The 144,179-nt window shown below is 42.6% G+C and overlaps 1 protein-coding gene and 1 pseudogene across 1 annotated transcript; both read left to right on the top strand.

Moving 5' to 3' along the window:
• The first annotated feature begins 34,809 nt into the window (after nt 1–34,809).
• LOC126252352 (5-hydroxytryptamine receptor-like) lies at nt 34,810–91,095 on the top strand. The gene is made up of 5 exons (XM_049953242.1): nt 34,810–34,913; nt 43,068–43,332; nt 73,784–74,053; nt 75,110–75,121; nt 90,733–91,095. The coding sequence occupies exons 1-5, from the start codon at nt 34,810–34,812 to the stop codon at nt 91,093–91,095; spliced, it is 1,014 nt and encodes a 337-aa protein (XP_049809199.1).
• LOC126254181 (5S ribosomal RNA) lies at nt 71,738–71,855 on the top strand (annotated as a pseudogene).
• Nucleotides 91,096–144,179: the final 53,084 nt, after the last annotated feature.

Here is a 144,179-nt window from a genome sequence, read left to right as displayed (position 1 = left end):
AATCCTAACACTATACTGTACGAGTACTTCAACGAAATCGAAGATGAGGGTTGGTTATTAAATAGATCTCAATTCAGGAAGGTAATTAAATCTTCATAGACACTGAGAAATAATTAATTCTGAAGGAGAATCAGTACACATGTGATCTAATTCGGCCTCAAAGAGGCTTGATAGGAATTGGATAATTGCAGGTGAGTTATTAACAACAAGAATACCTTTTTATTTGCGTTTATCCTCGGATTAAAATTTTCCAAAAGTTCACGAATTAGCATATTATGAAGAATTTCAATCTTCCGGGTAGCGTTGCCACTGAGCACTACGTAAATAACTGGAATGACACACGGAATAGTGCATGTCTGAAGCAGTTATTTGAGACCTGGTAGAATTGTGGAATACATGGATCATATACGCACACATTCAGACTAACCATTCGTCACACAGAAGGAAGTTATCCACCAATTCAAGAGAGAACCAAAATCTAAAGTGGATCAGAAAGAAACTAGGCTCGACGGTTATTTGGATAAAATAAATTACACCGAAATTTGTAGTAAAAATATGCGAAATTACACTTAAGAAACAATGAACAGAAACTACATTCTGAGAACAGTTCTTCCCGAGTTGGGAACCATCGCAAATCACTAGTAGCGACGAGGCTATCCACTATGAAGAAACCCCGATTAACCACAAAATCACGACAATGGTAGAACACAAATCAAGCTATAAGGCACACGAATTTATTTAAAAGCGAAAATTAGTTGATTAGTGAATGCAGAAGGACGTGAGCACAGTCTCACGAACAAACAAATGGTAACGGTCATGCAAACCACGCATGATCTCACTCAAATCTCCACAAAACACAGTGCGATTTTAATAAGGCCACTAGGTTGTTAAGTACATACGCAGTGCTCATAACCAGTTATACGACTGATTCAGAAAATTAATCACTCTCATACATTCACGTGGCCCCATGCCCCTCTATCACCATGTTATAGTCCAAAAGCACAACAGTATCTGCAAGGTATTCCAAGCTAGTCTAGAATATCTGAAACCTAATAAGAGAGGAACTAGAGACTTGGTATCCTGAACTTACACATACACAAAATTATTAACAGTAAGGACTAAAACTAGATGTTACCTCTCTCAAAAATCCCAGGGTAGTTAAGCTGTTCACTGCCCCACCAGTGTCCTGCTGCAGCCCAGAAACCGACGTAGACAATATGCACGCTGTACCTGTGCCAACTTTAACACAGCGACGTACCATCGATCGCCGGTCTCTCTCTGATGACACGGAACAATTCCCATTAGCTTTACACAAAGGTTGGCTAAGCTGACACTACATTCAGAGAAACATAGCCCAAGGCTGAAGACACATTTAGATACTCGAACATACGGCAACTACAGATGGTTCAAATGGCTCTGAGCACTATGGGACTTAACATCTGAGGTCATCAGTTCCCTTAAACTTAGAACTACTTAAACCTAACTAACCTAAGGGCATCGCACACATCCATGGCCGAGGCAGGATTCGAACCTGCGACCGTAGCAGTCGCGCGGTTCCGCACTGAAACGCCTAGAACCGCTCGGCCACCGCGGCCGGTACAGCAACTACTCTTCCAAACAGACAACAAGGGGATGGTATGTGGGAAAATACACGGCGATGACACAAATACATGGTGATCGCTTTATCGTATCAGTTAAAGACTTAAACTTGAAATATTATTAAGATGTGGTAATATGGTGTTGATATATTACCGTGGCTCCCATAATTGCACCTAGCTTATCATCATCCACTCAGTTTGAAATCATAGGATCACCAGAATATAAGCGATGCTGTTAAGTAATTTGAAAGTGGGAATCGACCCCGAAAGTTAATGAAGCAACTTGTGCAGAGGTGCTTCAACATTCGTAGAGCGGCTGAAATCATGCGTAAAATAGGACTATGGCTGTCCTATACCCATCGTTCCAATGACAGGAAAGCTAAAAATTCTGAAAAGGGAAATGCTAAGGCTCAATCTATATATAGTTGGAATCAGTAAATAGAGGGAAGACAAGAATTTCTGTGTAGTGTAGTGTAATATCTACAGCGAAAAATGGTGTAAAGGAAGCAGGATGCGTTATGCATAGGAAGGTGAGAACAGTTCCATGATAGGTTTGTTCCCCTAAGAATCGACATCAAACCAAAATCGACAACAATAGCCGAGGTATACATGTCAACACTGTAAGCAGAAGATGAAGAGGTAGAGAAAGTATGTGAAGATACTGAATGGGTAATTCAGTACGTAAAGATGGATGAAAACCTAATAGCCATGGTGGATTGGAATGCGGTTGTATGTGACGGAGCCGGCCGCGGTGGCCGAGCGGTTCTAGGCGCTATAGTCCGGAACCGCTACGGTCGCAGGATCGAATCCTGCCTTGCGCATGGATGTGTGTCATGTCCTTAAGTTAGTTAGGTTTAAGTAGTTCTAAGTTCTAGGTGACTGATGACCTCAGACGTTAAGTCCTATAGTGCTCAGAGCTATTTGAACCCATTTTATGGGACGGAGATTGTCGGATGGAGACTGTGGGCTTGGAAATAGGAATGAGAGAGGAACAAGATTCACTGAGTTCTGCAATGAATTTAGGCTAGTAATAGAGAATACTCTGTTCAAGAGAAGGAGGTATACTCGGAAAAAGCCGGGTATATTTGGATAGAGGGGGTACTGGAAGCGTACACTCAGATTACATTATGGCCAAGCAGATATTGCGAAATCAGATACTGGATTGTAAGGCGAGCCTAGGAGCAGATATAGACTCAGATCACAATTTAGTAATGATGAAGAATAGGTTAAATCAATGAGCAAGTAACTGGGATACGGAAGTACTAACGAATGAAGAGAAACTCTTGAAGTTATCTGAGTCTATAGATACTGCAATAATTAATAGCTCAGTAGGCAGTTCAGTTGAAGAGAAATGGACTTCTCTAAAAAGGGAAATCACAGAAGTTGGAAAGAAAAACAAGTTACAAGGAAGGTAAATGCGAATAAATTATGTGTTACAGAACAATACTTCATTTGATTTACAAAAGAAAGGAGAATACAAATGTTCAGGGAAATTTTGGAATAAACAATTACAAGTCACTTAGGAACGAAATAAATAGGAAGTGCAGGGAAGCTAAGGCGAAATGGTAGCATGAAAAAGTGATGAAATAGAAAAAAGAAATGATTGTTGGGAGGACATACACAAAAGTCAGAAAAACCTTTCATGAAATAAAAACCAAGGGCGATAACATTACAAGTGCAATGGGAATTCCACTATTAAATGAAGAGGAGTAACCGGATAAGTGGGAAGAGTATGCTGAAGGCCTCTATGAGAGGGAAGACTTGTTGTTGACTCTGTAGAAGAAGAAATAGAAATCGAGAGGGAAGACTTAGGGAATCCAGTATTAAAATCAGAATTTAAAAGAGCTTTGGACGACTTACGATCAAATAAAGCAGAAGGGATACATAACAATCCATCGAAATTTATAAAAACGTTCGGGAAAGTAGCAACAAAGTGACTGTTCACGTTGGTGCGTAGAATGGATGAGACTGGAGATATACCACCAGACTTTCGGGGAAACACTATCCAAACGGCTAGAGCCGACAAGTGCAAGAGTTATCAGCCCATGCATCCAAACTGCTGACAAAAATAACATACAGAAGAATGGAAAAAAACTGCGAATGTGTAAGATGATGATCAGTTTGGCTTTAGGAAAGGTAAAGGCAGCAGAAACGCAGTTCTGAGTTTGCAAGCAATGCTAAAGAAAAATCAAGACACGTTCACAGGATTGTCGACCTGGAAAAAGCGTTCGACTGTGTCAAATATAATACATTCTAAACTGTAAGAAAAATAGGGGTAAGCTACAGGGAAAGACGGTTAATAGACAATATGTACAAAAACTAAGAGGGAACAATAAGAATGGAAGACCAAGAACGAAGTGCCGGATTAAAAAAGGGTGTAAAATGGGATGTATTCTTTCGCCCCTACTGTTCAATCTATACATCGAAAAAGCAATCACAGAAATAAAAGTAAAGTTGTAAGTAGGCTGTTTAGGTGTTTTTATTGGTAACGCCATCTCAGTAGGAAAATCACTGGCTGTGCTGTGTGCAGTCTGTGGCTGCTTTGCATTGTTGTAATACTCGCCATTGTAGTGTTAGGCAGCTGGCTGTGAACAGCGCGTAGCGTTGCGCAGTTGGAGGTGAGCCGCCAGCAGTGGTGGATGTGGGGAGAGAGATGGCGGAGTTTTGAAATTTGTCATGAACTGCTATATTTATATATGATGATATCAAGGTAAATGCATTGTTTGTTCTCTATTAATATCTTTCATTTGCTAACTATCCCTATCAGTAGTTAGTGCCTTCCATAGTTTGAATCTTTTATTTAGCTGGCAGTAGTGGCGCTGGCTGTATTGCAGTAGTGGGAGTAACCAAGATTTTTGTGAGGTAAGTGATTTGTGAAAAGTACAGGTTAATGTTAGTCAGGGCCATTCTCTTGTAGAGATTATTGAAAGTCAGATTGCGTTGCGCTAAAAAATATTGTGCGTCAGGTTAAGCACAGTCGTGTATAAATGTTCAAAGGGGACGTTACAAAGTTCAAGAGTGGATTAAAAGTGAAGTTGAAAGGATATCTTTGATAAGATTCGCTGATAACATTGCTATCTTAGTGAATGTGTAGAAGAATTACATGATCTGTTGAATGGAATGAATAGTCTAATGAATAGAGAGTATGGCTGGAGAGGAAATCGAGCAAATAAGAAAACAATGAGACGTAGCAGAAATGAGACGAGCGAGAAACTTAGCATCACGATTGATGGTCATAAATAGATGAAGTTACGGAATTCTGCTACCTGGGTGGCAAAATAACTCATGACAGACGGAGCGAGGATATTAAAAGCGGACTAACACTGGAAAAAAACGGTGTTCTTGTCAAGAGAATTCTACTAATATGAAATGTAAGCCTTAGTTTGCGGAAGAAATTTCTGAGAATGTACGTTTGGAGCACAGCATTGTATGGTAATGAAACTTGGACTGTGGATAACAGAAACTGAAGAGAATCGAAGCATTTGAGATGTTGTGCTACAGAAGAAAGTTGAAAATTAGGTGCACTGAAAGGTAAGGGATGAGGAGATTCTGCGCAGAATGATAGAGGAAAGGAATATATGGAAATGAAATGATCGTATGGCATTGTTGGCCGGGAGGCCCCATGCGGTGAACTTCGGCCGCCGTATTGTAAGTTCTTTTTAGTTGAGCGCGTCAATGATTATGAAATGATGATGAAGAACACACAACACCCAGTCATCACGAGGCAGAGAAAATCCCTGACCCCGCCGGGAATCGAACCCGAGACCCCGTGCGCGGGAAGCGAGAACGCTACCGCAGCACCACGAGCTGCGGACGGAATGTATGGAAAACACTGACAAGAAGAAGGGACAGAATGATAGGACGTCTGTTAAGACATCAGGGATTAAATTTTCATGCTACTAGAGGGAGCTGTAAAGGGTAAAAACTGTAGGGGAAGACAAAGATTGGAATACATTCAGCAGATAACTGATGTAGGTTGCAATTGCTACTCTGAGACGAAGAAGTCAGAACAAGAGAGCAATTTGTGGCAGGCCGCATCAAACTCGTCAGAAGACTGATGACACAAAGAAAATAAATAAAGAATAAAAAATTTAAAAAATCATTTTTTTTTAAAGACTGTAATAATGAACTTCAATGCTGCGTTAGTTATATAATCACTCACATTTACTTTGTTTAGACTTAAAAGCCACAAAATTTTCTCCCATAGTGTTCGCAGATCGGGTTGAGCTCAAATTCTACATGTGGGCCTGATGGGATACTCGTTTGTGTAAAGTCTATACTTTGTCATTGGCTGTGAAACACCCCAATGCCTTGAGATGTCTTCACAGCCAGATTTCTGAGGGATAAGCATCACGTGCACGGGCACGTCATGTGACTGAACCTCCTGCGTCGATCTTGAAATGGTTGTTTCAGGTACCGGCGTACGAGGCGTGCTAAATGGAACAGCGTTCTGTCGTACATAAATTACATCCGTTGTCTTTCTGCAAGAATAACAACGCTCTATAATAGCGTTCGCAGTTTGCCGCACATAAATTGGTGATAAACAGCACGTGTTAATTTGTCTGTTAAAATTTATCATCTCATAAAGCTGTCATACCACAATTCCTGTCCACAACGTTGATAATACAGCGAACACCATGCCTCACTTGCATAACCTTTCGACATTTTCCTCTGCCAACGCGGGATTAATATGGTAATTTCTTATTCTGCATGAATCCCGACTCATCTGTAAATGAAATGCTATTTGTGAACCGTGAAAATACAAAACACCATCTTAGAATGACCTGCCAGAACTGTTAACCAGAGTAATGACCGGAGAGCTTGCACACGATAGAAATGATAACGCATGAGCATGGTTTACGCCTCCAGTGATACCAGTTCGTCATACACTTTTTTGAAGGTGGTCTTCTACTCAATGCAACATTGGTACCTTCGCATCCTTCGTGCAATCTGTGTGAAGTTTACCGGCGGCGCTTGTCCTTGTTGTGAATGTTCCCGTGCCTGCAAGTTCAAAAATGGCTCTGAGCACTATGGGACTCAACTGCTGAGGTCATTAGTCCCCTAGAACTTAGAACTAGTTAAACCTAACTAACCTAGGGACATCACAAACATCCATGCCCGAGGCAGGATTCGAACCTGCGACCGTAGCGGTCTTGCGGTTCCAGACTGCAGCGCCTTTAACCGCACGGCCACTTCGGCCGGCATGCCTGCAAGTCGCTGGAACAATCTGCTCAACCTTTTTGCAGATGAAATGCGGCCTCGAGTGTATCGTTCTGCAGTATTACAGAAATCTGTGGATTAATACAGTTTACCAAACCGTAGCAACCTACCACGCCTACCATCTCTTTGAGGAATACTAGATGGCTCTGAGCACTATGGGACTCAACTGCTGAGGTCATAAGTCCCCTAGAACTTAGAACTACTTAAACCTAACTAACCTAAGGACAACACACACATCCATGCCCGAGGCAGGATTCGAACCTGCGACCGTAGCGGTCGCGCGGTTCCAGACTGTAGCGCCAGAACCGCTCGGCCACCAGCGGCCGGCGAGGAATACTAGGACACTTCGTACGCTGCGTACACTCCACGGAATTACTACTCTTGTTTTGACGGCAGCAGAGCCTCAAAAAGTTACGTGCGGAGAGATTTGTCTTTGCCGTTGGCAGAGGAGCAAATACAGAGGCAGACACTAGCGATAACAGATGAGCAACGAACGCTGACACGAAGACTAACTACACCACTGACTGCTGGCCCGTATTACATATCTTTATGGCATTTTTCTTTCTGTTTTTGACCACGAATATCTACGTACAATAGGTGTCATATTTGGTATGCAATGTAGAGCCTATAAGAAGTAGTATGGAAACTTTCTGTCTGGATCGCAAACCATTTTCATTATAATATGACTGGATTCAGTACCTGATGGTAGATCACAAATAGCACTTCATAAGCAAGAGACTCAATTTCGTGGAGAGTACAATAACAGACATAATTTATGGAATAGTAGTTTGATACAGTTCTTGTGTTACCAATGGACTTAGAAAAGTGGAAAGAGGGACAGATGTTGGCAGTTAGGTAAGATAAAAACTAAAAGTGATGAAGTGATAAAATAAACGAAACAATATAAAGCTATAGGCTTAGAAATTAAATTCGAAGAGAAAAGAGAGCGTTTGGTTAACTGTTTGACAGGTATAAGTGGCTACGCCCGTTAATTTGGAGAACTTAGAAGGGGATTAAGAAATAACGAAAGTAAGTGTTTCAGTATCTTTTTATATTAGGGCACTGAAATATGCAGGGTAGCTTGTTCCATAGGTGGACAACGATGATGAAGAGGAGTTTGATATTGTCTGCGTCCAACTAGGGTTCTAGATAAATGACAGGCAAATAATGAATGACGAGTATTTTGAAGATGCATTTTATATTATGTGGGTGCAACTAGGATACTAAACAAATGAGATATAAAAGGAATAACAAAAAACTGCTTTCTTGGTGCGACGCATGAAGATTTTAAAAATACACACAGTATCCACTTAACGTACTTGTAACGCAGATTGCAAAGTGAGATAATGTGTCCAAGGTAATCAGAGGAAACTATTATCTTACAGCAGGAAAATTCAGCTGCTCATGGGTGACGGCCAAATACTCCCACTGTGGTTTTAAGACGTTCGTCAACTATCGAGTTACCCACATTAGGACCTTTATCATTACTGTAGCTTCCTGACCTTCACACATGATAAAATGAAAATATATTTTTGTAGGATGAATCAGCCCGCATCTCGTGGTCGTGCGGTAGCGTTCTCGCTTCCCACGCCCGGGTTCCCGGCTTCGATTCCCGGCGGGGTCAGGGATTTTCTCTGCCTCGTGATGGCTGGGTGTTGTGTGCTGTCCTTAGGTTAGTTAGGTTTAAGTAGTTCTAAGTTCTAGGGGACTGATGACCATAGATGTTAAGTCCCATAGTGCTCAGAGCCATTTGAACCATTTAGGATGAATCAACGTATGATAGTGAAGCACGGACTGGGGGGGAAACCGGCAAAGCATAGCGTTCTACATGTGACGATACAGAGGGCTGTTAAAAATTAGATGGAATGGTAAAATGAGGAATGTGGGTGAGGCGAAGACATTGATCGGAGACAGCGTGATAGGACGTATGTTAAGACATCAAGAAGTAACGTCCATGTACTTGAGGGAGCTGTGGAGGAAACAGAGATTGGAGTATTTTCAATAAGTAATCGAGAACGTTTGTTGAAGTGCTGTTGAGGCATTGAGGTACAGGCTGGCACACGAGAGGAATCAGCGGCGGGTCACATCAAACCATCAGAAGAGCCATGACGTCCACTACCACAACTTTTAAAGAAGTATGGAGAATTGGCAAGCGAGTACCATCCAGAGCTGAGAATAAAAACTTTATATCTTCTGCTACTAAATATGTCGAAATAAATATTAATGATGCAGAACAAATTTCTTTTATTATTAAAAAAATTCAAGCATGTTATCAGACAAAATTTTTAATGCAATATTTCCTACCACTTGAGCCGAATGCCCCGTTGTTTCCATCAGAATACCTACATCGGATTTCCAGTGCAGTCCTCGCTCAATTCGAACTTGACCGTCTCTAATGACGTCGACAGATTGTTAAACCGTAATATTTCTTCCTTTCCCCCGTCATCTGAGTGCATCCATATTTTGTGTATCTAAGGAAACAACAGTTCAAAAACACCTTAATCACGAAATCTAGTTCGAATAATCGCTTACAAATTTAAGCTCCGTTATACACACAGAATGCCATCGACAGTTCTTTAAGTGGCACCTAGATTCGACACGGGTGTGACAAATAATCACTAATATGCAAGTTGCCACTCACTACGTGCAACTTTTGTTTAAAGTTTGCTAATCGTTAATAATCGCACCATCTGTCGACTTCAAGTAATATGACTTTTTACCAGCGCAAATAGCGTTAACGAGTCAATTCGGAAAGATTAGCGTGATACTACTAAATTCATTCGATCTACTAACGGCTTATGGTCCGGCCCATCAACAGCTCTGGATCTGAAAGACATTGCCTGTCAAAAAAACTGAAGCACCCAGAGGGGGAAAAGAAAACAAAATAAATCTTCATGGTTCGAGAGTGTATCTGTTGTTACTGTAGTGATTACAAAATCAAGTCAGGTTTAGAAACAACTTGGCAGTATGAAGCTGAACCCTCTGTGGCCTGTACGCCTGCACTGATTCGATTGGGAATGGTGTCGTGAAGAATTTGTAACCCCTCCTGAGGCGATCTGCCTCACAATTGTTATAACTGGTCCTTAATATCCTGGATAAGGCACTGGGATAGAGTTCATTATCCTTGTTGGTCCCACACATGTAATATTGGGAGTCAGATCTGGGGATCTTGCTGACCACAGGAGAATCCCAACATCGCTCAGACATTTCATAAAATATCACGCAGACAGTTCATAGACATATTTGCCATGTGTGGACCAGCATTGCCCTGTTGAAAAAATGCACAAGGATCATTTCGTATTACATGTAACACATGAGGACGCAGTATATCTGTGTGTTGCGCCGTCAGAGTTCCTTCAAGCGCTATCAACCGTGACCTGAAGTCATATCCGATGGCTCCTCTCACCATGACACGGGGATAACACTGTGTGCCTCTCCAACACATTAGAAGAAAGGGACTTGTGCTCATACTCGCTAAAGATGGTATTCTGGGATAATAGAGACCCGGGATTCGTCGCTAAACAGCAATTCAAGCTTCCCAGTCAGGACGGCACTACTCCAAATGCATCCGTTTGTGTGTTTTGGTGTTTAAGCCAGTCTACGCGTGGGATGGTAATTCCCTAGTTCGGTTGCTGGTAGTCTCAGACCAATAGAGAAGGATGAAACATAATGTTGTAAGTGATCCATTAATCGTTCTCCAAAGGCAGGTGCTGATATGAAAGGGTTATTGTTTTATTCCGTTCTTGCTGATGCATACAGTAGTAAATGATGATCCCCAGGTTGATGTAAAGAACACTTTATTCACGGCACAAATTCACAAAAATTTATTTCTGGTAACATCTGAAAGATAGTTAACGTGAGGCCGTGTGGAAACGGTGCGGTTTAGAGCGGAGCGTCCAGGCTGGTTTCGGTGTGAGTTCCGATTGATGAGGTACAAGGTGTAGCCGGCTCCTGGCCGGAACTGAGACAAAAATTGAATCCCCCTGCTGTACACTGGTACTGGCGAGCATTTCCTGGACTTGGTGATGGAGCAAGTATATGCCATTCTTGCATATGACACGAAGTCGGTAGTCTGAGTGATCTTGTCGGGTGAAGCGTCCGGAGGTTACATAATGATGGAAGTCCTCTTCGTGCGGCGGCGAAGAAGCAGCCTCACAACAAACCTGGTCCCCGCACCCAGTCGTGCAAGAGGCGCACAATTCTGCTGAAGCGATTAATAACGAAGAATGTGTGGAGCTGTGGCACCAGCATGGATGGCCGCGGCCTTCTGCTGGAAGGTGCATTTCACCTTAAGTATCCCGAAAGCGGAAGTAAGTCGACAATCATGTACCGTGCAGTCGGTGCTTGTTTCCTCGATAACAGCACCGCCGGCTTCCTGATGCCCAGGCTGCTCGAAAGAATGGTTGATGTCACCTGGTGGAGCATGTAACAAACGGTGTGTCAACAGACTGTTTGAACACAATATCGTATCCGTTATATTAGTCGACCACAGTATTAATGCATCTGGGAGTGAGGCGCTTCTGTCGGAGTATTGTGAGTTTTTACCGTGTTATTTCGTGAGGGCACGCTGAAGCACTTGATAGTAATGCGATAAAAAATGGTTCAAATGGTTCTGAGCACTATGGGACTTAACATCTGAGGTCATCAGTCCCCTAGACTTAGAACTACTTAAACCTAACTAACCTAAGGACATCACACACATCCATGCCCGAGGCTGGATTCGAACCTGCGACCGTAGCGGTCGCGCGGTTCCAGACTGAAGCGCCTAGAGCCGCCCGGCCACAGCGGCCGGCACAGTGCGATACTTTTCCTTAGTCACCACGGTGTAACCTCCCCCTCACTTATCGACCTTAATGACAGTGAAAAATTAAACCACGTGTACCTAATGGGAATTTTGGGAAAGCAATCGTCACCGAAGTTAATCTGTCGGTAAAGAGGGAGGAAAGGGTTACATCTAAATGAAAGGAAAAATGCAAATGAAACTGGTGGAAATTAATTTTGAAAAGGGGTAAAGTTAATAAAGAAAGTAAATGTGCGGCCGTTACGTCAACAATTAACTAGCGGTAATTAGATATTTGAGATTTGGGGGAAATCACGGTCGCCAGTCCTAAGGACAACTACTATAGTAACTGAAAAAGAAAGGTTATTACACATATAATTAGCACTAGAAGCGTGGCAACTGAAGGTTGACACGTGTAGTGTGAAAACTGAAAGTTTGTCAGAAGTAATAAATTTCGCTACACTCTGACTTAATTTAGCAAAAGAATTAATAAATCCGGAAAATCGAAAGTTAATTTAGTGACTGAAGTTAATAGTGAGCTTTCTTTCTGAAGCACATCGAAATCCAGCAGAATACGGTTAGCCTTGGACTACCTCAACAATCATTTCAAAAGCAACTTGACTCTACGCAATTTAGAAACAAGAGATTTAACTTTGAACTTGAATTAAATGATTCTGAATAATTAACAATAGTAAAATTTAGTACGTACCAAGCTGAGCTGCAGTCACAGGTAAGCTAAAATATGCTAACAACACTCGCACTCTTAATTTGTGCTTGTGTAATCTAACTATTGTAGCCAGCTATGCTTTAACTGCACTTTGAAACTAAAGTAATGAAATGCAATGATAGTACTTTAATGCTGGCGTCTGAATTTCAACGACACTCGGTTTCATTTCGGAAAAGGAAGGGACCCTGCTTGGTAATGCAATTGGGACAATGAGCAACAAAGGTTCATGCTAAGTTGCTGTAATTTTGCGAGGCAAATGGAACAATGTGAAAAGCTGAGGTCTGCCATACAGTTCTGAAACTTTACGTGCTTTTGGTCTTCCTTGTTAGTTGATTGAAGGTTTGAAGCCGTCGATCGAGGAGGTGGCGACAGTCACTCATTGTCGGCCGTCGCTGTTGCAGAAGCTGGATGTAGGCGCGCGTTCTTCTCAACACGGTCACCAGACGAAATGGGCTCTTGATGTGCGCCAGCTAATGCTTCCTGTCCGCGACAGCATGTCAGAAACTATCATCGCAAGTCGAGCGCAATTACATGCTGCTAAACCCCGAAAGCGCGGCAACTCGCGGGAGCGTCACACCACACACCTGCTCCACTCGCTACTCCAGCCAGACTCCAACTGCTCTGCCCGCGCTCCACGCGGCAGAGTTAACCCTACCAAAGATCCTACACACTTTGATTCTTCACACGACTTATCGATGTAATCGTTCGATAGCAGTTTTCCCTAGGCAAGACCCAGCGTAAAAATACAAATAATATTTACGAAACAAACCAATTATACATCGACATAAATGCATATATATATATATATATATATATATATATATATATATATATATATATATATATATATACAAATAGTAAACCAATTACAATATATAAAGGCACAGAAATGTCATATATTCAGGTAACAAATTAAGGAAAAAAAAAAGCCCGCATCTCGTGGTCGTGCGGTAGCGTTCTCGCTTCCCACGCCCGGGTTCCCGGGTTCGATTCCCGGCGGGGTCAGGGATTTTCTCTGCCTCGTGATGGCTGGGTGTTGTGTGCTGTCCTTAGGTTAGTTAGGTTTAAGTAGTTCTAAGTTCTAGGGGACTTATGACCACAGCAGTTGAGTCCCATAGTGCTCAGAGCCATTTGAACCATTTTTTTTAAGGAAAAAACTTACAGTACAATAGATGGAAATAGGAGGATATGCATTTCCGGCGTTACAACGGTACTTGTTTACTGTAGCTTCACGCCTGTTTCCAGTAACAGCCACGAGACGCTAAGTGCAACAGTATCGTAGTCGCGCTATCTGTATATAGTCTGCTGAGAAACGACGCCTGCGGGCTTAGCGTAAGCAAACCACTAGGGGAAGAAGACGTCGTGGACCCGTAATGTAGTCGGCCTTCGGCCGATATGCAACAGTTATGATGTGCTTGGTGCACAATACTGGAACCGTGACAAAGAGTATTCCTGCCCTTACATTCCCAAATAATCTGTCATCAGGCCACTCTCACATCCTAAAGCCCCACAAGTACGAGCAGCCAACCAAATGGAAACAAACTCTGTCAGGTGCTGATAACGCTGTATAGTATGACCATGTTCTTCAGACTGATCACGCTGTATGATCTCCATGTTCTTCAGACTCATCACTCATCGTCTTACGCTGTTTGTGCCCCTGTATACACTGCCACACCTGGTAAAAACACTAAACAGGAACAAGACTAGTACTCTGATGGCCATTCTGTTACAGAGAACCTCAGCTCTAGTCTTGTAATTACCTGTCAATAGTTTATATGTGTACGAAGTTACACTGGCATTCGCCCATGTCCTCTGGGTGCTCCACAGTTTTTTCAGGCGGTGTACGTAGGTCTAGTAGCTCGCGAGTTCGCGATGGGTTGTGTGTAAGTGCCTTGCCGCACAGTCTTGAGGAGGACCGCAGACAATGCAACGGAAGGTAACCTGGTTAGCAATCAGTTGTTCGCTATTTGGTGCAGCGGTCTCGAAGCAATCTCACTTCCGCAGTTGAATTTAATTTAACTTCACTAAAGTAATCGAGTATTCTCGCGTATCGTGTCTCTTCTCGTGAAATCTTAGATGGAGATGCACACATTCAAAACAAGGAAGCAACGAAGAAGAATATTTCTTAACCAAATCAACTGCACAAAAAGTAACAAACAAAAGTTCACTCGTTCTTAGAGCAACTGGGAAAAGGCACACTTTTTCATATTCGTCTCTAGATCTAACGCTCGTTAAACGTAAAATGTTGAAATAAAATATTCTTAACCGTAGATCAGAAACTTTATAAAGATAGTGCTGGTATTAAATAACGCAGACAGACATTTATAGAACACGATGCGAGTTTGTAAATCTCCAGTGTAAAGATGCGATGATCACATCCAGGTGTGTATAGGCTGTAGCGTTACAGGTTCATCAAGGCGGGTACCTCATATTACTTCCCTATGATGTCTTTCGCATAATACATGTGAAACTGAGTGGATGCCTCACTGAATATCAGTGACTGCGAAACTACTTTCGACAATCTCGTATTGCGTTAATATCATATAGCAGTAACTTTAAACAGAGTTGCTTTTTAGTTGTAAGTATATAACGCAGATGAATGTCAGTAACGAAGACACACCTTCTTAAAGTAATAAATGTAAATAATTTGAATTATGAAGAACAATGATCATAGCAACGAGAACAGTTACAAATAATTCCAATAAATACGTTATGGTCAAATAAATAATTCTGAATATTAAGACTGGCAACAAGATAGCCCTCAAAACGCTTAAGTCAATATCAATCTACAGGAAGAGTAATAATACTCTTGTGGGAAAGAGGCTATGTCTCATCTGATAATAACTTACATTTTGTTGCCTCAGTATTTCTGACAAATTTTGACAGCTTTAGGTCTCTTACCTGGAGACAAACGTAGCAAATACGGCTATAAATTTGACCGTAAAATGCTCCGTGTGTTCCCTATCGGGACTAAAGTCTCGAGATTCCCTTCAAATTAGTCTCCAAGCGATTGCTTTTCTAGTTACGCGCTTATACTTCTCCATTTTTCTCTCCTCTACGTAACGTATTTCCGTTGCCACAGAACACAGAGACGTTAAAGTTACATCACTAGTTCAGCTGGAGAGACTATTTCGTGGTCTCCGATCTTACTGCAGCTAGAATTAAAAGTCGAGATAGCAGAGTCGCCTCGTCTGCAATAGCATCCAGGTAGGTCAATCGATTTTCCAGTTTTCTGCTCATGGACGACGTACGTGATACGTGCAAGTCATACAGAGAGGTCATCACAGTTTTACAATAAAGTTTATCTTTATTACTAAAAGAAAGTAAAGTTGATGAAGTCGTCTTCTTATAATGCTCTGTAACCTACAAACCTTGAGAAAGCGTGTTCAGACCACCAAAACATTTTAGAGTGGTAGTAAGAAGTCTCTGTTTTTCTTTGTCTAGTTGAGAAACTTCTGACACGATTTCGTACACTTTTCAGCTTTAATAACGGACTGTACAATTGTGACTTATATTTAGGCTGTTTCAAACACGCATATAGGGATATTACAATGGGCTCTTGTTAATCAACTGCTTTAGGAATGACGCAAATTTTAACTTCCATGACGAGGAAAAGAAGCAATTTCACAAGAAAAATGTTCAGCACATGCTTTTGACACCATGAAGCAGAGAATATACACTGCTGGCCACCGTAAATGCAACACCCTGAAGGAAGCATCCGAATCAAGTGAAATTTACACCATGGGTTAACAGCGATGAGATATGCAACTGATTAGAATTTCAGCGCAGACGCACATCACGCGCGCCTGTGGCGCCACCTCATAGCGCCATTTAAGGCTTGGCGATTTCGACGAGTGTACGTTCGGCACGTGTGTTTACCTTGTGGTTGTTTCACAAGACGATCAGTTATGCCTCGTAGACAACAGCGAACATCTTTTTTTGATCAAGTATCCGAGTTCGACAGAGGAAGGATAGTGGCTTACCGAGATTGTGGATTATCATACAGAGAAATCGCTAGTCGTTTTGGACGAAACCAAACAACTGTAATGCGGATATGTGACCGTTGGATGCAGGAGGGTACGACGGACCGACGTGGTCGATCGCATTCACCTCGGTGCACCACTACACGTGCTGATAGGCAAATTGTGCGCATGGCAGTGACGGATCGCTCAGTGACATCCCGAACCATAGCACAGCACATTGCGTCTGTAACGCATCATCCAGTGTCTGCGCGTACCATTCGACGCCGTTTACAGCAGAGTGGTCTGTCCGCAAGACGTCCATTGCTTCGTCTACTATTGACGCAGAACCACAGACGTCTCCGTCGCCAATGGTGTGATGACAGACGGATGTGGACGGCAGAATGCAATGACGCTGTCTTTACTGACGAGGCACGCTTCTGTCTGCAGCACCACGATGGTCGGATTCGAGTGTGGAGACACCGTGGAGAGAGGATGCTGGACAGCTGCATTATGCACCGCCACACTGGTCTTGCACCGGGTATTATGATATGGGGCTGTATTGGATATTACTCTCGCACGCCTCTAGTACGCATTGCCGGTACTTTAAATAGCCGGCGCTACATATCCGAGGTGCTGGAGCCAGTTGTCCTTCCTTACCTTCAGGGCTCGGCCACAGCCATATTTCAACAGGATAATGCGCGACCACACGTGGCACGCATTGTCCAAAGGTTCTTTGTCAATAACCAGATTGAATTGCTTCCCTGGCCGGCTCGCTCTCCGGATCTTTCGCCGATAGAAAACATGTGGTCCATGGTTGCTCAACGAGTGACCCAGATTACATCCCCAGCTGCCAAACCAGATGATCTTTGGCAACGTGTGGAGGCTGCTTGGGCTGCTGTACCCCAGGAACACATCCAACGTCTCTCTGACTCAATGCCGAGACGTGTGGCAGCGGTGATCTCCAACAATGGCGGCTACTCTGGCTACTGATTCTGGCAGAAACCACATGTCACAGACGTCTGTAAACGTAATCATTTGATACTTGGTCAACATGTTATCTACAAAATAAATCTTGTTGTGCTACCTCTTGTCTTTCTTGGTGTTGCATTTACGGTGGCCAGCAGTGTATTATGTATTAATTTTTTAAATATGACATTTCTACCACCATCCGCTTTAAAGTTCTATTACAGTTTCTCAACTGGTAATGTTAACACTTAATAATGTCTGCCTCCACAGCTGAGTGGTAAGCGCGGCAGAGTGCCATTTGAGGGCACGGATTCGATTCCCAGCTGGCTCGGAAATTTTTTCCCCTTGGGGACTGGGTGTTGTGTTTTCTTCATCATCATTCCATCCTCATCGACACGCAAGTCACCGAATTGGCGTCAGCTAAAAAGACTTGCACAAGGCGACCGGCCTACCCGACGGGAGGCCCTAGCCACACGACATTTCATTTCGGTAATTAATAATTATTAGTTATTGCCATAAGTAGGAGTCGGATCTCTATTTTCATAGCCGAATTACACGATCCTTTAGATATGCATCTAAACGAAATTTTCAATTCTATGTCACAGATCTGTGTGTCGAACAACATTCATTCTTTCTTGTTCTAAACGACACGAGTTAGCTTTAAATCAAGTTAAAGACATTTAGTATTTGCGCTCCACCAGAGTAACATTATTTACAACAACCTTGATTGTGTTGGGCTTTTTAATTTCTATAGACACCATTATAAAAGTTGTGACTACGAAAGCTTTCCCGGCGTAATACTTGATAATATTCTTCTCGGGTATGCAGCCGGATCATAACGTCTTCATGACACAATATTTCCGCGGTCCAACTGGCCGCCATCTTCAGGTGAGAGCGCTGGTGCATAATCTCGCCGGTACTGACTTCCCAGCGCAAGCGGCAGCCCCTATATAGGCCGCAGAAGACCCACAACGCGTGCGCGAGAACGTGCCGTAGCTGCCCTCTAGCGCAGTAAAGATGCCGCGCCGCCAGTGGTGGAAAGAAGCGAAATCGAGACATCGCTGTCAAAAATAAAAAAAATTAAAAAAAAAATTTTATTCCGACGATTGAAACACAGACCGTTGTTTTTTAATGTCAGATAACACCGGGTCCCAAGTCTTACTTAACCCTTGTCTCTATTAATAAGATTGTCAGATAAACGAATCTTTATGGATTCTTTTAAAAAACAGTCCCAATAGCGAGATGCATGGGCAACCATTTGTATCGCATCATATAGCATTCTGTGTCCCTCGGTGAGACAGTGCTCCGCCACTGCGGATTTCTCAGGTTGAAGCAGCCATGTGTGCCGCTGATGCTCAACACATCGGTCCTGAATGGTCCGGATTGTCTGACCAATATAAGCCTTCCCACAGTGGCAAGGGATCTTGTACACACCGGGCTTCCTCAAACCAAGTCATCCTTAACAGAGCCAAGAAGCACTCTAATCTTGGCTGGCGGACGAAAAATACTTTTGATATGATATCTTTTTAGAATTCTCTCTATCTTAGAGGAAATGCTCCCAGCAAAAGGCAGAAAAGCCACCGATTTGCAGGTATCTTCTGGTGGTTCAGGCGATGGTCCAAACTGGAAAGTACGACGGATCTGTTTATCTGTATAGCCATTCTGCTTGAACACAACCTTAAGATGGTCCAATTCTTGTGTCAAGCTTTCTCCATCTGAAATGGCGTAAGCTCTTCTCGCCAACGTCCGCAGGACCCCCGTACGCTGGAACGATGGATGACAGCTAGAAGCATGCAGGTAACGGTCCGTGTGCGCAGGCTTTCGATAAACACTGTGTCCCAGTGTCCCATCGTCCTTTCTGTACACCAGAACATCCAGAAACAGAAGCTTTCCATCACTTTCCACCTCCATGGTAAACTTGATGCTAGGATGCAGGGAATTAAAATGATCTAGGAGGCGGCCAAGAGCTTCTCTCCCATGAGGCCACACCATAAACGTGTCGTCAACGTACCCCCAGAAACAGGTTGGTTTTAAGGACGCCGTCTTTAGCGCCATGTCCTCCAAATCTTCCATAAAAAGGTTGGCGACTATTGGGGACAATGGGCTCCCCATAGCCACTCCGTCTGTTCAAAATATTTGTCATTGAATAAAAAGTACGTCGACGTCAGCACGTGGCGACAAAGCCTGGTTGTTTCCTCATCCAGTTTCTCACCAATTAATTGCAAGGATTCTTCCAAAGGAACCCGGGTAAAAAGCGGCACGACATCAAAGCTCACAAGCAAATCGCAGGGACTAAGAGACAAGGACTTCAATCTCTGAATAAACACCATAGAATTGGGAATGTGATGTTCGCATTTACCGACGTGAGGGCCAAGAACAGATGCTAAATACTTGGCTAGATTGTAGGTAGGAGCACCCAAGTCACTCACGATCGGACGAAGCGGGACCCCTTTCTTATGAATCTTGGGTAGGCCGTATAGTCTCGGTGGCACGGCAGCACCAGGACGAAGTTTTTTGAGAACGTCGTCAGGTAAAGAACTCTTCTTCAACAGTGAAAGCGTCTTCCGTTTTATCCGTTCAGTTGGGTCGTCCTGCAATGTTCTGTATGCTGAGTCCTCAAGTAAGAGATCCATCTTTCCCAGATAGTCATCACGTGACAGAAGAACCGTTGCGTTGCCTTTGTCCGCTGGTAGAACTATCAGATCCTCGTCTTCTCTAATGGACCGGACGGCTGCCCTTTCGAGAGAGGAGATGTTACTCCGTGGAGGCGGCGCCCGCCGCAATGTATGTGAGACCTCTTTTCTAATCTCTTCAGCTTGGCCCTCCGAAAAGTTGGACACTGCTTGTTCGACTGCACAGATGAATTCGGTGACAGGCACATTCCTCGGTGTAGGGCCAAAATTCAGGCCTTTCTCCAACACTGACAGCGTGGCGTCGTCCAGTTCTTTACTCGTGAGGCTAATCACTGTCCGTCGACGGGTGTCGTCATCAGCTATCATAGGTTGAGAACAAAGCCGTTGAAACTTCGAAGACTGTTTCCTGACGGCGCTCCTATGCGTCCAATCTGATAGTGCCCAAGAAGAACCCATTCCCAGGATGCATCCGACAGCAGCGACGATAACTCCAAGTGCAAGAAAAGTAAATCCTTGGATATGAGATCCAGTTGTCTTCGAGTGAAGCGAATGCGCTCCTTGGCTAAGGCGAAACTGGCACGCTTCTTGATGTTGTTGGCCGTTTTCGTATCGATAAAATGCACAAATCTAGCAAACTTCGGTATTACTCTTCCATCGCGGCATCTCAGCAAAAAGGCGAGAGCACTCAGCAACTTGCCCTTCTTCTTACGAAGTTTATCAAACTTCTTCACAAGTTCCACCATCTCCTCCTCGTAGAGGCTTCTGATGTGACTACGAAGGCTTTCCCGGCGTAATAATTGATAATATCCTTCTCGGGTATGCAGCCGGATCATAACGTCTTCATGACACAATATTTCCGCGGTCCAACTGGCCGCCATCTTCAGGTGAGAGCGCTGGTGCACAATCTCGCCGGAACTGACTTCCCAGCGCAAGCGGCAGCCCCTATATAGGCCGCAGAAGACCCACAACGCGTGTGCGAGAAGGTGCCGTAGCTGCCCTCTAGCGCAGTAAACATGCCGCGCCGCCAGTGGTGAAAAGAGGCGAAATCGAGATATCACTGTCAAAAATAAAAAAATAAAAAAAAATTTTCTTAGTAAAAGCACACTTGCTTTTCATTTCGTAGCCTTTAATTCTTACTCGGATTACTTTAAGTCTCTTAAATACATTTATAAATACGTGACCTTTGATTTGTGAGTTTTTGGTATGTGGATGGAACACTACCAACAGAACAAATAAAACCATTTACCATACGTAAGGAAGGGAATGCCAGTGATTGCTCAAATTCTGTATCCTTGGCATTGCTAAGCCATGCTCCAAAAATTATTCTTAGCACTGTTGAGGAAAGACTAAACTCGAAGATTACGCAACGTTTATGAGCAGACCAATTTGGGAAAGGAAATCAATTATATTTGTCTGATGCCATGGGCAACAACAAACTGAAAATAAACACATACAAGACTAAAATAATGGTTACAGATAACTCGAATGGACAAGTGAGAGTAAAAATTTATATAGGAAGTATAATAATGGTACAAGTAAATAAATTTTGTTACTTTGGAGGTACAGTTACAGGTGACAACAGAAGTATAATAGAGACTAACAGAAAAATTTCGATGACCAAACAATCCTTCAGAAGAGCAGATAAGACTTTAACAATGAAACAAGAAAGAAATTAAACAAGGCGTTTATTTAGAGCGCTTTAAACTCAGGCTGTGAAGCAAAAAAAAAAAAAAAAGGAGAATTTGGAAGAAAATAAATGTAGGTATGAAGGAAAACCAGGAAAATACTCTAGAATGAAAGAAATCTAATAAACAAATACTAATAGACAGTAAAGAGAGAAGGACATTGATTAACAAAATACAGAGAAGAACAGCCAAATTAATTGGATTCTTAATTCGAGACAACAGCTTCATAAAAAACATCTTACAAGGAAAAACATCAAGAAAAAATACAGAGACAGGCCCAGAACATTCATTTACAAATTGTTATTAATGGAATAAACTGCAGTAACTACAAGTAAGTGGTAAAGACGTAGCGGTATAAGTTAATTATATCTGCAACCCGTTCTGCCGTTCTGTCTGGTACATCGATCCACTCCATTATTTAAATTTATGATTTATTTATTAACCAAATGAATATTTTTTTATTTTTAATATATCATTTTCTTGTGAAAGATGTCTCAAAATCTCTCTATTGCTACAAACCCATTTACAGTAAATAGACTATTAATACCAACATTCTTTTACTTCCTTTGTCTGATTGAGAGCATTTTGAACTCTGCCTCACATTATCCAACAACTTTTTGAACTGTGTGGTTAACACTACTTTAGGGACTAATAGATGCGCTTTCTTTGTACTGGCCTCGTTTACAATAAATGCGCTGCAATAAATTCTTTCCTTGTGTAGTTACCATTGCACTGTTTCGGTTGACATTCTATTTTATAGTCATATTAAGGTCGGCAGAATGTATATATAGTACTATTTATAACAGATGAAAGAATCCTCTCTAGGATCCATACCAGTTTACTTTTCTCTTTCGCTACTCTATATAGCAGACGAAATCTCCCCAGAAAATTTATATCCTTCCATGATCTAACTGAATTGCGGTGTCTCTCACATCAATTATTTGTATCACTAATGCATATTATATGTTAAGTGTTATCTTTTTCGTGGTAATATTTGACTATTTACATTATTCATCTGCGGCAGTGGGCGTTATTTGCGGATATTCTGATATATATGACATATATCGTCCAATTTGCAATATCAGAGTATCCGCAAATAACGCCCGCTGATGCACATGAATAATGAAGGTAGTCAAGTGTTGCCACGAAAATACATTTTATGCTTCGAGAGAGAGAGCAGAGTACAGATAGACATCTCTTGCATGATACATAAAATTAAGTAAAGAAAACAATAAAAGTTTAGAAATTATTTCCGACTTAGACTTCACATTTTATGTTAACAGGGACTGTGTAAGCCAGGCCTACAGAAAAATCTAAACTGCGTTAGCCAAAATGAACCTTCTCCGTCATCAGGTAATTTGAGATGTGTATCTGGTACTATTTTACAAGTAGACACGAATGATTTACTTTCACAGCACACAAGTCTAGATTTAAATATGCATCTGTACTCTAACAACCACCCAGAGTGTGTGGCTATGAGTATATATTGTATCAGATTCAGTTATATATTTCACATTCAATTTCCAGCTGGTACACAGAATTAAAGAATGTCGATATGGAAATTCGTTAATTTGGTGGTCGTAGGAATGATGAAATATGTTTACTGGAGGAGTTAATATGTTTCTAGACTATTTTGTGAAGTGGACACGCGTAATAATTGTCAATAACACTTGCTGCGATAAGCAATGCACTTCTTGCAGTGTCTCACATTTCATTCCAATGAGGCGTTCTGTGGCACACTCAAGCTGCGTAAACGAAAGCGTGACAAACCTGCAGCTCTGTCGTGCCCAATGATCAATTTATAAATGGAGCAGAGACTAATCGGGAATCATTCATGGTTTGAGGCAACGTAGTGCAATGTTAGCAATATTGTCGTGCCTTACGACGCACAGCTTTCTGTGTCGGATATTAAGGCGCTAATAGGTGAGGAATTTCGGCCAGCTAGATATAGCGACGTCAGGTACGAACTTCACATCCATGACTTCCTTCATAGAGGACTATCCCGCAGCCTGTGATGACAGGACCAGTTGCAACATTAAAGTGGGTCATAAGCGTTCCACTCGCAAACACTCTGCACTAAGGACAACGTACGACTACAAACAATATTTCAAGAAGTACGATAATCCTACACCAATGTAGTATGTTGTTGTTGTTGTGGTCTTCAGTCCTGAGACTGGTTTGATGCAGCTCTCCATGCTACTCTATCCTGTGCAAGCTTCTTCATCTCCCAGTACCTACTGCAGCCTACATCCTTCTGAATCTGCTTAGTGTATTCATCTCTTGGTCTCCCTCTACGATTTTTACCCTCCACGCTGCCCTCCAATACTAAATTGGTGATCCCTCGATGTCTCAGAACATGTCCTACCAACCGATCCCTTCTTCTAGTCAAGTTGTGCCACAAGCTCCCCTTCTCCCCAATTCTATTCAATACCTCCTCATTAGTTATGTGATCTACCCATCTAATCTTCAGCATTCTTCTATAGCACCACATTTCGAAAGCTTCTATTCTCTTCTTGTCTAAACCATTTATCGTCCACGTTTCACTTCCATACATAGCTACACTCCATACAAATACTTACAGAAACGACTTCCAGACATTTAAGTCTATACTCGATGTTAACAAATTTTTCTTCTTCAGAAACGCTTTCCTTGCCATTCCAGTCTACATTTTATATCCTCTCTACTTCGACCATCATCAGTTATTTTGCTCCCCAAACAGCAAAACTCCTTTACTACTTTAGGTGTCTCATTTCCTAATCTAATTCCCTCAGCATCACCTGACTTAATTCGACTACATTCCATTATCGTCGTTTTGCTTTTGTTGATGTTCATCTTATATCCTCCTTTCAAGACACTGTCCATTCCGTTCAACTGCTCTTCCAAGTCCTTTGCTGACTCTAACAAAATTACAATGTCATCCTCGCATTCGGGAGGACGACGGTTCAATCCCGTCTCCAGCCATCCTGATTTAGGTTTTCCGTGATTTCCCTAAATCGTTTCAGGCAAATGCCGGGATGGTTCCTTTCAAAGGGCACGGCCGATTTCCTTGCCCATCCTTCCCTAACCCGAGCTAGCGCTCCGTCTCTAATGACCTCGTTGTCGACGGGACGTTAAACAACACTAACCTAACCTAACCTAACAATGTCATCGGCGAACCTCAAAGTTTTTATTTCTTTCCCATGGATTTTAATACCTACTTCTAACTTTTACTTTTGTTTCCTTTATTGCTTGCTCAATATACAGATTGAATAACATCGGGGAGAGGCTACATCCCTGTCTCACTCCTTTCCCAACCACTGCTTCCCTTTCATGCCCCTCGACTCTTATAACTGCCATCTGCTTTCTGTACAAATTGTAAATAGCCTCTCGCTCCCTGTATTTTATACCTGCCACCTTCAGAATTTGAAAGAGAGTATTCCAATCAACATTGTCAAAAGCTTTCTCTAAGTCTACAAATGCTAGAAACGTAGGTTTGCCTTTCCTTAATCTTTCTTCTAAGATAAGTCGTAGGGTCAGTATTGCCTCACGTGTTCCAACATTTCTACGGAATCCAAACTGATCTTCCCCAAGGTCGGCTTCTATCAGTTTTTCCATTCGTCTGTAAAGAATTCGCGTTAGTATTTTGCAGCTGTGACTAAACTGATAGTTCGGTAATTTTCACACCTGCTTTCTTTGGGACTGGAATTATTATATTCTTCTTGTAGTCTGAGGGTATTTCACCTGTCTTATACATCTTGCTCACCAGTTGGTAGAGTTTTGTCAGGACTGGCTCTCCCAAGGCTGTCAGTAGTTCTAATGGAATGTTGTTTCGACTCAGGTCTTTCAGTGCTCTGTCAAGCTCTTCACTCAGTATCATATCTCCCATTTCATCTTCATCTACATCCTCTTCCATTTCCATAATATTGTCCTCAATTATATCGCCCTTGCATTGACCCTATATATACTCCTTCCACCTTTCTGCTGTCCCTTCTTTGCTTAGAACTGGGTTTCCACCGAAGCTCTTGATATTCATGCAAGTGGTTCTCCTTTCTCCAAAGGTCTCGAGAATGAGAAAGCAGTCGGACCAATGAAGACACAAATACGAAATAACAAATTATCGGAATGAAATAGCCGGCGACAACTATAAACTTTTCCAAGAAGCGAGAAGAAAGACGATCCTCCGCAAGAAGGCAACACCGTGACTAGAGTCAAAATAAAGGCGACAAGAACTCGAACCCCCAAGTTTGTCAGCTTGGGAGGAAGAAGCAGCGTACAAAGCAGCCCAATACTAAGAGTGGCTCATCTTCCATGTTTCGAGTTAAGATCCTCTTGTTTTATATCAGGTCACAAGCCAATGAAGATAGCACAAGGACTCAAAAATGTAATCAGCAGATGTCTACACGCAATATATCAAAGAGACTATATCACGTGCTGTGTGACACCGTGCAATATCATAACAAGATGTTTAAATATTTCCAAAATGCAAACCACGCATTTCACTCGTAGCACAACAGAAAAAGGTGGTAGTGAGGTCTACCACATTAGGTTAAGTAACCTTAACAAAGGCTACGGCTTCTGACACAGTTTTGACGTCAGGTAAGTACTGTATTACAAAGGTTGAATAGAAGACAATGTCCCGCGCAACGAGCCATTTCAGTGAAAAGAACTTTGGACACATATTGAAATCTGTTGTTGACTTCCAACGAGATGCACGAAATATGGAAATGAACATAACAGCATATACTGTCCAGTACCTCGAGAAGCCCCTGAAAAATGTACAAACTGCTCTCAAAGTCGTCCAGTTTTTCTACAGAGGATTTGAGCTTTTCCAAAAAGTCTCAAACACCACCAAGCCAAATACTATCGTCAGGCAGAAGACCATGCCGAAACCAAGGACTTCACCTACAGACTTACTAACAAAAGGATATCTACCTCAACATTCCTTCCTCGCCGATAATCTTCACCAGACAGAGACGAGGCACCTATAGCAACAAGAATTCAGCAACAAAGGAGGTCTTATGCAAGTGCAATAGCTAACTAGACTGATCGAGAGCCTAAGCGCGATTTGACAGATACAGGCGTCAGTGAGGTCATTAACGGAATAACGCTACATATCTGCAAGATAAAAGGGGGCAACTTATTGGACACGTTAAAAGCTACTCCCAAGAAGATGAAAGAGGCCAGAGAACCACTGACAAAATCTACATCTCGTAAAAGCACTCGTGTTTCTGGTACATCATGATACGATGCCAAACCCACACAGAAGAGACATGAAATTTATTTGCAATGCGAATAGAGTGCGAAATAGGAAAAAAATCCAACATGTCATCGCACAACAAGAAACTTATATTCTACCACTCACGGAGGCAAAACTCCGACTTACTGAAGAGTTTATCGTCGGTTACATGCCTGGCAGGAGACAACAAATTTGAGGACGAACTGCTGTCGTCCTTCACCAGACTATTAAGAACCAACTCGAACAGTTCCCTCATGAACAACAGCTGGAAGGAATAGACACAACAGCGTCTACCAGTACCTGAAAAACCACTCTTATTGTAACAGGACATTCGTCAAATAATGAATAGCTTCTATATCCATAGACATCAATATCAATGTGAAGAACTAACTATGCAACCCCAAGGGACTACAATTGGCAGCTTGGTACAACAGTTAGACAGAAATATGATGTCCTGGGGAACCTACGCACAAAGTAACGCCGATCTGCAATCTCTCGAGCCACCACGGACCTAAAGTGGTGGACGTGCAAGGAAATAAACTGGGACAAGTTTCGACGCTATCTCAGCCACATAAGCACCACACTCGCTGCCAGCATAGCAGAAGATATACACATGACAGTTGACAACCCCACCAAAAGAATCAAAAAATCGAACTGCCGTCCATTACGATATTTCACGATACAGTCAATAAAGATCCCCTGATACCGTTAATCGATGAGCTAAGAAACCTAAAATACAGTCGTAGGAGACTCTGGTAGAATACGAAGACAAGACCCCCAGATACAGTCGGAAAATCAACCGCCTCAACAGGGAGCTACGAAGACGTCCAATGGAAATAAAGACACAAACGTGTCGCAAAAGTGTTAACCATTTTATTTCGGGCGGAAGATTAAAGGTTTGTAAAAATCCAGCAGTTACACCTCAAGGCATATCCGCAGATCTCTGGTGCAACACAGCTACAACAGAAAACGTCAACGGAAATCAGCATCATTCTTCGCAAGCTGTACAGTGCGAGGGCGCCTGACCCCAATGACATCAAAAGTACACAACTCAACAATCTCTTTTAAAAACTTTCATGGGCACTTTGTAACAACAACGACGCTGTACTATTGTACATATAAGTACATTTTTTTCTGATTTTTCGATAAACTAGTGTAATTGATGTTCTGATTTCATTTGTTTTTTGTTTTATGCCATTGTGTTAAGAAAACTATAAACAAGTTTCAATGTGAATGTTAATGTTTATGTAAAATGTCAAGCAATATTGTAATAGAATTGAAATGTAACAAATGTTGAAACTGTTGTAAGATGTTTAAAATTGTAACTGTGCGTCTGGTCCATACGTAGGCAATGTGTTAGGATATGTGGAATGCAAAACATCGGGTGAATACCCTGTCTGTAAGGGAGCGGTAAAAGGTGGATGGCAGGCGAGCGCGGTGAAATGCGCACGGGCACTGCATGGCACAACGGGCTCAGCAGTAGTAGTTGGAGTTTGGCATTGCTCTGAGCAACACCTTCTGGAGCGAGGAGGCTCTCCTGGAAGACGTAGTTTCACTGAGCCTCGGGTATGCTGTTCCAACGCCCACACAGCATGGCAAAATTCCATAGGCACTAAATGGAAAAGTATTGCGACGCTAAGAAGAATTAAAGTGCCGATACGTCAAGAGCCATAGCTGTGGTTGTATGTGTGCTCTGTGCCCCGCCATCTCGCCGCTCGCCAACCGCCGCATCGATAAAAGCAGGTTGAAACTTTTAGTACTGTATTCATATGGACCATAGAGTGAACTGTTCAATAATCACCTAAATTTTACCAGAACTTTCCCCTCATTTAATTATCCTCACAACTAACCGAGACAGGATCCTTTCCAAATGCTGTGCAATCCGAGTGTCCCGAAATGAAAAATTAAATTTTGTGTTAATAATAATTACTTGCAGACCTAGTTATGTTAGAATGGTGTTTAAAGAACTGTTTTGTTAATGAACCAGTAAATGAATAACGAAGGTCTAATGAAGTTGAAAGATAACTTTAATATTGATATAGTAATGAAGTTTAATTATTTCGAGACAGATATAAAGGTATTTAAATGAGAAGTAAATAAGATAAAAAGAGTAGTAACTCATATACTGGAAATCTTGAACGCATGATAATTTCAGTAATCAATTTTTTTAATATAGTGATCATAACAGTTTCAGGGTCCCCCCCCCCCCCTTTTACTCATTTGAATTCTGAAGTGTTCCACATTGGTTTGACCAGCAAAAGTTAAAGTCAATATATAAGTAAAAATTTATCAGTGTTTTATCTTTATCAAAATAGACATTTTGTGTGTGGCTCGAAAGTGCTATTTCTAGGGTAACCTATGCCCGATTTTAATCAGATCAATAGACAGTACGAAGTTTTGTAGTATACATTACAGTGTAGTGTTATGTATTTATGGTTTTCCCATATCAGTACTGAACGTGAAACTATCAGTTCAACAGATTTCCTAGTTCTAAAACTCTGCTATATTATGCAGTGTTACTACTTGTTTTGCATGAATATCTACCAACTTGTACAGGGAAGAAACTCAGTTAATGCCTAATTAGGCTGGCGACCGTATTATTATCAAATTGGTAGCATCTTCAGTGTTGCTTTTGGTACATACTGATGTGTAATTGCATTTTGAACTTACTTAACGGATCATTGTTATTACAGAGTGGGTGTAAGTCTGATTTGCCACCATTCAAGTACACGCGGTCGATATCTATACGAAAATCCTTTCTCATAAGGTGAACCCCGCTCAATTACTATAGCACAGGTTTTAACGAGTATTGTGTGCCCCACGCGCACGTTACAACTTGAAAGAAGGCTACAGTGGTACCAGTTCCAAAGACAACCAGAGACGTCACACGAGTTAGTAACTGAAGTCCTGTCAGCTTGTCAGTCCCCCATGAAGGGAGTCATGGATGTGAAGTTCGTACCTGACATCGCTATATCTAGCTGGTCCAAATATCTCACCTATTAGCGCCTTAATATCCGACACAGCATCCCGCTCCAATCACCCTCCGTCGGGCAGTTCATGTGTGTCGCCAGCGGTCGGCGAGCACTGGCTGTCGGCGCCTCACCGGCGCTCCGTCCCCCGACTTCACTGCTGCTGCGTCCCGTCTCCAGTGCTGGTCCGTCCCGAACTCACTGCCAGACACACAACGACCCGGAAATACTATCGGTAGCTCCAGAGACGGTACGACAGTGTACTTTTCGATACGCGCTGCTGCCGCCGCTCACGGGCAAGTCAGGCAGGAAGTTAGTGACGCCAGTAAATGGAATAAGAAAACGAGGCGGCAGTACCGTAATAGAAGATTACAAACAATAAATGGGGTGAACGCGAGCTGAGCACGGCTCACACATTGATAAAGCTCTGATTATGGAGGCCCGGCATCTGAGAAGGATTTTCGGAAACGGCGACTATTATCGGCTGTTCGCATGCTGCTGTCTTGAGCATCTACGGAAAGTGCTTGAATAACGCTGAAACGCAGAAAGTGGAAGTCGGAGCTCTGTAAAGCAGGATAGGCGGCAATATATGGCAGATTTGACGGCAGAGTATAATGCCGGTGCATGTTCGGGAGCACACCATTCAGCGCACATTGTTGAACATGGAGCTCCGCAGCAGATGAGCCCCCACAAATTCCCACATCGACCCAGCGTCACCATCAATGATGACTGAAGAGGACACGTGATCATCGACATAGGATCGTGCGTCAGTAGAAAAGCGTCGGATGAACCGCGTTTCATGTTACACCAGCTGTACAATATAATTGTCTCTGGGTACACCGACAACCAGACTAACGGTTACGCTAAGAATGCTGCTGTCTTGAGAATCTACGGAAAATGGTTGAATAACGCAGGCCGGTGGGGACGGCATTACGTTATTGGAGGGCATTCGGCATTCACCTGGGCTCCCATGCGACATGTGGTACTAGTCGACATTACCATGTCTGCTGTGGACTAGGTGAACATTATTGCGAACCGCCTGCACCCTCCATGCTTGATGTATTCCCCGGCGGCGACGGAATCTTTCATAAGGATAACTGTCCATGTCACAAAGATAGAATCGTGATACAGTAGTTTAAGGTGCGTGATGGTGAACTCGCATTGCTGTCTTTGTTAAACAACAAATTCACCTTATCTGAAATTATACAAACTGCCTGACCTGGGCGTAGATATCTGGTGTCATATATCTCTAGAAACTTACCAAGGACTTGTCGAATTCCTGTCACACAGAACTGCAGCTGTTTTGAGTCTGGACCATCATTCTAACAGACAGATGGTCACAATGTTTGGGGTTATCAATGCATTCTGCGGTTTCTCAACAGGATTGTTGTTTTCTCTGTGATTAACAGTGATCAATCAGCGTTCCAAATGTTGAATTCTGGTGACTGTAATATCCGTCAGTAATCAGATTCGTGTCACATACGAAGAGTATATTATATGCAGTAGTCTTCGATGACGCTGAATAGTCGACATCTGTACATTCTGTTTTAAAATATTATTTTTGTGGGGATCCACAACCTCAAGGTTTTTTGAGAATGAAAACGTGGTCCAAGGAGGCTGTGTTCTGTTTGTTTACGTGCAACTGCCCAATTTCGACCGTGAGTCATTTTCAAGAACATATCTCAAGGCTACAGCTTCATTTTACATTGTAACACATCGGTGGTACATGTGGAAAGGTACAGATCGTATTTATATACCTTTTGGCACATTGTTTTTGTGCCACATACGCACAGAAATATGATCTATACCTTTCCAGATGTACCAGCGAAGTATTACAATATGAAATGAAGATGGAAGCTGAAGACATATGCTTCAAAATGACCCACTGTTGTAATTGGCCAATTGCATGGTTAATAAAAAGAATATATCCCACTTGGACCATGTTTTCATTCTCAATATTCATTCTGTGCTAATAACAATGACGTACGCTGTAAATCATATTTTACTCAGTAACACAATTATTTAGTGGCTATACCGGTGTCGACTGCTTAGATATTACCTATAGTATATAAATATTGCTTAGACAATAGCTGCGACAAAACAAACGAAGAGTCAGCATTTCATTGAGAGTCTTACTACTTTATAGTTAAAAGCAATGTAGCCTACATGCTGACGATTTCAACCAGTAGTATGACAAATGTGTACAAAGACGGACGCACTGCAAAACTCATTACTCGCTGGTGCGGGATATCATGCCAATCATTTTCAGTTAATTTAAAAGTCGCATGGAATCAGAATTTCAAATGAATGCTGGTAACTGTAGAATACTGAAAATTTCCGTGACACACGACATCTGCTGACTAGACTTGGTAAGACTGCATGCCTGTACAATGTGACGCTTATCATCAGGTCGAGCAACGGTAGGAACGAATGTTTGATATAATTGACTACTACAGCCTACAACCTTTGATTATAGGTAAAGTTCAGTCACAGTAACACACACAGAAGCAAAAACACGAGGGTGGCAACTGATTATGTACATATCGTACTGAATGTTGCATCTGGACGTACTGTTTACTTCAGTTGTACCTGGATGGTTGTCTCGTTCTCTCTTTTGTGAGTGTATGCTTCCAGCTTTCAACACCATGACAAAAATTCAGTGTGAAACGTTATACACAGTCAGCAGCAGTCAGTTACCGATCTTCCATGAGCAAGAAACTTAGAGGAGAAGATAGACTTTGTAAGCCCGCTCGATAGCTGAGTGGTCAGCGTGACTAATTGCCGTCCTACGGGCCAGGGTTCCATTCCCGACTGCGTCGGGGATTTTCTCCGCTCAGGGACTGGGTGTTGTGCTGTTATCATCATCATTTCATCCCCATCCGGCGCGCAGGTCGCCCAATGTGGTGTCGAATGTAACAAGACCTGCACCAAGACGACCGGACCTGCTCCGCAAGGGGCCTCCCAGCCAATGATGCCAAAAGCTCATTTCATTTCATAGTCCTTATAGACAATCAGTAACGATCTTCTGTACGTTCCTACGCAATTCACTGATGACCTGGGAGACGAGTAAAGAAAAAACTTTCCTAAAATAACAGAAACCTAATGAAGTACAGTATTTCCTCAGCTAGCAGTTTTAAGCAGGCTGAAAGACGCCATACTTATTACGTCGAGGTTACTAAGGTTAGAAACGATGTTAATTCGTTGTTGACTGAAAATCAGATGGAACTGAGGTCGTGAATTTGTCTTTGTAATTGACATTTCATTAGTCCACTGATCTCATTTGAGTTATTGTTCCGAGTTCGTCACCAACGATAACATTTTACTATTCCAAAACTTCCATCAGAAACAGGCAAGAAGTTGTAAGAGGAGAACAGGACTGCGGCTTACTCGAGATGGCGGGGAAACTTTACAATTTAACTTCCGCAGTTCTTGCAGTTACATCGCACTGAGTTCCAGCGACAGTAGAGTAACTAGACGAACGAGCGGTAGAATGATATAGCTTAGAGAATTTCGATAACGAGCTGTTCCATCTTTTTTGTTTCGGAAGATGGTGCCTCGCAGCTCCTAATTATTTTAAGACAGACATGATTCAGGCCAAGAACAGACGATAAAACTTCTGTATAAAAGAACCAGTTTCGTTCCATAAACCAACATCATGTTCATAAGTACATTTACAACACCGAACTACGCGATAAAAATCATTGGCGTCGGACAATAAAATGTGTCACACAGTTTTATCATTCATACTATATGACTTGATATAGTATGAGTAAGTGCACTGTATAGCACATTTTATGGTTGATGATGTAATTTATGCAATTTTGTCATATGATGACATTGTTGGAGACCGTGGCTGTTATTTGAAGACAAATCTTGATGGTGTTGAGACAGCAACCAGCCACAAATTTATTTTCAATTCCTTTATTCAACGGGGACCGTTACCGGTCTCGAATCGTTATGATTCATCTTCAGACGTTTCATGTTATCATTACGTTCTCCTTTTTTTTTTTTTTTTTTTTTTTTTTTTTTTTTTTTTTTTTTTTTTTACAGATTAACTATCGTGAAATGTCGGTTTGGAGTGTCTGTTTTCATTACATTAGTCCAACAGATGTGAATACATTTCCACTGCATTCTTATCGTTACACACGTAAATTTTTCTCGATGAACACTTTTGATCTGTCACAGAAAAGATTTCTAGCACACACCTGGCGGGTTTGTTAACACTGTAAACATATGGTTAATATTCCGGTTCCAAAGCTTAAAAACACAATAGTAATGTAATATATCTAAGGTTGTTATAATCGCTGTAGCTTTTTTCCGAATATCCGACCACGAAGATGTAAAATGATGGAAACCGTGAAGCATTCTTCACAGCCGAGATTGAACTGCGCCAAGTGTCCTGAAAAAGTATATCTCAAATTTTTGTTTATTTTTCGCAATTAATATTTAAGATAATCGATTAGACTTCAACAGCCTTGATAACAGGTGACTCATCAGTGCTTCATATGTAAAAAAAATGATCATTTCAGTTTGCTTGGACAATTGTGTTACAAAAAAGATTAAAGTAATTTTAGAAGTAGGTTAATATTTCGAAAGATTCTTCTCATTTTCATTAAATGTATTCTCAATTACGAATAAGGACAACCATCAGCTGTAGAATGGAATGACGACAGTGAAAATTTGCGCCGGACTGGGACTCGAATCCGCGTTTTCCACTTATCGCGAGCGGTGGCCTTATCATTCTCTTTCTTTTTCTTGGGGTTGTTATCTTGTTATTCGTTGTTCATGCGATGTCTCATGGGAAGAGGCGGGGGGTGGGGGGGGGGGGGAGTAAATCTTTCAGGGTGTGCATGCCACGGGCTTCTGTCAGAGTCAGATTGTTCAGTTGTCTCCCATTGTAAATTTGGTACCATTTGCGCAGTTAGTGCTCAGGTGATTGACCAAAAAGGCGGTGTGCTTGTTTTCGTCCACTTCCAAGGCCTGTATGCAGCGCTTTGTCCTGTCCTCAATGGTTCCTTCTAGAAAGAGTTCAGAATAATTTCCCGAACGATGAAATGCTTGATGCGTCGGGGTCTGCTCATATCTTCATCAGCATGAACAGCTGCAGAGATCCAGTTGGCATCGATGGCAGCGTCCAGCAGCTGGCTGACAACACCAGGTCTCTCATTGCGCAAAAGGGTTCAAATGGTTCAAACGGCTCTGAGCACTATGGGACTTAACTTCTGGGGTCATCAGTCGCCTATAACTTAGAACTAATTAATCCTAACTAACCTAAGGACATCACACACATCCATGCCCGAGGCAGGATTCGAACCTGCGACCGTAGCGGTCACGCGGTTCCAGACTGAAGCGCCTAGAACTGCACGGCCACACTGGCCGACTGCGCAAAAGGGCCACCAGCTGTACTAGCGGCAGGCACAGGACAATCCACGTGGCATCAGGACGCCATTCATCATCATCAGCAGCACCGGCATCAGCATCAGCACCCTCGCTGAGGTGGAACACGAACTTCTATAGGCTGGTGTAAAGACCAACTGCTGCCCATTTGGCTATCTGTGCACGACTCACAGCAGACCCATGGGTCACGACATATGGAAATTTGGGTCTAGCCGTGAGTCGTACATGGATAACCAAACAGTAAGGCGATAAGCGGGAATCCCGGGTTTGAGTCCCGGTCCGGCACAAATTTTCACTATCGTAATTCCATTCTACAGCTGATGGTTGCCCGTATTCGCAATTGCGAACACATCTAATGTATTTCATAACGGCTGTAGTCGCCGCAGTGCCTGTTGCTTTAGACATGCATTTCCAAAGGAACTTTACATCGCAATCAGAATAACACAGTCACAGCAATATCTTCACATTTAAGTTGAAAAAGAACGTAAGATAAAAATAGTTTCAGATTGAACTTCAGTCATACTTACACACATACGTCTTGAGAATTTCAGAACTAGCAATTCATTTTTGCCAACGGCCTCCCGCAGTGGTAATACCGCTTCCAGCCAGAACACCGAAGTTTAGCTCTGTCGGGTAGGCTGACACTTTGGATGGATGAGTGTCCGGGACCGTCGAGCGCTGTTGCCTAGCGGGTTGCCTAGCGACGGCAGTTGAGAGTTGAGGAGCTACTTGACTGAAAAGTAACGGATCTGGGCACGAAAACTGACAACGGCCAAAACAGCGATGTGATGAACACGTGCCTCTCCGTATCCGCATCCAGTGATGCCTATCGGCTGAGGATGACACGCGAGTCCGTTAGTACCAGTGGGCGCTAATAGGCCTGTTTCGGACAAAGAAAGGAAGTGTTCATTTACCCTGTCCATATTACTTCATCTTAAAGGTTCCGTACCTCAAGTGCTAAAAATGGAACTCTTACAGGATCACTTTGTTGTCTGTCTGTCCGTCTGTTCGTTTGTCCGACAGTCAAGACCCCTTTACCTCAGGAACAGGAAGAGATATCAAGTCAAAATTTAAGTCACATACCAAAGGATGCGTTATCTTGATGGTGTGAAAAATTTACGGTTCTAAGTAAATGCAATCAAATATCACATATTCCAATACTCGTAAACTCACTCGTCGTAACCTACACTGTGTGATCAAAAGTATCAGGACACCCCCAAAACATACGTTTTTCATATTATGTGCATTGTGCTGCCACCTACTCCCAGGCAATCAATATCAGCGGCCTCAGTAGTCATTAGACATCATGACAGAGCAGAAAGGGACGCTCCGCGGAAATCACGGACTTCGAACGTGGTCAGGTGATTGTGTATCACTTGTGTCATACGTCTGTACGCGAGATTTCCACACTCCTAAACATCCATAGATGCACTGTTTCCTATGTGATAGTGAAGTGGAAACGTGAAGAGACACGTACAGCACAAAAGCGTATTGGCCGACCTCGTCTGTTAACTGACAGAGACCGCCGACAGTTGAATATGGTCGTAATGAGTAACAGGCAGACATCTGTCCAGACCATCACACAAGAATTCCAAACTGTATCTGGATCCACTTCAAGTGCTATGACAATAGGCGGGAACTGAGACTTGGATTTCATGGACGAGCGGCTGCTCATAAACTATATATGACGTCGGTAAATGTCAAACGACGCCTCGCTTGGTGTAAGGAGCATAAACATTGGACGATTGAACAGTGTGTAGTGACGAATCACGGTCACAATGTGGCAACCCGATGGCAGGGTTTGGGTATGGCGAATGCCTGGTGAACGTCATCTGCCAGCGTGTGAAGTGCCAAGAGTAAAATTCGGAGGCGGTGGAGTTATGGTGTGTTCGTGTTTCTCATGGAGGGGGCTTGCACCCCTTGTTGATTTGCGTGGCACTATCACAGCACAGGCCGACATTGATGTTTTAAGCACCTTCTTGCTTCCCACTGTTGAAGAGCAATTCGGGGAAGGCGACTGCATCTTTCAACACGATCGAGCCCCTGTTCTTAGTGCACGGCCCGTGGAGGAGAGGTTACGCAACAATAACATCCCTGTAATGGACTGCTCTGCACAGAGTCCTGATCTGAATCCTACAAAACACCTTTGGGATGTTTTGGAACGCCAGCTTCGTGCAGGCCTCACCGACCGACATCGATACCTCTCCTCAGTGCAGCACTCCGTGAAGAATGGGCTGCTATTCCCCGAAACGTTCCAGCACCAGGTATGCCTGCAAGAGTAGAAGCTGCCATCAAGGCTAAGGATGGCCCAACACAATACTGAATTCCAGTATTACCGATGGAGGTCGCCACAAACTTGTAAGTCATTTTCAGCCAGGTGTCCGGATACTTTTGATCACATAGTGTATATGGTACTTCCCGATGACCTAAAATCATGAAAATTGGCCAGAAGCAAGATCTAACAGTATAATTAAAGGAAAAAATCCAAAATTTGTTAAGTTGTAATTGTATCACATAAAAAATACTTATTTTGCAATTTATCATCTGTCTGGTAAGACATCTTTTTTTCAGTTGAAATTTCTGTCAGGTACTAAGGCCTACGATCCCTGTGAAGAATTTAAGCTTTTAAGTTAATCCATTCAAAAGATACTGCCATTTGTGTCACATGTTTCGATATTGGCAAGCTCATTCATCAAAACCTGTAGGGTATTTATTGTTGACCTATAGACGCAAAATTTGGCAACAAGGTTTTACAGTACATGTAAAGAAAAAAAATCGGAAAACTTAATCTGTAATTATGTCACATAAAATTTTGTTTTTTGCCATTTATTGCCCGTCCAACAGACCCCTTTTTCTCAGTAACGGGCAAAGGTATCAATTTGAAATTTATCTCAAATAAAAGGCTTACGGTCCCTTGACTGTGTAAATAATTTAAGCTTCTAAGGCAATGCAATCAAAGGATACGGCCATTTATGTCAATATTTTTACAGTCGCAAACTCACTGATCAACTCATACCTAAACGTCGGGGTTGGTGGTCTAATTTTTTAAAAATAATCTTCATACACAGAAGACAAAAACAAGGTAAAGACACGCTTAAAATTGCCACATTACTTAATATTTTCCGAACAATAATTTATGTCTGTGTGTTCTGTGAGCAGAAGGTTGCTCTTTGTAGAGTTTGAAATTCCCGCCTACAAATTTCAATTTACGCTGTGTCATGTTCTGATTCTCACTTCGTTTGTTTCGTGATATTAATGATACATAGCGCTTCCATCGACAGGCGAAAACCTTCTCTCAGCATTATGTGCCGACACAGTTACATACTAATAAACAGGAATGGAAAATTTAAGCTGACTTTTAGTGCCATCTTTTACCCTTCAACAAATACATACATCAAAAAAAGTTTTGCATCATCTCGGTTCCGAGAGTTCCGGAACCTGTACAGAAAACTGGAATGGAGATCAACATAAACATCATTCCGCTCTTTTTATTACTCATGAAAACCACATATTGCATGTTATAGCACCATACAGCGAGACCTTTAGAGGTGGTGGTCCAGATTGCTGTACACACCAGTATAATACCCAATCGCACGTACTCATGCATTGATGCATGCCTGTATTCGTCGTGGCATACTATTCACTAGTTCATCAAGGTACTGTTGGTCCAGATTGTCCCACTCCTCAACGGCGACTCGGCGTAGATCTCTCAGAGTGGTTGGGGGGTCACGTCGTCCATAAACAGCCCTTTTCAATCTATCCCAGCTATGTTCGATAGGGTTCATGTCTGGAGAACAATCTGGCCACTCTAGTCGAGCGATGCCGTTATCCTGAATGAAGTTATTCACAAGATGTGCACGATGGGGGCGCAAATTTTCGTCCATGAAGACGAATGCATCGCCAATATGCTGCCGATATGGTTGCAACTATCGGTAGGAGGATGGCATTCATGTATCGCACAACCGTTACGGCGCCTTCCATGACCACCAGCGGCGTACTTCGGCCCCAAAATGCCACCCCAAAACAGCAGGGAACCTCCACCTTGCTGCACCCGCTGGACAGTGTGTCTAAAGCGTTCAGCCTGGCCGGGTTGCCTCCAAACACGTTGAAAGACGTGCACTTCATTCACATTCAGTGCTCGTATTTCATATTTATAATCCCAGCATTCTGGTACTCGGTAAAATAATAATTCAGGCAATGTTAATAATTTCTATAGATTGCCTGATTTATTTGACGATTTTACAGCTTGTCTCACACTGATCTGTGAGAGGAACTTGGCGCTAGAAATTTATTTATTTATGGGCGAGGGCAGCAGTCTTCCTAGCAGCCATTATGGCTTCCCGTTTCCCATCCTTTTTCCGATCGCCAGGGTAGCACGTGGTGTCGTTTGAACATTCAGTAGCGGCCAAAGTTTCTCCTGTTCTCAGTTCCCCAACCTGCCTTACGAACCTTTTAAACGCTATTTCTGCTCAATTTTAACGTCGCGAGGTCGCCTCCCTGTGAAATTCCGGCCCTGTGATTGGCCAGTTCAGGTGCGCGCCTGTTTTTCGCGGGCGGGCGCCAACCGCCCTCCGCGGATGGGTGGTGGACAAATGGGGCAGTAGTTCAGTTTTAGTGTGACCGTGCCGGACACCGGAGGTACCGCTTCCAGGAGATCAAGTTCGGTAAGCACGAACGCCGACTTGCATTGTAGATTCGCGTCCTGCGGCCCAGAGGGAACCTGATAGGTCATTGTGAATAGTTTCGCGTCTTGCGGGTTTTATTGCTTTAGTACGGGAGGCTACCGAGCGATTCACGCACGGAAGCATCTTCTTAGTCTTTGGCTAATTCCTGGTGGTGGTCGTTGCACGCCTGCAACCCCTTCCTTTACTAAATGTGATTCTATTTGATAATACGGCGATTGTTGCTAAAAGTCCTTTCCTCCTGCTATCGTGACGTGTTATGAACGTACGTTAGGGCAGGCTGCTTAACTCGAATCTTTCCACGAGCGAGGTGGCGCAGTGGTTCGACACTGGACTCGCATTCGGGAGGACGACGGTTCAATCCCGCGTTTGGCCATCCTGATTTAGGTTTTCCGCTCCAGGCAAATGCCGGAATGGTTCTAATGAAAGGGCACGGCCGACTTCCTTCCCCATTCTTCCCTACTCCGATGAGACCGATGACCTCGCTGTCTGGTCTCCTTACCCAAACAACCCCATCTCGAATCTTTCTTCCCCCCACCCCCATTTGGTTGTATTATTGTTCGATTCTCAACTGTTTAATAAATGAGTCCGTTAATCTTACATTCTCTCTCTTTCATTACGTTAACTCCCCTAGTGTAACAGAATATTGCAGAACTGTAACGGTTGCTGTAAGGTCGTGCAGTTCTCGCGCCACTAACGATAGTATAAAGATTCAATATCGCGCGCCTGGCACGACCATTGCACGCATGGCACCGATAACAGTAGTAATCATGTTCAACTATTCCCCATTGATAGACTGGGAAGTGTTCACGGCTCAGTGTGCGTACGTGAGCACTAAATCCACTTGATGTGGTGGAAGTAGTGGCCCCTGTTTTGCCTTGCTGGTTTAGACAAAAAGTATCAAAAATCACAGCCCATACAGCAAGGAATAGTAACTTGAAAAAAACGAGCCACCACTTTTAACGTCTCCGACGATTGTCTGGTTGAAGGCATATGCGACACTCATCGGTGAAGAGAACGTGATGCCGATCCTGAGCGGAACATTCGGCATGTCATTGAGCCCGTATGTACCGCGCTCCATGGTGATTGCAAAGATGGACCTCGCCAAGGACGTCTGGAGTGAAGTTGCGCATCTTGCAGCCTATTGCGCACTGTTTGAGTCTTAACACGACGTCCTGTGACTGCACGAAAAGCATTATTCAACATGGTGGCGTTGCTGTCAAGGTTCCTACGAGCTATAATCCATAGGTAGCGGTCATCCACTGCAGTAGTAGCCCTTGGGCGGCCTGAGCGAGGCACGTCACGTCATCGAGAGTTAATGTCTCTCTGTATCTCCTCCATGTCCGGACAATATCGCTTTAGTTCACTGTGAGACACCTGGACACTTCCCTTGTTGAGAGTCCTTCCTAGCACAAAGTAACAATGCGGACGCGATCGAACCGCGGTACTGACCGTCTAGGCATGGTTGAACTACAGACAGCACGAGCCGTGTACCTCCTTAACTGATCGGCTGTCGGACCCCCTCCATCAAACAGGCGCTGCTCATGCTTGGTTCTTTGCATCTTTGGGCTGTTTTTGTGCCATCTCTGAACACTGAAAGGGACTGTGTCTGTGTACAATATCCACAATCAACATCTATCTTCAGGAGTTCTGGGAACCGGGGTGATGCAAAAGTTTTTTGATGTGTGTATTTTTCTGCTTCCTATAAGTATCTATTTTATTATATTCCAGGACATCCATTCGTAAATCATCCCAATTCAAGACGGAGTACACTGCAGGAAGAAGATAAAATTATGTCACGTCTACTTATTAATTTCGTTATACCATGTCAGAGTAAAGTATGCCCTGACAGATTCTGCAGAATAAACTGCTGATAAATTTCACGCTGATGCAGCAGACTGTAACGCTGCTTGGATTTGTTGAAACATTCCTCAAATGGTAATTTTTCATTGTGCGAAACACGGGAACACCACTACATCCCAGAATCGATACTGCCGGCAGATCAGCGGACTGGTGAGTTCTACAGAGGTACTTGAAAACAACTGTGAAAGTAGCACCGTTGATGCCATAGTTGGCAACTGTGTGTACTAAATGTCGAACTTAGTATACGCCTACTTACCAACAAATTTAATTATGTACTCTTCCTGCTAGACTCTGTACACACAATAAGTTTTCCTTGTTTTTTGCTTCTTGTTTTCCGTAGTTGCAGATATACATGTTGTATAGGTTAATTGTCGTTTTTTGGAACTGTAACGTATGTTTTATTAAGACCAGACGCGTTTCGCTTCATTCTAAAGCGTCATCAGTAGTCACTGTAGCAGTATGGTTCTTTTTTCTGTTCCAATTCTGGTTGCTAGGATCATCAACATTTCGCATGTTACTATTATACTTACTATTATAAAAAGTGTTAATTCTACTCATCGGTTTTTGTTGTTTTACTTCATTCTTGCTGTTCTTCTACGTTTGTGTGTTTCATTTTAGCACACAGCACTTTCATTGCACTCAATATATTCATGTTTCTGTTTTGTGAAGAATAACTGTCGTGTCTAAGACACAAATGGTTCAAATGGCTCTGAGCACTATCGGACATAATATCTGAGGTCATCAGTCCCCTAGAACTTAGAACTACTTAAACCTAACTAAACTAAAGACATCACACACATCCATTCCCGAAGCAGGATTCGAACCTGCGACCGTAGCGGTCGCGCGGTTCCAGATTGAAGCGCCTAGAACCGCTCGGCCACTGCGGCCGGCAATAAAACACACGAGCGGCAAGACGACAGTTGCTCTTCACAACACAGAAAGGTGAATATATTTAGTGAACTGATAGTACTGTGAGTTAAAATGCATCACGTTCACGAGGGAGAACAATAAGAATGAGGTAAAACAACAAAAACCGTGAGTAACGATAAGAATTAGCACTGTTAATAATAGTAAGTAAAGCGTGCGAACTGTTCATGATGCTAACAAACAAAATTGCAAGAAAAGAACGATATTGTGACAGTGACCACTGAAGGTACTTTAGAATAAAGCGAAACACGTGTGGTCTCAATAACACTTACATTACAGTTGCAAAGGACGTTAATGAACCTATAGAATTTGCACAGTGAGTGTTACATTTTTAATGACCAGCAGCAGTGTGTTCCTTGCTTACTTTGTTGTTGCCGAGTTATCCGGCCGAAGGAAACGACCGGCAGATCGCCTCTAGCAGTACCGGGGCTGCGTGTCGGCAGGTACTGGGCGGTGACGAACATCGACTACATCCACCAGCGGACGGCGCGCCGCATCGGGCTGATGATCCTGGCGGTGTGGGCGGTCGCCTTCCTGGTGTGCATCGCGCCGATGCTGGGCTGGAAGGACCCCGACTGGGATGCGCGCGTCTCCAGGGACCGGCAGTGCCTGGTGAGCCAGGACCCCGGCTACCAGATCTTCGCCACCGCCTCCTCCTTCTACGTGCCGCTCGCCGTCATACTCGTGCTCTACTGGCGCATCTTCCAGGTAGGTCGGCAGCCTCCCACTCTGTGGTACGGCTACACGCCCGCACATAATGATGAGCATATGGAATTGGTGGCCGGGAGACCCCTCGCGGGGCGGTTCGGTCGCCGCTCCACAAGCTCTTTAACGCCACTATGGCGACTTGCGAGTGAATGAGGATGAAATGATGATGAAAGATACACAACACCCAGTCATCTCGCGGCAGAGAAAATCCCTGACCCCGCCGGGAATCAAACCCGGAACCCCGAGCGCGGGAAGTGAGAGCGCTACCGCAAGACCACGGGCCGCGGACATTAGGAGCCATAATCTTACCGAAGTTTTAACAAAGTAAGTCAAATATTCCAATTAGGGACTGTGTATATGTCTTGAGTCACAGTAACTCAGGACGTGGAAATCACCCGTGCTATATTCATCCAGTACTTGAGAATGAGAACACTAAGTTAATGCAGATGAGTAGAAAAAAGAATCCTGTATGTTGGAATACAGTATTAGTGGTGTTCTGCTTCACGCAGCCACATTGACTTAATTCTAGGCGTAACGTTACAAAGTGACATGGAACGAGCATGGAAGATCGGGTAGGGAAGCTGAATGGTCGACTTCGGTTTATTGGGAGAATTGTAGGATAATGTACCTCATTTATAAAGGAAACTGCGTACAGAAAACTTGCTTGACCCACTTTTGAGTATTGCTCGAGTGCTTCGGATCCCCACCAGGTCGAATCAGAGGAAAGCTTGGTTGCAATTCAGACGCGTGCTGCTAGATTTGTTACCAGCAAATTCGATCAACACGTGACTGTTACGGAAATGCTCCTTGAACTCATATGAAAATCCCTGGAAAGAAGAAGACGTTCTTTTTGCGAGTAACAGCTTTTTTCGACAGATTTCAGAACGGTATTGTTACCGCCAGTATTTCTCGGACGGACCGCGAAGCCAAGTTATGAGAAATCAGACCTCGTACGGAAGTAAATAGACATTGGTTTTCCCCGTATTCCATTTACGAATACAACAGAAAAGGGAGTGACTAGCTGTGGTGGTAGGGGTCCTCCGCCGAGCAACGTATGGTGGACAGCGGATTATGTACGTGGATACAGATGTAGATACAGATGATCCGCAAAGCACAAAGAAACTAACGGCAAAGTAGTGCAAATGAATGAAATAGGGAGCATGAGAACGGATGCTTGCAAACTGAGTGCCTGCTCGTAGGTCCTGGTCAACCAAAACATCCTCAGGCATGGCCTGTTATCAATTGGCAGAAATGCCGAAAAATATTCTAAAACCTAAGTGAGTAAAGGTGCCAAATTCGCTCACGTCCAGACAGAATGTTTTAGATTTTCTGATTATTCCATCTACGGAACAAATACGATAGGAACGCAAGTGTCACTATTTCGTCTTAACTTTTCGCAGCCAGAATAAAGCAACAGAGCTGGTCGGGAGCTAGAATCTGGGAATGGTAAGATGCTGAGCGAAAATAAAGAAGCTGCAAAAAAAAAAAAAAAAAAAAAAAAACACCATTTATTTACCACAGGGGCTCGTCTTACAAGCACAAAAACAAGTAAAACGTGCGGGTCAAGCAAACCTTTGACCATTCGTGTTGTCCTTCTCTGTATACGTTCACTATCCCATGCTGATCCTGTTTGGTATGGATCCCACAAAATTGAGCAATATTCTAGGATGGGTTGGATGAGTGATTCGTAAGCAGTCTCCTTTCTAGAGCGATAGCAGTTCCCCAGTATTCTACAAATAAACGAAGTCTGCTACCTGCTTTATCCAAGACTGGTTTTTTGCCAATCATTACACCACTTTGAAATTTTATCAAGTCTTGCCTAAATATTTGTACCACTTTGCTCAGACTGTACTTCGTTTCGGATAAGTGCATCATCTGCGAAAAGACTGAGGTTACTCTTGATACTGTCCGCAAGATCACCAACATAAAATATGAACAGCAAGGGACCTAACAAACATCCCTGGTACACACCCGAAGTTATCTGTCGATGACCCTCCATCCAATGCTGTGCTCGAAGAGTACAGTCTCATAAATATCCTGCTCAAATGAAGGTTCGTCCTTGATTCTAGCACATTTTCGTAAACGATAATTGCTGTGTGATTCTTGAGTTTCTCCCGGCGTATTTGATAATCAAAATATCCACGGGTGTGCTGCCGGTCTATAGTGTCCAACGGGCACAATATTTCCGCGATCATACATGTCGCCATCATCAGGTGAACTGACGGACTGAGCTCCTGTGAACGTGCCGGCACGGAGATCCGTACGCTATGGCTGCTCAGAGGGAACTGGGTTCGGTCGCGGCGGCGGCCGATTTAAATACCCTCCGCCCGCGGCGCGCTCCCTCCGCCGTCCGCGCCCCGCGCCAAGGTCACGCGGTGGAACAGATTGCGACGGCGTCTGAGATGACGTCGGTGTGATGGCACTTTTTTCGGCACTGTTCCTTCGATATACAAACTGAAAAGTGAGGAAGAAAGCATCTATCGTTACCTTAAGGCTCTTTGTAATTTGGGCGCTCATCTCTTGGATTTCTATTGTCATTGTTTCCTCTTGGTTCCCATATATACCGCACGTAATACAATTTTATACCTCTTTTTCTGAGAATATTAAAAATTTTGTTCCACTTTTAGGTTGTCGAATCCTATTTCTAGGTCGACAAATCATACGAAGGTGTCATGAATTTCCTTAAGTCTGGTCACCACTATCGAGCACAACAACAAAACTGCCTTACTGGTGCCTTCACTCTTACTAAAGCTACACTGACTGTCATCAAACACATCCTCATTTTTTTCCAGTCATTCGTATATTATTTGAACAACTCAGATATTGTAGGGGTCGTCTGCTGCACAGCCCCTTGTTCAGCAATGTGAGTTGAACGTTGTGCTCCGGAAACTTGTGTCTGCACCAGCAGTCCTCAAATCTGCCATAGATCGGCGTCGGCCTGCTTTAGAGTAAATAAGCTCCGTTCTCCACGTTCTGTGATAAGACGTGGATGTCCAGCGCCTTGTCGCCTGCATGTGGTTTCATCATGTAATAGTAACAGTAATATCTAAGCCTTGACGGCGTTTCATATCTTCAGTGTGGATGCACCGTAAGTCCGTAAACATGCGATATTCTGCACGCAGCGAGCAAAATGGAAACGGTTGGCGCTACGGAGGTAGTGTGCTTGTTGAAAATGTAGGCTGGCCGTGAAGCGTGCTCGGATAACCGAAGAGCTTCAGGTGAACTCTCACTTAAAGCAGAAAACAGAGTTCGAGCCCGGAACGGCACAAAGTTTCACTTGTCGCCCTTGAATAACTTCAGTTTCTTCACGCGCCTGACATCTCAAGATGAATATATCCAGGGATATCTCCATTTTTTTTTGTTTGTGATCCACATGTTCACTAGAACGATTCCCCACTACTCTCTGCGCCGCCTACACACTTTCCTTACCGCATCGTGTGCCCGCAATGCCAACAGCCAGCGTTCAATCTCGCAGTGGACAGTGGTCGTAACGTTTTAGGTCGTCATTGTATATAGCTACATACCTGCTTCCAACAATCGTGCATCCATAACGAAGGAAATGGTTATGCCGCACGTTTCATCGCGAGATACACGCCACCCGGGAAGAACGTGTCAGGTAATTTGAAAGGATAATTACTCTCATGACTTATTCATTAAAAGCGTTCTTCGCATGCAAACTTTGGAGGAGCATTCAGTGACACAGATGGCCAGGTTGCCCGTCATTGAGATAGTCATTTACACAATATAAAGTAACTTAAAACAATATCGAATAGCAATCCTTACACTAAATTGAGCAACAAAAATTTATTATAGTCACATAAATAAACCTGCTAAACTCTTAGAGAAAGAGAGAGGGAACAAAGAAAGAGAGAGAAGTAATCCATCTGGAGATATAAAATGTTCATTAGTTCAAAGATTTTAATTCAACGTAGAGAGGCAAAAGTATTCTATATATTAGTCACTAAATTACAGAATGTCGGAATCCATATAAAATATCATGACACCTTCCACCTACGCACACACTACCTCTTAATGTTGATTTCATCCGTACTCGTGTAAACAACTTCGGTTCTCTTGTGACCTATTTAACTGGAGATTGAATACAGAAAAACACGTCGCTCCAACGTCAATATTTCCGTAACTCTCTTCCTGATAGCATTCCATTATTGAACAACAAATCTGCATCACATGCAGGGCTGTTGGCACGTACGTACTTGAATACTCAAAGCTTCGTTAGTGTCAACTGTTGACACACCATACAGAGCAGTGCGCTCACGCATCATCCATATATTGTCACGAGATAAACACACAGAGTGATTCAGAGAGCCGGCCGCTGGTGGCCGAGCGGTTCTGGCGCTACAGTCTGGAACCGCGCGACCGCTACGGTCTCAGGTTCGAATCCTGCCTCGGGCATGCATGTGTGTGTTGTCCCTAGGTTAGTTAGGTTTAAGTAGTTCTAAGTTCTAGGGGACTTATGACCTCAGCAGTTCAGTCCCATAGTGCTCAGAGCCATTTGATTCAGAGAAATGGGAAATTTCGAAATTCGTGTTGGAGCCCTGGACGATTGTTAACGCTAACACACAAAAACCAACTCACTCCACTTTGCCATTTAGTTAACATAGATACTTGGAATGCTGCGCAACGTTCATTTGCCTTCAATGCTTTTTATGAAAACAGCGACAATTTGGAGGCTGTATGTAGAGAATTTCTACACCACTTCAGTTTATTTAAGACGCCATGATCACGTTCCATCAGCACATGTAGTTAAGACGTCGATTTTGAGGAATTAGGTTCAGTAATAAAAACGAAACCGACAGGCCGTGTGGGAACCGTTGGTATATCAGGCAATATCAAAGCTGTTCGAGTTGCTGTCAAAAGAAGCCCACATCGTTCACTCTGGCGTCATCCACCACCTTTACGATTGCTTACATATTTGTTCGAAGAATATTAGCACAGGACTTACATTACCATCCAAATAAGTTGCACCTCGTCCAAGAACTGAAACCCAACGATAACTTCATGACTTCATGAGATGACAATTCTGTGGACAAATGCTTGAAAAGATAAACGATGACCATGAGTTTGTGAACGACCTTACATTTTAAAAATGGATTTGTTAATAAACAAAATTTTTATTTTTGGCCACTGGAAAATCCTACTCAGATACACCAACACCCACTGCGGAGCAAGAAATTTACCGTGTGGTGTGCTGTGTCATCATACGGCATAATAATAATTTTCTGTAGACGAGAATGGCCTTGCGACGACAGTCACAACGGATCGTTACGTCACCAAGCTCGAAACTTTTGTTGTGCATAAACTACAGGCACTTCCACAAGATACTGGCAAAGGCTGGTTTTAGCGAGACTGATCAGCGTCACACACAGCACGAATGTCTATGGCTCCCTGTGTGGCAACCATATAATTTCGCGGAACGGACATTCCATGGCGTCCCACATCCATTGATCTACCAGCTAGCGATTTCTTCTTGTAGGGTTACCTTAAAAGCAAGCTGTATCGGTGTCGAAATGTTACAACAAAAGAACTGAAAGCTTGAATTCGAGAAGCAGCTGTCGAAACTCCTCTTGAAATTCTTCTTGGAACCGTGCATATTTTATCAAAGAGACTGCAGAAATATTTTTCACAAAAATGGAGCTCAAGTACAAAATGTCACCTTCAAGAAATAAATATAATTTTAGGATTCTTAAATTGCAGTTATTGCTATTAAATAACACCATCCAGCTTATTTAAATGCTTTTTTTCATAACAGTATTTAACTGTTTCAATTTTCCGCTTCTGTGAAGCAGCGTTTACTGCTCCAGTGCACTTGCGCACAGCGTTATACGTCACCTCGACAGTATTGCATTCAAACACACTTTCCAGGGTCTCTCCCGCCTTGTGAACATTTTGTGACTAATGAGTTAAACTTATTAATTACAATGCTCAACAGTTTCCTTCAGCCATGGATTAAAACTAGACGTAATATGGCATGCGCTAATCTCGAGTTCACTTCAAGAATTTTGTACAAAACCCCAAACGTTTAAACAAGACTCACTGCCAAAAATTTTACACACAATGTGAAAGTGACGGACAACAACCATCCGGTTTTCTTAATGGTAAGAGTGAACAGTCTTTTCCACGACAGACTGTGCATGTAGAGTATTTTTACAGCTCCCTACATTAATGTCAGCTTGACAATAAACAGTTGATTTTTCCACATAAAAGATTAATTACCAACTTATCTAAATTTTTAATTTCTTAGAAAGTGATCTTTCCTATGATTTGACTTTTTCTAGTGTTTGAGTGTGAAATCATTTTCTATGTCATCTTGTCTTTCTTCTTTTAAACGTGAATTCTATTGATCTTTTTTTTTCAAATGCATGTGGATCTTCATATTTTTACAAACCGCATGGGTCGCAAGACACAATAAGGAAATAATAAGACTGAGAAAAAATACAAAACACACAGTCTAAAGTAACACTAAAACTGTGAGCAAAGAGTAGAAATTGACACCAAAAGGCATCTAGAATATTACAGTCTTCTAGGAAGATACATGACTTTCTTCAAGACACGCAGAAAGAAAATAGAAAAGTTGAAAAAATGAGGTGAAGGGTAGTTGGCACAGCACAACTGTATGGTATTTAAATTTGAATGAGACGTAGGTCAAATTCGTTGGAAAATATTTTTAAGTAAGCTGTTAAATGAAATTTGTAGATTTTGACGCTTTGTATCACTACAATACCTTAAAAATGAAATCAGAAATTTGATTCTTTATCAGAACACAGTAACTCCTTCAAAATCGGCTGAGAAGCTGACGAACTGAACCTTATCAGTTAGTAAAAAAATGGTTCAAATGGCTCTGAGCACTATGGGACTCAACTGCTGAGATCATTAGTCCCCTAGAACTTAGAACTAGTTAAACCTAACTAACCTAAGGACATCACCTAAGGACATGCCCGAGGCAGGATTCGAACCTGCGACCGTAGCGGTCCTGCGGTTCCAGACTGCAGCGCCTTTAACCGCACGGCCACTTTGGCCGGCTTTATCAGTTAGTAGCTCTTCCGTGCTGCTGAAGGGTTAGGACCCCACAAAACAAGGAAAAGGTACAAGTTACCATGCTTATCAAAGAAATAAATTATAAATTTGAAATAAATCACGTATTACAAAAATAAATGACAATGTGCGAAAAGTTTTGTAGTGGTGATCTATAAAAAAAGACTGATGGTTATTCATTAAATTACTCGTAAAATCCGTAATGGACCTAGGTTAGATTGGCCGTATTGTAAATAGAGAAGCCGAACACTTCAGTTTTGTGTGTTTATGGACGACAGATTTTCCTGTCTTGTTGGTATTCCAGTGCACGATGACACTTCAGTTCATATGTACAATGAATTAATATAAGAAATTAGTATATATGTAAATCCTGACACTTTAGTGGAAGAGACAGTTTTGCCTCACTCAATGGTATTTCAATTGTTGCAGACGATTTCATTCATTCACAAATATATATTGCGCTCAGTGCGTCTCATCCTGAGGGAGAGCATTCTGGGATGAGAACTAAGTTATATATTTGTTCACAGAAAGCAAAAGAAGCCATTGCCGTATACTTCTCTGATTAAAACTTGTGCTAAACTACTCACATTTTCTATTCTCATAATTACTACAACCTTACTATCCCTTCTAAAACTTTATTAGTCAGGATATCACTTATATCAGTAGAAAATCACATACCTGGAAAGGAATCACTGCTATTTCTCTATTAGTACTCAGCCCTTTTTTAAACTGCAGGTAGTAAATTGTGTTAATATTTGTTTGACGACCGCTACCTAAAAGTTGATGGACGGGGAGCTCATATATTAACTTTATAATGAGAAGATTACACGTAAGAGAGACCGATGCAAAAATTATAGCAAGCAAGGGCTACCATGCGCGCCTGAATAATAGTTTGTCAAAGCACTTACATAATTAAAGGAGATTTTTAAGACTGCGGATTTTGGAAGACTTGGTAAATGCTTGTAAGTATCTTGCTTTCTTTTTCTTGTTAATAAACGTAGAAATCTGACAGTTCTATGCATTTCACGAGCACGTTAAATAATGCTAATGTGTAAACAAAGCAAGGAATTATTTGCATGACGTATTCTGACTATAATGGTGCACATAGAAGCAGGTGAAACAAAATTCAGTCTATTTGCAAATTTTGAGATCAGTAATCAAACTAAGTTTTCGATTGTCAGAATATTTCTCTAGCGGAGTACACATTAGAGCTTCCCCAAAGACATCAAAATTACTAAAATCATGAACTAGACGACCCAAGATTCAGCGTGAAACGTATGTTAAAAAAGGCATATTTATGAATACTGGAAGATTTTGAGAGCAAAAATATTCCGCGAAACTATGAATTACGCAGAACGTTCTAATAATGTGTGTAGAATAAAAGGAGAATTATAGATAGGGGTGAATGTTTCAAATCCCCATCTGGCCATCCACATTCAGGTTTATCGTGATTTCACTAAATCGCTTAAGAAAAATGCTGGGGATGGTTTCTTTGAAAACGGCACAATCTTTTTTCAGTCTCATCCTTCCTCAAGCCGAGATAGTACTGCCTGTGATGATCTAGTCGTCGATAGGACGATAAACTAATATTCATTTCAATTGAGAACCTACCTGAAGAGTTTAGAGAGCTATGAATGAAACAATTCGTTAGTGAAGAAGTGAAGACAATGTTTACATATCTAACAAATAAACTTCGAGTGCGTTTGTTATGATACGCATTGACTTGCACAAAGATCGATATTGTTCCGCTTTACATCAGATTTGTGGATGACCTCAGGGAAGTTGGGAAATTCATGGAACAAAAAGAAAGGGATTTCCATAAAAGGAAGTGTCGTTTCGTGATTTTACTTCAGTTCTATCTAGCTAATCAAACCAGTTATTCCTATAACTATGCTACAAGAATGAATCACAGTAATTTAGGACATGCTAAATTTCGTTCCCCTAATGGCGTGGAGGGGATGCTGGGGATGCTTGATTGCACATGAGGTGTAGCAATGGCGTTATCACATTCTAAATAACCTCTACTATTTTATTCCGATTTCAATTGCCGATTTCTTTTCCAGAAAACTAAAATAAAAAAGTAAAAAATCTTTATCTTCTGATCCTAAAACCACCGCCTCACTGATCTTTCAGTTTCACCATCACGACGATGTCCATGAAGCTAATCCGCCAGTTTATGGACATGCTGGATATCACAGGACACGCACTTTTCCTTGTGAGGTTAATGTAGTGCAGTAATGAGATTTATCTTTCTTTCTTAACTCATGCTTGATTGCACATGAGGTGTAGCAATGGCGTTATCACATTCTAAATAACAGATTCTGCCTATCACTCCCCTGATTGTACGCAATGAAGATGCAATGGAGAAACTTCCAGTTTCCAGCTAACGACGAAAGAGATGTACACAATTTGGATACTGTAAGTTATTTGCTCCCAAAAAACATCTAGAGTGCAAACACTGTATAAATACGAATTACACACTGTCAGGTTGTACCATACATGTAATTACGAGATTGACAGAACATATGTTTGACTTTCTTTAGACTGCACTTCCTTTTAATAGATAGACACAAAGTTGGCTGAAACCGATTAGCGGCGAGAAACGTAGACGTACACGCTAACTGGAACTTTCAGAAAAAGGCTCGGTGGACAAGCAAATGGAAGCCAGCACATTAACAGTGATCCCCTGTCTGCCGAACCGAAGTGCTCATATGACCTACTGAAGTACAGACAGCTGTACCAGTGATCTGCTATGCAGCTATGCAGATGATGTGCGTGCCAAACCTCTAATTCTGTGCCTACGCAGTGGACGCAGTATACCGTCCGCAAACTCCTAGGGCTGAAGTTACCTCAGTACAAGACACAACATGAGTCAACATTTCTGTTTGCTCACTAGCCAGGAACAGAAATTTGCCTCAAGTATTCTACCGTAAACAACCACTTCAACGTACATCAGACACCACAGAAAATTAACCAGTCGTCATTCGAGTAACCAGAATAAAAATTCTGTTCGGAGGGAAACGACTTCATGTGCACCTTGTGAAGAAATTAACACTTCTCTAAATCTAGCCGCCAGGTTTTCCGCTGTGGCAACGTCTCTAGGTCGATACCCGGAGGGAAGTATCTTCGATCGATCCCTTCACGAAAGTGTTCCACACCACGTGCCCGCTCCCTCCCGGACACTTGGCGTCTACGTTTGAGCTCAGGCTACGAATCCCAGCGGCCGTTACAAGACATTACCTCGCACTACATGGGCCATCAAGCTGCCAACCAATCACCTGAAGTTCATACTCCTTTCAGAAGATTTTCTGGAAGTTTCCACTTACGCTCCTACATCCTTAACACCCCGCCATTCAAACATGTGTCAAATATGTGGCTCTGCTTTTCGGTGGGAAGCGTGCCGCGAGCATTCCTTCCCACTAAGATAGCTGTTTTTCGCCTTGTTCCACCCCTGATGGTCTCCTATCATGCACGTAATTTTTTCTTTTTTTTTTTTTTTTTTTTGCCCACCAGATTGCAACCTCCCACCACATTGTGCACACTGCAGGCATTCTGTTTCCTTCAGCGTTGTAAACCTCCCCCTCGTCACTTTTCTCTCTCTCTGGGCAGTAATCACCGCCCCTGCAGAACACGAGAACTCTCTCCCCAGCCCCTCTTTAGCCCGTAGCGGCTTCTGAAGAACACACTGCCCACGTCACCCTTTCTGTCAGTGCTCAGCTCTACTTAATTTCCGGACATACAGTACTACAGAAATTCTTAGCACGTGGAGCTAGCCAGTATCAGGCAATGAAATTATTAATAATACAGTCGTGCATCGTAAATGTGATGTAATATAAGTATAAATCGGAAACAATTTACAGAATATTAAATGCATAGTGGCAAAATCTTGCCATTTTACAGAAACGCTTATTAAAGATTGAAATCATGGTACTGCAAGAGCTGTAAGCGTTTATCAGCAATGATATTTGCAAATAATGATAGGCCAGTTAGTCAAGTGATAGTAGTAGCTAGTCGATTACATCAGTTACGATAATCTTAGCAAATATGGACGAAGTATACTGTGGATAAAACATCTGGTATGAAAAGCCATGATTGATGTATATTATTAACATTTTGTCCCCATCTATGGGTACCATCTTCTAAGGTAAATTGCCTACTGAAAAAAGAAATTAGAATTTACGATACGCCCTCATACACTGAAGTGACAAAGAAACTGGAATAGGCATGCGTATTCAAATACAGAGATACGTAAACTGACAGTTTACGGCGCTGCGGTCGGCAACGCCTATATAAGAAAACAAGCGTCCGGGGCAGTTGTTAGATCGATTACTGCTGCTACAATGGCAGGTTATCAAGATTTAAGTGAGTTTGAACGTGGTGTTATAGTCGGCACCCGAGCGGTGGGGCACAGCATCTCCGAGTTAGCGATGAAGTGGGGATTTTCCCGTACGACCATTTCACGAGTGTGTCGTGAATATCAGAAATCCGGTAAAACGTCAAATCTCCGACATCGCTACGGCCGAAAAAAAGTCCTGCAAGAACGAAACCAACGACGACTGAAGAGAATCGTTCAGTGTGACAGAAGTGCAAGTCTTCCGCAAATTGCTGCAGATTTAATGCTGGGCCATCAACAAGGGTCAGCGTGCGAACCATTCAACGAAACATCATCGATATGGGATTTCGAAGCCGAAGGCCCTCTCGTGAATCCTTGATAACTGCATGACACAAAGCTTTACGCCTCGCCTGGGCCCGTAAACACTGACACTTGATTGTTGATGACCTGGTCGGACGAGTCTCGTTGCAAATTGTATCGATGGAATGGACATGTAAGGATATGGAGACAACCTCATAAATCCATGGACCCTGCATGTCAGCAGACGAGTGTTCAAGCTAGTTGAGGCTTCGTGATAGTGTGTGGCGTGAGCAGCTGGAGTGGCATGGAACCCCTGATACGTGCAGATACGACTCTGACATGTGACACGTGCATCCGTTCACGTCCACTTTGCATTCCGACGGACATGGGCAATTCCAGCAGGACAATGTGACACCCCACACCTCCAGAATTACTACAGAGTAGCTTCAGATACATTTTATGAGTTTAAACACTTCGACTGGCCACCAAACTCTCCAGACATGAACATTATTGAGTATGTCTGTGATGCTTTGCACGTGCTGTTCAGAACAGATCTCCAACCTCTCGTACTCTCACGAATGTATGGACAGCCCTGCAGGATTCATGGTGTCATTACCCTTCAGCTGTACTTCAGACATTAGTCGAGTCCATGCCGCGTCATGTTGCGGCGCTTCTGCGTACTCGCGGGGCCCTACAGGATGTTAGGCAGGTGTACCAGTTTCTTTGGCTCTTCAATTTATTTTAAATACACTACTGGCCATTAAAATTACTACACAACCAAGATGGCGTGCTACGGACGCCAAATTTAACCGACAGGAAGAAGAAGCTGTGATATGCAAATGATTAGCTTTTCAGAACATTCACACAAGGTTGGCGCCGGTGGCGACACCTACAACGTGCTGACATGAGGAAAGTTTCCAACCGATTTCTCATACACAAACAGCGTTGCTTGGTGAAACGTTGTTGTGATGCCTCGTGTAAGGAGGAGAAATGCGTACTATCACGTTTCCGACTTTGATAAAGGTCGGATTCTAGCTTATCGCGATTGCGGTTTACCGTATCGCGACATTGCTGCTCGCGTTGGTCGAGATCCAATGACTGTTAGCAGAATATGGAATCGGTGGGTTCAGGAGGGTAATACGGAACGCCGTGCTGGATCCCAACAGCCTCGTATCACTAGCAGTCGAGATGACAGGTATCTTATCCGCATGGCTGTAGCGGATCGTGCAGCCACATCTCGATCCCTGAGTCAACAGGTGGGGACGTTTGCAAAACAACAACCATCTGCACGAACAGTTCGACGACGTTTACAGCAGCATGAACCATCAGCTCGGAGACCATGGCTGCGGTTACCCTTGACGCTGCATCACAGACCGGAGCGCCTGTGATTGTGTACTCAACGAAGAACCTGGGTGCACGAATGGCAAAACGTCATTTTTTCGGATGAATCCAGGTTCTGTTTATAGCATCATGATGGCCGGATCCGTGTTTGGCGACATCGCGGTGAACGCACATTGGAAGCGTGTATTCGTCATCGCCATACTGGCGTATCACCCGGCGTGATACGTCTCCGTCACTTCTTGTTCGCATTGACGACACTTTGAACAGTGGACAATACGTTTCAGATGTGTTACGACCTGTGGCCCTACTCTTAATTCGATCCCTGCGAAACCCTACATTTCATCAGGATAATCCACGACCGCATGTTGCAGGTTCTGTACGGGCCTTTCTGGATACAGAAAATGTTCGACTGCTGCCCTGGCCACCATATTCTCCAGACCTCTCACCAATTGAAAACGTCTGGTCAATGGTGGCCGAGCAACTGGCTCGTCACAATACGCCAGTCCCTACTCTTGATGAACTGTGGTATCGTGTTGAAGCTGCATGGGCAGCTGTACCTGTACACGCCATCCAAGCTCTGTTTGACACAATTCCCGTATCAAGGCCGTTATTACGTATCAAGGCCGTTATTACGGCCAGAGGTGGTTTTTCTGGGTACTGATTTCTCAGGATCTATGCACTCAAATTGCGTGAAAATATAATCACATGTCAGTTATAGTATAATATATTTGTCCAATGAATGCCCGTTTATCATCAGCATTTCTTCTTGGTGTAGCAATTTTAATGTTCAGCAGTGTATATACTGTTTAACAAAAAAAGTGAAGCACGCAGAAGTGGAGGAAGAAACTAAATGAGAATTCACAGATTGGTAGGGTACATGATTTTATGATAGTGACTTCAAGTTCAAATCAACTTTATTAAGAACTTGAGCCCACTTATCACTACGATGTTGTTCTCCCTGTAGCCTCGATACATGTGCTGATTCGCTTGGGAAGTGTTTCTTAAAGACAATGAGACCGCTCTTGACGAAAGGTGGCCCACAACTATTGTAGCTCTAGCCCTTGATATCCCATTAACTGACAAACGCACTTGGATGGAGTTCATGTCCGAGCTGATCCTCAAACGTTCTATCGTAGAATGATTTGGGGACTTTGCTAGCCACTGGAGTACCTCAGCATCATGCACACAGTTCATAGAGACACGTGCCACACATGGACGAGCACTATCGTGTTGAGAAATGGCACACGAAACTGTCGTCTGAGAGATAACAGACTGAAGATGCAGGATGTCTACAACGCAGTTATGTCGTCATAGTTCGCAACAGTCACAATCGGCCGCGACCTTAAGTCATACCTGATGGTTTCTCACACCATTACGCCAGAAGTTACACTGTTTTGTCTCTCCAAAACATAGGAAGAATTGTACGGCTCTCGGGGTTGCTGCTCTACTCTCTCACGATGTTTTTCTGTGGTAGTGCAGAACCGCGATCAGTCACTTCCCGGTCACAATACCACTCAAAAAACAACCGTTGGTTTTGTGGTGTTAGTGTTAGCCTATGCATGAGACGGTAATTCTACATTCCGACCGCTACTAATTTGCGACCAATCGTGTAGTTTGACGCAGAATGTTGCAGGGATTTCCTTACGTGTTCTGGGAGGCACAGACGTAAAGGGGTTAATATGCTTTTGGTCCACAGCATGGTTATTGTGGTGGTCAGGAGAGGTCGATCCGAACCTTGACGTCGTATGAGCCTGCTATGAAATTCCCATGTCAACATCGTGCCACTGTCACAACCAAATTCCCAATAGATGTGGATATCGCACAATTGAACCGTACAATGAGGTCATTTTCAAACTGTGAGATGCTGATAATGTAGTCTCCAACGAGTACGCTGTATCTCCGTGTCCTTTGCAATGATCAATCAACATCTGACGCTGTTCACATCCCTTATGTAGCCTACCCGGTCTGGTAACAATACTAAACACGAAGAACATTATTGCACTCTGGTGGCCATACTACATGTTACACAGAATTGCACCTTTGATCACGGACATCATAACCGCCAGTGGAAGTTGCATGTAGGAAGTTACATTGACATGCGACATAGAAACAGGTGCTACTGTGTAGTACGGAAGGTGCCTGTAGAAATACGCAGTGAGGCGAAAAGAAATGACAGTTTTATTTTTAGAAAATAATTACTCTAAGGTCACCGCAATTTATTATGGTTCCCTGGAAACTAGGACGTGACTCTTAACAGGATGTGCGATCACCACGGATGGCAATGTTTGCTCTGTAAAGTGCTCCCATGCTCTTTGCAAGGTTGGTAGCGATTACCTGTGGTAGGGTGTTTCATTCCTCCGCGTTTGACAACTGCCGCATAGTCGTGGGTGTATGTGGACGCGTGCAACTATCTTCCCAAAGTATCCCACAGGTGCTCAATGGGATTTAAGTAGGGTATTAACCGGCAGGCCAGTCCATCCGTCGAATATGTCCTCGTTCCAAGGGCTCCTCCACCTCTACAAAAAAAAAGAGTAATTACGCATATTTTATTGCAAATTCAGAAAAAAAGGATGAAAGATCAAACAAAGCGGGTCCTCTTCAGCCAGTAAATAATAATAAGTAACTTGAGCATTAATGATCGTTATTATCGATACTTGCAATAGAGAAACTGAAAATCCTAACACTGACATTGTCTTTTATCTCTTACCGAAAAATAAAAATATTATCTTCAGGTATTCTGAGGTACTATCGCGGATACCAGCATCGGCCTTCCCTTTTATCGGTTACGGCAACATTACTGAAGTTATGCGCTGTTACGTTCGTCTCCGTAGTCAATCCGACAGACCGTCTTGCAAAGGACGCGTGTTTCATTCCCGGTAATGTCAGGATTTTTCCTTGATGGAAGGGTAGAGCGGAGTGCATTCAAGCTGATGATGAAAACTAAGGAGTAGTTGCGGCTCCAAGGTTGAAATGTCGACAACAACCAAGAGCGCAGTGTGCTGACCTCATGCTCTCCATGCCGCATTCGATGATAAATGAAGGGATGACAGGCGATCGGTCGACTGTCTTGTGCACTTCAGGACCTGATCGCGTGGTTTCCTTTTTTTTATCGTCATCTGCCAGTCTTTCTTACCCCCCGTCCCCCGCTTACCCACCCCGCTCCCCCACTACCATACCAATGGCCAGGACGATCCTACAAGTAGATGACCAGTCTCATTTCATACTCCGCCTGCAACTCACCCGGTCAGAGTGACATATCAGAGCAGAATTATCCAGACACCTGTTAGTGGGCATTAATACGGACTTACAGTCAGGCTGGGAACACTTTCAGTCAGGTACTTGGATATCTGTGAAGGAATAGAAGCCCATTCATCCTCAAGAGCAAAAACCAGAGAAGGTAATGACGTTAAAAGCTGGGATCTGGAGTGAAAGTGTTCCTCTGGGTTCACGTCGGGATCATAGGACTTCCAGTCCATTTCAGGAATTTCATTGTCCACAAACAATTGCCTCACAGACACTGCTACACGACAGGGACTACTATCATGCTGTCCCTCTCCCAGCTGTTCCAGTACTAGACACAGTACACAGTGCTGTGAACTATGTTCGTATCCCTCCACATTTGGTGTGTCTTATGCTGAAGATAGTGAGCATACCCTAACCACGAACAACACTGTCACACTGCAACACCACCTTGTCCATACATCGCTGTTGGTCCTAACGTTCTCCAGGCATTCGTCAAATGCAAACCCTTCCATCACACTTCCCCAGGGTAAAGCGTGATTTGTAACTCCATATCACTGGTTTACAGTCATCCACTACCCAATGGCGTCGCTTTTTACTTCACCTCAAGCGCAGCTTACCGTTGACTACAGAATGTTTTTATGAGGTGCTGTTCGACCGTTGTACTCCGCTCCACACGCGCAGTCGTTGTAGTAGCTGGACCACTGACAGTACTTTAGAACACACAAACGATTCCTACAGCTGATTTCGTACGTTTTTTACAACTTCCCTCAACAAAACTCGACAGTCCCTGTCCGTCAGTATGTGAGATTTATCTGCTCTTGGTTTAGTTACAGCTGTTCCATCACGATTCCATTTCACGATCACATCACGTACAGCCGACGTGAGCAGCTTTAGAAGGACTGAAATGTCCCTGATGGATTTGTTACTCAGGTGACACACAATGATTAGTTCATGCTCGAAGTCACTGATCTCTCCCGACAGAACCATTCTGTCTTATTGCTTCTCTACTGACAGAACTCCCAGTCTCCTGTCGTGACATATAGTGGTCAATACACTTACGTAGGGGTACCCCGATACTTTTGATCAGATGGTGTACAGGGTGTTTATAAATAAATGTCGGCGTTTTAACGCTTTGTAATATTTATTATATTAAACTTACAGTGATAAATGCTATGTCAAATGAAAGAGCAACTCAAACAGTTTTATCAAGAACCTTATAAATGTTCAAAGTGAGCACCATTTGTTACACGGCACACATCAAGTCTATAGCCGAGTACTTCCCAAACGTTGATAAGTGTGTCTTCAGTGATTGTAGCAACAGCCGCTTCAATCCGGTTTCTTAATTCAGGGAGTTCTGCTGGTAGCGGAGGCACGTACACACGATCCTTGATGAAGCCCCAAAGGAAAAAATCGCAAGGCGTTTGGTCGGGTGAACGTGGAGGCCATGCAAAGCAAGCCCTGTCATTGGGCCCCTTGCGGCCTATCCAACACTTGGGTACCGTGAAGTTCAACCAATCGCGTAGTTCGCTTTGCCAGTCAACATTTATAAGGTACTTGTTAAAACTGTTTGAGCTGCTCTTTCATTTGACATATCATTTATAACTGTATGATTAATGTTATAAATATTATACAGCGTTAAAACCCCGATATTCATTTATAAACACCCTGTATTTTGGAATGGACGCTGACTTTCCGTCAGTCACGCTTTACTGTGGTCGTTTGCAGTTACAAGCAAACTGGCGCCTGCACACTTCGTTAAACCATTGAATGGAGACCCTGGAAAGAAATGCTCGTTTTGAAGTAAAGTGAATGAGAGATGCTCCCACAGCATATTGGAAACGAACACCAAAAAGTAAAATGATAAAAGAAACGAGAGACAGAGATGCTCTTGGTACAACGTCGGGTATTAGTGGACGGAAATCATAAACTCTTCCAAACCTGACAATGCTAAGGCCTTTGTCTTTCTTTGAAATGAAAGGGTAAACTAAGTTTTTATGTGAACGTGGAATATGGGATTTTAAGGACAAGCTGCGAGAAGTCGTGGACTGGAGGACTGAGGGAGACGCCCCTCTGAGCGAGGTCGCGGGCGTCATCTGTTAGAAGTCTCCAGAACACAGCGGCCACACGCCAGGGACTCATCTTGCCGAGTGCGGGTATGTGTTTGCTTAATGAGCCTCACCAGGACGAATGCCCCGGGTGGTGGCCGCCGTGGCAACAGCATTCCTCAAGCATGCCAAGAAACGTAATGCGCTCCCCTACTTCCGACCTAGTTTAAGCGACACTGATAAAATCGTGCCATTCTTATTCATTTGTGTAATTCACTAAATGTCACTGCTATTTTGTCGAAAACTCGCATCTGAGACCGTGGCTGTGTATAAAATACATGTTGATTCTTGCAAAGAAGAAAACAGTAACAAGCAACTGTTAACAATGCTATTTATTTACACAAATAGCACAGTTACTCGTTTCGAAACGCAGTTTCATCATCAGACCGCTGTCCACGTTTCGATTACATTTGACGTTTCTTACATTAGTCGTCAGCTGTTAATTCCAACTGCGGCAAAAGCTCCTTGGGCTGGTGTTCCCTACCGCAAAATAAATAAATAAATAAATAAATAAAAATAAATAAATAAATCTGAGGAACGGTCTGTTTAACTGTGACTGTACCTAACAACGAAAGAAAACCAAGTAAACAAATCTCTAAGAGAGAACTGAATTCATGAAAAGTCGTTTCAGCTCCTCACAGGTACTTTATTAAGTCCACGAGCGGCTTAGGCCTGCATCCAGAGACCATTTCCAAATGGATATTGCGCTATTAAAGAGCAACGTTGAATGATCAGCTGGATTAGTTGTAGATTGCTTACCTCGAAGTTCCTACCTCATAGCATGCACCGTTGACTGCTTTTGTTCACAGAATGGTAAAAAATATGTGGAACGCATTTTTGGTATAAAAGTATACAAGGTGGTTACAATTAAACTTTCCCTACTTGAGAGGGTCCCCATGAAAAATTAGTGATCGCAGACAATGAAACTTTGAGGAAACATTAGTAAGGACACTTGGAAGAGAAATATCGAATAGACCATTTAAAAAAAGAACTCATTTTAACTTCCACATGAGAGGGTAACATTGTTAACTGCGTGTCATGTTTATGTTCCAGGTTACAAACGTTTCTCAATGTGACGACCATTTGTATCCACGACAGCTCGAAACGCACTAGAGACACCATTTCGCAATTATTCACAGCATTTTTCGAATGGTGGGAACGGCCGGAGTGGCCGAGCGGCTCTAGGCGCTTCAGTCCGGAACCGCGCGACCGCTACGGTTGCAGGTTAGAATCCTGCCTCTGGCATGGATGTGTGTGATGTCCTTAGGTTAGTTAGGTTTAAGTAGTTCTAAGTTCTAGGGGACTGATGACGTCAGAAGTTAAGTCCCATAGTGCTCAGAGCCATTTGAACCATTTTTTTTTTCGAATGGTTGGCTATGGAATGTTCATCTGTCGCGAAACGTCTCATGCACTGCTTCAAGATTGCACATTTCGTCCAGCACTCTCAGCCACGGCGCCAGATACTTCAACAATTTGTGGCTCAATTGGCTGTCAGACTCTCTGAGGAGCAGTTCCCAAATCGCCAGTTATCCGAACTTCCGAATCGTGTTCTCCAGCCATGGTGCATAATGAGGACCTCAGGGTATTCCTTCAGTGCTTCGATACTCTCGAAGAGCGGCACCTCTGTAGCTGTTGTTTTGATAAAACAGCTTTAAGAGTGAAGCCCTACTAACCTAGTCCAACTAAACTGTCTGCAAGTGCAATGCACAGTGATGCTCGTCTCTCAGCCCTGCGGCGCCATACGAGTACCGGCTCCTAAGGGAAAGTCATGGCGCTAACACTGCTATTAACGCAAATCTTGCAGCGCTCAATCTGAACACTATTCCTATAAATTTGGGCACCACTACAGTGAATAGTTTACCGTCTACACTGGCTCAAGTGCAGAAAGTTTAATTATAACAACCGTGTACATGTAACTCACGCCTTTATGCAGTTGACAGGGTTATGTTGACGAATACGTAAGACAACCTAGAAAGAGCCGTATAGTCCTTACAACCAATGCAAAGCAATATAATTTAAACAATTCCAGAAAAAAATTAAAGTTAAGACCTCAACAAGATAGGTACGATAAAGAGAACGTCCATGAATAAAACCACAAATATAATTAAATTATGTAACTCTGTTATTCTACCTTTCTTGTTCTAAGGAACTGAAGTAGGCCTACGATTTTACCGGAAAATACTATTAAGAGAAATGAAGCAACAGAAATGGCCTACTCGACTTGCCCGGACCCATTTGACTATCTCTGAGAACTGCGCCTGGGAGAGACCGACGGCCAGTTACACACAAATTGTTGAAGAAGTTACTGACTCCATGGCTGAGAATACTGGACGCAGTGTGAGATTCTGAAGCCTTGCACGAACTGTGACACGATAGATGAACTTTCCTTTGTCCACTATTGAAAAGTGCTCCGAACATTTGTTAAATGGTATCCGTACAAATTTCTAGGGCATGTGACTGCATATAAATTGGAAAATCCCTGTACGAACAATAATAGAGTAAATGAAATGATGATCAAATAAAGATGCTAAGCTGTCGAGAGGCGTTGATATACATCAAGGGGGGCATTTGAAAATGTGTGCCCCAACCGGGACTCGAACGCAGGATCTCCTGCTTACATGGCAGACACTCTAGCTGTCTGAGCCACCGAGGACACAAAGGATAGTGCGACTGCATGGATTTATCCCTTGCACGCTCCCCGTGAGACCCACATTCCCAACTTAATGTCCAAACGCTACAGTCATAATGCCCCTGCCTATTACACTCATTACTCGCGGCAGACAATCTTACCGAGTCCCGTAAGAGTTCGGGCAACGCGTGTGCATCCAGCACAGACGAAGAAGGTCAATCACTGAAAGAACAGATACCATCTTCATACAATAAGAGAGGAGATCCATGTTGCACGAATAGTAGAAAAGATCCAACATTATAGAAAAGAACGGCATGCTATTACGATGTATGGATCAAAGCCGGACACCAAAGAAAGATTTATGACTACAGGCCAAGGATGGAAGGAGGACAGGATAGCCACGAAGAAAATGATGGGATCAGTTTTAAATTTCTTGTTTTCGGAACAGGCAAATATGTCTTACCCAAAAATCTCAGGACGATGATGATCTTCATCATCGTCATCATATCAGTGGATATTACATCAACATGTGATAACTAGTTGAAAGTTTAGATCGGTCTAACTATTTTATTAATATACAGGGTGGCTATAATTAAACTTTCGCTACTTGAGCCAGTGGACACAGAAAACTATTTTCTGCATGGTACCCAAGTTTATAGGAATGATGTTCAGACCGCGCGCTGCAGGTTTTGCGTTGACAGTAGTGTTAGTGTAGAGACTTCCGTTAGGCGCCGGTACCTGGGAGTGGCCGAGGGCCAGTTTCGCACAAATTGTTGAAGAAGGTACTGACGCCATGGCTGAGAATACTGGAAGCAGTGTAAGATTCTGAAGCCTTGCACGAGCTGAGTTACGAAAGCTAAACATTCCTTGGCCCACCGATCGAAAAGTGCTCCGAACGTTTGTGAAATGGTGTCTGTACAAACTTCACATTACTCACCAACTTCTGACACGTGACGCGTACATTCGAGTAGACTTTCCTCTTACGTTTCTCGCAAGGATTGAGCTTCACGGCATCTGGACTTGGACAATTTTGTCGAGTGATGAAGCACAGTTTACGTTCATTGGGGCAGTGAACACTCACAACTGTCGCATCTGGTGATCCTCACCAGGAAAGTTCATGAAGTTGAATGTGTCACTGTGTGGCGTGGCTTCACGGTACATTTCGTGATAGATTCACTTTACTTTGAGAAAGTCGGACCCCAAGCACCAGTGTCATGCAGCGTGAATGGCACCCTTTGCTGTGATCTCCTTCCCCATGTGATCTCTACTCTACAGGAGAGAGGTGCGTCGGCGTCAACTGTTTTGATGCTCGGTATAGCTCTACCTCACACTGCTCGTGAGGTCACTCGGTTACTCCGAAACACTTTTGAAGAAAACCGCATAATTGTCCACCAAGACCACCACATTTGGTCCCGTGTATTTTCTAGCTGTGTGATTACTTGCAGGGTTTACTAACGGGACACTAACACTCGTTGGAGGATGAAGATCAGCGTAGCGAGACAGGAAACCAACATCCCACCTGAGATGTTTCGGGGAGAGGTAGAGCAATCGCTAGTGCGATTTCAGGCTGTCGTGGATGCAGATGGTCGTCACATTGAGCAACGTTTGTAACGTAAAAAGTAAACATGGTACGCAGTTAACAAAAATTACTCTCTCTCTCTCTCTCTCTCTCTCTCTCTCTCTCTCTCTCTTATGGACATTAAAATATGTCTTTTGATGGTTTACTCTTATTTCTCGCCACCATGCACAAATGATCCCACAAAGTTCCATTGTCCTACGATCACTCGTTTCTCATGATGGCCTTCCAAAGTAGCGAAAGTTTAATTATCAGCAGCCTGAATTTCTAAGCAGGCTGTTATATTTTAGTGTAGTATTTTATGTTTGGTTGTCCTGCATGTGATTATAGTCAGTGTTATTTCTTTTACGTCTGAGATGAAATTTTCTGCATGACTTCCTCGAACCTCCTTGATCTAGCTTTAAATCTGGGTTTGGCAAAAACGCCTCCTGGAACGAGACTACAGAGTTTAAAGTATTAGGGTAATCTCAAGGTTAACATTTAACTTGTGTACAGTGTTGTGATTGGACTAATATACATGATCAGTCTAAGCCCTGAGTGATTGAAGCTATGCTCTGTTATGTGAATATTCAATGAGCCAACAATCAACTTTGAAACACTAGCTGACTACGAATTAACCAAAAGAAGTGAACACGGTAGTACACTTACAGAGATTCTGAGCAAGGGGATGTACGTGTAGCTTCTATATTTGAAGACCAAAATCTGTATAATCACTCTCAAAAGCCCCTCAACATTATACACTGAATAGGCAAAGAAAGTGGTATACCTGCCTCATATCGTGTGGAATCCCCGCTAGCACATAGAAGTGCCGCAGCTCGACATGGCATGGACTCGACTAAAGTCTGAAGTAGTGCTGGAGAGAATTGACACCATGAATCCAGCAGGGCTGTCCATAAATCCCTAAGAGTACGAGGGGATGGAGAACAGCGCGTTGCAAGGCATCCCAAATATGCTCAATAAATGTTCGTTTCTGGGGAACAGCATAAGTGTTTACATTCAGAAGAGTGTTCCTGCAGACACTCTGCAGCAATTCTCGACATGTGGGATGTCTCACTGTCCTGCTGGAATTGTCCAAGTCCGTCGGAATGCACAATGGACGTGAATGGCTGCAGGTGATCAGACAAGATGCTTACGCACATGTCACACGTCGGAGTCGTATCTATACGAATCAGGGGTCCCATATCTCTCCAAGTGCGCACGTCCCACACCATTAGACAGCCTCCACCAACTTGAACACTCCTCTCCTGACATGCAGGGACCAAGGATTCATGAGGTTGTCTCCATACATGTCCATCCGCTCGATACAATTTGAAACGAGACTCGTCCGCCCAGGCAATATGTTTCCAGTCATCAACAGTCCAATGTTGGGTCATCTACCACTTTAGCTAAGTCAAAAATTTCCTATATAGTGTGGTGTATAGTTCAACTACATGTTAACTGAACCAAGGTCTTTATACGTTTTGCTATTTTTTAAATAGAGATGTATCCCTTCAGTTGTGGCTCTAACGCCATGAAACTAGTTGGATCATAAATAAATATACACTCCTGGAAATTGAAATAAGAACACCGTGAATTCATTGTCCCAGGAAGGGGAAACTTTATTGACACATTCCTGGGGTCAGATACATCACATGATCACACTGACAGAACCACAGGCACATAGACACAGGCAACAGAGCATGCACAATGTCGGCACTAGTACAGTGTATATCCACCTTTCGCAGCAATGCAGGCTGCTATTCTCCCATGGACACGATCGTAGAGATGCTGGATGTAGTCCTGTGGAACGGCTTGCCATGCCATTTCCACCTGGCGCCTCAGTTGGACCAGCGTTCGTGCTGGACGTGCAGACCGCGTGAGACGACGCTTCATCCAGTCCCAAACATGCTCAATGGGGGACAGATCCGGAGATCTTGCTGGCCAGGGTAGTTGACTTACACCTTCTAGAGCACGTTGGGTGGCACGGGATACATGCGGACGTGCATTGTCCTGTTGGAACTGCAAGTTCCCTTGCCGGTCTAGGAATGGTAGAACGATGGGTTCGATGACGGTTTGGATGTACCGTGCACTATTCAGTGTCCCCTCGACGATCACCAGTGGTGTACGGCCAGTGTAGGAGATCGCTCCCCACACCATGATGCCGGGTGTTGGCCCTGTGTGCCTCGGTCGTATGCAGTCCTGATTGTGGCGCTCACCTGCACGGCGCCAAACACGCATACGACCATCATTGGCACCAAGGCAGAAGCGACTCTCATCGCTGAAGACGACACGTCTCCATTCGTCCCTCCATTCACGCCTGTCGCGACACCACTGGAGGCGGGCTGCACGATGTTGGGGCGTGAGCGGAAGACGGCCTAACGGTGTGCGGGACCGTAGCCCAGCTTCATGGAGACGGTTGCGAATGGTCCTCGCCGATACCCCAGGAGCAACAGTGTCCCTAATTTGCTGGGAAGTGGCGGTGCGGTCCCCTACGGCACTGCGTAGGATCCTACGGTCTTGGCGTGCATCCGTGCGTCGCTGCGGTCCGGTCCCAGGTCGACGGGCACGTGCACCTTCCGCCGACCACTGGCGACAACATCGATGTACTGTGGAGACCTCACGCCCCACGTGTTGAGCAATTCGGCGGTACGTCCACCCGGCCTCCCGCATGCCCACTATACGCCCTCGCTCAAAGTCCGTCACCTGCACATACGGTTCACGTCCACGCTGTCGCGGCATGCTACCAGTGTTAAAGACTGCGATGGAGCTCCGTATGCCACGGCAAACTGGCTGACACTGACGGCGGCGGTGCACAAATGCTGCGCAGCTAGCGCCATTCGACGGCCAACACCACGGGTCCTGGTGTGTCCGCTGTGCCGTGCGTGTGATCATTGCTTGTACAGCCCTCTCGCAGTGTCCGGAGCAAGTATGGTGGATCTGACAATGTGTTCTTTTTTCCAGTTCCAGGAGTGTATGTTATACAGCTGAAGCTATCTTTTTCGTCATAATACATCGTCGCTGTCATGGCATCATGATCATTAATGATTGTCTCTACACTAACACTGTCGTTAAGTTCAGGCCTATTCTTAGCTGCAGGGTGTAAAATATTTCCGCTACGGTTCTATCTGTTCAAGACAGTTCTCGTCTATGTTCAAAAGGACTTCAAAGGGCTACCTGTCCATACCCCCTGCAGCGAATCCATAGACATCCAAATTTATTCTCGTTAGGTTAAAGATCTACTGAGTGTAGACTTTCTTGGAATGCCTCTAAAACTGTCTCGGCGCAACTTTCAAATGTTACTGCCTTTAAATATTTTATTTATTATTTCCTTAGTATTTTATTTACTGCTAATTTAAAGACCTCTTACCTGATATTTTAAAACAGGTCGCACGTATTATGAATCAGACACAACATGCCAAAATGCACTGAAAAATTGTACATATGTGTCAAGTAATAGTTAAGGATAGCGAATGCTATGGTAAGTGTAGTGCAAAAAGTTGGGAATCAAGCAGAGAAAGAACCCACTGCTGTACATGGTTCAAATGGTTCAAATGGCTCTGAGCACTATGGGACTTAACATCTGAGGTAATCAGTCCCCTCGAACTTAGAACTACTTAAACCTAACTAACCTAAGGACATCACACACATCCCTGCCCGAGGCAGCGGTCGTGCGGTTCCAGACTGAAGCGCCGAGAACCGCTCGGCCACTCCGGCCGGATGTTGTACATGGATACGTACAGTTTGCCAGCTTATTCTGGTTTTTCTTTTTATGCAACATTTGACATAGAATAACATTTCTTTTAAATAATAATTTTGTTGCTTCAAGAACTATGTAGAAAGTTTGTAGGATGGCAGAGAGATTTATAACTGCCATCACCAACCGTGACTGGCGGTGAATACCTAGGAATGGTTTCCTCGACTGTTGACTACCAGTCACAATAAAATAATTTATTGTTAGTAGCAGAGAAATTGTATTGCAAATCCTAAGCATTGACGTTAGGTATTCATCCATGTACGACATTGGATGCTTTCTTTGCTAGATTCTCAACTTTTTGTACTACACTTACCCTAGTATTCGCTATCCTTAACTATTACTTGACTCGTATGTACAATTTTTCAGTGCATTTTGGCATGTTGTGTCTGATATACATCTACATCTACATGGTTACTCTGAAATTCACACTTAAGTGCTTGGAAGAGGGTTCATCTAACCATTTTCGTACTACCTCTCAACCATTCCATTCTCGAATGGCGCGTGGAAAAAGGTACACCTAAACCTTTCCGTTCGAGCTCTGGTTTCTCTTATTTTATTATGATGATCATTTCTCCCTACATAGGTCGGTGTCAACAAAATATTTTCGCATTCGGAAGAGAAAAATGGTGATTGAAATTTCGTAAATAGGTCTCGCCGCAAAGAAAACCTCCTTTGTTTCAGGAACTGCCACCCCAACTCGCATATCATATCAGTGACACTCTCACCCCTATTGCGCGATAACACGAAACGAGCTGCCTTCTTTGCACTTTTTCGATGTCCTACGTCAATCCTACCTGGTATGGATCCCACACCGCGCAGCAATATTCCAGTAGAGGATGGACAAGTGTAATGTAGGCTGTCTCTTTAGTGAGTTTGTCGCATGTTCTAAGTGTTCTGCGAACAAAGCGCAGTCTTTGTTTCGCCTTCCCCACAATATTATCTATGTGGTCTTTCGAATTTAAGTTGCCCGTAATTGTAATTCCTAGGTATTTAGTGGAACTGACAGCCCTTCGATTTGTGCGATTTATCGTATACCTAAAATTTATCGGATTTCTTTTAGTACCCATGTGGATGATCTCGCACGTTTCTTTGTTTAGTGCCAATTGCCATTTTTCGCACCATACAGAACTTCTGTCTATATCATTTTGTAATTAGAATTGATCGTCTGATGATTTTGATAGACGGTAAAATACAGCGTCATCTGCAAACAATCTAAGGGGGCTGCTCAGATTATCACCTAGATCATTTATGTAAATCAGGAAGAGCAGAGGGCCTACGACACTTCCTTGCGGAACGCCAGATATCACTTCTGTTCTACTCGATGATTTACCATCTATCACTACGAACTGTGACCTCTCTGAGAGGAAATCACGAATCCAGTCAAACAACGGAGACGATACTCCATATGCACGCAATTTGATTAACAGTCCCTTGTGAAGAACGGTATCAAAAGCCTTCTGGAAATCTAGGAATATGGAAGTGATCTGAGATCCCTTGTCGACGGCACTAATTACTTCATTGGAATAAAGAACTAGCTGTGTTGCACAAGAGCGATATTTTCTGAATCCATGTTGGTTATGCATCAATAAGTCATTTTCTTCAAGGTGATTCATAATGTTCGAGTACAGTATATGCTCCAAAATCCTACTGCAAATTGAGGTCAGTTATATGGGTCTGTTATTCAATGGGTTACTCCTATTTCCTTTCTTGAATAATGGTGTGACCTGTGCTACTTTCCAGTCTTTAGGAACAGATCTTTCGCCAAGTTAGCGGTTGTATATTATTGCTAAGAAAGGCGCTATTGTGTCTGCATACTCTGAAAGGAACCTGATTGGCATACCATCTGGACCGGAAGACTTGCCTTTCTTAAGTGATCTGAGTTGTTTTGTATTGTATCTAATCTTGCCCCTTCTCCTGTTCACCTTCAGTGTCAATGTTGTCGCTTTCACTGTGGGTGTTTGTCCACCCTGTGGAGATTGTTGTTGCGTTCAATATAGGCATGTCTGATATGTCGTGTCCGCAGGTACTCTTTGTATGTTGTTTTAGAAATTTCATCTGTTACTGCATTTACTTGTGCCCATTGCTCGGGGCCGGCAATGGCATAGCCGCAGTGGATACACCGGTTCCCGTTAGATCACCGAAGTTAAGCGCTGTTGGGCGTGGTCTGCACTGGGATGGGTGACCATACAGGCCGCCATGCGCCGTTGCCATTTTTCGGGGTGCACTCAGCCTCGTGATGCCAATTGAGGAGCTACTCGACCGAATAGTAGCGGCTTCGGTCAAGAATACCATCATGACGATCGCGAGAGCGGTGTGCTGACCCCACGCCCCACCTATCCGCATCTTCCACTGAGGATGACACGGCGGTCGGATGGTCCCGATAGGCCACTCGTGGCCTGAAGACTGAGTGCTTTTCATTTCCGGGGCCTCTTGTGACTATGTATATATGTATGTCAGTTTCTGTGTATTCTAAGTGTAATTTATGTCTATTTTTCGAGTACTGCCCGGAGAGGAAGACAGTATATTCTACATCTACATCTACATGATTACTCTGCAATTCACATTTAAGTGCTTGGCAGAGGGTTCATCGAACCACAATCATACTATTTCTCTACCATTCCACTCCCGAACAGCGAGCGGGAAAAACGAACACCTAAATCTTTCTGTTCGAGCTCTGATTTCTCTAATTTTATTTTGATGATCATTCCTGCTATGTAGGTTGGGCTCAACAAAATATTTTCGCATTCGGAAGACAAAGTTGGTGACTGAAATTTCGTAAATAGATCCCGCCGCGACGAAAAACGTCTTTGCTTTAATGACTTCCATCGCAACTCGCGTATCATATCTGCCACACTCTCTCCCCTATTATGTGATAATACAAAACGAGCTGCCCTTTTTTGCAGCCTTTCGATGTCCTCCGTCAATCCCACCTGGTAAAGATCCCACACCGCGCAGCAATATTCTAACAGAGGACGAACGAGTGTAGTGTAAGCTGTCTCTTTAGTGGATTTGTTGCATCTTCTAAGTGTCCTGCCAATGAAACGCAACCTTTGGCTCGCCATCCCCACAATATTATCTGTTTGGTCTTTCCAACTGAAGTGGTTCGTAATTTTAATACCCAGGTACTTAGTTGAGTTGACAGCCTTGAGAATTGTATTATTTATCGAGTAATCGAATTTCAACGGATTTCTTTTGGAACTCACGTGGATCACCTCACACTTTTCGTTATTTAACGTCCACTGCCACCTGCCACACGATACAGCAATCTTTTCTAAATCGCTTTGCAACTGATAATGGTCTTCGGATGACCTTACTAGACGGTAAATTACAGCATCATCTGCGAACAACCTAAGAGAACTGCTCAGATTGTCACCCAAGTCATTTATATAGATCAGGAACAGCAGGGGTCCCAGAACGCTTCCATGGGGAACACCTGATATCACTTCAGTTTTCCTGGATGATTTGCCGTCTATTACTACGAACTGCGACCTTCCTGACAGGAAATCACGAATCCAGTGGCACAACTGAGATGATACCCCATAGGCCCGCAGCTTGATTAGAAGTCGCTTGTGAGGAACGGTGTCAAAAGCTTTCCGGAAATCTAGAAATACGGAATCAACTTGAGATCCCCTGTCGATAGCGGCCATTACTTCGTGCGAATAAAGAGCTAGCTGCATTGTACAAGAACGATGTTTTCTGAAACCATGCTGATTACGTATCAATAGATCGTTCCCTTTGAGGTGATTCGTAATGTTTGAATACAGTATATGCTCCAAAACCCTACTGCAAACCGACGTCAATAATATAGGTCTGTAGTTGGATGGATTACTCCTACTACCCTTCTTAAACACTGGTGCGACCTGCGCAATTTTCCAATCTGTAGGTACAGATCTATCGGTGAGCGAGCGGTTGTATATGATTGCTAAGTAGGGAGCTATTGTATCAGCGTAATCTGGAAGGAACCTAATCGGTATACAATCTGGACCTGAAATCTTGCCCGTATCAAGCGATTTGAGTTCTGGGGAACCTTCTTCCCCGCACGTGCATGTTGGTATCTGGCTCAGACTGGTGCGGTCTAAGTATCCACTGCATTAGTGAGCAGCGACCGCTTAGCCTGTCCGCCTTGCCGTGTCCGCAGACGGCGCGCAAGCGCATCCGGCGGCGGGTGACGGCGTCTGCGGGCGGCGGCGCGGCGGCGCGCAACCCGGCGGCGGGCGGCGTGGTGGCGGGCGCGGCCGGCACCTCTGGCGGGCTGGCCGCCGCCGTCGTCACCGTCATCGGCCGGCCGCTGCCCACCATCTCCGAGACGACGACCGCCTTCACCACCGTCTCCTCCAACAACAGCAGCCCCGAGAAGGGCTCCGTCGCCAACGGGCTCGAGCCGGACGCGCCCACCGTCACCGACTGCGCCCTGCCGGCCGGTCAGTTGGTCACCTACGGTACTTACTTCCAAATTCTAAGCATCGTCTGTGTGGTATCTCGTCGCACTGTGGATCGTCACCAGAAAGTAATGCAGTGCACTTTCACACAGCACGAATGCCTTTCATTTACGCTCATTAGGTTGGCAATTACGGAGGGTAGGCTGAAGTTTGACGAAATCTTCAGAAGCGGTCAACATCCAATTCAATGGCATGGTGAGATACTAGGCAATGACGATGCGGGTTCGAGGCTCGGTGAGGAGTTATATCATGCGGTAGTCGGTACTATCGAATAAATAAGAAGAATCCAATACTATACAGAGCAAATGAAAAGGGTAATAGTACAAGATGGACAGACATCTATGGATAGAAGAAATAAGCACACCAGACAAAAATCAGTCACCCCTGGAAGCATCACCATAATACCGTGTAGTATGGCATGCGCTGACAAACTTCTCACTGCGTCGATGTGGTACGCCACGATTTCTCTCTCTTGCCAACCTGTTCAACTCAGAATACCACTTGCACTTACGTCCTCCATTATTTGTTGGACGTATTGCAATCTGTGGCTTCCCTTACTGTTTTCTCTAGTACCGTGGAAGCAATGTAAACATTTTAAGAGCCGGCCGGGGTGGCCGAGCGGTTCTAGGCGCTACAGTCTGGAACCGCGCTACCGCTACGGTCGCAGGTTCGAATCCTGCCTCGGGCATGGGTGTGTGTGATGTCCTTAGGTTACTTAGGTTTAAATAGTTTTAAGTTATAGGGGACTGATGACCTCAGAAGTTAAGTCCTATAGTGCTCAGAGCCCTTTGAACCATTTGAACCAAACATTTTAAGATGTCTGTTGTTGTTGTCGTGGTCTTCAGTCCAGAGACTGGTTTGATGCAGCTCTCCATGCTACTCTATCCTGTGCAAGCTTCATCATCTCCCAGTACCTACTGCAGCCTACATCCTTCTGAATCTGCTTAGTGCATTCATCTCTTGGTCTCCCTCTACGATTTTTACCCTCCACGCTGCCCTCCAATACTAAACTGGTGATCCCTCAGAACATGTCCTACCAACCGGTCCCTTCTTCTAGTCAAGTTGTGCCACAAATTTCTCTTCTCCCCAATTCTATTCAGTACCTCATTAGTTACGTGATCTACCCATCTAATCTTCAGCATCCTTCTGTAGCACCACATTTCGAAAGCTTCTATTCTCTTTTTGTCTAAACTATTTATCGTCCACGTCTCACTTCCATACATGGCTACACTGTTTTATTATTCCAGTAAGCATTACGCGTTTCCTTTTACGTCATTATCAAAGGCAAATACTTAATCTCATAATTATGAGTCAGTAGAAATTTGTGCAAATGGATACTTGGTTTTTTTAATCAATATACATTTCCATTCGCCTGTTGTTAAAGGATATTGACTAGGCAATCATGCATCCATTTAGAAAAGTGTCATAATAATGAGATTAAGTATTAGCCTTGATAATGATGAAATTCAAAACACATAATACATATTGGAATAATAAAATCATGGTCAATACATATCAAAATGTTTAAGTGCATCCAGTGGCCCTTTATCTCACAGTGCCTGTATGTAAATTGTACAGATCGTACATCTTAACTTGGCTCCTTTCTGATCGATGAAATTCGGATGAGTTTGTGCCGCTCCGTAATGTTTACGCTCATTCCCAACCTTAGCTACTTAACAATATTGTGCGCCGTAGCAGTAAACATGTATTGCGAATCTAGTGTTGATTCGAGTTCCGTATTGTTCCTAGTGACTGATAACATTATTTACAAAACTGAACGAAGAGGATCCACCTTGTCTTTCTTGTAACTCGCCGACAACTTTCGCGTCACATCTGCAATGTATTAACCCACTTTTTGTTGGTTTCTTTTGTAACCCATAATCTGTCTGCCCTGAGAAAAAGAGGTGGTGCGTATCCCATGTCTCCCAAGAGCCAACCCATTACAAGCAGATCAAAACCTTCTGTTCCCAAAGTCCTCCGCTCAGGAGCCCAGTTAAAGTGTGAAATTTGTAAATAAGAGTTAATCTCTGATATCTAAACAAAAGTCCTGTTATTTTGTCCTTTCTTCTTGTTCATGTTTTCCATATGTCACTTTCTTCGCCGATTCTGCGGAGAATCCCCGCTTTCCTTAGCAGTCTATCTCCTTTTCGACATTTTTCTGTAGCAAAGCAACATATCTCAAACGCTTCCATTCTTTTGAGTTCCGGTTTTCCCACTGTCCACTGTTCACTACCATACAATGCTGTGCTCTTAAAGTTCTTTCGCAGAAATTTCTTCCTCAGATTAAAGCCGATGTTTGATATCAACAGAGTTCCCATGGGCAGGAACGTCTTCTTTTGCTGTACTAATCCGTTTTTTAAGTTCCGCTTGCTTCGTTCGTCATGTGTTATTTTGCTGTCAAAGTGGTAGAATTCCTTAACGTCATCTACATTGTGGTCATCAGTTTTCGTATTCAGTTTATCGCTACTCTCATTTCTGCTGCACCTCATAACTTCCCTCTTTCTTCGGTTTATTCTCAATCCTTACTCTCATTAGGCCCCTCACTCAATTCAACACGTCCTGTAATTCTTTTTTACTTGCACTGAGCACAGAAATGTCTCAGCTTATCTTACCATTAATATCGTTTCACCTTGAATCTTTCCACCTTGCATCTTTCTTCAGTTTGCCATCTCCAGTTGAAGTCACTCACTCACGATCAGAACCTGTAGAACTACCAAACTGCGGGGATGTTGACTGATGCGTTCCACTCGCTGTTCCAAATACCAGCACAGCCTTTATCAGTGGTTAACATATGATGATTTACAGTGCCAATCGAGGTGCGATAGGCTAGCTGAGTGTCAGTGAAACCAGGAATGTAGGGGTCAGCCTTATGAGCAAAGCTGTTTTCAGTTTGCAAGACACGAGTGTCCGCAACATATCACCAAGTTGTAGATGAAGCGGCAACACTTAGTTACTGAGAATGTTGATGTGCACGGTAACTTGAAAACGTGTGGCCAAGTCATGGGTGACAAAACACCCCCAAACACCACAGAAACACCGCTGACCGAAATTACACTTCCCACATACCGCGTCTTTAACGGCTCATTGTATCGTCTGTGCACTCAGTGCGTTGAATCAGTTGAAAAAGGCACACTCCGAGAATTTTCCGACCACATCTGTCGCCTCGAATCAACAACCATCCAATTTTCATGTTGTTTGGGTCATTCCACCCTTACCTTCCACTGTGAGCAGTGACCTTTCGAAAGGTACCTGTTTCCAAATATGTATTGCATGCAGTTTCCTTCGCAATGTTCGCTCTGAAACTGGTTGAGAAGGACCTCCATTCAGACAGCAGCAATTCCTGTGACGCTTGAAATCGATTTGCATTAAACTACGTGAAACTCGTTTCCCGTCCCTGTCGGCTCGGACTAGTGCTTACTCCACGTTACATGGCTCCTGGTGTTACACAGTTTCTTGACACACCAACAAATACGGCAGCTTCCTTTACAGTGTCATCATGAGCACGTTTAAATGCGATAACTCATTCTTGTCATTTTTTCACCTTCCACGTCGACCCTTTTCTCCGCACTGATTCCACTAGCACATTCACATGTCGCTGTTGTGGCTTACCTTGCACGACAGCAGTGAAGCTTACTTGATAGTCCGCTACAGGGCGCGACTGTTATTTTGTCCGGTGTGCTGACTGTGAATGATGAATTGATGAAGTACGAAAATGTTTACCGTATAAAGAAATATAAGTCTCCTACGAAAGAAATCGATTGAAGATACAGGAAAGCTAAAGTGATTAGTTGCAGGAAAAATGTGAATTTGAAAATAGAATTGTCATCGGAGTGACAGATATAGCGTAGAAAAAAGTCAAAAGAACGTTCGAAGAATTTAAAAGCAAAAGTATCAACATTAAGAGCGCGAAAGCACTTCCACTGTTAGGTGTACAGGAGAGAGAGGAGAGTTGGAATGAAAACGTTGAGATGAATAAACTGTCCTTTAACGTAATCAGAGAAGAAATGTCTGTTGTTCTGGATGACAGAGGAGATCCATGATCAGGGTCAAACAAATTCAGATTGGTGCAGAAGTTTGTAACGTTTAAGTTTCACGTGTTGGGCCACGGTGTGTGATTATCGATTTTTTTTCTTGTTTCAAGGGCCAATGTTGTGCCTGAGGTTACTTATTGAATTTTTTGATACTAGAAAGAAGTGACATGTATTGGGGGGCGATAACTATAGAGTCTCAGGAGAGAAAATCGAATTAGTATGAGGTATTTCTCAGTGAGTTTAATAGTCAGTCAAAGGCTGGTAAGACCCTCGTAACATACGCGACATACATGGGGAAAGTATAATTTAACGTCGTTATTTGGATTGATAAACAATATACCCACGAATAATTACAAGGACGAAGCGGAAATTTAATCTAGGCGCATAGGGTACCGGACGCATTAATTATACATGTGACTTGATCGTATTCTACACTTGACAACCATCACTCTGCACTATTACCTTAGCGATACTGCAATTCACATGTACTGTGTCTCGATGACGTTGTAGTAAGCACAGTTAGTCTACACCAATACTTGGACACAAAATTCACAAGAAGCACAAGAAGTATCATGTGAAAAAATTAGCAATAATAGCAATAATGTTTAGTCTATCAAAACAGTTACGTAGGTACGGTACTAGCTAGTAGCGTCCATTACAGTTAGATATATATTGACAACCACATCGTTTTCTGTATTAATCAACTTTGTGAAGTAAGCCATTTTAAGTTTAACTTTGCTGATCACAGGTAACATAATTATTTTCTGAATGTGGGATGCTGATCTGCCTATGTATGTATATGAAAACAGAAAGATTATCTTTCATGTGATAATCGCATATGTGACAATTTGAGGACGTATTTGAAGTAGACTGTACAAAAGATAGAGGTACCGTTACCGATTGATGTAAATTGAATCATATTCATTTAGAAGTAATAATATTTGGCCTCCATATCCAGTACACAGTAACCAAAGCACACTTCACGTAAATAGTATGACAATTCACTTGTATACAATAGTCACGGCACAATTCATGTGAGCCATATGGCAATGCACTTCGGTACAGTAATACTTGAGAGCGTATTTAGTTGTTGGATTGTAAATAGTAATTAGAAATCGTATGTTTATTGTTGAACGTAGCTCGGGTATTGTCATTTCAGTGAACTGAAATAAGTATCTGGTTCTTTTATTCCACTCTCTGATCACAGAAAGTTTTGTCCTTATACTGTCGAGCTCAGCCAGTGGTGACCATCTTCAGATCTGTTTAAAATATATCCTAATATAATAATGAATTATTGTAGGATATTTTCAATCAGATGTGAAGATGGTCACCAGTCTCCGGAATCCACAGTCCGAGGGAAAAAACAGTGATCATAGACTGGATTAAAAGAAAAACAAATTTTAGTCTTCCTGGATAACTGTTTTCATTCACTACCATGACGCAGACTGTGAAACTGGAATAAAACAATAACAATAAGAATAAAATGGAGTAAGTTTCATTCTGGACTTTTGCTGTAGCACAGTTGTCATTGAAATTAAGAGAGTCCGCAATTAATTTTGAGACATAAAGTTACTTACTTGCTTCTTTTACAGTGGTCATTGTCGACCGTGAAGTACACACATAATTATCACGACACTAATAAAATTTAACTCGATGTTGAATGTACATGGTACATGATTTTCTTATGTGTACCTACCATGAAGACACATGCAGTTTACCTGTGCGTTGGACAATAATCTGATATAAAAACTGAACACCCAGACTGGAAGTGATTATTTGTTTATTTGGAAATCTTCTTCTGTAGCAGATCACTTGAGAACTGCTCTACATACTTTACATTCCATGTTAATATGTTCTGTCGTTCTCCAGTAGAGCTTTTGGAACTCTTGCGCTCTTAGTCACAACCACGAACACTGTTTAACAATGGCGTTTTGGTGCCGTGTGTAGGCCTCGATTGTGACAATTTTCTTTACACTTTGTACCGATAACACTTGACACAAGAAAGATGTTACCAAATACCGGAAATCTGTACACATTAATATGCTCTTTACAGTAATTGTGAACGTATCATAGTTTACAATAATATAATAATTCAATCCGGATACTTCCAGACGGATTTGTTTCAAATTTACAAACGAAGTTGAACAAATTGTGGTTAGTTCAAAATTATAATAATCAGTGTATTGCATGTGAAAAACAGCAAAAAAATGTACTGCAGTAAGAGTATAGACGCTGACTCGTCACAGACAACAAGAAAATGTTTTCTCGCCACAGTACGAGTCGTTTTGACATTCGTAAATGTTGCTAGGTGGGCATGTGTCCATCATTACTTGACTCTACACGAAATTGACCACCCTGTCCAATAACAGTGATGGTTATGAGAAATAAACCGTTACTGCCATTCTCAAAAAAAGAAATAAACGGCTGATCCGTAACAAAAAGCATCTCTCTGTACATTGGTCAGTCACCATGGACAAAAAATGAATTTATCCCTCTGCTGGGGCCAAAATGCTGCACGTTCTGCGCATCCAAATTTCCCAGAACGCTGGTGCTACATTTTACCTGTAAGACATGTTTCAAATTTCACGTCTCAAACATCTGAGAGCACGTTCATGACATGGATGCGCGACACACACACAGACCCACACACACCCATACACACACCACATTTCTTTTGTTTGTGATATTGCAGGAGACATGCTACTTCCAGGCTCCAGTTGTTGCACTTCTCCACAACTGAAAAATAAGTCACAGAAAAGTGCGTTATCGATAAAAACATAAATAATATCTTCTTAAAAAATCTTGTGCTTCCTAAATATCTGCGAACGTATACGATCTTATTCAGGAGAGCATGAAGTTAACAATCCTTAAAAGTATATAAGCTACTTTACTGTGAAGTAAAAATAAAACAATAATCAAAGCTGAGTAGTGTCTTCGATACTCCACAAAAATGAAACCAAATTTTTTTGTTGGGTGATCTTCAGTACAGTGTTGCTCCACCCCTTGCAATTGAAACATGCTTGGCTTCTTCTAGTTATTCTCTCCACACTGCGGTTGAGACGATGCTAAACCCTCCCCCACTGTTCAACAGCGGTCCTTATGAACTCATTCAGTTTGTGAAAATGGTTCCTTGACGATGCGCTCCAATTTTCATCAGTTTCCAAGAACGCTCAGCCGGGTTCATAGGAAAACACGGCAGGACATTTCATCCGGCTGATGCCTGTCTCCTGAAGGAAAGCGTTCAAGAGATGGATACGGTGTGGTACTGCAATATTGGCCTAAATTTTGACTGCAGGGTTGGATCCTGTCGTGATACTACATAGCCGTCAAAATACCCTCGATAGTGATGACATCCATCTACGTTATTTGCACTTAACATGACTGGGCTTACTCTCTGCGGAACACACGGGATTGCATGCTTGAGATGTTCATTGCTTCATGACTTCTTCTATGACGATCATCCGGTGTCAGGTAGATCCTGTACTCGATGGTGATAAGCAACCACGCCATTGATCCAAAACCCATTTCAGATTAGCTTTCCCACATTCTTTGCGCACTATGCTGATGTTCCTAACGGACTCCTAGAGGACAAATGTATTGTGCGGTGACTGTCTCGTATTGTCTGGTTCCATACATCCCTCCCGTTTGTCTCCAAACAGGCAATGCGCAGTTGTATTGCGCTCTCCTCGGGTATCTGCAAATTGTAATTTGTAGGTGTCGGTCACCAGCTGACGATGTTGACTGCAGCCGACTGCGATGGACTTTTTGTATCGCACGACGTTGGCTGAATGTACAAATAACGTGACCTTAGTGCGCGCCAATTCTGTGGACAGCTTCTGATACTGACAATCCCTCCAGATGTAATCCTAGGTCTAAGCTGGAAACCACCCTTCGAGCTAATTTGAGAGACTGAACAGTACACATAAGTCAGATTGTACAGCTCGCGATTGAAGACACTACTATCTAGTGAAATGCACTGAGAATGCAACTTCACTTTCAACTAAAGTATGTAGGTCTGTTCAACGTAAGGATTCTCTACAGTCGAAAGAGCATTGAGAAAAAGATATCTCTCTCGCAGTTCCCTTTGTCACGAAAACATCGGGTAACAATTTTTAGCCAGTGCTGTACCAGAAGTATCACCAACCTTTTTTTTTAAATTTTTTGTAGCCGTCATGTCATTGTGTCCCACTTGCAAAACACCCATAAGAATGTACACTGATCCACCTAAGAAAATCACTTATTCCTTATCTTGGTACATGTAATCACGAGCATTGATCACACTGCTGTGTCTCCGATTTGGGCACTATACTTTCCTAAAAAGTTAGTTTCAACGATATCGAAAATATTTGTTATTATCAGTTAAGTTGACTCATCCTGTACTAGTTTACAACATTGTGGCCTCTTTCAGCGAAGTTTCTTTGATTTCGAACAATGTTTACTTCTTATTGCTCATATATTCATTCTCTTGGTGTGTATGTTTCTCTTTCCCCTTCCAATATTTGACGGTGACTTGGCTTGATTACATATTCTGAAAACATCTAATTCTAATATAGTTGTAAATGTATGTGTACAATTACCACTTCTGTTTTGCGTTTAATGAATTCCCAATTGCGACCAAGGGCAACCATTAGCTTTAGAATGAAATGACGATAATGAACGTTTTTGCCGGATCGGGACTGCTGTGTACGGACGCAGGAGGAGTTGGCCACAGTTCGCGAACAGCTGAACGTGTTGATGGCCGCGGTCAGCTGTCTTCAGGCTGCTGCCACGGAGTGTAGCGGCAGTGGGGAGTCTGGTGCGTCGCATGGTACACCCCAGGTGTTACATGCTTCATCCAATGTCCCTGCTGTCGAGACATCTTCGCGGGTACCGGGCGTGGTTGGGCCACCCTCTCCCCAAGGGGAGTGACGGGTTCAGCGGCGTTCGCGGCGCACGAGGCGGAGGGTCAATGTGGAGGCTGGCCGTGTGGCATCGCCCGCTCTGCCTGTGATTGGACATGTGGCCGCTCCTTCAGCAAGGTGCGAGCAGGCACACGGGGGAAGGGGTTTATTAGTTATTGGGAGCTCCAACGTTAGGCGGGTGATGGAGCCCCTTAGGGAAATAACGGAAAGGTCGGGGAAGAAGGCCAGTGTTCACTCTGCTTGCCAGGGGGTCTCATCCGTGATGTGGAGGAGGCCCAGCCGGCGGCGATAGAGAGCACTGGGTGCACCCGACTGCAAATTGTTGCTCATGTCGGCACCAATGACTCCAGACGTCTGGGTTCAGAGGTCATCCTCAGTTCGTACAGGCGGCTGGCTGAATTGGTGAAGGCGGAAAGCCTCGCTCGCGGGGTGGAATCAGAGCTAACTATTTGTAGTATCGTTCCCAGAACCGATCGCGGTCCTCTGGTTTGGAGCCGAGTGGAAGGCTTAAACCAGAGGCTCAGACGATTCTGCGGAGGTCTGGGGTGCAAATTTCTTGATCTCCGCTATCGGATGGAGAAATGTAGGGTCCCCCTGAATAGGTCAGGTGTGCACTACACGCCGGAAACGGCTACAAGGCTAACAGGGTACGTGTGGAGTGCACATGTGGGTTTTTTAGGTTAGAGAATTCCCTCCCTAGGCCCGACAAGACGCCTCCTGAGACGCGGCAAGGTAGTAGTAGGCAAAATGCAACAGGGAATAGCAACATCAATGTGCTAATAGTAAACTGCAGGAGCGTATATAGAAAGGTCCCAGAACTGCTCTCACTAATAAACGGTCACAACGCCCGTTTAGTACTAGGGACGGAAAGTTGGCTGAAACCAGACGTAAACAGCAATGAAATCCTGAACTCAGGTTGGAATGTATACCGCAGAGACAGGCTGGACAGTGAAGGGGGAGGCGTGCTTATAGCGATAAGAAGTGCAATGGTATCGAAGGAAATTGACGGAGATCCGAAATGTGAAATAATTTGGGTGAAGGTCGCGGTTAAAGCAGGCTCAGACATGGTAATTGGATGTCTCTATAGTGCCCCTGGCTCAGTAGCTGTTGTGGCTGAGCACCTGAAGGATAATTTGGAAAATATTTCGAGTAGATTTCCCCCACCATGTTATAGTTCTGGGTGGAGATTTTAATTTGCCGGATATAGACTGGGAGACTCAAACGTTCATACCGGGTGGCAGGGACAAAGAATCCAGAGAAATTTTTTTTAAGTGCTTTATCTGAAAACTACCTTGAACAGTTAAACAGAGAACCGACTCGTGGCGATAACATATTAGACCTTCTGGTGACAAACAGACCCGAACTATTTGAAACAGTTAACGCAGAACAGGGAATCAGCGATCATAAAGCGGTTACTGCATAGATGATTTCAACCGTAAACAAAAATATTAAAAACGGTAGGAAGATTTTTCTGTTTAGCAAAAGTGACAAAAAGCAGATTACAGAGTACCTACGGCTCAACACAAAAGTTTTGTCTCAAGTACAGATAGTGTTGAGGATGAGTGGACAAAGTTCAAAACCATCGTACAATATGCGTCAGATGAGTATGTGCCAAGCAAGATCGTAAGAGATGGAAAAGAGCCACCGTGGTACAACAACCGAGTTAGGAAACTGCTGCGGAAGCAAAGGGAACTTCACAGCAAACATAAACATAGCCAAAGCCTTGCAGACAAACAAAAATTACGCGAAGCGAAATGTAGTGTGAGGAGGGCTATGCGAGAGGCGTTCAGTGAATTCGAAAGTAAAGTTATATGTACTCACTTGGCAGAAAATCCTAAGAAATTTTGGTCTTATGTCAAAGTGGTAGGTGGATCAAAACAAAATGTCCAGACACTCTGTGACCAAAATGGTACGGAAACAGAGGATGATAGACTAAAGGCCGAAATACTAAATGTCTTTTTCCAAAGCTGTTTCACAGAGGAAGACTGCACTGTAGTTCCTTCTCTAGATTGTCGCACAGATGACAAAATGGTAGATATCTAAATAGACGACAGAGGGATAGAGAAACAATTAAAATCGCTCAAAAGAGGAAAGGCCGCTAGACCTGATGGGATACCAGTTCGATTTTACACAGAGTACGCGAAGGAACTTGCCCCCCTTCTTGCAGCCGTGTACCGTAGGTCTCTAGAAGAGCGTATCGTTCCAAAGGATTGGAAAAGGGCACAGGTCATCCCCGTTTTCAAGAAGGGACGTCGAAGAGATGTGCAGAACTATAGACCTATATCTCTAACGTCGATCAGTTGTAGAATTTTGGAACACGTATTATGTTAGAGTATAATGACTTTTCTGGAGACTATAAATCTACTCTGTAGGAATCAGCATGGGTTTCGAAAAGGACGGTCGTGTGAAACCCAGCTCGCGCTATTCGTCCACGAGACTCAGAGGGCCATAGACACGGGTTCACAGGTAGATGCCGTGTTTCTTGACTTCCGCAAGGCGTTCGATACAGTTGCCCACAGTCGTTTAATGAACAAAGAAAGAGCATATGGACTATCAGACCAGTTGTGTGATTGGATTGAAGAGTTCTTAGATAAGAGAACGCAGCATGTCATTCTCAATGGAGAGAAGTCTTCCGAAGTAAGAGTGATTTCAGGTGTGCCGCAGGGGAGTGTCATAGGACCGTTGCTATTCACAATATATTGTGGATAACATCGTAAATTCACTGAGGCTTTTTGCGGTTTATGCTGCAGTATATCGAGAGGTTGTAACAATGGAAAATTGTACTGAAATGCAGGAGGATATGCAACGAATTGACGCATGGTGCAGGGAATGGCAATTGAATCTCATTGTAGACAAGTGTAATGTGCTGCGAATACACAGAAAGAAAGATCCTTTATCATTTAGCTACAAAATAGCAGGTCAGCAACTGGAAGCAGTTAATTCCATAAATTATCTGGGAGTACGCATTAGGAGTGATTTAAAATGGAATGAACATAAAAAGTTGATCGTCGGTAAAGCAGATGCCAGACTGAGATTCATTGGAAGAATCCTAAGGAAATGCAATCCGAAAACAAAGGAAGTAGGTTACAGTACGCTTTTTCGCCCATTACTTGAATACTGCTTAGCAGTGTGGGATCCGTACCATTTAGGGTTGATGGAGGAGACAGAGAAGATCCAAGGGAGAGCAGCGCGCTTCGTTACAGGATCATTTAGTAATCGCGAAAGCGTTACGGAGATGATAGATAAACTCCAGTGAAAGACTCTGCAGGAGAGACGCTCAGTAGCTCGGTACGGGCTTTTGTTAAAGTTTCGAGAACATACCTTCACCGAAGAATCAAGCAGTATATTGCTCCCTCCTACGTATATCTCGCGAAGAGACCATGAGGATAAAATCAGAGAGATTAGAGCTCACACAGAAGCATACCGACAATCCTTCTTTCCACGAACAATACGAGACTGGAATAGAAGGGAGAACCGATAGAGGTACTCAGGGTACCCTCCGCCACACACCGTCACGTGGCTTGCGGAGTATGGATGTAGATGTAGATGTAGATGTAGATGTAGAACCCGGATTTCCCGTTTATCGCGAGCGGTTGCCTTAACAGTTGGCTACCCGTGTAGGACGAAATACAGTGATGTACTAACCTACAACACACGCGGAAAAATAACCTTTATTTCCCATTGTTAAAGCTGTCAGTAGGTCAGACAGAGTTCAATATGCAGGAACAAAATTTTTTGATCTTTTGCGTAGTAGCATACAATGTCTGCCAGTTTTGAATCTAATTTAAAATCATTTCTCCTGGACAACTCCTTCGATTCCAGTAACGAATTTTTACTTGGAAACTTGTAGCTATTTTAAAAACAGTGATAATTTATTATTGGTATTGCCGTCTCAAGCTTACTGCAATTCAATTTAAGAGAATTTACACCAGATGTGTTTCACTTTTATTTATGTCGTCTGTGGTTATTCTGCAAACTGGATAGGTGTGTCTGCGCATTTTTGGGTGTTTTGGATTGAAAACAGCATTTTGTTTAGATAGATGATGTGCAATTTACTTACGGTGAATCTGCATCTTGTTTACGTATTCTCCAAACCACTGCTTCTTCCATCTTTGTTAGCCGAGGCAGATGGCTAAAGACTCCGTTTCACATATACACTCGGAAGTTTTTGCCTTTCCCCACTTTTTCTTGCGCTGCATTCACGCTATTTACACTTCACCTCGCTGTTGGAAAAATGGAATTGCAGTTACGTGTGTTTCCACACAGTAGAGTGTTACAGTTTTTATGTCTGTTCCTTGGTTCACGTGTAGCTGAGTCAGAACACACATAACTTCAATTCGATATCCAAAAGTGAGGTGAAGTGTAAATAAAGCAAATTCAGCGCCAAGAAAAATTGCAGGTAGGCAAAAATTTCTAAGTGTGTATGTGAAATGAAGTCCTTCGACATCAACCTCCGCTAACAAAGAGGAATAAAGCAGTGGTTTCGAGAACATGTAAACAAGTGGCAGATACACTGCATGCAGATTGTACATGAACTTTATAAAGCAAATGCAGCTTCCAATTAGCAGAATAGCCACAGAAGATGATTTATAAATAAAAGCGACACACGTCTGGTATAAATTCTCCTTAACTAACTCCTACAGTACAAGGAGAGCGCCGGCAAGCTCCTCCAATTCCTAGCCAGCGACGGTGGGCGTGTAGGAGCGCTTCCTCTACCCCTTCTCAATGACTTAGAAAAAGGTCTAGAAGTAGAGAGACTGAGAATAATCGCTCGATGTATGTAATCTTTATTGCTCCATTCAATGATATGTCAATTATATGATCAACAGTGATTTTTCCAAGTTCTTTAGCTAATAATTTGTTAACTGAATATAACAGTTGGGTCTCAGAATTGTTGGGTAACACCGACAAGCTGTCCGTGTGTAGTAAGACATCAGGTACTTCTGGTAACAATAGCATAAACGGCTTAAAGTCTTAAGACTAGCGTTGTGGGGGTAGGTTAAAGGAGCAGAAAGCTTAACAGTGGGCGTAAATATGAGCAAGAAGAAATGTTAAACAATAATTCACTGTTAGTTATGACAGCACGATAGGTCTGAGACATGAGCATAAACTGGTAACACAACTTTATTATCACAACGGTATGACACTTTAATATTTTATGTGTGAGGTTTTCCAGGTGTAGGATATATATTTATTTAGATTTGATTGTGAATCAATTAAATTACAATATTTGAAATATGGACTGATATTTTTTGTTAATCAAAATCCTAATTTCAGCTTCTGAAAAACTTACACGTAAAAACAGCCTTAGCGGTAATTTTTAACTCAGAAATTTGTACATTTCAACTGGACTACGTAGTTTCGATGAAGAGTGAAACAAAGTTCGACCATGCAAGCCCGCAACGCATATCAAAATCGCCCTCAGGGACGGCGAGCACGCGGACACACTCTCATTCATTGAGAAGGGGTAGGGGGAGAGTGCCGATACGCCCTCCGTTGCTGGCTAGCAGTTGAAGGAGCGTACCACCGCGCCCCTCGTACTGACTGGGACAAATTGCAGTAAGCAAAAGATGAGGAAATTATTAAAAATTTTAGCAGCTGCTGCGGAAGATGGCCATGCAAATAAACAAAAAATAAGTTTAGCTGCATAAGTCGGTCTAAAAATAATAACGTGTACATTACTGGTAACACTAACCATGTATACATATCCCGTAAACTGGCTCGTTCCACATCGTTTCGATAAAAGAATCGCTTGAATGATTTCTGCAACATGGGGGTAACTAACTAACTAACTGTGTTAATCATTATTGGTAAACTGCGTTAGTAGTAAATGAGGTATTTTTGATAGTGTAAAACTGGATGAGTTGTGTTTTCGTCGTGTAAACCAAATCTGTTTTTGTCGCACTCACAAGGGGAGGCCACGACGTTTGGATCGCCGATTTACTTCAGTCTTTGTACAGCTTTAGTAGGTCGTTAAAACAACATAGAGTGCAAGTAGTAGGGTGCACTAACGTAACAATTCCGAGAAAATCGTAAGAGAAGTTTTATGCTTCTCTTATGTAACGGATGTATCTGTGCAGCGGTGCTGGATGTTAAGAGTTCATGGTGGTCAAGTGGTGCCAGCACGGTAGCTCAGCGTGTTCAGTCGGAGGGCTGGTTGCCCTCTGTAACTAAAATCAACTTTCAGCTTAAACGGGTATCTGACGTCCGTCAGACCAAACGCAACGAAGAATATCGAAAAAATGTAGAGAAAAAAAAGAGAAAGAAAAAGAAAAAGTGGTTAGCATTTGAGCTTCGTAAGGCGAACGTGTATGAGGCGACGGTTCGACTCCCAGTCAAACTTAATTTTTAATCTATACTCATATTGTGTAATTTACATGAAATTTGAGAGGTAATCTTATTTTTAAAAAAGACCTCGTGCATTTGTATAAAGTTTTAGCGAATTTCATGTTATTTGACGACTTACTATTTATAATTAAATTTAATTACTAGAACAAGCACATTTACAACCATCGACAAGTAAATGAAGACACGCATAGAGTTTTCCTGAAAAAGAAGCAGTGTGGTAAGGTACCCGGACTACTTTGCACAGCCGTCTGGTGTGGCCGAGTGGTTCTAGGCGCTTCAGTCTGGAACCACGCGACCGCTACGGTCGCAGGTTCGAATTCTGCCTCGGTCATGAATGTGTGTGTTGTCAAAAATGGTTCAAATGGCTCTGAGCACTATGGGACTCAACTTCTGAGGTCATTAGTCCCCTAGTTAAACCTAACTAACCTAAGGACGTCACACACATCCATGCCCGAGGCAGGATTCGAACCTGCGGCCGTAGCGGTCTCGCGGTTCCAGACTGCAGCGCCTAGAACCGCACGGCCACTTCGGCCGGCGTGTGTGTTGTCCTTAGGTTAGTTAGGTTTAGGTAGTTCTAAGTTCTGGGGGACTGATGACCTCAGATGTTAAGTCCCATAGTGCTCAGAGCCATTTGAACCATTTTGAACTACTTTGCACATCGGCGCTTCAAGCTGCAGACACTGAGGCAGACCCCATTTGGAAGTTAACCTGCGTAGCGATGAGACCTTGCTAACGTAGCAAGAACGAATAGTATAGGTGCATATTCTTTTAATACCATAGAACTTGCACTTGTACTACAAAAATGAAGGTTTGAGAGGGAGTCGAACCGTCGCATCATACACGCTCGTCTTATGGCACTTGAATCTTAACCACTTGACCATCACGAACTCTAACATCTGGTACCTACACAGAGGTACATCATTATACTAAAATGTAGAGTTTCACGGACGGAAATGTCATGTCATTATGGTTATCCGAGCTGTTATGCCGTGGTCGGTTGGTGAATTTTGTCTCAATTCCCAACGTTTCGTCCCCGTCTGCTGGAGACATCTTCAAGGGGGTCTGTAGCTCGATGAAAGGTCCAACACACCCGTCCACGGCACAACAGCCCGGATAATCGTAATGGACAAGAGGTACATCAGTTACCTATTCGGACGGTAAAACCTCTTGCGGTTTTCTCCGAATGCTGGAGTAGTGCATCTTAATGCTTGTACATTATGTTGTTTTAATGCCCTACTAAAGGTGTACAGAGTTTGAAGTAAATCCGTGATCCCAACGTCGCGTCCTCCCGTTGTCGGTACGCTGTGGTAGCTGCCTGCTTCCCTCTCGATGAGAGCGCTCCCCTGTGTGTTTTCCGCAGCGTACCAGGCTCCGCTGGCGGTGGCGGGCGTCACGTCCGTTGTGCGGCGCAAGCCCAAGGACTCGGCTGACTCGAAGCGCGAGCGCAAGGCGGCCAAGACGCTGGCCATCATCACGGGCGCTTTCGTGGCCTGCTGGGCGCCCTTCTTCACGGTGGCGCTGGTGCTGCCGCTGTGCGCCGCCTGCGTCGTCTCGCCGCACCTCATGGCCGTCACCCTCTGGCTGGGCTACTTCAACTCGACGCTGAACCCCGTCATCTACACCGTGTTCAGCCCCGAGTTCCGGCACGCCTTCAAGCGGCTGCTGTGCGGCCGGCGGGCCACGGACCTGCGCCGCCGCAACCGACAGCTGGGAGTTCGCTACCTGCAGTGAGCTGGGCTCGCGCTGGCGCGACTGCTCCGCATTGCCCAACAATGAGCACTTGATGACCGCCTGCCTCTCGAGGCGCACGGTAGCTGCTACGGTGCACACGATACTTGCATGGTGACGTGGATCCTCTCCACGTTCTCAAAGTACCTGTGCACACCATCGAGTCGACGATGATCCACCGTCAGCCACGGCGAGTCCTTCGGGATCGGTGACGTAGCTGGCCAGATTTCCTTGTAGGGTGGCACGCCGTCGAGCTTGAAAGTCCCCACAGTCATGTAAGACTTGCCACCACAAACTTGGCACGTGATTGGTGTGGGAGTTCGAACGTTACCCTCGACCGGTGCTATTTGCTACAGACTTGATTCTGGCGCGAAAACATACTTTCTTTGAGAAGCCAACGACCGTCGAGAACGACTCGGAATCCTCGAAGCTCATTCTAAAGGCGGCATGGCGACTAAGCCCATAAAATTTCTGGCCAACTGTTTCTGTTGTACTGTGGGCCATCTCAGAGACAGAAATCACACATCAGGGAACAATATAAGTACACATGTTACAAATTCTAGTACTGCGTAGCCTTGACAAAACGGAATCGCATAAACGGCGCTGGAAACTTCACAGTGCGATCTAATTTCCTGTCCTGTGGTGCCTAATTTGTCTGCCTCAGTTACGACAGACAGTTTAGTTTTCATTTCATCGTCTTGCGCGTACCAAACAGCCTCACGTACGGGTCCACGAGAAAGATTTTCATCGCGAATTACGCTAAATGTAATGTGGGGCTATGTTACTGCTTACTGCAGTATATTTTCGTCAGCTCATACTAAATGACCTGCAAGATCCGAAAGGTAATGGGTGCCCCCACAAGCTCTAGGGAGGTTTTATCGCCGATAAACGAGCTACGTTGCTTGAGCGCAGTTTGGTTACAGTTAATTTAAGGTATACGTAAAGCACCACCTCAGCTGCTGTTAAGCAATATCTTCACGATCGTCGTCCAGAACCCTGTTCAGGCACTTTGCTACAGTGTACCTAAGCAACCACCAAGGTCCGATACGTTTGTTACATGAAGATGTTCAGTGAACAGATTACCTGGTACTGGAAACTAAGATATTTCTTAACAGTGGCTGATGTGATCATTACGTATAAGTTAAAGAAATAACAACGCAGAACATGCATAAATTTGTTACAGTTATGCCAATGTGTGACTGCAGTGGTCAAACTAGCTCACTAACTTATTTGGGAGAAGTCGTGTACCGTTACAATTCGTCTAGGGGTATTAAAACGTGAACTGTCTAGTATTATCGGCTATGGCATTTTGGCCTTCCGACGAACCAGAACTTCAGCCTCTGCATTAGCTGGCACTGCCCTGCAATATTGGCGGTTACGAGGTCATCACACCACTCTGGCACCCATTAGTGTTGCCTTTTAGAACTGAAGCTTCTAGTTCTCTTTCAGTAGGTTTACTGGCTTCGCAAGGCTCAGTGAAGGCTGTTTGCATCAAAGAAACAACCCTTTGCTGTGCCATGCTTCCATCCCAAACTCTAAACGTGGAATGAAGACAAACAAACAGAGCGCTCAGAACTGGAGGGTGATAACAGTTGAACTGCAAATCAGGATACGAGGTCACTGAAGAATTCTGTCAAAGTCACCCACAAAATATTGTTATTTTCAGCTGCCCCTGCCCATTGGTTTTATGCAACCCACAACACCTTCAAATATCACAGGCAAGATTTTTGTACTCTCTCACTTGCTACATGCAAACAGTTAGTCCTACAGCAGTTGTGAACAGGAGGTAGTAAATTTAATGTAGTTAAATTTTGTACTGGGATACGTTTTCGTAAGAGGCAGTAATTTTTGAATTATTCAAGAAAAATGTACAAAATTGATCTTCAGTCACGTTTTTCATGATAAATCGAAAATTTTGGCGTCCAACAAAATGTATGCTAGTACAAAATTTAACTGTATTTATGTTTCTACAAAACCGTCCTGTTCAGTTTTTCTGGAGGACTCATAGTCTGTGCATAGCGTGCGAAAAAATATGAAAATCTCGCATGTGGTTTTTGAAGGCATTGCGGGTTGCACAAAACCCATCGGTAGGTGCTGCTGAATTATCCTATATACGTGGCGTAGATGGACGTGTGTCTACTTCCAGTTCTAAATTCGTATTTTTGAAAAGTGTTGCAATTTTTAGAAAGAGGAGCCATCGAAAAGAGATTCTGTTGTAGATTATTTGTAACACATTTTTTAAAACATTTTTAATACGTCAGTCGTATGCTGCAGCTAACTCAGAGTTATGCTTTTCTTCAGCGCGCCCGTTCTACGTCTGCGACAGATGGGGAGCGAGGCCCGCGCCGACAATCTGCGCCGTGTCGTATGGATGCCCCCTTCTGCACTGTACACACACTGCACCTCTGGGGAAATTAGCTAACAGGCACACCCGGACGTAACACGGGGAATGACGAACGGCTGGTCGCACAGGGCACCACATCTGTTCACGGCTACGCAGCACGCCTAAGGCCGGAAGCGGTACGGCGGGTTCCGAAGGCCCGAATGCAGAATTATTATCTGCACTATACAAACTTCGGTACTGCGTGAACTGCAATCTCATTACGTAGTTCGTAGATCATTGTAATCGCTGAAAACTTCCTGATAATGTGTATGAATCACTGTCTCCCGTGTTGTTAGCAAGTTAGCGTAAAATAAATGTGACACACAATCATTGTACATCCCCTTCCTCGCCAAAACGACCGATTTTGACGTCGTGCTTACGGCAACCTGGATTAATTACAGAGAGTAGATCCCTTTTCTGAAGCACTATTTGTTTTTAATGAAATAATGGAAGAAGTAAACTAAAAATCCCCTAACGGAGGTGTTTCTACTTATCAGGAGTGACACTTCAGATATGTTAAAAATGAAGCATTTATTGAGTAATTTATTTTCTAAGTACATTCTGTATTCTTGCAAGACCACCTTCACTACGAAGTTGAAGAGTATATTTGCGACTCCACTCTAGGTTAATCGGTGTCATACTTATAACACTCTCGATTTGTCTTCGGTTTACCAACAGGGGATATAATTAATGACAAAATCAACAAATAACCTCACCGAAAAGGAAAACTCGCCTTTTTTGGTTTTCTTTTCTGTTACTTGTGTTTTCTTGGTGCCGTTTCCGTGCGACCGAATCCAAACGTTCAAATATTTTCCTGTCGCCGCAGAAAAATTTATTTCTTGTCACTGGAGGACGTTAGCATTCAGTGCACGTCCGCTCTTAAAAATGAGGCCCTATTTCCACTTGCCGCCAGTGGCTCCCGACAAGTCTTATGGGAAAACGGTGAGTGATATTAAAAAACTTCTCTCAGATAAAAGACCGGGCGCCAAACTTCGTTCGTTTCGGCGAGAAATGGCCACGCGCTGCTTGGAAGCGCTCCTTTTGTAATAATACGTGAAGTTCTTTTTTTTTTTTTTTTTGTTCACTTGAAATAGTATTCTTAAATGTATATGAATATATATGTATAAAAGTTGCATTATGATTTTGAATGTGCAAAACAGAATGTAAAAATATTGTTACTATGTATACACTCGTTGATGTTGGCAGAGATACGTTGTGAGACTGATATAGGAATCAATATGTACTGCATCCATATTCTAATTCGATAGTGCTGCAACCATTAAGAGGGTATTTTGTAACTGTTGGCTGATTTTTTGAAATACTGAATTGTTCTTTGTAGGTGTACCCATAAATCCCTTTTACTCCTTTATACCATGGTTATATCGAAGGCAATAATTTATAAATAAATGTACGTATGTTCCTCCACATAGTTCTAACGAAAATATTTACATTATATAAGAACGCTCCTGTGCATAGCAAAGTGTATGTGTGTATCTGTGTGTGATTTTGTGTATGTGTATGTGTAAGAGAGAGAGAGAGGTGCATATAACAGCGCCACCGAGTAGAAAGTATGCGTGCTGCAGAGTAAACACTTTTGGGTATAACGTCAGCAATCTTTTTCTTTAAGTTTTCTGCCTTTGTATATCACGTTACCGTTTCTTATTTCTCTTTTTTACGTCGTAACATGAGAGGGCATGGGCTATCCACTGCCTGTTTTTGTTGCCCCGTACCTGAGGCCATTGTCGTCAGTAAATAGCCAAGCCACGCAAATAGATAGCGGAACTGCGTTTCACCTTCCCTTCCCTTACCTTGCCCCTTCCCTCCCCAGTCAATCGCCACTTACGTAGTGCACCATTCTAGTTGTATATAGGTTGCGTGTTTCCGCCGACAGGATACTGTGGAGACGAACCTCTTATATTACATGCATTTAATTCCAGGACCTGTCTCTGAGTTTCTCACGGGTTAAGTCAACTTCGCTAAGAAGAAGTAATCCAGCAATGTTTGATACCACTTATGTTTGTTACTGATAGGCCCCATCGTGAAACCTACCAACTGGAAGCGATGTTAATCCCTCCGTGTGATACCACCGGTCTGTCGTGAACAGATTTTTGGTTTATGTATTTCATTTTGACCTGTTGATACTAGAACTTACAAAGAATCCTTGTACTCATGTGTACCGGAATGGCGAAACACAAAAAAGAGCTGGGTGCTTCCTTTGTATTCACCAACTTCAGCGAGACACTGCAGAAACTTAAGAAGTCCATATTTGTAAAACATAATTTATATTTTCCCTATAGTTGTGCAATCGGCGAGGGCTGCCGCTTTTCATGAGACCGTATATGCGATGTAACAGGTTGTTAGTACTCTGCCTTTTGCAAAGTAAAATACGTTTTATTTCGTACTGACCATCGAGAATCTCCGTTCAACTTACTTTCTATACTGCGTTTATGTTTTATTACCTGGGTTGCAGAATTCTTTCGTTCTCTTCCTTTGTAATTATCTCTCTCTGACTTCGCGTTCCATCGCTTAGATAGTTTTCTAAATATATTATCTTTCTGTTAAAACAATTTCTAGTTCTTGCATGTTGTTTAGTTCATGATGCTTCTCCATTCTGTAACCCATGTTTTAGTTAGTATCTTACACCAAAATAGGGGGCTATTTGATTGATTAATCTGTAATCACTTGTCTCATCATGGAGGAATGGTCACGATCATTCGAAGCAAGAAAGTCTAGTAAGCATGGGCTCTAAAATGCACACCTTAAGAGCCGTGAGCAGCTCTTTAGTTTCGATAGATGAAACAAATATCTTATACTGCAAGCTGTGTGCGTTTCATATTTTGAGCGGTGGTAGTATGCATCAAATCAAGACAAATGTGTCAAGTAAACATGGACTCTGTAGTTCATATCTTCTCAGCTATGAGCACTTGTTCAGTAGAAAAAAATGTGTTTGAGATTAGCGAAGATGGACAAGTGCTCATAGTTCTTCAAGTATGCACTCTAGAACACATGTTTACCGGACATTTGTTTCTTGTTTTTCTCCATACCACGACCTATAAAAATGTGGAAAGCAAAAAGCTTGCAGTAAAGAAGTATCTAACATCAAGAAGTGCTCATAGCTCTTCAGGTATGCATTTTAGAGTGTAATTTTTTTTTAAATTTTTTTTTCTTCGAATCTCGTTCCGTTCATATTCCTAAATATTGAGAAATCCTCCTCGGACACCCTCTACACGCATCATTCGTTATTTCTCTTACATTTCTTCATTCTCTTGTCTCCAATTTACAATTCATTAATAAATATTCTCATGCATATAAAAGGCTCAGCGTACCCAAATGCATTAATTTTGTATTTCCAAAGACATATTTCTCGTCACAGATGTTCTTACTTAAATACGATGTTCCTTTCGTTTGACTAATTGTTTCTTTTATATCTGTTGGCATGTATATTTCTTGTGTTTGTCAATTTAGTTGTTATATTTTCATCTATCCACATTTCTGCACTTACACCTCATTATACGAGTAAATAAATGCTTAGCGATATATATTGACAAAAATGAAAGACCTGGCGAAGATGCAGCAAAATACCACTGACATGTCATCCTCTCATGACAGCAGGGTGAAATGCACAACATGTATGCATTTTTCGAAAGACAGTGAAAGAGTAAAGGAATGAAACCATTTTACTTTCCTTATCAGCAGCTCGTGGTCTTGCGGTTAACTAGGACCTGGATACGATTCTACGCCGGGTCGACGATGTTTTCGGCTCGGGACTGGGTGTTGTGTTGTCCTCATCATTTCATTATTACTGACGAGCAAGTCGCCGAAGTGCTGTCAAGTAACAAGACTTGCACCAGGCAGCCGAACTACCTAGAAGGTGTCTCCTGGCCAAAAATGCCACACACACTTTTTAATGTTAAAAAAATCTTTTAGTTTCTCAGCGTTGCTAGTAATTTCGCTAATGACTCTTGTCGTTTTGGTGACAATTTTTCTTCCCACACTATCGATAGCATCTTTTTATTCGTGAATCCATGTATCTTGACTATTTTGGCAGCCTACGGGTGCTAACACTAACACTGTTTTGATTTGCATATCCCACCGTTTACAAAAATTCGGAAAAAACTCTCTCCCTCATAGCTACATCCAGTAGCTTTTGTTATTGTTGTACAATAGTTTGCGTCCTGCCGCACAATAGGCACACCAAGCAATAGGGTGCCTGTAGCAACGATGGCGCGTTTTCGAAATAAGCGTTGCCCCACGGCAAGTTGCAATGAACGATAGTGGCAGAGTTTATAGAACAGAAGAAAGCATGAAGGAAAAGTATGAAAGAATTCATTTTAGTGTTTTCTTACACATGTATCACTTGTCAACAAATGATTGAAATACTAGAGCAGATAAAGATTACATACAAGTTTCCTTTATTGACATGTTTCACTCGACAGGCGCTATCGTCTTCAGTAATTGAGGAGCCAAGAGTCACACGTCAAATATACCTGGCTGTGGACAGCTCCGCCGTCATACATAGGTACACACATTTTATGTACGACGGCGGCGCAATAAACAGCCAGATATATTTGACGTGATAAAGGAAAGTTGTATGCGACCTGTATCTGCTCAACAATTTTAATTTCTGACGGCAGGTTTCCCCCCTGCATGCGATATATGCGCTCTGCAAATAAATTGTTGGTTCCAGTACCGTATGTTCGAGACGAGTTGGTTTGTTATACTGACACACTTGTGTTCAATCTCTGCGAAGGATAATACAGACTGTGACAAGTTACTGTTACTCCCCATTTTGCGTTTACGCATAGAACGTTTCTCGTCCACCACGCCGCTGTGCTGACCACATCACCCAGCACACATTGTGTTTGCCCATACAATGGTGCTACCAAACAAGGCACCAACTGCAAAGATGGCTTCTGTGTAACGATTTGATCAAGAATAATTCGTTTCCCGGAAACTTTCTCTTACATCACTTCCACACATTCACAGTTATTTGACAGATACAAGCAGAATTTTGTTTTTTATTTTTTTTTCTTCAAGCTTTTTTTGATCGTAACATTGTTGAATAATACAATGCTAAAAAATCTCCAACGGTCATCTGCTTCTTTGAAAAACTGAGTTACTTGCCCCCGATGAGGATACAGAAAAGTTATGTTAGTACATTTATTCAAGCATTTGGAACAAAGCTTGTGGTCTTCATTCAGCTGCGGCATCTTACGTAGGGCCGAGGTTCACAAGTCCTCGCTTCCTTGTGACTTTATTCCATTTAAAATTCGATAAGTCTTTTTCAAACCACCCTTTCATTTCGGAAAAACAGCCACCATCATATTTTCAGTTGTTGGACTAGAGATGGATATTTAAAAACAAACTTCGGTATGAGTTTTCAAGCTATTTCCATGATCCCATTAATGTAAGAAAGCGTCTTGTCCTCAGGGAGACCTGAAGCGCCTCTAACGGACACTTTGGCAAACAATAAGCATAGCTGCAAGAAAAGCAAAAGTGCTGTGATTAAGGCGAGGCGTTCTTGAATATGAAACACGGCTCCCCTCAGTGGCTATCTAATTAATGCACTCCTTCCCTCATGGCACCGCTGTACATAATTTAGGTCGATAAGGACGGCCCTATTTAGGGGGTGAAAGCACTTGAATTAACTACGGACGCCTTAAGCTAAATTCTCAGACTCTCAACCGCAGAATGTAGAAGACGCTAGCCTTCTCGCTGTCATGTAGTCCAATGCTCAAATTACGTTCCACTATTCCGGTATTACTCTCCATTTCTGCACACTGTGTACAAAACGGTGCTTTAGTACTTCAAATAACACAGAAATGCGGGGTAACTCGACTATGTAGATATACATATACTGACAGATGTAATATACATTGCTTTTTATCGTAGTATCTGCTCACATTTCTGGATTACTTCTCCTCGATTAGAATCGGATAATGCGTTGTCCATGTAGTACAAATCGTCCCGGCAGGTATTTCACAAGTTAGTAATATAACTGCTTATAGTACGGAGAAATGAACAGTGGTCGCTCTTATGTTGCACCGCCTCAAAAAGTGGATCATTACCGTGCAATCCAGTGTACTGCATGAATTTCTAGTGGTACGTGTAACGTCTAATCTGCATTCAGTCCTCACGTTTACTGTAACATCGCTTCAATTGCAGATGTAGCTATATTGTGGATTTTGGCATTCAGCTCTCAGAGTTCTTCGAAGGAAGTGAAAAGACTAAGAACAGACGGTTAGGAAATTCAGCCACATCTTCCAGGACCAAACATTGAAAACATATAGTTCAGTGCATGTATCACTTGAAAGACCATGTTCTATGGTACACCACCCAGCTGGAAAAAGTCTTTAGCGACCAGATAACTGAAATGCCAGGTAAAGCTCCCGTACATTACGGTAGTCTTTGCCTACAACTAAGTCTACGAAAAAAGAAAGCTCAAATAATTCGATGCAGCATGTATCACGTAACACATATTGTGGAACAGGTGAATATGTAGACATTATGTCTGACTATCCTTCGAAGATGAAGGGCTGATTGACCGGAAAATTACACCTTCTTTGTAAAATATTCACACTGTCCCAATGTGGACGGATATCTTTTCCAAATTACTCGCTTTCAGCTTAACCACGTGTTATAACTGCTTTCGACACAGTAACAGCTGTACGAGTTTGCAGAATACCACTTACAGTAAACTGTCGTAAGGGGATTGGTAGATCCTGTGATAGCCTTCGGACAGATTCTGTTGTTAACGCTACAAAGCCTCATAAACGTTGACTATTTTTATCGGCATGATATTTTACTTCCACTCTTCCTGTCTCCACCGAGTTGGTATCATCACTTTTACATTGACGACTCAGAAGGAAGGTTATTTACGTATTGCTTTCTGAAGTTTCTTCCACTTTGCACATTGTAGTGTTTGTACTGATGTCATTGAACTGAACTCCAGAGACTTGCAACGAACAAAGAATTTTAATTGGTGCATTAGATGGACCACAGTTCATTATTCTGCACTTCTCTGTATTGGATGTCAAGTTAATGACATGTTCGTCCAGTAGATCTCCTAAAAAGACTCCTGCTCCCGTTAACCACATCCAAACCCCACAGAAGTTAATCGGTAGACCCTATAAGCCCTTGTCGGTACCTAATAAAAAGCCTTTTCAGCGGTTCTCCACAGTCGGCCGGTTCTGTTCGAGGTCACCAGCGCCGTTTCAGAGCCCCCGGCATGCGAAGCCTGACGGACCGACTCACTGTAGACGCGAAAGAAATACAGGACTGCCACCTACACCCTGCCCCTATCCCCAGTACCGTACCATCTACTCCCGCTGCTCGTAGGTATTTGCAACACAGTACTTTAAAATCTCTTATATAAAGTATTTGAGAAAGACATTATATAAACTCTGCAAGACCTGTCTCCGTTTCTGTAAACAATTATTACAACAGTGCTTGAAACTATTAGAAAAATACTAGTGTGGTTTTCGCGAAAGAGGGCTTCTTTTTCGGCTGTAACGACTGCTTTGTCGCCTGTCTCTTAACGAACACTTCTCTTGCAAGCTAATGTGCGATGATGAAGCGCTCCTACCCGTCAACAACCGCCACGTTTAGAAAGGATCTCATCCTTGATCTGTGTATAGTATAAAACGCATACACAAACATGGTATAGACAGGATGTGTTCCAAGTGATTTTTCCCCTGACTTACGACCGAAGCGAAAAATTGTGGATTAATGACTTGCCACTGTATCATATATCAACGGATCGATCGTTTTCTTCCTTAAGATTTCGGGGAGTTACAACACTTTTTTTTATATTCATTGAGCAGCACAGGTGATAAAGTCATTAAAAGTTGTAGGTACATAACAGGAGTCATGAACAGCTCTTCAAATGAATATGAAACACATTATTTTATACATTTTATTGTAAGGGCTTAAAGCAAGAATCTAAAACGGCTGATCCGCTCGATTTACAAGGAAGACAAAATGGAACTAAAATGACACCGGACATGATGTGTTAGAATTACATACCATTTTGACATCGTCACGACGAAGCTCTCTAAAAGGAATAAATCATTACTACTGGGTTCAGATAATTATGTTAAAGTAATATCTCAGTTAATCCAACTTTAATAATCTTATGTTATCATTCCTTCTAAGCTCAATATTAAGCCTTCGCGTGACGTACTAAATTTCTCAAGTAGTTCAGATTTGGAGACCTAGTGACCTCCAAGTATGTCATCAATTTTTTTCATGTAATTGGCATGTGCAATGTATCAAATGGTGAGTTCCACGTGCTACGTATTACATCTGTACGGAGTGTGCTGACGGTCTCGAGCCAGTCTGATGCTCATACATTTTTGGCATTATGTAGATAGTATAAAGATAAAAAAATTAAAAATGTACATGTTTAGGTGAGATGCAGTTGATTTAAGGCTTTTTAGGTGATCACTTTTTACGATATTTCCTTAGAAACTCTTTCCAGACCCTAAACAACTCTTAAAATCACTGCTTAGAGGATTCCAGCTTCACGATGACCGGTACAGAAATAAATCAGGATAACCGATCTCTGAAATTCACAAGACTAACGTAGTATGCAGGCATGTGCACTGTATCAAATGGTGAGTTCCACGCGCTACGTATTACATCTGTAAGGAGAGTGCTGACGGTCTCGAGCCAGTCTGATGCTCATACATTTTTGGCATTATGTAGATAGCATAAAGATAAAAAAATTAAAAATGTACATGTTTAGGTGAGATACAGTTGATTTAAGGCTTTTTAGATGATCACTTTTTACGATATTTCCTCAGAAACTCTTTCCAGACCGTAAACAACTCTTAAAATCACTGCTTAGAGGATTCCAGCTTCACGAAGACCTGTACAGAAATAAATCAGAATAACCAATTTCTGAAATTCACAAGACTAACGTAGTATGCAGGCGCAAGACTGGATCATATACCTTCGCCTAACATGGTCCGTAGTTCCTACAATACACAAGATAAAGAAGGCACTATTAGTAACGAAAGTATAATTTCATATCTAATTTGAACAGAATCTTTCCGCAACACAGGAAGTGGTTAAGGTACTGTACTAGTATCGAGAAGACCAAGGTTCAAACACACGTCCGGTCAATCACAGTAGAACGAATGCCAGGATGGTTCCTTTGAAAAACGGCTAGTTCTCTTCCCTATTTACGTCGTATCTGAGAATGTGTTTGTCTCTAATGACCTCGTGATCGAAAGGTCGTACATCCAGATACGTAGCAAGTTCAGTAGCTCACGCTGCTTTTAGAGCTTTGTGTGAACTTGTTCTGTCTGAACACACCAAGTTGTCAACATTTCTCGACGATCTTTATAGTCACCTGCACTCTGTTACGTTATACCAAAACAAGTAGTTGAGTTTCCATTTGCTGCTCCGACTGTAGGACGTGAACAGCACCATTCTCACCAAACAGCTTCATTCCACTCGAATATCTTCAATATGAAAAAAGTCACCAAATCGATTGAGCCACTTTTACCGCTATTAATATCAGAAACTAGAATTCTCATGAACAGAATTTTAGAAGTTGTATGTTTTATTGCGAGGGTTTCGAACATCGTTACAGAAATAAGACGCATTTTCTGGAGAAAACAATATTGTGACAATCACTAGTATTATAACTAACACTGTACTGAAGTCCTCTGTCATTTCGCCATGAAATATTTTTCATAGTATGACTTCCTGGATAGTTTCTTTTCCTAAAATAATTTTAGTGGGTGTACATAATTTTCGTACAACATACAGCTGTTGAACAAAAGTAAGTGAAAATACATTGATAGTGAAGACTGTTTGTATTCTAACAAGAATTGGGAAATACAAATCGGAATAACAACAATATCAAAAAATGAGTCCGCCTTGATGCAAAACACCTTGTTATTCGTTTATTTCTTTATTCTCCCAAACTAGTTTCGGGGACAAATAACACCATCATCAGTGGGTTTTTTTAATGTTAATTATTGTATGTTACAGCCTCTTTTTGAGAATTATTATAGCTGTTTGAGACTTATTATCTCTGCGATTTTTTCTGTTGTCATTTTTACTCAGCAAGCATCATGTCACCTGCAAGTTCGTTGGATGGTATGTAGCTAATTCTATACACAGAAAAACAAGGTAGAATCAGCTACATACCATCTAACGCACTTGGCAGGTGACATGATGTTCGCTGAGTAAAAATGGTAACAGAAAAAAATCGCACAGAAAATACGTCGCTAACAGCGACAATAATTCTCAAAAACATGCTGTAACATACAATAAATAAAATTTAAAAAACACTGATGATGGTGATATTTGTCGCCGAAACTAGTTTGGGAGAATAAAGAAATAAACGAATAACAAGGTGTTTTGCATCAAGGCGGACTCATTTTCTGATATCGTTGTTTTTCTATGCAAACACCGACCAAATGGAAGAGTTTCAAGATAAAATTATCAAATCGGAATAGGTGACCATAATTAAATTCTTATTTACTAAAAAAACTGAAGCTGATAGAGGAATAGAAGAGCCAATGTTAGAAAATCTTCCTCTTCGAAACAGGCCTCAGATATTCTATAATGTATATACTATGCATGTTACGGAAAATGCGAAACAGCATCTGTATACTAAGAAAATAAATCTGGTCAAGACCAACAATACCCTTCATCAAGGGACACCCGCAGCCAGTCATAATAAATTACTTGTAACACGACCGTGACATAGCAGTTGTTACTTACATTTATATTAATTAAATTTATATTAATCCTTTATATTAATCAGAAATTCGACACACATAGTTCATCTCTTATGGTAACAGGTACAAGACTGGGTGTCTTCCTCAATAACAATTAATTTGTTATCCCTGCCTCTAGATTTACTACCGTCTACTGTTTCTTTCTGTGGAATGGTAAGCATATCTGGATACCGTACTCTTAGTTTCACTACACATCCCTACCCATGGTAAATGCTTTCGACTCACTTCTTGCAGCACATAATCCATATAGTAGCTATTCATTTCGAAATTAAACTGTCTACATGGTTTTCAACTTCCTTTTGTACTTCCATGCATCGAAAATCTCTTATTCTCAGGCACCACACTTCACTTCTACGGAATGCTGTTCCTCATACAAACAGTTTCATGAACTTACTGCTCTGATAACGAAATCTGGCGTTTTGTTTCTCCTCTGTCTCTTATCAATTATTCTACTGTGACTTCTCCAGTTTTTGGTACTCTTCTTCACTTACACCACCCTTTGTTAACTCATAATTTAAATTCTGTCCTACTTGGGAAGTTCAATCCATTTAGTAGTTCTAAACCATCTTCATTTCCTACTGCAAGGGCTACGACCTCCATGAATTTACTTCCATTACTAACTCAATGTGAGAATATTTCCTCTCCTTACACGTCTCTTTTTTAAGCTAACAGCTGTTCGTCCACTATCGTTTGAAGTTTTATTTCTACTTCTCGGTTATTATTTTCTTCAAAAGTTACATCGCGGATCCCACCTAAACTTCTATTTGATTTACTTTTATTTAGTCAGTACATCATCGGCAAATTTGTCCTTGGTCTCATTCTTTGTTGAATTGTCAGTACCATATTTTTTGTATCCTTCTTTTTATTTATTCTTCTGAATATTACTAGATCTTCATATCTGCAGTGCTGTAGTTGGTTCCCAAATCGTTCTTTTGTAAGGCAACTATATTCCATCATGCCACTCCATATATCCCGATTTTTTTGCAGCGCATCCCCTTCTCTCGTGGCTTTTTAAATCCTCCTTATTAGTCATCCACTCTATTCATCTCATCAGCATTATCCTGTAGCACCATTTTCCATCTCTCTTCTTGTTTGTTCTGTTTATCGTCCACGTTTCACTTCCATACATGGCGACACTCCACATAAGTACCTCCAGAAAAGATTAATTAACACAAATTTATGTCAACAAATTAGTCTTTTTCGGAATTTTTTTCTAGCTATTGTCAGTCTGCATTTTAAACACTGTTGACATCGACCATCGGCACTAATTTTACTGCTCAAATAGTAAAACTCATCTCCAACTCATTTGTTTCTCTGATTATCGGCAGATACAATTAGACTACTTTTCGGTGTCATGGTTTAACTTTTCTTTTCGTTCATCTTATAATCTCTATCCAATACGTTCAGCTGCTTTTCCAGGTCTTTTGATGTCTCTTACAGAACTGCCATGTCATAAACAAACCTAAACATTTTAATTTCTGCCCCCTTAACTTTAACGCTGTTTCCAAAGTACAGCTTAATTTTCTTCACAGCTTGCTAAATGTACAGTCTGAATAAAATCTGGATAGGCTACAACAACCCTATATCACTTCCTTCTCAATTACTGCTCTGTTTTCACGTCCTTCGACTCTTATAACTCCTGTCTGGTTTTAGTATAAATTGTAAATAGCCTTTCACTCCCTGTATTTTATCCCTACTACTTTCAGAATTTCAAACAGAATATTCCAGTCAACACGATCAAAAACTTGCTCCTAATTTACAATTGCTATTAATGTAGGTTCGCGTTTATATAACCTATCTTCTAAGACAAGCCGTCGAGTCAGTACCGTCTCGCGTGTTCCTATATTTATTCGGAATGCAAACTGATCTTCCCCGAGATCGGGTTCTACAAGTTTCCCCATCTGCAAACAAATTGTTTCAAAACTTTTCACCCATGACGTACTGAATTGATTGTTCGGTAATCTTCACGTCGGTCAGCACCTGCCTTCTGTGTAATGGTAATTATTACATTAATTCCTTAGCATGTTTTTCATCGGCTTAGCCACACAGCCACGTGTCGCATGTAAACTAAATTATTAATAACACACATTCTGCTCCACGTTCCATTACTTACACTAGCTCAATCACACAAGGTGTGGGAAGTAAATCTGCTGTGGCTTATTTAAAGGAACCATCTGAAAATTCACCTGACATGATGTACAAAAATCACAGAAACTTCAAATTGTTGGCCGCATGGAAATTTGGACCAAGGTCTTCCACATTCAGCTGCGCTGGTATCGTTGATCGTTAGACAATAAGCCACTCACTATACCGCACTTAAAACGTCGGCAATAATCGTGCTGCGCTGAAGACTGTGAAGTAGCAGACGGAAGCAGGTGGGAAGCAACCAGTTTCTGGTACGCTGCCAGGCGGCATGGAGAGTTCGCACTGCTTCGCCTTTACCACCACACGTAATTGTCTACCCTCCTTTAAAAAAAAGGGTAAACGTTTTTTACTGCTTCCTTAATTACAAAGTACTTCCCCCGCTTGCCACGTCTTTATTTCGGTGGGCAGAGGTATTCAACACTGCAGCGTCTGGCGCGCACACGAACTTGGTCCACAAGGCCCGTGGAAGGATGAAAACGCAAGCCCTAGCAAACACAATTGCCGGTTTCGCTGGGAGGCGAATTTATTCCCGTCGGCTTAATAAATCTCCCTGAGTTACGACGCCAGAGTTGTGAATCAGTGTCGGCGTAACAGCTTCCTGCTGAAGAGGCACGGCAGTCACTGAGCTTCCGGGTCGCATTTCATATGCGGACTTGAAACAACCTTTAATGTTTTCATTAGGTGAGAAACAAACCCGTTAAATACTTTAGGAAATGCATTTTAACCGACAGTTATTTTATTTAAGATGTATATCATCATGATACATTAATTAAATAAAACAAGTGGCGGTTAAAGTTCATTTTATAATCAAACAGCTCTCTTGCTCGCATGCGATACGACAGGCCGTATTTATGATACCAAACAGACAAGCTAGAAAATTTGGTATCGCTTAGAGATGCACAAAACTTAACCTGGTTACATTTGCATCAGGAATCTCCGAATCCACTCGAAACACTTCTTGTCAAACGTGCGGTTGGACCTCACGGGAAAATAAGTGCACAATATTGTCAATATAAATATTTACACGAAACTTTCCAATATTAGAACCCTCCCCCTCTCTCTCTCTCTCTCTCTCTCTCTCTCTCTCTCTCTCTCGTAGCGACGAAGCAACCAACTAAGGCTGAAACTGTAGCTCTCTTTCGCGCATTACTCACGAATGAGGACGCTGTGCGTCATACTCCTGGAAACTATTTGCGAAATATATTTTCGGCAGTTGTGTCACACACATCGACGTATCTCAACTGCACAAAATATTACATCAACAGCAAATATTTACCATATTCCTTTCCTGTAACACTGAACTATGGACCTTTATTTTTGGGTTCCTGGGTATAATTCAGAGAGTTAGCGCCCCGCTAACAGCAAAATAAATTGAAAATGACGTATTTTTATTGCCAACATATCCACATTGTTACTAGAATCTCTTGTGTATCTACATAGTTACATGAAGTTATTTTTGTCTAACATTTTGGTACATTCCTGGTAGGCCTAAGATGATAATAGCATGTATAGGCCCACATGCGTAGGGCAAAATGATGTGAAGCTGAATTTGTGTACATATATTTTACCTGTTACTGTCACAAAGCTCTTAAATAAAAAGATATTCCAGAATGGTTTTTGCCTTATCTTCCTGGACTCTGTCCTACAGCTGAAGCTGTATTTATTTCTAGCATTCTCAATATTAGTAGAGCGAAATGTGATCGACTGTATACCATCTGTTCCACTGTAACACATTGTAGTCTTGAACTATTACATTTTCTTTGTAATTTTACACAGAATGCAGTAGTAGTAAAAACTTAAACAGGCCTACATCACGCTTCTTAATTCACATAAGGTAGGTAAAATTTTTATAACGTTCAGTTTCGTTTCGATAGTAAATTTTCCTACCACTTTTCTTCGGTATCAGAGACCTGCTTCATTACACAATCATAAAGCGGAAAAAGGAAACGTCAGACTCCTGAATTCACCGTGTTTGATATCCAGTAGCAACATTATGTATGGCGGACTTCCGAGTGCAACCTGCTATACTTGATGCTGAGTGAACATTAGCCAAAATGGGATGTGATTCGGTGTCTTCGAGATCTGTACAGGTGAACATTTAATACTTCCATAAAGAGATGGAAACGACTCTTTCTTTCGAAAATTAGATACGAAAGAGCATTTCTTAATTTATAGAGGTCACAAAGAAAAAGAAGTAACTGAAGTGAAGAAAAAGGGAACACATACCAAAAATCTTTTCTTTGCTGTCAAACAAAGACCATTAACTCAAGTAATATCAAGTAAGATGGCCCTTTCCATTACGTATTCAAGTCCCCTAAAAATTACTCTCAGAACAAGGATGTTCAAGTAGCGTCGAGACAATGATGCTATAGCTTTGACACATACGAAAAATTACGCAAAATGATCGAGAAACTGGTTTGCTCATTTTTCGAATAGTTTCCAGAGCATAGTATAACAATCAAATCATCTCATGTGTGTATAGCACTGTGCATTTCGTCCCCTTGCCTGTTTGAAAAGAAGTTCTTGGAATTCCAAATTCGTATCGTAACGGAAAAATCACCAAGTTCAAAATCAACAGGTAAGCTATCATGCTTTATGTTACAGCAGTAGCTGTACTAGTCTACATTCTAGAACACAGTGGGGGCTGTACAAATTTTGTGTTATACTTTCCTTCGAGTAAGTATATGCTACTCTATGATCTATACAGCTGACGAAGACATTTAAAACTTTATACTAATACTATAATGTTAGCTTACATTTTCATTCTGTATTAAGACAAACGCTAATTAAAAGGAAAATAACAGAAAAATAAATGAACAGACGCTCTACCCTCCGCTACTACAGAGCTACTACATAAGTGCTATCAGCACAATAAACACAATTTCTATCGTTTTCCGTTTCTATTATTCTGTGGTTCCCTCAAGTCTATTTCTAACCAAACAGTAAATTTTAATCGGGGAATGAGAGTAATATCCTGAATGTGATGCGTGGAGTTCTACAGAACGAAGCAATGTTTATCCGAGCGACACGTAACAGCAACATTGTCGAACACCCGTAATTATTCTGGTTCTGTACCCGAGCATCTCTACCAAACACAAGACAGTTAATAAGAATATGGCTTCCTCTAGGTGCCACATACACTTGTAGCCGACGTGTAGGTTGTTCAAATGACCTAGCTTTCGATCCCATTCCATAGAAACAACTGTGTGGAGACGCTGTCGTCAATGCTTTCCATAAGATACAGATGTGGAGACATCGTAGTTTACTTCTTTGTGTACTCCAGCACTCATCATGGACAAGCATCATAGTCCACGAAGAGTAATTCAGGAATAAGTGTCTCGAAATGACACTCACGTGCCTGGAATCCTTTACCTCTTTACCAATGAGCGGTAACGTTGGTAACGTGAGTCCTCCACACATTAACGTCGTTATGAAAAACCGTACGTCCACGCAGCATGATGTTTCTCTGGCCTGTTAACCCTCCATCTATTTAGTATGTTTCTACGGTCTTCCTTTGATTTTGTCGGTTGTTACCTTCCCTCATAACCTACACATTGGGTTACAGTAAATGAAACTTCCCACCTTAACATGTTCCGAGAATGTGGATTTTAACAAGTAATGTTTGCGACCACTTTTCCCAGCACAAGTGGAGGCATTTGCTTACCTCCGTCGGTCACGATAACGCTTGTGACATAAACAGTGCATACTAATGTGGTGAGTGGGTAGCTACAGATGCTAAGCATAATAAGAATTGTAAAATGTTAGGATTACAACTAATTTTGTTTTATTTTATTAATAGAAAAATTAGTGTAACGATTCAAGAACCATTGTATCGTTAGTACTCATAAGAAGATACCCGGCCATTAATATGTAATTCCCGAGCATCGCAAAAGTCACAAAAATGCTTCACATGAGACAGCATAAATATGTTTTCCGAGGCATCTACAGTAATTACTTCCGTCTTTAGTTGGAGCTGCACTTCAAACACTATTTCGCGTGTTGCCACCTCGAAAACCGATCGTAGGTTGCCTTGGATTAACACAACATCGCACCAGTAAGTCATCAGAGTCAATTTTTCAACAAACCGTTCTGTCTTTATGTGAGATTAGATTTCTCTCTCGGATTCATGTATTACTTGCTCTCCCATGGAGACGATCGTAGAGATGCTGGATGTAGTCCTGTGGAACGGCTTGCCATGCCATTTCCACCTGGCGCCTCAGTTGGACCAGCGTTCGTACTGGACGTGCAGACCGCGTGAGACGACGCTTCATCCAGTCCCAAACATGCTCAATGGGGGACAGATCCGGAGATCTTGCTGGCCAGGGTAGTTGACTTACACCTTCTAGAGCACGTTGGGTGGCACGGGATACATGCGGACGTGCATTGTCCTGTTGGAACAGAAAGTTCCCTTGCCGGTCTAGGAATGGTAGAACGATGGGTTCGATGACGGTTTGGATGTACCGTGCACTATTCAGTGTCCCCTCGACGATCACCAGTGGTGTACGGCCAGTGTAGGAGATCGCTCCCCACACCATGATGCCGGGTGTTGGCCCTGTGTGCCTCGGTCGTATGCAGTCCTGATTGTGGCGCTCACCTGCACGGCGCCAAACACGCATACGACCATCATTGGCACCAAGGCAGAAGCGACTCTCATCGCTGAAGACGACACGTCTCCATTCGTCCCTCCATTCACGCCTGTCGCGACACCACTGGAGGCGGGCTGCACGATGTTGGGGCGTGAGCGGAAGACGGCCTACCGGTGTGCGGGACCGTAGCCCAGCTTCATGGAGACGGTTGCGAATGGTCCTCGCCGATACCTCAGGAGCAACAGTGTCCCTAATTTGCTGGGAAGTGGCGGTGCGGTCCCCTACGGCACTGCGTAGGATCCTACGGTCTTGGCGTGCATCCGTGCGTCGCTGCGGTCCGGTCCCAGGTCGACGGGCACGTGCACCTTCCGCCGACCACTGGCGACAACATCGATGTACTGTGGAGACCTCACGCCCCACGTGTTGAGCAATTCGGCGGTACGTCCACCCGGCCTCCCGCATGCCCACTATACGCCCTCGCTCAAAGTCCGTCAACTGCACATACGGTTCACGTCCACGCTGTCGCGGCATGCTACCAGTGTTAAAGACTGCGATGGAGCTCCGTATGCCACGGCAAACTGGCTGACACTGACGGCGGCGGTGCACAAATGCTGCGCAGCTAGCGCCATTCGACGGCCAACACCGCGGGTCCTGGTGTGTCCGCTGTGCCGTGCGTGTGATCATTGCTTGTACAGCCCTCTCGCAGTGTCCGGAGCAAGTATGGTGGGTCTGACACACCGGTGTCAATGTGTTCTTTTTTCCATTTCCAGGAGTGTATATATATATATATATATATATATATATATATATATATATATATATATATATATATATATATATATATATCCTAGTCTGTGATTTGTGTAACTGCACATGAGAGGGTTTCTCTCTCTCAAAAAACTTTAAGTTCAACTCAGTCTCAGTCAAAGGCAACTCAATGTTTTGAATTACGTTACTTACCTCCAGGCTGTTGGGGTAATTCAGCAACACTGTTTTCACGTGCCCCTCCCTCTAATGGACACCTCACAGGCCAGTTCCTCCTCCTGCAACCACATGTTACCTCTCATGACTCTAATGGCCATACCTGTAACAGCATAAATGAATGAAAGGCACTGTTTCCAAATAGGTAATAATAAGGCTACGAGCACCACGCCAGCACAGTGCATAACCACAATCTGTAACCAAATTGTTGTGTAGGATTTGGTTGGAGTGGAATTTGGCTGGGAGGTGGACCAACGTGACTTTATAATGAATATCTTCTTTACTAAATAACACATTACACCATATGACTACATAAGAAAATTAACACAAATCATGAATTCAGAAAACTGCTGATAACGAAAATTAAACATTATTTTACGCAGGCAAAAAAATAATGATTCTTATCTACAATCGACAATAACAACATACATAAAAAAAATTTGCTCTAAGACACTTTCATGTATTACTTAGATATAATACTCTTGCTTGGGTCACATAAACTACACAAGTGGCCTCTAGCTAAAAATGCCAACTTTTTTAAGCTCTTGATTAACTTTACAAGCGCACACACCGAATAAATAAGACAAACAATTCACTGTGCTACCTACAATCCAGTACTATCAGATTTGATCAAATGCCAGACTAGCTCCAGAAGACAACTCCACGTAACCAACAACTACATGGGCCATAAGGAAGGCAGAACAATACACACCAGTACACAATCACAGCATTCTCTTCAGCGAAGTATAAATAATTTTGTCAGCTGCAGAAAAAAGTTTATTGTATTCACTTCACTGGTTTTAGTAGATTAATCTCTCATCCTGAGAAATTGAATACAGGCTTAAATCACAGATAAGACTATGTCAAATAAGGATCAGACGATAAAGGGGTTCTACAAAGAATCAATGAAAAATATGAAAAGCTTGTCGAAAACAGAGGTACACTGCTTAAGCAACAAAAAAGTGTATCAGATTTATTAACACAAATGTACAATAGCTGAACATCAGAACACCTACATAACTTCGTCACAGAAACAATGAGCAGTATAAAATCGTTAAAAGTACATAACATGTGCAATGAGTAGCTACCAACACACGGTCACGTCACAGATAACATATAAGATGTGCGACGAATAGCAATCACCAGACTGATAACTTGAAGTGAATTGATCACTCCTATATACAAAGTAGGAGCACTGACATCTATAGTGTGTTAGTGTTAGTATACAAAGTAGAATTGTAAAATGTTTGACATATGCATGCAAAAATAAAATTAATGACTGTCTTAAATGCTCAACAACGAGCCCAGTACCAAAATAAAATAAGATGTTAAAGGAGCTAGTAAAAGGCACGTGAAAAATTCTGTTGCATTAACAGTTGATAGTGGCGCCATAAACCGATGGAGTAGCCTCAAATTATTGAACCTTTCAGTCTACTGGAGACGAGACCAGCAGTTGGGGGTGAATCTGCGGAAACGCAAGGTAAGCCAGCTGCACGCAAGTTACGGTGGCGACCCGGTAGCCTAAACGTGCCACAGAGCTTGTTTACATGTTGACTTCGTGTGCAGAGAACTTCTCTGTAGCCCATATAAATACTGATTAAAGCCAAATATACAACTGCTTGAAACCCAGTATAGTGTTATAACATTTGCTTAATGTAGGCATTTTAGCAAATGAGCACGTGACAGCTCAACTCTTCCATGTTACATTAATAGCCACAAGCACATATTGAATTGAGGCAGTAAGGAAAGACCAGAAATAGTTATTTAAAAATATGTGCATAAGCCAGTTCTTAACGCTACCTATAATATATTAAGTCGATATAAAATACGTTAATTTACTTCATTTAAAAGAGATGGCATACTATCAAAAAACAATTCATTCTTCAGCGCGAGCTGATGGTTCCATAAATCCATATAGTTAACGGAGAATGTCCACATATTTCAAGCTCTTCTAACATATTCATTTTGCAGTCTTTCCATAGTAACGAAAGGGTGTTATACAGTTTTGAGAGGTTCTGCAGGAGTTGACTATGAATTTTCACTTCGTTTGTTGGGCAAATGCTCACAGTACTCGGTCTTGAATGCCTTCCTTATCTGTCCTTTATAAAATACCGACATCCGCTGCATTGAACTTTATACATCCCAGACGTGAAATTGCATTGAACTTGATACATCCCAGATCTGAGATATTCGGCAGTTGTAAGTCTGAGATTGCACTGAACTTTATACATCCCAGGTCTGAGATATTCGTCAGTTGTGATTGCACTGAACTTTATACATCCCAGGTCTGAGATATTCGTCAGTTGTAGGCATCTCATTATGTATAAAAAGCAGCTTACAGACGTTATTAGCGGTAAATGTTACGCTGAGAACATGTTTTCTAAACGACTTAGCAACCAAATATGAAATATCACAACGGAAAGAAATTATAAAATAAATCTTTAGAGTGATTCCATGTTTATTAATCCTACAACCTTAGATATGGGAAAATGCTACATCGTTACTAAACCATCGTAAATTTTATTACTCCATATTTTATTCAATTCAAAATTTATAGTTTATGCATTAGTTAATGATGATTAATTAATTAATTTATTTTCTTTTCAGGACTAGCCCGATATCCTTTGTTCACAGCAATATACACTCCTGGAAATGGAAAAAAGAACACATTGACACCGGTGTGTCAGACCCACCATACTTGCTCCGGACACTGCGAGAGGGCTGTACAAGCAATGATCACACGCACGGCACAGCGGACACACCAGGAACCGCGGTGTTGGCCGTCGAATGGCGCTAGCTGCGCAGCATTTGTGCACCGCCGCCGTCAGTGTCAGCCAGTTTGCCGTGGCATACGGAGCTCCATCGCAGTCTTTAACACTGGTAGCATGCCGCGACAGCGTGGACGTGAACCGTATGTGCAGTTGACGGACTTTGAGCGAGGGCGTATAGTGGGCATGCGGGAGGCCGGGTGGACGTACCGCCGAATTGCTCAACACGTGGGGCGTGAGGTCTCCACAGTACATCGATGTTGTCGCCAGTGGTCGGCGGAAGGTGCACGTGCCCGTCGACCTGGGACCGGACCGCAGCGACGCACGGATGCACGCCAAGACCGTAGGATCCTACGCAGTGCCGTAGGGGACCGCACCGCCACTTCCCAGCAAATTAGAGACACTGTTGCTCCTGGGGTATCGGCGAGGACCATTCGCAACCGTCTCCATGAAGCTGGGCTACGGTCGCGCACACCGTTAGGCCGTCTTCCGCTCACGCCCCAACATCGTGCAGCCCGCCTCCAGTGGTGTCGCGACAGGCGTGAATGGAGGGACGAATGGAGACGTGTCGTCTTCAGCGATGAGAATCGCTTCTGCCTTGGTGCCAATGATGGTCGTATGCGTGTTTGGCGCCGTGCAGGTGAGCGCCACAATCAGGACTGCATACGACCGAGGCACACAGGGCCAACACCCGGCATCATGGTGTGGGGAGCGATCTCCTACACTGGCCGTACACCACTGGTGATCGTCGAGGGGACACTGAATAGTGCACGGTACATCCAAACCGTCATCGAACCCATCGTTCTACCATTCCTAGACCGGCAAGGGAACTTGCTGTTCCAACAGGACAATGCACGTCCGCATGTATCCCGTGCCACCCAACGTGCTCTAGACGGTGTAAGTCAACTACCCTGGCCAGCAAGATCTCTGGATCTGTCCCCCATTGAGCATGTTTGGGACTGGATGAAGCGTCGTCTCACGCGGTCTGCACGTCCAGCACGAACGCTGGTCCAACTGAGGCGCCAGGTGGAAATGGCATGGCAAGCCGTTCCACAGGACTACATCCAGCATCTCTACGATCGTCTCCATGGGAGAATAGCAGCCTGCATTGCTGCGAAAGGTGGATATACACTGTACTAGTGCCGACATTGTGCATGCTCTGTTGCCTCTGTCTATGTGCCTGTGGTTCTGTCAGTGTGATCACGTGATGTATCTGACCCCAGGAATGTGTCAATAAAGTTTCCCCTTCCTGGGACAATGAATTCACGGTGTTCTTATTTCAATTTCCAGGAGTGTACTTCGGACCATTAAGTTTGTTGAAAATAGCAAATGGGGTTAGAGGAACCTTAATCGCATGATCAGTCATAGCATGAAAAAACGCCAATTTGTGCCTAAAGAGAAGGAAGGAAAAAATTATGAACAACACTATCCGTTGCGGTAGGATTCCTGTCGATGTAAAAGTTAATTTTCTTATCTACCAGACGCAAATTCAGGTCGAGAAAACTGAGCTCATGGCACTGATTTTCAGATTCATATGTAAATTTGGTTTCAGAGAATCACTAAGAGAAATGACATTGTCACACCACCTTTGAATATGATGAATGTACATCGACGTGCTGTCTATATAATGAGATGTTGTTAGGCAGAATGGGGTAATATTTAAAGAAACTGGTCTCAAAAGGTTTAATGAAAACGCCTGCTAGAAACCCAGCGACGCCTTCATTTTTCTGATGTAGTTGACCGCTGAAGATGAGTAATTACGCTTAAGAATACTTCCCAAACATGTTATAATTTAGTCAGAATTCAGTGTCTTGTACTTACTGACATCGACTTCGGTACACAGTATGGTTTCATCTACCTGAATATTAGTGTAAATATTTGTAATTTATAGGGAGAGATGGCTGATATACAATATGTACAAGAACCAGCAGGTAACAAGAAATGAGTACTTTGATTAAAAGGCGTGTAAAAACGGGATATATGACCATGAGGAAAATATGGAATAGCCATTGGTGGGTTAACATTCTTGAAATATGAAAATCGAATGTCAGAAGTCTCGAAGTAGTAGGAAAGCGAGAGTGAGAAAAGTGAAATGGAAAAATGATAAGGATTTTTAGTCAGACGGATATAGTGTAATATCATCAGTATGAAAAAATGGTAACTTGAGTAAGACTGTTGTGAACAGGAAAGTAGGGCAGAGAGTGAGATAATGTGAACAGATCAGTTCAAATGGTTCAAATGGCTCTGAGCACTATGGGACTTAACTACTGAGGTCATCAGTCCCCTAGAACTTAGAACTACTTAAACCTAACTAACCTAAGGACATCACACACATCCATGCCCGAGGCAGGATTCGAACCTGCGACCGTAGCGGTCACGCGGTTCCAAACTGACGCGCTTAGAACCGCACGGCCACATTGGCCGGCTGAAACAGATCAGTAGCACGTTGTTCTCATCAGATGCGACAGCAAACCATCGCCGACAACGATAGTTCAGACATAAATGCCGAAGTCGCCAACAGAAGATAAAGACATAGGGGAAGTATATGAGGATATTGAACGGGTAATTCAGCATCTAAAGGAAGATGAAAATGTAATAATCGTGGGTGATTGGAGTGCTGTTGTAGGAGAAGGAACAGAAGAAAGAGCTACGGGAGAATCGGGACTTACAAGAAGGAATGAGAGAAGAGAGAAACAAATTGAGATTTGCAATAAATTTCAGACGGTAAAAGTGAATATCTGTTCAAGAATAACAAGAGGAGACGGTCTAGCCGCGCGGGATTAGCCGAGCGGTCAATCGGCTCTCAGCCGTGGCAGCGTGCGGACGGCCCCGCGCGCCGGCCAGTGCTCCGCTGCAGGCGTTGTTTACTTCCGCGTCGTAGCTTTAAGGCTTGTGTCCGTCCACCGTGAACAACATGTCGAGCGGTTAACGCCGTGCGACCCTTAAAGTTTACTTCCCAGCTGAACATGCGCATGAAGTTGAAACGTTCATACGTGAAGAAGTTCGTTTAGATCCTAACCACGTTATCGGAATCCATTTTTCGATCACGAGTAGTGTCGTTCATATTAAAATGACAAACACCGAGGTGTGTGAAGATGTTATTCGACGCCATGCCAATGGACTTAAGTTCAAATACTCTGATGGTCACGTCGGAGCTGTAACACTTGAACTCGCAGAGTACGGTCAACGCACGATTAGGGTGTTTGAACTACCTTTTGAAGTGCCGAAGGGCGAAGTTGTCTCTGCGTTACAACCATACGGTAACGTCATCGGTTACGTAGAGGAAAAATGGCAAACCTTCACGACCTACCATGTCCTTAATGGTGTGCGTCAGGTCAAAATTGAACTGAAAAAACATATACCATCATACCTGACAATTGGCGGGGTGCGAGCCATTGTCATGTACGACGGCCAACCCCGAACATGTGCGGGATGTGGACAAGAAGGCCACGTCAGATCCGCCTGCATGCGACGCCGCCTGATCCAGACGCCGGTCGGCGAGGAAGCGTCCCCAGCGGTGATCACTCAGATCCCTGTCACATATGCCAAGGTTGCCCAGGAAGGTTGCACCTCTACACAGGGACTTCCTGCTCCGTTGACGTCGTCTGATCAGGTAGATGCAACCGCTCCTGAAATTCCTTCTGAGGTGCCACAGACACCAGATCCTGGCCTGCCGAATCATCGCAGCACTGTGAATGAAAATGCTACTGAGATGGACGTTGATCCGGGAGTGGTACCTACTTCTGCTTTCCTTCAGACTCGTCCGGAGTCAGACGAAAGCCACCCGCAATCGGACACTAAACGACCTGTTCGAAAACAAGGGGCGACACGAAAGCGAAAGAAACGTAGCCGTACACCCCCTGATGAATCCTTTCTACAGATGGATACCAGGGATGTAGACCCGAAGATGGACGACAAACCGCTCTTTGGTGACCAAAAGTCTGATGCGAAAGACCCGCCACAGGCGACCATTGGTAACGAACACCCCTCCTTACTGGCGCCGTCGCCCCCACAGGTCGACGTTGAAGAGAGCCTATCCGATGAGACGAAAACTACGTCTCCTCTCCACGTGGATGATGTGCACAGCCGATGCCCTACCGCAGTATCAGTCTCCTGGGCAGACGACGTGGAGATCGAAGGGACTGGGGTGGAAGCTGCTGATGATGGGGCACCCCCATCGGTTGCGCCCGCGCCCGCGACCGCAAACTCTCCACAATAGCAGCCTCTTCGGCGGACCGGCAAGATCGACGACCTGTGCCTGTGGGACTCCAACACCAGCATTATCGTGTCGCAACGATTAACCTCGCGACCATTCGTGCGCCCCACAAACTAGCGCTGATCCGCGATATGATCAATGATGCGGATATAGATATTGCGCTTTTTCAGGAAGTGCATGTCGCCGATTTTTCACCACCACATGGCTTCACGGCGCATTTTTCTCCCGCTTCTGACACCGGTAGTGGTGTTGCCATCATCTTACGCGAAGGTCTTCCTGCCGAAGATGTCCTATACCTCCCCAACGGCAGAGGTATGGCCCTTACTCTCTTTGGTGTACGCATCGTCAACATTTATGCACCGTCGGGCTCCAGCTACCGTCGTGAACGCAATGCCTTCTTCGCGAATGAAGTTACACCCCTTTTTATGGGGCCACACGATGACTGGGTCATGGGTGGAGACTTCAACTGCACCCAGCGACCTCAGGATCAATTGCCATGTCACTCACCATGCGCAGCTCTCGAAACAGTAGTCACGCGGCTACAATTTGTCGACACGTGGAGACATGTTCACGGTGATCTTTTGGGCTTTACGTACTACACTGCGCACTCCTCTAGCCGACTGGATCGCATCTACATCTCGCGATCCCTAATTCAACGCACTCGACAGGCTGAAATCTGGCCTGTTGCTTTCTCCGATCATGAGGCTTACTTCTGTGATGTTGTTCTCACAAGACAGGCAGTATGGCACGGACGTGGTTTATGGAAACTGAACACGGCACTTCTTAATTCACCTGACTGTCGACTTCTAATAGAAGACACTTGGATCACATGTAATAGACGCCGACCCACGTATCCGTCTACCATATCCTGGTGGATCCAGTGTGCAAAACCCGCACTTCGAAAAACTTTAATCCGGTATGGCAAAGATGTTGTCGCCTGGAGGAAGAGCACTATGGACTTTTACTACAGGATCCTACGAGAATGCTCCACGATGCCATCCTCCCCTGAGCGCCATACAAGGATGAACCATGCTAAGGCCCAAATCTCCAATCTCATGCGAAGGCATTTGGAAGGAGCAATAGTACGATCTCGTACTGCTGATCGCATGCCTCATGAACATCCGTCGATGTACCATATCATCCAAGAACGCCAAAATCGACGCCGAAAATTGATTCACGTCCTAACAGATCAAGAAGGGCGTCGCTACGTAACCCAATCTGCAATAGGGAATGTGCTTCACGCCCACTACCAGCAGCTATACGCCGCAATTCCACATTCCCCAGAGTTGATCGAGGAAGTCACACAGCTCAACTTCGGTGGTATCCCAGGAGATGCGGCGATTGACTTGATGTCAGAGGTGACTGATGAGGAAGTCCGCGATCCGATCCGGGCAGGAACCATCAATCGCTCCCCAGGACCCGACGGTCTTCCCCTCGAATTTTATCGCACCTTCCGTGATTTGTTAGAGTCCACCTTCACCTCCATATGTCGGGAACTGATGTCTCCGGAAGTACCTGTGCCGGACGCTTTCATGGAAGGAATTATTATTCCTGTACATAAACCGCATGGTGGCAACAATATCAGTGATTATCGGCCCCTCAACCTCCTTAACAGTGATATGAAAATCTTCACTCGCCTTTTGGCAGCACGACTTAAAAATGTTTCCCGATATGTTGTGTCGCCAGACCAAGCATCTTTGGGAGGGGATAATAATATCCGCACAGCTTTATGCCGCTACAGGGATATGATCGCCGTTACCCAGGCACAACGCCTCTCTGGGGCACTTGCGTCTTTGGACTTTAGTCAAGCTTTTGATAGGGTTGACCATTCGTTCCTTACGGCCGTTCTCCACCATATGGGTTTCCCAGTCATCGTTATCACGGTAGTGATGCGCCTTCTGTGGGGTGCCTCATCCAGGATTATGTACAATGGCAGACTCACTCCACCGATAATAATAGGTCGATCCGTACGTCAAGGTTGCCCTCTATCAGCAATTTTGTACGCCTTTTCCTTGGAATCCTTGCTATGTGGACTAAGACAACGTTTGGTAGGGTTGTCCATAGATCGCTACCGATTCTGTTGCACGGCCTATGCTGACGATGTAGTCATCTGTTTACGTAACGCCGACGAGGTTCGAGCTGTTTTGACGTGGGTAGCGACTTATGGTGAGGCGTCGGGTAACTCTTTAAACGTACGTAAGTCACAAGTTATGTTCATTGGCACGGGACTTCCCGTGGAGTGCGTTACACCTCTCACCACTGTTGATACCATTCGTTGTTTGGGAATCGATTTTTCATCTGATCTCCGGCGTTCAGCCACCATCAACTGCCGACGCCTCCTTTTAATGATCAGAGCAGGTCTTATGGACCATCGCCTTCGATCCCTAGATATTCTCCAACGAGCTCGATATGTCAATATATATATCGCATCCCGAGTTCCCCATGTGGCACAAGTTCTACCTTTCCCGCTTACTGTGGCACGTCGCATGTTGGCAGCGATGGCATCTTTCGTCAGCTCTGGGCTGTTGTTCAAATTTAACTATGCAACCCTTACTCATCCCCGTGAACGAGGTGGGATAGGTCTGTTTCACGTGCCGGATAGAGCTCGCGCCCTGTTTGTCAGCTCCCAGATGACGGTATGGACACGTTGCCCAATGAGCCTCACTGGTCTCCTCCTGTCGGCATATTCGCCGGTCTCACTGTCAGCCCCAGTGATAATCTCGGATGTACCGGCCCAGTTCCATTATATACGATACTTCTTTCTGGAACTCAGTTATCTACGCCTCACCTTACCAAGGCAGCTTTTACTCAAGACAATGGCAGTATACAATGTCCTCCAATTAGGTCGTCCACCTAACCCGATTGAACAAAAGTTCCCCCAGGTTGATTGGCGTCATGTATGGCGCGCGGTGTTCGCCTGTTACCTTGACTCGAATGTTCAATCTGTCTGGTACCTAACTGTCAATGGTAAGCAAATCAACCAATTTCGCCTTCATCGTATCCACCTCGCCCAATCACCTCTATGTTCCACGTGTGGAGTGCCAGACAACGATGAACATCGGTTTGTTTGCGGACCAGCGGCGGAGGTATGGCAATTGGTTCGACGTATTGTGGCTTTTCTAACGCGGGACATTCCGGATCGGATTACTCCCCTTCCATTATTATTTCCGGAACGTGACTATTTTCCTCGGACAAAAACCAATGCTGTGAATTGGATTCGCGGACATGCCATTCACTACTTATTTGGACAAACTGTAAACTCTGTACTCGACTTTTGGACATACCTCAATAACCGTCATTATGTCGTTGTCCGTCACCCAAAATACAGACAATTTTTCTCGAACTTCCTTGGGAGTGCTTTCCACGAGCCACCTCGCAGCTGGAATGTGTTAAGCCAAGAGAGAAGAAGGTTTCCTGTTTGAACCAATGATCATTTCTGAACAATTGAACGGAACACATCAATTTCGAGAAGACGTGACTCACCTTATTACCAGCGGGGCGCAGAAGGCCTCTGATCAATTACACAACAAAACTAAACAAAAAAATAAATAAATAAATAAAATAAAATAAAATAACATAAAAACAAAATAATATTCAGAAAAAGGAAGATTTTGTTTTGTTTGTAAGGATAGCCCTAACCTTGATTTCCCATGTTTCCCCTGGTATATAGGTAGCTCTCTGGAATAGGTTTAGTCAGGAGCCAACGCCTGAAGTGGACCAGATTTTTTTCTTATAGGATGAAAAGTGGCGGTGGCACCTTTTTTTATTAAAGGGTTTTCAAAAAACATGAAAAAAAGAAAAAATTTAAAAATACCAAAAAGGGGTAAAAAATAAAAACAAATAAAAAATAGCAAAAAAAGAAAAAAGCGGTCTGGGGCGCTGCAGTCATGGACTGTGCGGCTGGTCCTGGCAGAGGTTCGAGTCCTCCCTCCGGCATGGAGTAGACAGTCTACTTGGAATAAACCTGCGAAACGGCTCACCAGCACTTAAACAAATTTTTTTAAAGCAAATGTGGAAGGACTGGACCCCAAATTCAGCTTTATCTGCAACATCTTTGATCGTTTTCAATTTCTCAAAGTATACATGAATTATTCAAACAATCTTAAGATTTTACAACATACAAAACATACAATAAGCCGTGTTAATATAAACTAAGGACCCCATGAAACGGGCTTTCAGGTTAAATTTTCAACGAGAAGTCTTTTACGTTAATCAAAATTTATTAAATTCAGTTATATAGATTGTAGAAATGAATAATCAGCCTGAAGAACAATTAAACTGTGAGAACCAGTGGAGTGGCACTACAAATTAAATTTTTAGAAAAAAGCTCCTTACATAATTACAGACTTGTTAAATTCAATTTTGCAGAAGTTTTAAAACAACGAATAATCAGCACAAGCAATAATTAAAACCCGAGAATTGGTGGAGCGAACCCCATGTAAAATTTTTAGCAAAAAGTTCTTTAAACCATTTCAAACTTGTTAAGCTCAATTTCAGAGAAATTTTAAGATAATGAATAATCAGCCTTATTTCTATTAAATAGAAAGAATTCACAGGATGTGCATTTAATTTAACTTTCCAGCAGCAAAATTGTCCCTAAGCCAAGTAAAATGCAATCAAATCAGTTTCACAACATTTTCAACCCTGAATAATCAGGCGCAAAGGTCTTTAACCTTGAACTTAAGCAGCCTCCTGTATAAATTAGAGCCCCACCGGAACAGTTCAAAACAATTAAAATTAAACCAAGACCCATGAAACGGAACAGCTCTAAAACACATTAAAGTTTAATTACAGGACCCAAGTACCAAGCGTGTTCTGAACACAGAAAGACAAAGTAAGCTCTAAGAGGCAAGACAAAATTTATAGTATTGCATATTGGTCACTGCAACACAATATAACTTAATTTAGGTATAAATGCAACGAGCGGGAAACAGGAGTATCACGGGCAAGCTGTCACACGATGCACCACGCCCACACGGCTGCAGTGCCAGTGAGTAAATCCCACTGCCGAAATAAAGGGACAAGGGGCGGTCCCGGCATTCAGACAACTCCAAACGCATTTACCACAGTGCAGACACATATAAGCGGCGGCGGCGGCGTGCCGTGGTACCGACTGCTACAGCAGCCCTTAAATACGGTTAATCACAGGAGTATGAGATACCTAATTCTGTGAGCGTGGGATTGATCTGTTCTGTCATTCTGCGCAACGGATTAATCTGAGATGTACCCATTACCCTGTGGCTCCTGCAAGATGCAATTTCCACCCCCACACTACTACAGAAGTCAGACAGACGTTCCTAACGTTCTAAAGATAAATGCCTGAATATCTTTGAGCAATAAATATCTTCTGGAGTCGTCCGCTGTAAGGAAATGACACAGAAATTCACAAAATTTCTTACGTAACTAGTGGGATACTTGAGTACTGGAGTAGTGCTAGTTAGTGTAAGAAAAACATGAAACTAACGAAAATTATTATTTATTTTGCAAAAATTCTGATAAATCACAATGGCACTTTTAGTTATGAACTGAACAAGTTATATCCTGGTTCTTTTCGGAATGTGAAGTTACCTCTCAAGGATAGGATTCGCTAATGAAATTTCTATACAAAGTTTAAGATTGTTATTGACTTAGCAGAATCGCTGAGAGCCACGACTACTCAACTTGAATAATTATCCATTAGAATGTTGCTAGGTACGGTCGAGGCTGTCACGTGTGAAATGCAGTGAAGGTTACTGTTGTGGAGGAAATACGGGGCTCGCAAGAGCTGTAGTGCACAATACCGTAAGCTGCGATGACTGTTGTCTGCGCCGCTCGCTGCTGACAAATAAGATAAATCTCGTTCTATCTGGATTGACCTTCGCCAATCAAACTCTCCCTACGCCTTGATGAAGTCAGGGACTCCTATTCGCCCCTAGTCTAACTATTGGCGTGGTACACCGGTCAGATAACCAGTCCACTGTGATGCCACTCAAAAATTCGCTCGCAGGCGTTTAACTATAACTCTGTCCGTTCACACCGCACAATAAGTGTGGCGGCCAACACAGTGAACAATGCTTAATCACAAGGACTCAATATAGAGTCGCACTTCGATTCGCTCTCGACGGAGGTGCTCTCCCAGCGAAGTACTGGGGAGAGACTTGCTCCTCACTCTTTGAGTACACATTGCATGGGGGCTTAATTAAAATATAATGCAAATAATTTTAATTTTTTGCTTTAGTAGCTGTCTGTCCGATTACGAAGTCTCGTATCCGGTTGGCCCTGACTAGTATTATTACGCAATCTGACTGCATGAAACAACAACAAGGAATGAAATGAAAATCTCCGTTAACACAATTAATTAATTAAGTCCCCAGCAACTATAAAACCTACGAAACCAAAGCACAAGTATAACTGTTCTGTGTGTGGAAGTGTGATTCAACGTATGCATCTGGCACGGTTCTTCTTCAATAACACAAGAAATTTCAAAGATCATTTATACTGAATTAATTAAAGGAAATAGAAATACCATAATTACTCAAGAAAACCAGAACTACACTCTAATACAAGAACACAAGCCAGATGCTTTGTTGTCTGAACCTGTAATGACGCATTATTTAAGACACTGAAATAATGAAAAACAAACAAAAAAAAAAACACGGAATATTTTACCTTCATATATATTGACGAAAAGCACTCTGATCACTACAATATTTCCATTCGAATAACATCTGCTGTCTAGCCCATCAAACAACTGCATAAAACATGGAACAAGCACTCCTTACTACAACATCTCGACAAGCACTGCCCACTAGCACATCTCAACACGAACTGACTACTACGAGACCCGCATTCGGGAGGACGATGGTTCAATCCCGTCTCCGGCCATCCTGATTTAGGTTTTCCGTGATTTCCCTAAATCGTTTCAGGCAAATGCCGGGATGGTTCCTTTGAAAGGGCACGGCCGCTTTCCTTCCCAATTCTTCCCTAACCCGAGCTTGCGCTCCGTCTCTAATGACCTCGTTGTCGACGGGACGTTAAACACTAACCACCACCACCACCACCACGAGACCTCGACAAGCACTGCCAACTACGACATCTCAATAATCACTGCCAGTGGAGGCGGCGGAACAATACTCTCTAGCGCGATCTCTGGCGCTGTGGCTCAGTGTAGCCACCTTTCATATGCCCTTCCTCCACGGGCTAGAATTTGATGGTATTTTTGCCAGCATTGGTGGTGAAAATACCACCAAATTCGTCAAAAAAATACAGACAAAAATAAAAGATAATATTAATGCGTAAATATCATATAACTAGATAAAATTTTGGCTTTGCACTGAGCTTTCAATAACCTAATATATAAAATACAGTAAGCAATACAAATTCTTTCATACATGTGACTTTACATAATAGTTTACACAAGTATTATGTGGTTAAACAGTTCAATCAATAGCGTCAGCAATGACGAATATGTGCAGGTAAGAGTCTCATAACTTTTCACAAACAGTAATACACAAAAAATCAGTTTATACAATATTCACATAAACGCTTTCCATAGCCCAAGAAACAAGTAGTTGACAGTTCCAGCAGTAGCACCCAGCAATGGTCAACAGGTGCAAAAACCAACAAGTGACATTTTTTCAGTAGAAACAGTCCATCAGTGGCACCCAGTAATGTTGAATAGGTGCAGACACCAACAAGTAACACCATTTCAGTATAAGCAGTTCCATTAGTGGCACCAGCAATGTTGAACAGGTGCAGATATCAACAGGTGACATCTTTTCAGTAGAAGCAATCCGTCAGTGGCACCCAGTAATGTTGAATAGGTGCAGACATCAACAGGTGACATTATTTCAGTAGAAGCAGTCCATCAGTGGCACCCAGTAATGTTGAATAGGTGCAGACACCAACAAGTAACAGCATTTCAGTATAAGCAGTTCCATTAGTGGCACCAGCAATGTTGAACAGGTGCAGACACCCACAAGTAACATCTTTTCAGTAGAAGCAGTCCACCAGTGGCACCCAGTAATGTTGAATAGGTGCAGACATCAACAGGTGACATCTTTTCAGTAGAAACAGTCCATCAGTGGCACCCAGCAATGTTGAGCAGGTGCAGACAGCAACAAGTGACATCATTTCAGTAGAAGCAGTCCACCAGTGGCACCCAGTAATGTTGAGCAGGTACAGACAGCAACAAGTCACATTATTTCAGTAAAAACAGTCCATCAGTGGCACCCAGCATTGTTGAGCAGGTGCAGACATCAACAAGTAACACCATTTTAGTATAAGCAGTTTCATCAGTGGCACCCAGCAATGTTAAACAGGTGCAGACACCAACAAGTGACATCATTTCAGTAGAAGCAGTCTATCAGTGGCACCCAGTAATGTTGACCAGGTGCTGACCGCAGTCCATAAAATTCACTTTCACTAATCACACTGTTCATCAGCAGAAATTAAACATGTCCTAGTGGCACGAATCATGTAGAAAAAGTGCAAGTAACAGTCCATAATATTCACTATCACTAATCACACAGTTCATCAGCAGAAATTAAACATGTCCTAGTGGCACCAATCATGTAGAAAAAGTGCAAGTAACAGTCCATAATATTCACTATCACTAATCAGTCAGTTACTCAAAGTTCATTAGCACAAATTAAACATTTCCAAGTGGCACCCATTATGTTGAACAAGTGCAGGTAACAGTCCATAATATTCACTATCACTAATGAGACAGTTCAGTCATGAACAATAGTTTGAGTGCACACACAATTAACAAAATTATTATCAATGCTCTTACACTAAACATACAAATCATAATAAACGCACAAATGATATCAGGTAGTTGTCATATTAACTATTACAATAAACAAATAGCAGTAAACCTATAATATTTATGGGTGTCAGTGCAAGCCACAACAACAAGTAAAATAATATTTAGGAGATAGGTTGGGATCACTTCTCTGGGATTATAAAAGGAAAACACACAAAACACCCTCACTCATCTTTCATCCACATTAATGCTACTGTGTAATTGAATAGTGTTAACTGTGTAAATGCAATTCTGTCAAAATTTTATGTTCATCGTGTGTATCAAGTAGTAGTGGCAGCAATGTATAACAGTCAATAATAGTTAGTCAACGTCATAGTCATCATGTCAAGACCAATGTTTGCCAAGCCAGATCAAAGTACGGTTGCTGAACAACTGTCAGTGTGCCAAGATATGCAAATGCTTCCTCTCTCAAAAAAAAAATATGTACTGCTTATTGATTTAACAAAGTGTGTGTAGACAATCTTCATTCCACTTTAGTGTTCTAGTCTGCTATCTTCATCCTCCTTGTTCCATATAGACCAACAAAAAAAAATATGCTCCTCACTTACTTAACCTCTTATCCACCAAAACTCCAATAATCATCATCATCACTTAATCTTAATACTTCAATAATACCTCTTACGTCTACATATAAACCTTATCATCAATATCATTTACCTTACCTCTTGTCCACGAAAACTCCAATAATCATCAACTTCACATAATCTCAATACCTCAATAATACCTCTTCAATACGTCGATACATATAAACCTCAGCACCAATATCATTTCACTTCCATAAGAACTCTTTCCTCTAGTCAGTCTCCTCGAACAAGTACAGACAAAATCCTAGTGCAAACCTCAATTCATCATCTCATGCAATCCGAAGACACAGTGTCCACACACAACCTCTGTTGTTGTAGGAATTGTGTTGCATCCACTTGTTGACATTCTGTTCTCTACTGGTATATTTACTCGCTATTGCATGTTTTGCTCACGCTCAGTGCCTGATATTTTTAAGATAAGAAAATGAACTGCAGTAATTCGATGAACGACATTAGTACAAGAAACTTCATAGAAGTCACATGAGCTGGAGGTTTTATGGAAGCTGTATAAATTTATGTTACTAGGAAGGAAGCTAACGACATGACACACCAACATTAGGTTTAGACCATTGACAGTTATTACACTGCGTTCTTCGTGAGCAATTGAAATAGGAAGTAACACTTGACACAAAAAATACTCCACATGTTTGCTTCTGCCATGATTCTTGAAGTGGTGTACACACTGTGAAATATTGTGATCATTCACACTCCGTAATCGTACTTAATTACTGAGAGTTATTCGAACTAAAGGCTGTTAGAGGTAATGTATGCATTTCTTTTATTTAATGATGAACAAGGAAACCAAAATGTATTTTATGATTCATAATGAGTAGAATATTTGGATCAGATAATCCATCTGATCCAAATATTCTACTCATTATGAATCATAAAATACATTTTGGTTTCCTTGTTCATCATTAAATAAAAGAAATGCATACATGACCTCTAACAGCCTTTAGTTCGAATAACTCTCAGTAATTAAGTACGATTACGGAGTGTGAATGATCACAATATTTCACAGTGTGTACACCACTTCAAGAATCATGGCAGAAGCAAACATGTGGAGTATTTTTTGTGTCAAGTGTCACTTCCTATTTCAATTGCTCACGAAGAATGCAGTGTAATAACTGTCAATGGTCTAAACCTAATGTTGGTGTGTCATGTCGTTAGCTTCCTTCCTAGTAACATAAATTTATACAGCTTCCATAAAACCTCCAGCTCATGTGACTTCTATGAAGTTTCTTGTACTAATGTCGTTCGTCGAATTACTGCAGTTCATTTTCTTATCTTAAAAATATCAGGCACTGAGCGTGAGCAAAACATGCAATAGCGAGTAAATATACCAGTAGAGAACAGAATGTCAACAAGTGGATGCAACACAATTCCTACAACAAGGCTCTGCCAAGCGAACAATCTATAATTAATACCATAGTGTGGCCTAAACTCCATGTACGTACACCTCATATCAGCATTTCTATATATAGCAAATTAAAGAATAGTTATGACAACAAACAAAAATGTGTAAATATGCAATCCATACGCAAAGCAGCAAATATGTATCTTACATAATAAACAGGTCATTATCATCACATCAGCATAAGCAAATAAATGTTCATACGTAATCTTAATAAGTAAACATGAAGGCGCAAGCAGATAAATCACAAAGTGTAACCTACATACATAACCACAGTCAGCACAATTAATCAGTTGACAATTACAATTTAAATAAATAAGCACAGCAGGCACATAATAAAAAAAATATAACATCAGTGAAAAAGCATAGCAGCCAAGCGATGCATAATATACGCAAGTAATAACAGTGTTCATTAATAAAACATTGTCAAGATCAGTTAATGTACGCAAGCACGTCGTTTCAGAAGTAAATTCATAGAACATAAAATTTAGCACAAAGTATAAATCACGTAATCGCGAGCAGCAAATTACATCTAAAATACGTACCTAAGTGGAAATATGTTACCTGAAAAATAAAGTCAATCAATAGTTACCCTTTTTAATTTATTACTTTTTTTTTTCTTCGAAATTACATTCTTCCTGAAATTTTCTCCATAGCAAGTTGTCTTAACGTCGGACACGCACAGAATTTACCTGAAGGTCTTAAATATTTTACACAACCGTATCCTGAAAAATACTGAACGTTAATAACATAATTTATAAAGTTACCGTAGCTTTATACAGAATTTAGTCGGAGAAATTAGACTGTGTATTTGCTTACGTCTGTCAGTGCATTCGCACTGAGCGCTTGATCAGCTGTCGACGCGTGACGTAGAAAGTGATTGTTTGCGGTCAACGACTGCCTTGTGCGGCGCGCAGACTTCACTGTTGCTTTGAGTATCTGCCGCCGCCGGAACACGGCGCGGTATCCTTGCATTCTCCGCATGTTTACGTATAACTGTTGGTTTCTCAAAAGTATGTCATTCCACAAAAATTTTAACGTTAGATATGTGATGTATTCCCTTAGAGCGTCGAGATTTAAGAGTTTCTACTTCAACAGTGTTATCATGAATAATTTTGCGAATTCTGTATGGACCGTTATAAAGCAGAAAAAATTTGCGACATAAGCCTTTTCCTTTATGAGACAAACGATGAGATTTAATTAACACCTTTTGACCAACTGACAAAATTTTTAAACGACCAGGACGTTTAGCTGATTTCTCTCTTCTTGCAGCCGCAGACGCAATATTTCGTAGAGCCAGGTTGACAACTTCAGAATGCCGCAGTTTCCGTGAAGGCGGAAAAGGAACGATTTCAGAAATGCAATTTGTTGGTACTTTATTTTTTAATATCAATAGAGGCGGTAAAGAAGTTGAGTCATTAGGAAGTTCATTCAGAATGTTTTGAAAAATATGAAGATACTGATCCCAAGTTCTGTGATTCTGATGACAATAAAGACGGCACAATTTATTGATTTCCTTCATCCATCTCTCTGAAGCATTAGATTGAGGGTGAACAAGTGAAATAAAAATTGGTTTAATCTTACGACGCCGTAGAGTACGAAGCCAAATTTTAGAGCGAAACTGTGATCCATTATCTGATATAACCTTATCAACATGACCAACTTCTTTAAGAAAATGTTTGCTGAAAGCATTGGATACTGAACGAGGTGTTGCTTTGCGTAAAGGTGTAAAACACACATATTTTGATGTCAATTCCACTGCTACGAAAATGTACGCAAAACCATTAGTAGAACGAACCACTGGACCGAACAAATCGACTGCAGCCATGTCCTTTAATTTCGCTGGAATGATAGGAAACAACGGTGCTCTGTGAGAAACAGTTGGCGGCTTAGCCTTTTGACATAATTTGCATTTGGCAAGAACAGATCGAATACGTTTTTCCATATTACTGAAGTAACAATTTTCTCGTAATTTATGAAAACATTTTCTGGGACCAAAGTGCGCATAACTAAAATGTGTGAACGAGGTGTGGCCAAATCATCCAATCTAACAAAGCGTCTAAGAAAATTACAGACACCAAGGAAACTACGAACATCATGTTTTGTGGAAGGAACAGCATAATTACGAATAGCGTCTAGTTTCTCTGGATCAGGAAGAATACCTTCTGTAGAAATAATGTGACCGAGAAATTTCACCTGTGAACGACCAAATTCAGATTTTCCCAAGTTCACTGTCATGCCAACTCGTGCAAAAATACATAATAATGAATCCAAAATTTTGTTATGCCCACTCCAAGAACGTTTAGCAATAAGAATGTCGTCAACATATGAAGTAATATTGTCACGAAGATAATCAGGTAAAATTTCATTTAAGCTACGAATGAATGCTGCTGAAGATACAATAAGTCCAAATGGTCAACATATGAAGTAATATTGTCACGAAGATAAACAGGTAAAATTTCTTTTAAACTACGAATGAATGCTGCAGAAAATATAGTAAGTCGAAACGGTAATTTCCAAAGTCACTTTCGGGTAAAACAGTCAAACCCGGTTAATCTTTACCTATTGTCTAGATAGATGGATAGTAGAAGAGTTCTTTTTATAGATGCAAAGAATAGTGAAAGAGTAGGCAGCGGTGCAGAAAACTAAAAAGGGAAATAGCACCACTACAGCTCGGGGCCCTGTGAGCGCTACGGCACGTATTCACTTAGTGTAGTGAATCCCCTGAGGACATTAATAGCTGCACATAAATTTCAGTTTGTGACTTAGCGGCAAACTTGGCGGAAGTGCGTACGTAAATTGATCTAACCACGCACATGGATGTATGTCATTCTTAGAATTGCGGAAGATCTTAAATTTCCGAACAGTCAAAAAGTGTTTATAGTCAAAGTTTTCACCTCGTGGCGACAAAGACCTACCGCGTCTGTCCCAGTCCCAATGTCGATTATTCTCAAGTTCGCACGCCTGGCGCACTCTTGTTGCATCCCGTAAATGAAACAAATTATTTTCTTCAAACCCCTCTGCTATCTGTGATTCTAAATTTCTTCTACTGTCTTTTCCTACGATTTCGCCTTCAGTTTGTTTGACTTGCATTCGTAATACCTCAACTTCCCTTTTAACGCGTTCATTAAATTTTCCCCGTTTTTCAACATGCTTATTTATGTTCTGATACTCTTCAGTTTCTGCAAATGGCAATGGAGCTGTATCATCTGAGTCTCTGTCCCCATGTAAACTAAGATTTGTCAATTTATCTGAAATCTCCTCAACTCTATCCGATAAGTCACCTATTTTTTCTTTTTGTTTATTTACGTCTTCCGTAAGTGTCGCGACTCGGGTTTCAGTATTAACACATTTAGTAGTTAACTGTTCATACTGTTGTGTTAGGTTATTTAATCTGTCATTTGATATGGATTCCTCGATTCTTTCAAGTATTTCTTCATTACCGTGTACACGTTGTAAATTCAACTCTGAAAATTTTTGTACTATCACGCGATCTTTTTCTTCCCGTTCTCTGTCCTGTTTCTCTTGTCTGATTTCTGTTGAAATTCGGCTATTATTGTGAGCCTTCAAAATCGTTTGTACTTCTTCTCTAATTTCTTTCTTTGATTCATCTTTCATGTTTTTGAAACATGTCCCTGTTCGTGAGCCTAACTGTGTTGCCATTGTTTCCATCTCGGTTTTACTTGTTCCTATCTCTGTTTTAATTTCAGATCGTAACTGTGATCACAGTGAGTCTAACCGTGTTTCCATTGTTTCCCTATTTGTTTTTAATTCAGATCGTAACTGTGATCCCAAATTTAATATTGCACTCATCAACTGCTGCATGTCTTCTGTCGTTAACAACGTATTCTGAAAATTTTTCGATTGTGAAAAATTTTGAACTGTTTCCGGACTATTTTTCCGACTTATTAAACTGTTTTCAACTCCATTATTCATCATACTGTTGTCCTGTGTTGGCGAGTTTGCCATGTCGACAATTTCGTCATTCTCACAATTCATCATTTTTGCCTTTTTCATTGATCGCGTAATCATTTACAAAACATACAAAACTCGTCACTATATGAAAATTACACACAATGACACTATATCTCCAACAATATCATTCACACGAAATGCTTCCCTCAATCACGATTATCGAACAATTGAAATCTTCCTAACTGCACAAAATTGTCAAACCCTTATACAAGACAACAAAATTAAAATTTTGAAAAATACCATTAGAAGAATGCCAATTACCAAATCTACACATGCAATATAGACTACAATTACTAAACTACAAATTACTACAACAATACTACTGTCTCCTATTTTTACAATCAGAAGAATTCCAAGGGACGATCCGAAGCAGCGGTCGCCACGTGCATGGGGGCTTAATTAAAATATAATGCAAATAATTTTAATTTTTTGCTTTAGTAGCTGTCTGTCCGATTACGAAGTCTCGTATCCGGTTGGCCCTGACTAGTATTATTACGCAATCTGACTGCATGAAACAACAACAAGGAATGAAATGAAAATCTCCGTTAACACAATTAATTAATTAAGTCCCCAGCAACTATAAAACCTACGAAACCAAAGCACAAGTATAACTGTTCTGTGTGTGGAAGTGTGATTCAACGTATGCATCTGGCACAGTTCTTCTTCAATAACACAAGAAATTTTAAAGATCATTTATACTGAATTAATTAAAGGAAATAGAAATACCATAATTACTCAAGAAAACCAGAATTACACTCTAATACAAGAACACTAACCAGATGCTTTGTTGACTGAACCTGTAATGACGCATTATTTAAGACACTGAAATAATGAAAAACAAACAAAAAAAAACACGGAATATTTTACCTTCATATATATTGACGAAAAGCACTCTGGTCACTACAATATTTCCATTCGAATAACATCTGCTGTCTAGCCCATCAAACAACTGCATAAAACATGGAACAAGCACTCCTTACTACAACATCTCGACAAGCACTGCCCACTAGCACATCTCAACACGAACTGACTACTACGAGACCTCGACAAGCACTGCCCACTACGACATCTCAATAATCACTGCCAGTGGAGGCGGCGGAACAATACTCTCTAGCGCGATCTCTGGCGCTGTGGCTCAGTGTAGCCACCTTTCAACGTACGAGAGCGCACGCTCTCATTATGTGTTCTCGCACCAAGAGCCACAACGGAAAGGCCCCTCCCCACACCAGACGTGAAGGGGTATATTTTTCGGTCTCTTCCATTACTCCTTCAGCTCAAGGCGTCAGAAATATCGTCTGCCAATCAGCATTGCTCTTCTAAAACGGGAGAATGACGTTTCGTTTAAGGCGACCAATCGGGAAACCTGTAGTATCAGCGTTTGGCGTTTGCTGTCTCCCTGTGAAAATCTCTGAAACTGCATGCTATGTGTAAAGAATGCGTAGGCTGGCCGCTCCCACACAATGTAGCGGAATTTGCTTTTAAGCCAAACACGAGGTTGTTCCTCCTTTCACTCGGGTAACCACTGTCTGCTCTATGGGCGGTCACCGGCCGACATAGATAGCTTGGTCGTCCTCTGAAGGGACCGGCCCCCTGACATGCAGTCCGCCTCTCTAGAATTAAAGGCTCCTGTGAATGTCGTGTCTGGAATGTATGTGTATACGCCAGCGTTAAGTATTTCAACCACGGTGCGCTTACTTCTTATTTGCACATCGTTTACATGAATTCATACAACATTGACTTTATCTTATCGAGTTTGCGTTCGAATGAGGCGTTTTGATGTGCGGAATATGATTGTGAGGGCGGAATATGTAAGCAATGAAAGTCAGGAGACCACGACGTCTTACAAGGAGTGTGAGATACCTAAATTTCTATTAGCAGCAATAATATTTCGAACTCTGTCAATTGACTGGCAAAGGCATTATTAATAATAACAGCTAAGATGACTAAATTGGCTTAGAAAATTACGTTCAAGTACAACAGAATTAAAATCAAACAACAAAGGATCTGCTGAGACCTAGCACACAGATCGCATAAAATTTTCATCGCTACTTACAATTTCTGATACACAACTAGATCGCAACATGCAACCAGCATGTACCACGCCCATTATGGAGGCCTACTGTAGCCTGCATACATTCACAATATACCTACATGGGAGCCAAGGTTTGATAGCAAATAAACAGTTTAAAACAACGTATTACACAAAGCACAACATCGCACCTGCAAAATTTTTCTTATTTAAATTCACGTTTGTTTAACATTAAATACTAGGTCTAAAATCTTATTTCCTAACCAAAATTTTTAAATGTCTTGCTCACATCTACATCTACATCTACATTCATACTCCGCAAGCCACCCAACGGTGTGTGGCGGAGGGCACTTTACGTGCCACTGTCATTACCTCCCTTTCCTGTTCCAGTCGCGTATGGTTCGCGGGAAGAACGACTGTCGGAAAGCCTCCGTGCGCGCTCTAATCTCTCTAATTTTACATTCGTGATCTCCTCGGGAGGTATAAGTAGGGGGAAGCAATATACTCGATACCTCATCCAGAAACGCACCCTCTCGAAACCTGGCGAGCAAGCTACACCGCGATGCAGAGCGCCTCTCTTGCAGAGTCTGCCACTTGAGTTTATTAAACATCTCCGTAACGCTATCACGATTACCAAATAACCCTGTGACGAAACGCGCCGCTCTTCTTTGGATCTTCTCTATCTCCTCCGTCAACCCGATCTGGTACGGATCCCACACTGATGAGCAATACTCAAGTATAGGTCGAACGAGTGTTTTGTAAGCCACCTCCTTTGTTGATGGACTACATTTTCTAAGCACTCTCCCAATGAATCTCAACCTGGTACCCGCCTTACCAACAATTAATTTTATATGATCATTCCACTTCAAATCGTTCCGCACGCATACTCCCAGATATTTTACAGAAGTAACTGCTACCAGTGTTTGTTCCGCTATCATATAATCATACAATAAAGGATCCTTCTTTCTATGAATTCGCAATACATTACATTTGTCTATGTTAAGGGACAGTTGCCACTCCCTGCACCAAGTGCCTATCCGCTGCAGATCTTCCTGCATTTCGCTACAATTTTCTAATGCTGCAACTTCTCTGTATACTACAGCATCATCCGCGAAAAGCCGCATGGAACTTCCGACACTATCTACTAGGTCATTTATATATATTGTGAAAAGCAATGGTCCCATAACACTTCCCTGTGGCACGCCAGAGGTTACCTTAACGTCTGTAGACGTCTCTCCATTGATAACAACATGCTGTGTTCTGTTTGCTAAAAAATCTTCAATCCAGCCACACAGCTGGTCTGATATTCCGTAGGCTCTTACTTTGTTTATCAGGCGACAGTGCGGAACTGTATCGAACGCCTTCCGGAAGTCAAGAGAAATAGCATCTACCTGGGAGCCTGTATCTAATATTTTCTGGGTCTCATGAACAAATAACGCGAGTTGGGTCTCACACGATCGCTGTTTCCGGAATCCATGTTGATTCCTACATAGTAGATTCTGGGTTTCCAAACACGACATGATACTCGAGCAAAAAACATGTTCTAAAATTCTACAACAGATCGACGTCACAGATATAGGTCTATAGTTTCGCGCATCTGCTCGACGACCCTTCTTGAAGACTGGGACTACCTGTGCTCTTTTCCAATCATTTGGAACCCTCCGTTCCTCTAGAGACTTGCGGTACACGGCTGTTAGAAGGGGGGCAAGTTCTTTCGCGTACTCTGTGTAGAATCGAATTGGTATCCCGTCAGGTCCAGTGGACTTTCCTCTGTTGAGTGATTCCAGTTGCTTTTCTATTCCTTGGACACTTATTTCGATGTCAGCCATTTTTTTCGTTTGTGCGAGGATTTAGAGAAGGGACACACCACAATGTAATTCATGTGTTAAATCTATTATTTGTTGTATCTTTAGACCATTCAGAAGAAGATCATGGCAAAGTTTCATGGCCATTTAAGGTTAGAAAACAGCAGCTTTAAGACTCATGCCCTCTGCAAAAGCAGCAAGAAGGTGAACTTTCCAGTATCAGGGAGGCCCTGCGCCACTGCTTCTTCACATCGGTCATGTTCCAGATAGACAACCGGAGGAGGAGCGGCTACCACGCCTCCCAAGTGGCCCATCACTTGCCGAGCGACTCTGCACACAAGACCTCGCCGTCGACTCAGCCCAACGCCGCTCTGCACACACCACAGTAGGGCTCTCTCGCCACTGCCGCCACATATTCACCGGTTGCGGAAAGCGGGCAGAAATCAGCTTGTCGCGGTCGCAGATCGACCGGGTCGAGGTACGACGTCTGAACCCAGAGACACGGGAAGATTCCAGCTGAACTGCATCATGGTCAGACAGCGATTCCGAAATCATGTATTGGATTGTAAGCCATAACCAAGTGCTCAGCTCCTGTTTTAGTAATTACGAAGAGCAGACCGAAGATAAGAGAATCGTCCGGAAGAATCATTGGGTAAAGAAGTGGGATACTTCAGTGCTGAGGAGTGATGAGACACGACATAACTGCGCTAACAATGTGGATGCAGCAATAAGGAATATCGCAGTAAGCAGTTCACTTGAACAGGAGAGGAAGTTTCTAAAAAAGGAAATCACAGCCGTTGGACAGACAGATTAAAGGAAGGTATCTGCGAAGAAACCTTAGAAACAGAAGAAATACTTTAATTGCTCGAAGAAAGAAGGAAGTACAAGAACGCTCGGGAAAAGACAGGAATGCTGCAACATACATGCTTTAGGAATAAAATAAATTGGAAGTGCAGAGCAGCCAAAGGGAAATGCCTGCAGCGACGATGTGAAGATATAGAAGAAGAAACGACAGTCGGAGGAGTGACTCAACACACAGAAAAGTCAAAACAATCTTCGGTGAAATTAAAAACAATCGTGGTAACATTAGGAGTACAATAGGAATTCCACTGATAAATGCAGTGGGGATTGGATACATGGAAACAGTAGACTGAAGACCTCTATGAGGGAGGAACATGTCCAGTGACATGTTAGAAATGGAAATTGGGGTCAATCGAGAAGACGTAACAATGATGGAAATAAAAGAAAGGTTGAAGAGTGGTATTAAAATGTAGGGTGAAAGATGTTAATCTTAGATTCGCTAATGACATTACTATCCAAATTGAAAGTGAAGAAGAATTACAGGATTTGTTGAGTGGAATTGAACAGTTCACTTACTACAATGTATGGATTGAGACCAACACGAAAAATTATGTTGTTGTTGTTGTGGTCTTCAGTCCTGAGACTGGTTTGATGCAGCTCTCCATGCTGCTCTATCCTGTGCAAGATTCTTCATCTCCCAGTACCTACTGCAACCTACATCCTTCTGAATCTGCTTAGTGTATTCATCTCTTGGTCTCCCTCTACGATTTTTACCCTCCACGCTGCCCTCCAATGCTAAATTTGTGATCCCTTAATGCCTCGAAACATGTCCTACCAACCGATCCCTTCTTCTAGTCAAGTTGTACCACAAACTTCTCTTCTCCCCAATCCTATTCAATACCTTCTCATTAGTTACGTGATCTACCCACCTTACCTTCAGCATTCTTCTGTAGCACCACATTTCGAAAGCTTCTATTCTCTTCTTGTCCAAACTAGTTATCGTCCATGTTTCACTTCCATACATGGCTACACTCCATACAAATACTTTCAGAAACGACTTCCTGACACTTAAATCTATACTCGACGTTAACAAATTTCTCTTCTTCAGAAACGATTTCCTTGCCATTGCAACTCTACATTTTATATCCTCTCTACTTCGACCATTGTCAGTTATTTTACTCCCTAGATAGCAAAACTCCTTTACTACTTTAAGTGTCTCATTTCCTAATCTAATTCCCTCAGCATCACCCGATTTAATTTGACTACATTCCATTATCCTCGTTTTGCTTTTGTTGATGTTCATCTTATATCCTCCTTTCAAGACACTGTCCATTCCGTTCAACTGCTCTTCCAAGTCCTTTGCTGTGTCTGACAGAATTACAATGTCATCGGCGAACCTCAAAGTTTTTACTTCTTCTCCGTGAATTTTAATACCTACTCCGAATTTTTCTTTTGTTTTCTTTACTGCTTGCTCAATATACAGATTGAATAACATCGGGGAGAGGCTACAACCCTGTCTCACTCCCTTCCCAACCACTGCTTCCCTTTCATGTCCCTCTACTCTTATAACTGCCATCTGGTTTCTGTACAAATTGTAAATAGCCTTTCGCTCCCTGTATTTTACCCCTGCCACCTTCAGAATTTGAAAGAGAGTATTCCAGTTAACATTGTCAAAAGCTTTCTCTAAGTCTACAAATGCTAGAAACGTAGGTTTGCCTTTTCTTAATCTTTCTTCTAAGATAAGTCGTAAGGTTAGTATTGCCTCACGTGTTCCAACATTTCTACGGAATCCAGACTGATCTTCCCCGAGGTCGGCTTCTACCAGTTTTTCCATTCGTCTGTAAAGAATTCGCGTTAGTATTTTGCAGCTGTGACTTATTAAACTGATAGTTCGGTAATTTTCACATCTGTCAACACCTGCTTTCTTTGGGATTGGAATTATTATATTCTTCTTGAAGTCTGAGGGTATTTCGCCTGTCTCATACATCTTGCTCACCAGATGGTAGAGTTTTGTCAGGACTGGCCCTCCCAAGGCCATCAGTAGTTCTAATGGAATGTTGTCTACTCCCAGGGCCTTGTTTCGACTCAGGTCTTTCAGTGCTCTGTCAAACTCTTCACGCAGTATCTTATCTCCCATTTCGTCTTCATAGTATCTATCTTACCCCTAGTGAGACAAGCCTCTACATCCTTACATTTGTCCTCTAGCCATCCCTGCTTAGCCATTTTGCACTTTCTGTCGATCTCATTTTTGAGACGTTTGTATTCCTTTTTGCCTGCTTCATTTACTGCATTTTTATATTTTCTCCTTTCATCAATTAAATTCAATATTTCTTCTGTTACCCAAGGATTTCTATTAGCCCTCGTCTTTTTACCTACTTGATCGTCTGCTGCCGTCACTACTTCATCCCTCAGAGCTACCCATTCTTCTTCTACTGTATTTCTTTCCCCCATTCCTGTCAATTGTTCCCTTATGCTCTCCCTGAAACTCTCTACAACCTCTGGTTCTTTCAGTTTATCCAGGTCCCATCTCCTTAAATTCCCATTTTTTGGCAGTTTCTTCAGTTTCAATCTGCAGTTCATAACCAATAGACTGTGGTCAGAATCCACATCTGCCCCTGGAAATGACTTACAATTTTTAAACCTGGTTCCTAAATCTCTGTCTTACCATTATATAATCTATCTGATACCTTTTAGTATCTCCAGGATTCTTCCAGGTATACAACCTTCTTTTATGATTCTTGAACCAAGTGTTAGCTATGATTAAGTCATGCTCTGTGCAAAATTCTACAAGGCGGCTTCCTCTTTCATTTCTTCCCCCCAATCCATATTCACCTACTATGTTTCCTTCACTCCCTTTTCCTACTGACGAATTCCAGTCACCCATGACTATTACATTTTCGTCTCCCTTCACTACCTGAATAATTTCTTTTATCTCGTCATACATTTCATCTATTTCTTCATCATCTGCAGAGCTAGTTGGCATATAAATTTGTACTACTGTAGTAGGCATGGGCTTTGTGTCTATCTTGGCCACAATAATGCGTTCACTATGCTGTTTGTAGTAGCTAACCCGCACTCCTATTTTTTTATTCATTATTGAACCTACTCCTGCATTACCCCTATTTGATTTTGTATTTATAACCCTGTAATCACCTGACCAAAAGTCTTGTTCCTCCTGCCACCGAACTTCACTAATTCCCACTATATCTAACTTTAACCTATCCATTTCCCTTTTTAAATTTTCTAACCTACCTGCCCGATTGAGGGATCTGACATTCCACGCTCCGATCCATAGAACGCCAGTTTTCTTTCTCCTGATAACGACGTCCTCTTAAGTAGTCCCCGCCCGGAGATCCGAATGGGGGACTATTTTACCTCCGGAATATTTTACCCAAGAGGACGCCATCATCATTTAATCATACAGTAAAGCTGCATTTCCTCGGGAAAAATTACGGCTGTAGTTTCCCCTTGCTTTCAGCCGTTCGCAGTACCAGCACAGCAAGGCCGTTTTGGTTAATGTTACAAGGCCAGATCAGTCAATCATCCAGACTGTTGCCCCTGCAACTACTGAAAAGGCTGCTGCCCCTCTTCAGGAACCACATGTTTGCCTGGCCTCTCAACAGATACCCCTCCGTTGTGGTTGCACCTACGGTACTGCCATCTGTATCGCCGAGGCACGCAAGCCTCCCCACCAACGGCAAGGTCCATGGTTAATGGGGGGACGAAAAATTATAAAAGTAATAAAAAAATGTCGTGTGACTAGGGCCTCCCGTCGGGTAGACCGTTCGCCTGGTGCAAGTCTTTCGATTTGACGCCACTTCGGCGACTTGCGCGTCGATGGGGATGAAACGATGATGATTAGGACAACACAACACCCAGTCCCTGAGCGGAGAGAATATCCGACACAGCCGGGAATCAAACCCGAAACTTAGAGGTGACATTCCGTCGCGGTGACCACTCAGCTATCGGGGGCGGACATAAAAGTCATGAGAAGTATTAGAAATGATAATAGCGATAAATTTAAAATCAGAATAGGTCAACACGAAGTAGACGAAATTAAGGAATTCTGCTAGACTGGAAGCAAAAGAACTATGTCGGAGGAAGCAAGAAGGATATAAAAAGCATGCTAGCACAGGAAAACAGGACACTTCAAACTAAGAGGAGTGCGGTATCAAACATACGCCTTAATCGGAGGAAGAAATTTCTGAGAAAGTACATTTGGAGAACAGCATTATATGGTAGTGGAATGACTGTGGGAAAACCGAAAGAAGAGACTCGAAATGTTTGAGATGTGGTGCTACTGAAGAATCTTGAAAATTAGGTGGATTATTAAGATGAGAAATGAGGAAGTTTCCCGCAGAATTGCTGAAGAAAGGAACATACGGAAAACACTGACAAGAAGAAAGGACGGGATGATAACGCATCTGTTAAGACATCAGAGAATAACCTCCATGGTACTAGAGGGAACTGTAGAGGGTAAAAACTGTAGGCAAAGACATAGATTGGAATACATACAGTAAATAACTGAGGATGTCGGGTGTAAATGTTCAGGAGAGGAAATCGGGGCGGGACAGCAACATCCCAGCCACAAGATGAAAAGGGGGGAGTGCGTGACACCATCTCGTCTCGCTAAGCTTGCGGTACAGTTTTCGACTATTTAGAAATTAACTTAATGTCTCAGTTCAATTTCTGATTACAGAGCCAATATACTCGTACCTTTGTTAGTTTTTCCTCTTCTTTACACATACTGTTAAGAAAGCTCAATAACGAAATGATAAGAAAATATGTGCGTTTGTGCGTTCCTACTGTTGCCGTAGTGTAGGCTGAATAATCAGTTTTCGACTGCTGTAAACTTTCTCATCATTTGTAACGAAATTAATTCATTAATAGTATACAATTTCATTTCTATTACTTGCCAAAGTGAAATAACACATTCAGTGAATTTCGATGTACGCGCCTGTTTGTCATACGTGCCACCATAAGCGATGTCTGATTTAGTGACACCTCTCCGATGCCACCAGTGTTGGAACTTTATTCCATTTGGATATGCTTTGCGGAGAGCATTACAAATCCTCAATTGTTGAGCCATAATCGGGTGAACCTAGTGAAAAACAAAGAAGAAGCCGCAGGCAAATCTGGGATCTATTCTGATACCATTTGTAGGAATATTAGGGCGTCGAATATTTTTATGGGGTGGGGGGGGGGGGAGGGGCAGGAGAGGGAGAGATCTTCATCTGACCCTTTCAGCCCCAATCTTATACTGTACAGTGTTTGCCTGCTTCAGGCAGGTTCTGTGGTTATACTTCACGAAATGAAACAAATAGAAAATTATACAAAGGATTACAAATATATCAAAAAATGGTTGAAATAGCTCTGAGCACTATGCGACTTAACTTTTGAGGTCATCAGTAGCCTAGAACTTAACTAATTAAACCTAACTAACCTAAGGACATCACACACATCCATGCCCGAGGCAGGATTCGAACCTGCGACCGTAGCGGTCGCTCGGCTCCAGACTGTAGCGCCTAGAACCGCACGGCCACTACGTCGGCACAAATATATCACCTGGACGAAAAAAAAATAGAAGAAAATGGAAGGAAAATGTAGACCGTATGGGAGGAGAAAGATCCCCTGTAAAGGCTCTCAGTTATAAATGCACTGGAAGAAGCAATGTAGGAAGACCATACAAGAAATGGAGTACCGTAACAGGCAGTATGCCTAATTCATGAAGTGAAGAAGAAGAAGAATCATTCTTGTGTCTACGACCGGATACCTGTGCCCAACGGGGCACAACATTTCGGTAAACGACTGTGTTTCCATCGTCAGACTTTGTGCGC

This window comes from Schistocerca nitens, chromosome 4 (genome assembly GCF_023898315.1).
Source record: "Schistocerca nitens isolate TAMUIC-IGC-003100 chromosome 4, iqSchNite1.1, whole genome shotgun sequence".
Lineage (NCBI taxonomy): Eukaryota > Metazoa > Arthropoda > Insecta > Orthoptera > Acrididae > Schistocerca > Schistocerca nitens.
Note: the sequence above shows the minus strand (reverse complement) of the source record. Positions and strands in the feature narration are given on the sequence as shown.

Coding starts and splice junctions, on each gene's coding strand:
- LOC126252352 (XM_049953242.1), top strand. CDS start 34,810: ATGCTTGATGCGTCGGGGTCTGCTCATATCTTCATCAGCATGAACAGC. Junction 34,914..43,067: donor CAGCTGGCTGACAACACCAG/GTCTCTCATTGC, acceptor GCGTGTCGGCAG/GTACTGGGCGGTGACGAACA. Junction 43,333..73,783: donor TCTACTGGCGCATCTTCCAG/GTAGGTCGGCAG, acceptor CCGTGTCCGCAG/ACGGCGCGCAAGCGCATCCG.